Source organism: Maniola hyperantus, chromosome 19 (genome assembly GCF_902806685.2).
Source record: "Maniola hyperantus chromosome 19, iAphHyp1.2, whole genome shotgun sequence".
Classification (NCBI taxonomy): domain Eukaryota; kingdom Metazoa; phylum Arthropoda; class Insecta; order Lepidoptera; family Nymphalidae; genus Maniola; species Maniola hyperantus.
In genome coordinates, this window is record NC_048554.1 from 11,294,776 (window position 1) to 11,438,954 (window position 144,179).

The 144,179-nt window shown below is 38.3% G+C and overlaps 6 protein-coding genes across 7 annotated transcripts; 3 read left to right on the forward strand and 3 right to left on the reverse strand.

The window, feature by feature from the left end:
* Positions 1-830: 830 nt before the first annotated feature.
* Scp1 (Sarcoplasmic calcium-binding protein 1) lies at positions 831-14,230 on the reverse strand. 2 transcript variants are annotated; one of them, XM_069505184.1, is made up of 4 exons: positions 14,036-14,230; positions 9,234-9,412; positions 7,709-7,942; positions 831-2,752 (listed from the first exon to the last, which is right to left on the reverse strand). In XM_069505184.1, the coding sequence occupies exons 1-4, from the start codon at positions 14,085-14,087 to the stop codon at positions 2,630-2,632; spliced, it is 588 nt and encodes a 195-aa protein (XP_069361285.1). In that variant the 5' UTR covers positions 14,088-14,230; the 3' UTR covers positions 831-2,629. The 2 variants fall into 2 exon arrangements, with proteins under 2 accessions (XP_069361285.1, XP_034834606.1); XM_034978715.2 differs by having other exon boundaries at positions 9,246-9,412; positions 14,036-14,227.
* Positions 14,231-16,180: 1,950 nt separating this feature from the next.
* On the forward strand, positions 16,181-17,448 carry bug (thioredoxin domain-containing protein bug). The gene is made up of 2 exons (XM_034978713.2): positions 16,181-16,362; positions 16,585-17,448. The coding sequence occupies exons 1-2, from the start codon at positions 16,311-16,313 to the stop codon at positions 17,400-17,402; spliced, it is 870 nt and encodes a 289-aa protein (XP_034834604.1). The 5' UTR covers positions 16,181-16,310; the 3' UTR covers positions 17,403-17,448.
* LOC117991152 (glyoxylate reductase/hydroxypyruvate reductase-like) lies at positions 16,952-20,104 on the reverse strand. The gene is made up of 3 exons (XM_034978710.2): positions 19,599-20,104; positions 18,870-19,131; positions 16,952-18,542 (listed from the first exon to the last, which is right to left on the reverse strand). Exons 1-3 carry the CDS (start codon positions 19,748-19,750, stop codon positions 17,901-17,903), a joined length of 1,056 nt encoding a protein of 351 aa, XP_034834601.1. The 5' UTR covers positions 19,751-20,104; the 3' UTR covers positions 16,952-17,900.
* Positions 20,105-34,977: 14,873 nt separating this feature from the next.
* Positions 34,978-98,774, forward strand: LOC117991151 (SH2 domain-containing protein 4B-like). The gene is made up of 10 exons (XM_034978709.2): positions 34,978-35,186; positions 89,306-89,419; positions 92,764-92,883; positions 93,493-93,666; positions 94,239-94,478; positions 94,885-95,062; positions 95,551-95,655; positions 96,000-96,107; positions 96,341-96,532; positions 97,200-98,774. Exons 2-10 carry the CDS (start codon positions 89,315-89,317, stop codon positions 97,295-97,297), a joined length of 1,320 nt encoding a protein of 439 aa, XP_034834600.1. The 5' UTR covers positions 34,978-35,186; positions 89,306-89,314; the 3' UTR covers positions 97,298-98,774.
* Positions 59,869-61,213, forward strand: LOC138403696 (uncharacterized). Its single transcript, XM_069505126.1, is given in 6 exon segments — positions 59,869-59,974; positions 59,977-60,028; positions 60,030-60,176; positions 60,178-60,308; positions 60,311-60,504; positions 60,507-61,213. Coding segments are annotated over 6 exon segments (750 nt in total). The 3' UTR covers positions 60,627-61,213.
* A 3,280-nt stretch (positions 98,775-102,054) lies between the features above and the next one.
* On the reverse strand, positions 102,055-116,692 carry LOC117991150 (cyclin-dependent kinase-like 4). Its single transcript, XM_069505127.1, has 15 exons — positions 116,668-116,692; positions 115,874-115,988; positions 115,364-115,504; positions 114,552-114,746; positions 113,985-114,154; positions 113,299-113,420; positions 112,383-112,566; positions 107,548-107,620; positions 106,826-106,897; positions 106,653-106,719; positions 105,995-106,071; positions 105,071-105,426; positions 104,224-104,333; positions 102,989-103,071; positions 102,055-102,305 (listed from the first exon to the last, which is right to left on the reverse strand). The coding sequence occupies exons 2-15, from the start codon at positions 115,946-115,948 to the stop codon at positions 102,261-102,263; spliced, it is 1,770 nt and encodes a 589-aa protein (XP_069361228.1). The 5' UTR covers positions 115,949-115,988; positions 116,668-116,692; the 3' UTR covers positions 102,055-102,260.
* Between the last annotated feature and the right edge of the window lie 27,487 nt (positions 116,693-144,179).

The following is a 144,179-nucleotide window of genomic DNA, read 5'->3' on the forward strand; positions in this document are numbered from 1 at the left end:
TGACTTGTAAAATCTGTGTACTAGCGTTTTTAATAAATGATCTGTAAAAACTTTGTGTATTATTTTCCTACATAATCCGAAAGATTTGATCGAGTAAAGCTAGATCTCCGATCTCCGAGTCTACTCCATGACTTTGCATTTATCCGTCTTGTCAGAACTTCTGAATAAATGTTGTATAGCCACAACTTACATTTGGTCCTTCGAGCCGAATATGAACCAGAGAACTATGGATTCAAAATGATGTGTATAGTCCGTAACAGGTTGAGATGGCAATCGGGGTATGAGGCGGGGGGCGGCCATTTAAACTTGTGTAAAATTTCATGTCAAAAGTACGATCAGTCCTTATTTTAAAGGCGAAGACAGTTGACCCAAGAGTTAAAATGGCGCATGCGGAGTCATGTATTTTGTACGGACTATACCTACATTTTAATTTTTATCACGTCAGAGTTTATACTTACCTATATATTCAAAAAAGGCTCGATTAAAAAACCGTTTTTTTTCTTTAAATTTATTATAGATTTTACATTCACACTAATTAAAGAAATAAACACAAATAGAATTGTTTGAGCACATCGCATTCGCACAAAAAACATGCATGGACTTTTTTAATCACACTTAATAGGATACAAACATGAACATTTATTTTTAATTAAGTATTGGTATATACCTACATTTATTCTAACTCTATTCTGTTAAAATAGTTTAATTATAATTTTAAGTAATCTCTTTTGGCCTTCTGTTATACCTAGATTTAAATTTAAATAATAATTATGTATTTACGCTGTTGATTACTTTCAAATAAACAAAAATAAAAAATAAAAATTTTTTTAATATTATACAGAACAGGAATACCATTACCAACAGTCCAGAAAACAAATCACATGTTTCATTTGAAAAATATAGAAAAGACAACACAAAAAAATATGAGTAAAATTAGGACGGACAATCTTAACGAATTACGTAGATATTTAATAATAATTAAAGATGTACGGTGTACTTATTACAATATAAAACACTTCCAACCATTGACTAGTTATTTTTAAATTATATCTAATGAAATATCACAGCGTTGAACGCATCTTTATTTAATAATCTATTTTTGAACGCCACATTCGTGTCGATGCGGCGAAATCGGTATTTTTAGCGGGACTTTCTATGATGTGTAAATTTATAAATAGCGAAATATCTACGATTTTCTAAATGTTATAGGTCAGATACCTACTAGGTACCTGCTCATCTTAATTACACAATAAAGTCTCTTTAAATTAATCAACGTACCTATGTAGCTAGATTAGGTAACCTACCTCATTTTTTCGCATAATATGCGTGGAAGAAGAGATTTTATGAAATTCAGATTTAATATTATCATTCTGAAATTCATAAAATCTTTTCAAAGAAATACCGTATATTTTATACATCATTTTACATTGAAATTGAAACAAGTTTACGGTACATATTGAGAGTATTCTTTTGATTATTTTCACCCGAATCTCTCTTTACTTAATTCTAATAAAAAAGACTGAAAACTTTTTAAATTTCATTTTCAACCAGGTATCCTGAATTAAAAATTGGGACTACTTATTTTGGGTTTACACGATAATATAGGGACAGATTAACACGATTCAATATTTTATTTTTAGTTAAGAATTTTTTCTTGCGTTCAGGCTTCAAGGAAAAAGTGCATATGCTTCTACTAGGCAAGAGCTCTAGTCTAGACACCATTGTTACTTTCCATCAGGCTCTGTGCCATCAGGCCTTGTCTTCAAGTGCAAGTCTATCACTAAACAAAAGTTTTCATTCATGGCAACCATGGGACATCATAATTCACAGCATAACAGTTTTTTTAAAATTTAATGGTGCGTTTACATTCAGAGCAGCCTGCAACTTTAAAAAAAAATACTAACACCAGTTCTTATTTTAAAATAAATTAATTAATAAAAATAAAGGTAGATAAATAATTTCAGTTCAACGAATTATGACTAGACTCGCACAGACCTAGGAAAAAGAAAGAGGATGAAACGTGATAAGTGAAGCCAGCAGGGCTCCAGCCTCCACATGATGCAATCAATGCTTTCAAAGATGAATGCTACTGAGAAGTTTACCCACAAATGGGTTTTACTTTTAACAGGAGTTTAAGTACCCAGTAGGTACATGATATAGGTATGTTGCATAGACCAGCCTATAATATGCACCGCCCACCTCGGTAGAGTTTTATCACACTATATAATGAAGCGTACCTACAAAATATTTCTATGGTTTGTCGTTCACACTTCACACGTATCACATTGATTGCATCAAAGTATGCTGTTTCAGCTATGTATGCTCAGCGGGTGGCGAAGCTGAAGTGGCAATGGACAGGGCACATAGTTCGAAAAACCGATAGACATTAGGGTCTCAAGGTGCTGGAATGGCGGCTCGCACCGGAAAGCGCAGCGTTGGAAGATCCCCCATTAGGTGGACGGAGGACATCAGGCAAGTCGTAGCGAGCCGGCGCATGACCGTGGCGTGTGGGAGTCCCTACAAGAGATCTATGTCCAGCAGTGGACGTCTATCGGTTGTTGATGATGATGCTATTTCATTTTTAGTTCTGGCCTTTCTATTTCCTTCAGTCAGCAGAGTGGTATATAGCTTATAACTCTAGAGGTCCGAACAGCAGTTTGGCGGGGCAGTCTTCGCTCTGGTCGCTCAGGAACTGCGCGAACAGCTCCTGGTACCGCGAGATCGTCATGCCGCCTTTTCTTCTGTCGTCGTCCTGTAATGTTAAAAACGAAAGTAAGTAAACTAGCGACCCGCCCCCCCCTCGCACGGGTAGCTTACTACAATTTTCGTAGGGATCTCTATTTTTTTTCAAATAAAATATACTTAGTATGATACTCAGGAATAATGTAGCTTTCGACTCGTGAAAGGATTTTCAAAATCAGTTTAATAGTTCCAGACTCCAGAGATCCTACAAACAATGAATTAATCGAATACCTACGACTTTAAAGTCGAATAGTCTATCTAGGTCTTTTAGGTCTAAGTACAAATTTTCTTAAGATGGAAATTCAATGTAAATTATCATGTCTAACATTTAAATAGGTATTTAGGTAAATAAACAAAAGCTATCTCAACGTGAAATTATGCAATACGATAATAAAAATTTAACGAGCACTAGTTGGTAGACTGCCAACGGCCGAGCTTCCCCCTCCTTGCCCACTAAACTGTGGGATATCTAGAAAATCATTTTACGTGACGATTGTCACACGCTACTACAATTATTATTTTGAAATGATCACAAAAAATCGGTCACAAATAACTTTGGTTGTTAGGGTTCCGTACACGAAGGGTACCAACAGGACCCTATATTACAAAGCTTCCGCTGTCCGTCCGTCCATCTACCTGTCTGCCAACTAACGGGCTGTCTCTCATGAACCGTAATAGTAGAGTAAACTAGAGTGAACTCTCGGTTTGATCCTGAATCGACAATATGTCAAATATAAGGCTATGTTGACATGAAATCAAAGAATAATAGGGCTACCGTGTGCAAGACCGTGACGTGCGGAAGTCCCTAAGAGAGACCTAAGTCCAGCTGTGGACGTCTATCGGTTGGTGATGACAATAGCGTCTGGTAATTTTCCTTACGTAGGAGGGCGTGTAATATCATAGTTTATTGGATACAAAAATGACGGTGATGTACTGACGTGTGGCGTTACAAGTCAGAAAGACAAACGTGGTGGTTTTGGAATTATTCCAGAAATTTTTGACTTTTGTTAATTAACGTCGTGACTCGTGTTAAAAGCATTTGGATGGTTTAAAATTCAGGGAACTTGTAATTCTCTTGGATGTATATATTTCAACCATGGGTTTTTATTAAATTAGTTGTGGTGAAAATGGTAGTAGGTACAAACTTCTGATTCGCTGACAGCAAAGAAATTACCTATTTATCAGAAATTAGATGGAGCTAGATATCCCGTTAAAACTCTTTGATTTTCCGGGATAAAACGTAGCCTATGTAGCCTTCCCCGGGATGTAAGCTGACTCTCTACCAAAGATCACTTTTGCACACCGAGCTGTCACACTTTCGCGTTTATATTATTAGTATGGATTCCGGCTAGCTTTAGCTTCATCGATAAAAACGCGGTTCTTAAATTGATGTTGATGATTGATTAGACACCTTCATAAAACGCCAATACAGAGCCAGAGCGTTGCCAGAAGCCCGAGTTCGATACCCGATAGCGAACGATTTAATGCCGATTGCATTTGCGACAGAGATGGATCGGCATTGACATGGATTGCTAAATATATTTGCCAAATGTTCTGGCGGGGTATTCCGAGAATCGCATAATATTACGAATACGTTGCTCTACGATCTTCTAATACCTATACAAAAAAATCAACCAAGTGCGAGTAGGATTCGCACACGAAGGGTTCCGTATCATCGTACAAGAACTTTTTATTTAATCTTCATCGCGGCTATTTTGAGGCACCGTTCCTGTAGGTACGGAGCCCTAAAAATGGCATGGGAGTAGTAGGTACGTGACAGGTCAAGGTAGCAGTCGGGGTGGGAACGTCCCGTACAGTCCCTGCGCTATACGCAGTGCGGGTGTGCCTACGCTACAGAGCGCGGCTCTCCTCTCAGAGTGAGAAGGGTTTTGGCCATAGTCTACTACGCTGGCCATGTAAGGATTGGTAGACTTCACACACCTTTGAGAACATTATGGAGAACTCTCAGGCATGCAGGTTTCCTCACGATGTTTTCCTTCACCGTTAAAGCAAGTGATATTTCTCGACTCTAGTATCATAAGGTCGGATGTGGATTTTTGCTACTTTTCAGGAGAGCCAAAACAAAAATGCTAGGGAAATCGGGTCATAATTTCTAAACTACTAGAGATACAATTTCAGTTGTTTTTGTAATATTTAACACTTAACTGTACCTATCATTAACCATTACTAGAAATACTTTATCATTAATAAATAAAATATAAACTCACAATTTCTTCAAAATGGACGATATGCGACTTTATGCTGGTAATATTCGTAACTGTGCTAAAAAATTGTGTGCATAAGTTGTAAACCGACTTTATGGCTGCAATTTTTACTATTATAAATTTGAAATAAAAGTCGGATCTATTACTTAATATTTCATAATACGTCTTAACTGATTATACATAAGTAATATTCGGACAAAAGATCACAGTAGTTATCTCACAAAAATCATTTAGGAGTTTTGTGAGATAGCAACAATGTACCTATCTGATTTTTCTGAAACTGATTAGTTAGATCTGAAACATAATAATTGCCATTCGCCCGATAGTCTGACCATTGCATCCGTGTAAACCTTGTGACTTCTGAATGAATGAAAATAACATTTACAAATTCACAAATAAAGCCCATTAATTAAAAACAACGGCCAAAAATTGGAAAAAAAATTTACAAAGTAATTAGAAACCTACAGTGGGCCAAACATTTTTTGTGGAATTGCATACATGACAGTTACATCAATATAGAAATCTAAAACATGCCAACATAGCCTGATTTTCCTTATAATGATTAGGTACGTAAAGTAAGAATGGAGGTCAGCAGGTACCTACTGCAAAAGTTGGTTATATTTTACAGTGGATAATGGTTTCTCATTATGTCGTATATTGGGCGAAAGCGGGGAAGAATTTTAAGTTTATATGTACCTATAACATACTAATGAAATACAAAAAAGTCTTCTTTAAAGTAGTTTTTATAAAATAATAACACCCAGCATTATTGCGTTAGTTGTAGCCAGGTAATATATTCCGAAATCTGAAAATCCCCGCCGTTCTTTTTTTTTTTGATATAACAAACGGTCCTGATATATCACCTTTGTAAAGGGATGTGGTCTTTAAAAATATGTTGTAGTGCCAAATCAAACTTATCAAAAAGTTTTGTTTCCTTCGCATGTTCTTGTAAACTGTGACCAATCGCTTAGTTTAGTAATCTGCATTGTTTTCAGCTGTTCCCTTTTTTTTCATTTGTGCATGGATTACATCTTACTCCACGTAGGTACATGTAGCATTTTAGCATAAAGCTTGTGATTTATCACCTTTTAGTGTGGTAATCCTTATAATAATCATAAGTAAGCCATAACGATTATCATGCTCCGAATATGACCGACACAATTATCAGACCACAAAGTCAATTCTTCAACAATTTCGAGAATACTTTGTTTCTTCTCTAGTAGATTAATGAAATAAGACAAGATACTGTTTTATTCCTTCCGCTTATGTTGTTGTCCTTATGTTTTCAGACCACATTAAAGTAGCAACACTGCTGGTAGCATCATGAATCGTTTTTAAGGTGCAGAAACTACGCAGGTATAAGGATTTACTGTTAGTCAAATCCGGCATTGCCACTTTTGTAATAAAAAAAATACTTTCTGCTTTCTTGAAAATTCCATTGCTTCTGTTTCGACTGTTCTTTTCAACAGATACTTTTTTAAACTGTTTCTTTCGTGTTTAAGTTAAGTTTTTTTATTTTTTTACTTTCACTTTTATTAGTTGTTTAATTAATAAATTAATTTATACTACATTTATATTTAAATTAACATAATCTAAAGCTTCCTATAATTAGGTATGTTTCGTTAGAATCACTATCATCACATATTGTAGGTGCCTTATAATTTCTGCTCTCGATTAATATCAAATTCGGTCGATTATAAGACGGGTAAAGAAGAAAAAAATTGATTAGGTACTCTAATTTTTTAAGGCTACCTTAAAAACTAGGGCAATAAATTTTTGAACTGATGATTTGAACTATGATTCATAAAAAACACCATAAATGCACGGTTTTTTGCTTAGTGGGGTATTATTATAATACATGTTTAGATTTCCATGGTGTGATTTTCGTGGTCCTAAAAGATTTTCTAGTCTACATTTTCAAAATGTCTTCAGCTTTATTCTGGCTCTTTACTTTTTTCCCGCAGTTTAGTCCAAAATTTTGGTGAAATAGGATGGATCTCTTACCTATTAATCACATCAACTTTAATGTAGTCACAAACAAAAAGCTTTATTTCAACTTACTTCCATGAATTTTATTGCAAAATTATTTATATTACGAGGCAAAAAGTCTTAAATGATTCACAGTCCAAATATTAATACAAAAAATTCGAAGCATAACATCTGTTGTGATTTTACCTAACAAAATTATTACATATTTTAGAAGCAGAAGTGCGTAACTGCAGTACCAGCTAGTATTACAAATAAACTTATTTCGTAGCATAATGGTCGAACTCAAAATACATCTATCATTTTTCTCCATTGCTTTGGTGCATACATACGCAAGTCAAAAAATATAATTATGGTTCTCCAAATTTTTAGAATGTGTTCAGATACGACATTATGCATGTATTTATCTTTGCAACGAAAAGAGATAGAAATACTGGTGTCACCTTGGCAGAAAGAGCCCGAAATGCTCAGTACCTTTATGTAAAAAAGTGAGTTTGGTCGGAAGTACACATCCGAGCTTATGATACTAGAGTCGAGATTTAATTAATCAAAACGCACATAACTCCGAAAAGTTAGAGGTGCGTGCCCGGGATCGAACTCCCGACCTCCGATTAGAAGGCGGACGTCCTAACCACTAGGCTATCACATCTTAAAGTAGGTATACCTAATAAATAATAATATTTATCAAATTCAAAAGTAGGAAAATACCCAATTTGAATGTTAAAATTTGGATAGGAAAGTCTGTTTATACTCACATTTAACAAAGAATTGAAAGCTTCATCTATAACCTTGATGTCATCTACCACCATCCTCTGCACGCAGTCGTATCTGAACTCTTCAACACCAATGATCCCGTCAGCATTAATATCGATCATCCGGAAGTTGGTCTCGATGAATGCCTTCAAAGCCTGCGGAAAGTCTTCGTACTTTCGCCCTATACAGCTGTTCTGTACCGCATTTTTAAACTCATCCACAGTTACAATGCCATCCTAAAAAAATAAACTGACCATAGACAAAGAATCTATTTTTTTAAAGCTTAAATTAAAAGCGACAAGCGTGCGCTGCAGCAGTGCGTGCTTGTTTTAATAAATTAAGCAACGAATAATAGATAATAATTGTTATTTGTAGTAATTAAGCAATTAATTCATTCCAAACTAATATTATAAATGCGAAAGTGTGTCTTTCTGTCTGTATGCTAGCTTTTCACAGCCCAACAGTTAAGCTGATTTTGATGAAATTTGGTACAAAGTTAGCTTTCATCCCTGGGAAGGGTATTACATTTTATCCCAGAAAAACAAAGAATTCTCATAGGATTTTTTAAAAACTTAAATCCACGCGGACGAAGTCGCAAGCATCATCTAGTTACCTACTTAGTTATTAATTTCTAAATTATAGACTCTAGAACTAGATTAATAAAATCTAAGTATTATATGCATGCAATATGTAAAGTGTTTCAGTTTTAATTCTTCTACCATCTATTAAATAACTAAATAAAGAAATAAGTTCCAAGACAGTATTATTTTTTACTAGATAGGTACTTTAAAAGTAGACATCAAAAGTTGATACACAAATTGTTGAAAGAAGAGCTAAGTACACATTTTATTCCTTCATTCCTAATTCCTATCTTAAATCCAAGTGTTGCGAACGTCATAAATTTATCGAGAAGGGTTTTTTGTTTCCGATGCCCAAGCGGATATTCTACATATAGCCTTGCTTCGTCCAGTCGTTTTACCGGTAGGTAATGGTTGAAAAAGTCCATTAGACTGATTGATGCCGAGATACCGGATATACGGCGGGCGAAAAGTTTATTATATAGGAGAATCTCTCTCTCCGTCTAGTGTTGGACTCCGGCGCATCAAAATATGAAAGTCAGGGAATAGGAAGTCCACCTTTGTTTGCGAGCAAGCGAGATATGAGGCAGGGAGACGCCCCGCACACCCGCACATCACCCGCACCGGGTTAGTGCGGGGGGCTGTGCGGATGTCCAGGGCGTTCCCTCCTCGGTTGCCATATCGATCTGTAGCTACTATAGGTAGGTACAAGTGCACTACAATAATAATATCTCCTTCGAAGTTGAGACTGACTGAAAATCGGTCAGTAGCACATTATTATCTCCATATCTTCACTGGGTTACGAAAACAGAAGAAAATTAGTTGCACAAATAAGTAGATAGAAAGATCTAGAAGAAATACCACACGCCTATACCATAGTGTACGCCACAATGCCACGTAAAGCCAAGCCTACACCGACAGCGAGTGTATAAGGTGTTGTGTAACCGACATAGTCTGGCACCTTGTCGAAGTCCGCCAGCTGCGCGATCTCCTCCCACAGGCTCAGCATGATGTGCTGGTACTTCTGCAGGCGACTCGCGCTGCAGTCGCCCTTTCCCTCTAGGACGCATGTGCGGAGCGCGAGGCAGTGGAAGTCGCGGGCGTCGAGGTAGCCGTTGTTGTCGATATCTGAAAATGGGAAATTGTAGTATGGTTAAGTATCATCATCATTATCAACCCATCACCGGCTCACTACAGAGCACGGGTCTCCTGACTCCTCTCAGCGTGAGAAGGGGTTTGGCCAGAGTCTACCACGCTGGCCATGTGCGGATTGGTAGACTTCACACACCTTTGACAACATTATGGAGAACTCTCGGGCATGCAGGTTTCCTCACGATGTTTTCTTTCATTTTTACCACCATTGTCCCATAGAGCTGCATTTATTATGCTGACTAATATCCCCCTTTCCCCTCCAACTAAGCTTAAAGCTTGTACTAGGAGTAGGTACGACGCAGTGGCGTGCACAGACTTTTAAGCCAGGGTAGGCATTAGTTAGGTACCTGTTTACTGGCAGGTCATAATGAAAAATATGCATTGAGCTATTACAACTGGGGTACGCAGTACATTTATGCTTCTATGACCTGCACACCACTGGTACGACAATAGTGCAACGGGTGGGGTTTGAACCAGCGACTTTTCGGATTTCAGTCCGCTCCTTTAACCGTTGAGCTATCGAGGCTCTAATCGGATACATTACAATCGCAATTGTTGTGATTGGCTGAATTAATACTGTATTCTTGTTGCAATAAGTGAGTAGCCGTAGTATACGGCCACAGAAGTGATTGCGATCGTCACACTGTAGCTGTCATTTTACCGCAATCGAGCCTTTGGTACAAACGATTAGATTTACTTCCTCAGAAAATGTTTTTTTAAGATGTTCCTATGTGTCTTAAAATTAGTCATTAACTTTTAATGTCAGTTCGTTTATGTTGGAGAATACGTGGAATCGTCAGTCAATCAGAATCAAGATATTTTGGCAGCAACTTTGTTTATATACTGGGAAACCTTATTGCCTGTAATTTCTCCATAACGTCTGTCTTCATTACGATCACTGAAATAAATCACATTGAGTAAATAAATAAATACGAAATCTACTGCTAAAGATACCTGACTTGGTATAGGTAAGTAAGTACCTAGTAATCTTACTTTAAAAGTTGTAAAAACAAATTTTTTGTTCATGAACACTTTTTAAGTATTTTTTTTTTGTATGACACGGTTTCACGGTTCACAAATTCACGGTTTTCACATTTTTCCCCTCATGTCTGCTATAAGACCTGCCTACCTGCCTGATTCTAGGTCAACGGTAGGTTTCTTGACAGACACGACAGACAGACGGACAGAGAGACCACGAAGTTATCCAATAAGGGTTCCTTTTTTCCTTTTGAGGTACGGAACCCTAAAAACAGGTAAATGTTGTAAACCGTCGGGGCTCGCCTGACAGAAGCGAAGCTTCTACTCATTTTTCAATGAAAGTAGGTATGAGTGACCGCGTGAGAGGAGGAAGTTAAGGCGCAGGCTGTCCTGCATGAAATAAATAAATTCATTTAATTTCAAGGTAATCGTCCCCGTTTTCTCTTGGTTTTCTCTTCACGCACGATGCTGTAGAAGCTTCGCTTCAAAAATAAAAAAATGGCTCATAGACACGGAAGTAATATCTACCTATGTTATTAATTATTTTGGCTCACAAATCACAGACATCTCAATAATTTAGTCGAATTAATTAAAAAGTACACCCATTATAAAATGTCGCAACGGTCAAATTAGTGATCTAGACTTGAGACTTGGCTAGCGTGAGTAAACAATGGGTAGACCTTTGCCAAAAGCTGGCCCTTTCGCAACCAAACTATTAACGTATTTCGAATTTTCTTATGTCTATTTGTCATGGCATCACTATGTTGATTATGTGGACCGTATGATATTGTAGTTGACATAGGAACTGGTTCAAGAATGATTTATTTTGGCTGGGGCGAATGTCCTCGGATTTAAGACGGTCGGACGGACGGTCACAAAGTAGACCGTAGATAGTGTCTAAGTAAATACTAAGAATAGCACAAGACAGACAGTGAAGGTAGGATCTTTGTACACCTTTCAAAATTACTAAGTATTTTTCTTCGTTCTCTTCGTTCTATAATCTTGGGATCTGGTTTTAATTTAATCAATTCTAAAAATTGCGATTGTAGTAGTGATTTCGAAATTTATAAACATATTGGCATTAGATTTTTGATTAGTTAACACTTGTCAGTTAACACCCGTCGCTAATTACAAACTAATCTCTTGGCTCGCAATAATTAATTCGTCGATACAAAATAGACATTATATAGGGTGATGAATTGATGATATTGATGATTACAAATGGTGGAGGTTATATTAATATATTTATTAAGTAACTACCGTCGAAGTGGGTTGTGCCTAATTTTAAACAAAGATCCCTAATAAAATTATGCAGTTGATCATATAAAACCTGCCAAGTGCAAGTCGGACTCGCACACGAAGGGTTCCGTACCAAATCTATAAAAACGGCAAAAAAAACCATGTCTGTTGAATGGGAGCCCCCTTAAATTTCTTTTTCTGTTTTTTTAGTATTTGTTGTTATAGCGGCAACTGTACCTAGGTAATGGTGGATTTAGGCGGCGCAAGATCTTGTGCGTGGAAGCTGTCCTTGTCCAGAAGTGAATATCTATCGATTGATGATGATGATCATACCTAATTAGGTCTACAAGTCTGATTCGAGCCTACGACCTCGCTGTGGTTCTACAATAGAAAAGTTTCATTTATTCTTTACCAGGAAGTCATAAACAGTTGACGATTTATTTTGATTTGTTCCAATGAAATGTTTATTAGCTATCGTAGTCAAGGTAGCGTCAATAGAATAGAAATACATTGAAAGTGGCACTGACGGGTGATTGATCACCTGCTCTGAGGAAGTGCTTCCCGGGAATGGTGCCCAATCGATTAATAAGTATAGTCCGCGACAGGTCGAGATGGCAATCGAGAAGGGAACTCCCCGCATACCCGCACAGCCCCGCGCTAACCCTGTGCGGGCGAGCGGTAACGTGCGGGTGTGTGGGGCGTCCCCTCGCCTCATACCCCGATTCCCATCTCGACCTGTCGCGTACTATAGGTATGATTTGAGTTTCTGGTCGCTACGTCTGTCTCTATGAGGGTAGGTGGTCTTTATGACCTCCCTGGTGCAGTGGTGAGTGCTCTGGTCTTATAAATAGGAGATCCCAGGATCGATTCCCGGCAGTGGCATTTTGGAAATTTATGATTTCTAAATTATCGCTGGTCTGGTAACTCTCCAGAAAAAATCCGTTGTCCCGTTGCCACGTGAGTGAAGGACAAACCAACTAAACAATCAAACAAACACACTGTCGTGATAGGTTATGTGATAATTAAGAAGCCTATTTGTTTCTTTAACTAACTTTAATTAATTAGGTACCTATACCTACTTAATCATGGATTTTTTTTTTAATTTATAGACTAGCGCTTGGCTGCAATCAGACCTGGGTGGCAAGTGATAATCCAATTAGCATCAAAACTTTTTACTATTCAAAAAGTATCGCTCAATTAACTGACTCATTGGTCGTGTACACTGCTCACGAAGATAGGATCATATTATTGTACTAGCTGCCCCGGCGAACTTTGTATCGCCTAACAGTCAATTCTAACTTTTATAATTTTTCTCTCCGTAAGAACCATCCTCGTACTTCAAGGAATATTTTAAAAAAAGAATTAGCGAAATCGATTCAGCGGTTCTCGAGATTTGCGATGACCAACACATTTGGCGATTCATTTTTATATTATAGGCTAGCTGATCCGCCGCGGCTTCGCTCGGGTGGAGTTTAGAAAATTGAGGGGGAGGTTGAATTAAATATTTCTCTCCAAATTAATAAGAACCATCCCCGTACTTCAAGGAATATTATAAAAAAAGAAGCACCTAGCGAAATCGGTTCAGCTGTCCTCGAGATTTGCGATCAGCAACACATTTTGCGATTCATTTTTATAATATGTAGATGAAGCATGTTTCTGTTACCTATTGTCAGATGTGGGTGTGTGATGTGTCATTTTCTACTATTGGAATGATAACATCGTTGCTGGATGATTTAACTCTGAAACTATGCTCTGAAATCTTAAGGAAAGTACCTATTAGTTATGAACTATAGAACTGTGAAATATGATTTTCATCATTCGAGTTTTCTTTTTTTATTTACCGACTGCCCAGATTTGGGTGTACGTTAGAATCATTTAGGCTACAATTTTATTGAAAAAATCAATATGGCGGCTGTATGCCGTTGTTATTAACCGACTTCCGAAAAGGAGGTGCTTCTTAATTCGGTTTGTTTTTTTAAATGTATATAAGTCCCGATTTCTCCGGGATTTTGAACCGTAATTTTTAGTTAGTTTTTGGCAAGGCAATCATGTTTTTTAATTTTAGATATTGTGACTGATTGCTGCTGTGACAGCCTATCAATCCGCACATGGCCAGCGTGGTAGACTATGGCCACAACCTTACTCACTCTGAGAGGAGACCCGTCCTCTGTAGTGAACCGGCGATGATCGTGATGATGATGAAGTAATTGCTATAGATTTCAAACGAAACGAAAGCTCAAGTGAAATGGAATTGATTTACTTACAGAAAACACTGTCCTTACCTACCCACCTAGTTATTTGGTTTGTATTAATTTGATGCATTTTAAAAACAAAGTTTAAATCGAAGATTTGAAACAATAAGGAAATAATTAATTTACTCACCGTAAAGGTATCGCACCACAAAAGCGACTCTATTATCCCATGTGTACGCCATAATTACTGCACCCTATTTCACTGTCCGTTACTTTGTTTTCAACTTTTCAGTCAACTCGCACGAGTAAACTTTCCGAATTACTAACCGGCCGAGTAGCGCGGTGCCCGACTGTGGATAGTCACCGACTGGCGCGCGCTATATTATGACTTGGTCAAGACAATACAGATGCGATGCGGCACGTCACGATTACCGATATATACGTCTACTGCCTAAATATATCTACGCTATAGTAATTCGTGAGTATAGGATTTGGTTTGAGCTTGGCAACGTATGATTGGGGTGACTATGACGCTAAATATAGTCCGGACAAAAAGACTCCTCACGCGCGATTTTAACTCTATGGGTCAATTGTCATGTCAAAAGTACGGTTCACCGCAGGTTAACCTTTAAAATATGGACTAAAATCGTAGTTTTGACATGAAATTTTACACATAAAATTAAAATGGCGAGGGAGTAGTTAAATTTTACGCGTTATACAGGATTCAGAGGCATTATATTGTAACTGTTCGACTTATTACACACGGTCGACCAGCTAGGTGATTCGCTAACTCAGTGTCTAACACAGAATGATAGCCACCGAGGTTGGTTGGTTCTACATTGCTGCTTCACTGGGTGGTAGTAAAATATTTTTTCGTAGAAAACCTTCAACGGATTAAAAAATGAGCTCTGTGGCTATCGTTCAGTGTTAGAGTTGTGAATGTGTGTGAAATGTAGAGTGAGTTAGAGAATCCCCCCACAGTTGCCCATCGACGGCGACCGTTAAAATCTGTAAATGGATATAAATGGAAGACGTCGTGCGTATGTGCATTGCGCACGCAGTAGCGGCGACGTACGCATGCACACGACTGTCTAGGCCCTAGGGCAAAAGGGCATTCCACACCTTATCGGTTCGTATCAGAAACGTTGAGTAAAAACATTTCGTATGAGAAGATTGGATGTTCGGCTTTGTAGAGTGTTGTCTCTGTCACTCATATCTATGTGACGTTTTGTCGGTCTCAACGACAGAGCCAACGCTCTTCGAAACCGTTATCTCTATCTAAAGATCGATGTACAATATTTCCTGCCGGGTACTCTACATCATCAGAGGCAACCATCTTTATAAAGGTCTAGCTGATGCCCACGACTTCGTACGCGTGGAATTAGGTTTTAAAAATCCCGTGGAAACTCTTTGATATGTCACTCTCCAGGTCTTAAACTTTACCCATGCAAAAAACACGTCGATCCGTTGCTCCGTTGCGACGTGATTGAATGACAAACCAACAAACAAACACACTTTCACATTTATTAGTGCCTTAGAATGATTTATTTCTAGCAAATCTTTTCAACAAACGATTGCTTAAGGGATAGGGATTCTTTATGACAGGTAGTATCATAAAGAATAATATTATAAATGTCCAGCCTAAAGAAGACAATCATGGTCATCCTGGAAGTGACACCGGCTAATCGGTAGCAGTGCAAGGTCGAGATCGACTGTAATTAATGTTATATCGACGCCCAATCGCCCACGACACGGTAATATTGCCCACGACATGTGTGACGCCTTCTATTATACTTACTTATCCGATAGTTTTTTGAAATTGAAAAAACAATATTTTAACGGATAGGTAGGGTAGGGTAGGTAGGTACATCAATTTACATTAAACCAAGAGTCTATTCCAATTTGATCGGGAAAATCCTATGAAAAACGATTTATTACCTATACCTATTTAAGTGGTTTTTGTTAGTCAGTCCCGTCCGCTATTGTTGCATCCTCTCTAGCTTTAGTTATAACTACGTAATTATTTATATTATCTTATAAATTAACAATTTTGACCATCAGTACCTACTACCTACCTATAAGCGTAGGTAACATGTTACCTATTCTGAATAAATAATTTGACTTTTTGGCTTTCTATTTTCTATTCACACCTCGTTTATTGTGTAAACTGTGTTTTGAATCAAGTTCAAAAGTTAGTTAACTATATTTAGTAATACGAATACTTTAATAAATTACATTAAACTAAAATGTAAGAGTCCATGTCCAACAAAAAAATAGATCGCAGTTCTATGGTTACACGACTGTCAGTGTCAACTGTCAACCATCAAAAATATTGTCTATGGTCCAGACTAAAAATCAAAAATGTTGTTTTCGAATTTCGCAAGTGGAATTCTGAATTTGTAATTAATTAATTATTTAATGTTAAAGACGAAACGATCTTTCTTGTTTAACTAAAAACTCGTAAAATGCGCTTCCACATCAGGAGCTATGCTTCGTTTCTAGTCATACTGCTTATATGTAAGTAAAAACATTGAAATTGTAAACACCTTGAGTCCGTCGTTTTCATAATAATTTACAATTTAAAATAGGGATTTTAATGTAAATTTCTGGCGTACCAATAAATTTAACGTTATTAAGTTGCTATTTAACTGACAATTTAAGTAATTAATTAACTTTGTAATAAGAACTGGTCATGCAAGATTATTTGAATCAATAAATAGTTCGTAATTCTTATTTCAGGCCTTCCTATAGCTTCACAGTTCGATATAGATGAAGAAGCAGACGCTTTAAAGGAAGACAATGACTTTTCTACCGTCGACGAATCTGAATCTCTTCTCTCCAACGTAGTCTCAGATGTGAACAAAACCCTAACTAATCTATACAATCAAGTTACATTCGCCAATGTCACTGTGGATACAAATAAAACTAATGCAAATGAAACAAGAAAACTAGTTAAATGTAAGGAAATAATTTATGAAACTGATACAGATCCGTCAGTTGAAATTGTTAATGGTACAGCTCTTGCGAAGTTGCTCCAAGTGAAACCGGACATTCAGAGCCGTGATGTTGAAGCTGATTGTGTACTTGTCCTATTTTTTGCAAGACCTTGCCCGTTCAGTGCTCACGCTGCACCACATTTTAATGCACTAGCCAGATCATACCCAAATATTAAAATGGTTGCACTGGATGCTCTGAAATATCATGGAATAAATGCGCAGTATGGGATAGTAGGTGTACCAACATTAAAAATGTTTCACAATGGAAGACCAGTCGGTAAATTCAATGGTACAGAGTACAATATCCATTTATTCAGCAAATTTGTTCATGTTATAACAGGACAGAATCCTCAAGTGTTACTAGTCACTTCAAAAGACTTTCAAGGACCAGTGTCGAGTGTTGTAGAAAAAGAAACAGATTATTTCCTCATTCTGTCGTGGCTGTTCATTGTAATCTGTTCAATTTATTACTTCATGGAATCAAAATGGTGGAAAATGATTGTGGAAATGATCCAGAACAATTGGAGGGAATCTGAGGCACAACATGAGCATAATGATTAAATGATAGCTTTATTTGAGATGTGTAAATATAATTTATTTCTGGAAACTATTTATTATTATTTATATGTCACAGCAACATCATAATATTTCACAACTTATCAACTAAATCACTAAATCTATTATCAAAATTGGTTTATCAAATTACTCATTTTTCATCACCATTTTAAGACACATCCAATGTTATTAATATACCTAATACCTATGTGTTGGAATAAACTTAAATCATAAAAGATGATGCCCGTGACTTTGCCCACATAGAATTGCGTTTTTTTTTGTTAAACACTTTAATTTTCTGGCATAAAGCTTATGTCCATCTCTAGAATGCAAGCTATCTCTGTACCAACTTTCATCAAAATCGGTAAAGCAGATGGGGTATGAAACACACACTCACATTTAATAATATTAGTATGGATAATTATATAATAAATTCTAAAATTATTTATATTAATCATTCCTTAATATTAAGTACAATATCAGAAAAATAAATAATCTTTAAAGTTAGAAATATTTTAATTCTGCTGGCATTTCTGTACCATTCAAAGCAGCAAGTATATTTGAGGCAGTTAGCTCGCTCATGGTATTCCTTGTACCGATTGTCGCACTGCCAATGTGAGGTAGAACAACACAATTCTTCAGCTTGAATAGTGGACTATCCAGAGGCAATGGTTCCGGAGTTGTCACATCCAAACCAGCACCCCAAATGATATTATTTTCAAGAGCATAAATCAAAGCATCTTGATCAACCAATGCACCACGACTTGTATTTACAAAGACAGCACTGCGTTTCATCTTCTCAAATGCACTTTTGTTAAACAACTCTTTTGTCTCTGGTACTAATGGAGCACAGACTATGACAAAGTCACTTTCTCTAAGCAATTCCTCAAAGTTAACTTTGATAGCTCCAACTTCTTTTGCCTCTACTCTTTCGCTGCGGCTGAAATAAAGTATTTTGGCAGTGTTAAAAGACTTGACGCGCCTCGCGACAGCCTGACCTATTCTTCCGAAGCCGACCATGCCAACAGTGGCGCCGTTAAGTCCTGGTCCTGTCATATATTGGGGGGCCCAGGAGACCCATCCACCGGTTTTAGCATCATGCTGCGCTTCTGGTAGTCTTCTTGATGTTGCAAGTAACAAGGCCATCTGAAAACATAAGTTATTTGCTTATTTTAAACCCATAGTTGACAGATTACATTGCAATTAATGTTAAATCTCATTATTATATTGAGGCTGATGTACATTACTTTTTTGTAAGTAATAAGTATTTTTCTGAAATTACATTTAGTACATTTTTTTCCAATATATAATTTAGTATATTTGATTGAGATATTTTCATATTCAAATGAAGATAGTTGTTACCTTCCACAGCTAATTTGAAAACAATTAATTTGAATTATTAATTTAGATTTTAGGTAGAAATAAGTTTAGGTTTTGATATTCAAATCTGGATTAAAATAATGTTATAGTTACCGTAAGTTCAGCTGTGGCATCAGTCAAAACATCAGGTGTATACCCAATTCTGATGCCCCTTTTTCTGCACTCTTTCAAGTCTATGTGATCATAGCCAACAGATATGGTGCCGATAACTTTTAGCTGAGATCCAGCAGCATCGAGCACTTCATGATCTATCTTCTCATTGAGAGAGCAGTATATCGCATCTACACCGGTGACACCTTTAAGAAATTCTTCTCTTGGGACTGGCGAGGCATCTTTCCATGTTTTGACTTCACATCTGGAATGTGAGATTATGATTTAAACTAGTTTATGCTCGTGACTACGTCCGCATGGACTACACAAATTTCAAACCCCTATTTCACCCCCTTAAGGGTTGAATTTTCAAAAAATCCTTAGCGGATGCCTATTATAAAGGAAAATGTAAATAAAATTGAATATATGAAACAGATTTATCTCTACAAATCTGCCTTGTTTTAACTCTGCACTGTCTTAAGTATGAGCAAAGTCAAAGTGTGCTCTATAGATCTAAGCCTTAAAGCTCTAGGAAGTTAGTTGGGCTACGTTTTATTTGATTAGCAAAAGCACATACTAGCTAGAGATTTTTGAAACAAACAAAAAAACAAGTTCAAACCAGGGTTTAAGAAAATCATAGCTAGGCTTAATCTATGTATTTGTTAGGGTTATAAAATAATTTTATTACTTAGTAAAATAATTGGTTACTTATATCAAATGATGTTAACTCACTGTTTTTTCAGCAATTCTATGCCACATTCTGGCATATCCGATCTTGTGACGTAAACTAGAAATCTTCCAGAGCTCATGTTTCTTGAAAAGTTGTTTACCAGACCTTTACGGACTAAACTAGCGACAGAAACGACGAGCGTTTTATAAATCATGAATTAGTACGATTTAGTGCGGTTTTCGAGCATAAAATTAATTTCCGGGTTCTAAAAGGTCACGGAGATCTCAAGGCAGATACTTCGGCGCTGCTTCGGAAACTTTATTCTCCTTTTCGCCCTTGAAAAACGATGGTTTCGCGACGTAGATAGCCAGATGTAGCGCCACTACGGTCGCCAATATCACTTTGCCTTTTGTAGATTTAATAAAAGATAGGCCTGACATAGTAGTACTTAGGGTTTATCTAATTACACGAAACCTAATTTACTATCATCATATGTGTTATAAAAAGGCATATTAGGATTATTAGGCAAAATAAAAACTAACCTTAACAATTAACAACACTGTTATCACAATTATGATAACAAATGTCAGAATGACATTGACGTAAACGTTTGACTGTAATTTTTAATCGTTGTTGCAGCTGTAAGTTCTAGGCTATTGCCAAGTTTACTGTACTCTATGGTGCACTGATAATTTGATTCGTTTGGACTTCGATGGAAGTACGCATAGATTAATATGTATGAAGTACGCGACAGGTTGAAATGGTAATCGGGGAGCGAACGCCCCGCACACCCACACCTAACCCGTGCGGGCGAGCGCGGGTGACGTATGACGGTTGTTAACTAGGTTTCTTCAAAATATTATTTGAAGAAACCTAGTTATAATTACGCTATGTAACGTCATAATAGCTACTCATACTTAATAAACAAAATATATTATATCAAGATGTCTCATCTCATCGCATTTATCAGAGAAACTGTAGAATGGTAACTAGGTATAGGTAGGTACCTACCTAATGATTATTAAGTATTAAAAACAAAGCTTACGATGAATTGAGAACCTCCTTCTTTTTTGAAGAAAAGAAGGAAAGAGAACTAATTGTTAATTATTAACAATTAGTTTAAGACACCCGTTGCGATTGGCTACAACCTCATCAACAGACAAATACTAAGTTGATTCGATTTCTCTCGGCCGCAGACTAGACGCTGAATTCCTTTGCCGAAACGTGTTAAATTAAAAAGTTACGTGCGTTTCATTCAGTATTAGGCATCTAGCACATGAAGATAATATGTACCAGCTAGCTACCTATTTTTTTGCATAAGTAAAAATCATCATCATAAATAATCGTCCACCGCTGGACATAGGTCTCTTGTAAGGACTTCCACACGCCACAGTCTTGCGCCGCCTGAATCCAGCGGCTCCCTGCGACTCGTCTGATGTCGTCCGTCCACCTAGTGCGGGGTCTTCCAACACTGCGTCTTCCGGTGCGAGGTAGCCATTTCAGCACCTTGGGACCCCAACGTCTATCGGTTTTACGAACTAACTATGTGCCTTGCCCATTGCCACTTCAGTTTCGCAACCCTTTGAGCTATTTCGGTTACTCTAGTTCTCCTACGAATCTCCTCATTTCTGATTTGATTACGTAGAGGAACTCCAAGCAAAGCTATCTCCATCGCCCGCCAAGTAAAAATATTTATGTAAAAATAGGGTAGTCGGACCAATAGATGAACGAATAAGCGGAATTTAACTTGTTATAATTTTTCTCAACTCTCATATGAACTGAATTGTTAATGTTTTAATTTACTATTATGTGGATAGGTAATTGATTAATTAGTATATTTTATTTTTTTCTAAATTAACGCTAACTAGGCTAAAATAGCAAAAATTTTGAAAAAGTGTCTCCGCCCTGATTGTGACCGAAATCCGCCCTATTTATGAAATATCAAAATCAATCTTTTTATTGCTTCAACAAGATTTCTCTTTTTGTAAGTACTTAAGTAAAATAATTAAAATTGCCTTTAATCTTATGAAGACCAGACAAAAAATCTCTTTGAGCACTACAAGCATGATTTAACGTTTCAAAATAGTGGTTCCGTATATCCGTATCCATACTAGTGTTATAAATGCGAAAGTGTCTGTCTGTGTGTCTGTCTGTCTGCTAGCTTTTCTCCGGCCCAACAGTTTAACCGATTAAAAAATTTACACGCATGTTAAGACTAAATATATTATTCCTATATAGATGATGAACTTTTCCGTGATAAAAAGTTGCCTATGTCACTCTCCTCTTTAACGACAACCATGCAAAAAATCACGCCGAACCGTTTCTCCGTTGCGATGTGATTGAAGGACAAACCAACAAACAAACACACTTTCGCATTTATAATATTAAGTATGATGTATTAGAAGCCTTATTTGTTCACTAATCCACATTAATCTCGAATTTCCCGCGGCTTGTCGCGTCTCTAAATATCTTCACTGCTCTCGTGTATGAATTCACTAATTGCTCCAGCTCGATAGAAAGTCGCCATTTTTTGCAAGCCGAAATGCATCTATCTATACAGATAAACAAAATTGAAGTGTCCGTTTGTAATGTCAAAATATCTGCTTTTTACTAAAATACATAATAATATGAAAGTTGGTATATCTACGGTACTTAGGTACTAAATCCAGCGGCTCCCTGCGACTCGTCTGATGTCGCTGGGAGGTCTTCCAACGCTGCGTCTTCTGGTGCGAGGTCGCCATTCCAGCATCTTGAGACCCCAACGTCTATCGGTTTTACGAACTATGTGCCCTGCCCATTGCCACTTCAGCTTCGCAATTCGTTGAGCTATGTAGGCGTAGTCTATTCTATTGCACCTACCCAATTCTCACGTCACCATAACCCGATACACTTGGGTGGGAGTGTGTACTAGGTAACGGTGTTCATGTGGGTGAACACTAGATAGTACTTGTAACCATAACGATTGTCAGCTTGCACGTCATACGAATTGTAACTTCGAGCCCGCATTGCCTTTTCTCTATAGTTTTGAGGAGGGTTATCAAGACAACAGAAATATATATTAGATAGGTACCTACAAGGTTATTCCATATTTTTTGATAGCATCGCTTGGAAGAAAACCTCCCTGGCGCAATGGTGAACGCTGTGGTCCTATTAGTGGGAGGTCCCGGGTTCGATTCACGGCAGGGGTTATTTGGGATTTTAAAATTTCTAAATTTTCTCTGATCTGATGTCGTGTAGAACCAAAGGGGATGGGTGTAATAAAAACTGCCATATATATCACTTCCGTTAGCCCACTTCCGACATTTCAACCACTAGGCTATCACTGTTTTGCCTCTAAACCTAGCTTATTGCAATTGATTTTCTGGAATTCAATAACACATACCATTATTCAAGAGCCTTGGTAGAGACCTTCCATTCGAGGGAACTACGCGCTGATGCGTTCAGCACGCAATGACAAAATACATATCTATAGGTAGGTACTTTATGATAATACAAACCAACAAACCCTGTATTAAAATCGAGTAGGTTTCATTTTTCTTTGGAATGGGTTCATTATTAAGTATTCCTTTATTTAGCAGGTTCTAGAGATCGCTTAGGTGCAAATGTAGAATGTATTTCTAACTTGCTGCCCTGGCGAACTTTAGTTCCGCCTAATAGTCGATTCAAATTTTTAAATTTTTCTCTCCGTAAGAACCATCCTCGTAGGTACTTCAAGGAATATTATAAAAAAAGAATTAGCGAAATCGGTTCAGCTGTTCTCGAGATTTGCGATCAGCAACACATTTTGATTCATTTTTATATTATAGAACATTGACTAAATACCTACCTATGTCTAAGTTGTTCCTACCTACCTACTTACTTATAAATATGCCTACTAACAGGGCCTCAAGTAGTAATTCGTTAGCAAAATATGAGGAACTACGGTTTGACATCTGTGTTGCATTCTCTGCCGCGTACTGTACATCGGCTTTTAGATTGACATTTCGGCTTTGTAGAGCGTTGTCCTGTCACTCATACCTATCGATCTCAACGACAGAGACAATGCTCTAAAATCTCTTTCTAAAGGTCGATGTGTAACATTACATTCTGCCGCGTACTGTAAGTAAATAAAATAAATAAATAAATAAAAATAAATAAAAAAACATTTATTCTCGTGTTCCTTAGTTAGTTACATAGTAGATAAGTTTTGTTAGTTAGTACATTTTCCTTATTTTCCTAGATTAGTATGGTTAGTAAGTGAACGCTAATTTTTGTATTAATTTATGGAACATGAGCCCCATTGCGGGTAAAGGCCTCCTCCAACCTCTTCCACTTCTCCCTGTCCTTGCCCAGATACAACCAGTTTTTCCCTGCAGTTTGTATTATCTCATCAGCCCACCGTTTGAATAACTGTATTGTAAGCAATGACTTATATGTATACTACATATAAGTCATTGATTGTAAGTAGTGGTAAGTAATAACAAGAATGACGAGCTGCCGGAAGCGGCGTTGTATGCGGGATTTTGGAGCGAAACGGTGATATAACAAGTTCAGTATCACATTCTGCATAATTTGGAGCACAGGGCTGTCACTTTCATGCACATTAAAAAAAAAATCATTCAGGTAGATTAATAGTAGGTATGTCCTCCAGACCGAATTTCGGCCACGGCGGCGGTTAATCTCCATAGAGATTAACCAAGGGAGAAATAATATTATTATAGCGCACAAGTGTGTTTTATTTATTTATTCTGATACAAGTTAGCCCTTGACTGCAATCTCACCTGGTGGTAAGTGATGATGCAGTCTAAGATGAAAGCGGGCTAACCTGGAAGGAGTATGGCAGTTTTTTTTTATTAAACCCACACCTCTTTGGTTTCTACACGGCATCGTACCCGAACGCTAAATCGCTTGGCAGCACGGCTCTGCGGGTTGTATCTCGTAAACCTAGGACAACCCTCCACCTCCCATGGCCCCACCAACCTTTCGCTTATATGGGCCGAATCGCGGACGGGCGCCCGTTCGGTACTTGCTCTAGGCATTTTCTTGTATCTCGTGAACCGTAATAGGTGCAGAGTTGAAATTTTATTTCTATTGCCGCTATAACAACAACTAATAACAATTTCGAAATGGCAGCCATGAAAATTTAAGAAAATTAAAACGTGTTATTTCTTGTGCGATTGTACGGAACCCTTCGTGTGCGAGTCCGGCTCGCACTTGACTGATTTTTTGTATATTTTTAGGGTTCCGTACCTTAAAAGGAAAAACGGAACCCTTATAGGATCACTTTGTTGTCTGTCTGTCTGTCAAGAAACCTACAGGGTACTTCCCGTTGACCTAGAATCATCAAATTTGGCAGGTAGGTAGATCTTATAGCTGACATTTGGGGAAAAATCTGAAAACCGTGAATTTAGGGTTAGATCACACAAAAAAAATGAAATTGTGGTCATGAACTAATAATTAGTATTTTCAACTTTCGAAGTGAGATAACTATATCAAATGGGGTATCATATTATGAAAGGTCTTTATCTGTACATTCTAAAACAGATATTTATTTATTTTTATGCATCATAGTTTTTGAATTATCGTGCAAAATGTCGAAAAAATACGAATGTAGTACGGAACCCTCATTGCGCGAGCCTGACTCGCACTTGGCCGGTTTTTTACATTGAGGAAGCGCAACCCTAACGAGATCAGTGCGAAGCGCAGTGAGGCATACATCCATTCTAATTGCGGCGGCCATTTGTACAAGTGTTATTCACTTGCTATATTATTTTGACTGCGCCGCCATTTATGCCCGTCATTTCTAAACCTATGGTTATTATCTTGTCGTTATGAGTACAGTGCGACAAGGTTCTCTTGGCACTTAATTGACATTGACAGGGGGGCGCTGTTGAAGAACAAAGGCTTACAATTAGAATATTCAACCAAGAAAAGAAGAAGAAACTTGACACTTGACGGCAACGTTAGTTCCGATTTTCGCCACGCGCCAAAAGAGCCTTGTCGCACTGTATTTGTCATACTGTCATGTTGACTTGTCATTTAAAAATAAACATGATTTATAGCTCGTCTAGCTTATGCTCGCGACTTAGTGCGCTTGGACTACATCAACCCCCTATTTTAATCCCTTAGGTGTTGAATTTTCAAAAATCATCAGTTTTCCTCTCCAATATGGGTAGGTACCTTCAAGTCGAGAGTGAAGAGGCATCTTCTATATAGGCAAGGGCGCTTTATCTTCGGCTGCATCATCACTTGCCACCAGGTCTGATTGCAGCCAAGCGCTAGTCTATAAATTAAAAAAAAAAAGCTTATAAGATTGGTTTTCTACTTCAGCATAATATTTTTTAGTATAAAGGCATTGCAAGATACCAAGGTCGAGCCAATGGGCATGGATTGTTTTGCTTCGTCGTTTCTAAAAGCCTAGGTCCATGTTTCCTGTCACTTACAATTTCGGTCAAGGCAAGGAATGATAATATGACAACTGCAAGGGCATTTGTAACTTAAGGTGAATACACACTGCCGCAAGAGGCACTTAAAATGCGCTCAGAATGCCAGAAGTACCTCTACAAGGGCATTTGTAACTTAAGGTGAATACACACTGCCGCAAGAGGCACTTAAAATGCGCTCAGAATGCCAGAAGTACCTCTACAAGGGCATTTGTAACTTAAGGTGAATACACACTGCCGCAAGAGGCACTTAAAATGCGCTCAGAATGCCAGAAGTACCTCTACAAGGGCATTTGTAACTTAAGGTGAATACACACTGCCGCAAGAGGCACTTAAAATGCGCTCAGAATGCCAGAAGTACCTCTACAAGGACATTTGTAACTTAAGGTGAATACACACTGCCGCAAGAGGCACTTAAAATGCGCTCAGAATGCCAGAAGTACCTCTACAAGGGCATTTGTAACTTAAGGTGAATACACACTGCCGCAAGAGGCACTTAAAAGTTGCCCAGAAGGCCAGAAGTACCTACTGTACATTATCTTAGCTTCTGATGACTGAACAACGTCTTGAGTTGATCGCATCGAAAAACTTTCGTAAAATTAAAAAACTTTCAGGCTTCGCTCGCGTTTATATTAAATCTTTATAATAGGTTCTTATTATTATATGCTGATTTCATATTTGCTTTCTTTACCTTACTGATAATACAATAAAACATCGTTTCTGTAAAACAAATAAACTACAAACGGATTATTTACTTGCTCAAAAATTTGTTCGGTTTGAAATTTATAGATATGAAAGTTAAAGTATCTAGACAGTAAATAATATAAAAATAAAGTTAAACGCTCCGTTGCCTCCACATAGGCATATCTCATGTAAATAAAACCATTCCATTAAAATTTCAAACGCGTGCGCGCGACAATTCATCATTTCCTTTTGTCTGTGGTATAATCTTCACTAGCCATCACCAATGCATTTTAAACCTTACCGTTTTAGATATGAGGTAAATTTTTAATGAATTAGTGTTAAATTTTAAGTCATTTCAGTTATTCACAGACTAAATGGCGGGAAGTGGTGTGGTGTGGTGGAATAATAGACTTTTATTAATTGCCTAATTAAAATCAGAAATGCTATCTTGGAGTAAATTTTCTTTGTGTGACGCCGTATGTCATTTTGATCAGATTTCTTGGTCGGAAAAAACGTCTACGTTTTTTAAACGTCGTCGTTAGGAAATAACTTATTATATTGGAGTTTTCACTGGAGTTATTTTCTTTTTCTTGGAAATTATTAGGCGTTTTTTAAATGGTGATTAATATTCCCCTTTCCACTTCAACTAAGCGTGAAGTTTTTGTTGAACGTGGTTATGATTTATGATTTTAATTCCCCGCCATTTGTATCGCATCATCAAAGAATGTCAAATTATTGAACTGGAGTTCTGATAGCCACTGACTGCTATTTGTAAAACCCAAAAATTAAAACCCCAGGCTACAGGCAGAGCTCGTACAGTACGACAAGGCACTTTTAGCACGTGAATGACATTGACAGGGGGGCGTAGTTGTAGAACAAAGGCTGCCAGCAAATAAAATCTCCTCAATTATACGGAATATATGGAAAATGTCGATGTCGAAAATCGAGTAGGTAAGTTTTGTCTAATTTTTACTGAACGAGAAATTGGGAAAACCATCCCTGTTCCCAAATCGAGCAAGAATAATAAAAACCATTTTTATAGGCCATGGACTTGCATGGACTAAAATCTATTATATTTGTGTATCAGGCATGACCAGAAACCAGCGGGGGAGGGTTTTTGGGGGTTCAAACTATTAGGTACATATGGAGATATTTGTTTTATTAAACCCCTCGAAATGCATTCCTGGGTAGGTATGGCCTTGGTATTCGTTCCTGGAAAGAAGTGAAACTTCAGGCTTTTTTATAAAATATAGTAACTATAGGCTTAGTATAGGTACCTACTTAGTACTTAGTACTTACCCAGGGAGGCACAGGTTCGAATCCTGCCGGCTCCGCAATTTTTGCTACCTAAGTATGTAATGAAAATTATATAGTTGAGATGGCAATCTGGGTATGAGGTGGGGGGACGCTCCGCACATCCGCACGTCGTCGTCCGCACTCACCCGCACCGGGTTAGTGCAGGGGCTGTGCAGTGTGCAGGTGTGCGGGGCGTTCCCTCCCCGATGGTCATCTCAACCTGTCGCATACTGTAGGTACCTACCTACCTATACACTATAGTTACTGTTCGAGAATATCGCAAATACAAATTGAACTGACTCGTCACCTCTGGTTCTTGCAACAAGGCAATTTGGTTAATGTATCATGTGTCATAAAATCATTGGACGATTCCATCACGCTCGTCCCGTGACTTCAATTTGCGTAGGTACTAGGCATATTATATAGGTTGGTATGAGGCGTGGGGACGCTCCGCACATCCGCACGTCACCCAAGCTCGCCCGCACCGGGTTAGCGCGGGGGCTGTGCGTGTGTGCGGGGGGGCGTTCCCTCCGCCATTGCCACCTGTCGCGGACTGTAGGTACCTACAATCAGTGTCCATACAATCCGTGAACTCGCTTACATAGGTATTCCGCTACCTATATATATATATTATACCTATATATATATATAGATTTATATATAATATATAAATCTTTATTTTCAGATAAAAATCCAGTTATACAATATAATAAAATAACGTTTAGATGAAATTAAATTAAAATAAAATAAATAGCCAAAAGTAATTTTTTGCAAATTAATTAGGTATATAAAGTAAAATAAAATAAGATTATTTAAGTCAAAATTGCACACTAAAGGTGTACACTAAAGGTGTGCTGAGCTATTTTCTATTCGCATTTCGATGTGTCCAATGTGCTACCATTGGACTACGTAGGTCCTGGCCCACCACTCGGAGGATGCTGTTATCAGAGCTACGCAATCTTTCCCAAAAGGAAGATATACGCGCCCTAATAACAGCAAAGAAGTCGGGCATTCCCGCCTCGGCGAACATGCTCGATGCGCTGCAGTATCTGGGAAACTTCATAAGGATGCGGTATGCATCATTATATTGCACCCTTATGGTGCTGAAGGACGCCCTCTTGTACCGGTACCATAGCTGACACGTATAGAAACACTGACAGTAAGCCCTGAAGAGGGTGTCCTTGACTTCCTTACTGCATTTAGCAAATCTACGCGCGAGCATGTTGCACCGAACCGACAATGCCCGCCTTTCCCGCTCCATGTCAAGGTCGTCCTTGCGATCGTCAGTGACGATGTGACCAAGGTATTTGAACTGCCTAACAATCCGAACCGCTGTTCCATCCAAAAACACTTCGGGAACTCTCTCCGGACCCTTTCCCGCTTTAAAAATCAGCATTTCGGTCTTCAGGACATTGTACTTCAGTCCATGAGAGTTGGCATAACTCTCACAGACTGACAGTAACTTTCTAAGACCTTTGACTGACGGGCTAAGGAGCACCATGTCGTCCGCATAGCTCAGGTTGTTAAAGCAAACACCATCGATATGGCAGCCGACTCCAGTGCCCCTCAGCTCGCCAATCAGCCCATTGACGTACGCGTTAAAAAGGTCCGGAGAGGTCAGTCCGCCCTGACGAACCCCGCACTCTGACCTGTAGGCATCAGAGGTCGTGTCACCCCACCTTACATGATTCGTTTGTCCCCCGTACCAGTATCTCAACACCTCTACTACTGATTCCGGGACACCTGAGCCGCGCAGTTTGCTCCAGAGGATTTCATAATTCACTAGATCAAAAGCGCGGCTCAGATCCAGGAAGCAAGCATAGACTGACGTGTTACGGCTGACATAATAGTCAACCGTGTACTTGAGGCTGACGATGGCAGAGTCTGTTGAGACACCGGGACGGAATCCAAACTGTGCATCATCTATACACACCTTTTGCAGCAGTTCGGGCTGCAGCAGTCTCTCAAACACCTTGCCCACTACGGTGCCCAGAGAAATAGGCCTATAGTTATTAGACGAGCTCAAGTCTCCTGTTTTGCACTTGACGATGGGCACAACGATTGTTTTCATGAGAGGATCAGGAAGGTATGCATGCTTCACACATAAATTGTAAAGCACACATAGCTTGGAAAACAGGACCTCACCCGCATATAAAATGTGCTCTATACTAAGACCGTCATGGCCAGGAGACTTGCCCCGCTCCATTCCACGAACTGCCTTGGCTACATCATCGACTGTGAACTGTACCACTGGTTGCGCAGCAACAACAGGACGAGTCACCGTCTTCGGGCTTCGAGCTGGCCTCGAGTGCACTTTAAACTTCGAGGCAAACTTTATTTTTAAATACCTTTCTGCTGCCCACCATCGTATCATATATGTCGCCCGTGGATGGCCTGCCAGTCACTAACCAGCATTCATAAGCAAGGCGAGCCTCTTGATGACTCTCCTTAACCTATGTATTTCAATTGGTACCTACTTACTATCCACGGAAAGAAACTAGTATAGCGCTCTCTCTGTTACGTAGTCCCATACAAATGACAGAGACGAAAATCACTGACTAACCTACATAAAACAAACCGCACCATCAGATGCTGGTCTCGATAAAAGATATAATTGTACTTATCTAGAGTCTGGCTAACGAAAGATGAGACTGTAAATTAAAAAAATAACAGTATGGCAGCTCTGAAATTAGTATGACAAACCTGGAATAACCTAATTTGATGGAACAGAAATAAAAATAAGTAGGTAATTCTAAAGTATCAAATTAGGTTATTCCAGGTCGGTTATACCTACTAATTTTGGGGCTGCCATACTGGTCCCGGTTTTCCAGTCTCATCTTTCGTTAGCCAGACTCTAAGACTCTACCCTATTATGTACCCTATGGCTTTATAGGTATCAGGGGAAATTTTAGTGGACGCAGTTCCCATATTCTTTCTATAATATAAAAATGAATCGCTGAATCGGTTGCAAATCTCGAGAACGTCTGAACCGATTTCGCTACTTCTTTTTTCATAATATTCCTTGAAGTACGAGGATGGTTCTTACGGAGAGAATTTTTTTTAAAAATTGCCTAAAAAAGAATCGACTGTTGGGCGATACGAAGTTCGCCAGGGCAGTCTGCAATAAAAAGCACTATCCAGAAAAGTCTTGCGTAATACTTCACCTAGCCAAATAACATGTTTCAATATACGCCTTTGATATCTATAGCAAAAGTTGCTGCATAATGTTATAGTCAAAATTGTATAGTAGGTAAATAAGTAATGATGTATCTAAGTACCTAAACGTGCGTTGACCTCGTCTGTCATCGTATCGCAGTTTTCAGTCCTCGAAATCAGCGGTAAACGGACTATATTTTTTTAGCCTCTCGTTTCGTAATGGCTTCGTACTCGTATTCGTATTTGCATTATTAGGGCGTTTGTGCACTTATTTGTTTTTTTTTTGAGAACTACCTCCCTTTTGGAAGTCGGTTGAAAAGTAACAGATTCAGTGTAGTGGAAAAAGCCCAACTTATGGTATTACGAACTTTTACTGTTTACGAAAGATCAAGAAACACCTAGGTACAGTACGCGGCAGAAAATAATGTAATGTGTAATATTGGCCTTTAGAATGACATTTCGGCTTTGTAGAGCGTTGTCTATGCCACTCATACCTTAATGACGTTTTGTCGGTTTCAACGACAGAGACAATGCTCTTCAAATCCGCTATCTCCTTCTAAAGGGCGATGTATAATATTTTCTGTCGCGTACTACGGATAGTTTTATGAATATACAGGGTAAATACTATCTGTCCCGGCTTACTCACGTGTGTAGTCGACGTTAGCCCGACTAGTTTCGAACCCATCCGGGGTCCTTTTTCCGCGCCGCAGTTTTGAGTCAAAACCGCGGCGCGTGCGCGGACGGACTCCCTTGAAAAAGGACCCCGGATGGGTTCGAAACTAGTCGGGCTAACGTCGACTACACACGTGAGTAAGCCGGGACAGACAGTATTTATAATGGAAATCACTCACGGTAGTTTAAACGCTAAAATATACAGGGTGTAACCAGAACACTAGCAAAACTTACTGTTATTGTTATACTACCTAAACACAATCCAATACCAATAATCATTTGCCTCGTTTTGTACTTTTAGTGATTTAGAATTTTTCAAACCCGTAATGTATAGCGTGCCAAACTCTGGTCAATGTCCTGCCTACGGCCTACTTGTTACGGAACGTTCGTTGACCTCTAGTGTCAGTCACATGTTTTGTTTGCAATTATTTATCGTAAACTTTTACAAAATTACTTAATAGGATTTTTTTCAATATTTTTTTTCACGTTTCTTTTTTTGTGATATCATATCAGTAATCATCATCAGTACTATCACCTGTCTTCGTTTTTGCCAGCACGGCGTTCTAGTTACACCTTGTAGATGAAGAAATTGAACACAAGTGGCTACAATACCGTAGTTTGTGGACCTCCCTACATGAGATCTATGTCCAGCAGTGGACATTCGTTTGTGAAACGACGATGGCGACGAAGATTACCTACCCCGCTTATTTCCTGGCCTAACGCGTTGAATAGAATTTATGAGTTAGGTTGAAGAGGTTTTACTTTTAACTTTTGATTTCAAAAGCTAACAACATTTTACATTTTAGATCCGTATTGACAAATCTATCAGTGAAAGTATACTTAAGTAGGTGTAAATTGAGTAAGTAGCTACTTACACAATGATCTAGGTAGGTATCTATAATAAATTGATGGAAAGTGAATGATAAAATAACTAAGTATATAACTACTGCCAAAAGTAACTTAAATAGATTTAAGTGAACTAAGTCAACGGAATGTGCATAAATTCACTTCCCATGAAAACCAACTTGCGAAAATAGGCATCAGCGCTATTCATATTGATCATAATTCCTCGTTAAATAATAATTAATGTAGAAAAATTATTAAAAAATCCGACTTCCGAAAGTAAAAAATAATTTTTGTTTCTACACGTGTATGTATTTTAAGCGAAATCGAAGCGGGAAGCTTTACAGTCAGTTTTTAAATTTTTATTTTTTTTAACTTTTTAGTGTAAGTAATCATGTCATTGCTTCGTACCTAAAATATCAAGTAACCAGCAAAACTTTCTAAATCCACACGGTTAAGGAGTTCAGTAACTTGCAGCATTAGTATTGAAGAGTTGTGACTTGGAATTCAATAACAAAGTCTAAAGTGCGAAAAGCCTCTCTTGGAACTTGAAAGACATTGACAGGGGGGCGCTGTCGCAGAACAAATTAGAATATTCAAACAAGAACAAAGGGGACACTTGACGGCAAAGTTAGTTCCGATTTTCGCCTCGCGCCAAGATAGCCTTGTCGCACTGTATGCTCGGCATTCACGATATTATTTGAATCCAACGGCCCCTGCGACTCGCCTGATGCCGTCCGTCCACCTAGTCTTCCAACGCTGCGCATTTCGGTGCGAGGTCGTCATTTCAGCACCAAGGGACACCAACTTTTATCGGTTTTTAGATATATGAGAGTAGTCTAATTAAAGATAATAGAATTCAACGAAAAGTATAGATGGCAAGGTAATAGCGCCAGTGTTTTGGGCACAATGCCCATAAATGACCATTTGGACGGCGTATATTTTTTGTAAAAATGTAACATGTACTTTTAAATATTATGTTTTAGTCATTGATAGTTTTTTACCCGGACATTAGCTAGTTCTGATAGCAAGGTGCTGTAAATTCTATCTGTAACTTTCACTCGCAAACTACGAACACACTTCTTGCACTAATTGTAATTACCTAACTATTTCTTACGCGCTCTGATTTGAGATTGTTATTACGAGCAATTAAAAAGAAAATTAAGTAAGAACATACGATTTCTAAGTTAATATGTAATTTTATAGATAGGTAATTTACGTGAACACATTTTTTAATCTAAAATTATTTTTTAATTTAAATAATATATAGAAGTTGTATAATATTTTTGCCAGTACGTTATAATATCGCTGGGAATAATGTTTGTGTTTACACTTTACAAGATATCTTAATATATTAATTATTAGATTAGCAACATTTCCATGATTCATTCATTTATTTTTATACTTTTATCTTTAATATAAACCAACGAAAATAGCGATAAATAAAAATTAATCTAAATAGGTACGCAAAAGTAAGTACGAGACCGTCATATTAAAAATAAATGGCTCAGATGGATATAATATGAGATATGCGAGCATCCATAATCCATATAGGATTAAAGTTGATCGCACATCTACTCGCCGTACCGCACGCGCTGCATTCAACCAGTCGTCGTTAGTGATCGTCGTCGTCAACTGATAGACATCCCACAGCTGGACATAAATCTTTTCCAAACGGCAAGGTTTTATGCCGTCTGGATGCAGCGTGTCCCTGCGACTTGTTTGATGTTGTATCATGTCCATGTAGTTCGTGGGGGTTCCCCCAATGATACGCTTTCCGGTCTAAGGTCGCCATTTCAGCACCTTGGGACTCCAGCTCTGTCGATTCCACCGACCAGTAGGCAGTAGGTAAAATATAATACATATTTTTTCTTAGATGATTTAAATAGTAAACAAGCCACCGCATTGGTCAACTGTTCATGGGCGGCGGTAATTACTTAACATCAGATGACCCACCTCCACGCTATTTTACGTACCGGACGTAGTAGCGGACTAACATGGAAGGGGTATGGCAGTTTTTATTAAACCCCTTTGGTTTCTACACGGTACCGGAACACTAAATCGCTTGGCGGCACGGCTTTGCCGGTAGGGTGGTAACTAGCCACGGCCGAAGCCTCCCACCAGACCAGACCAGAAATTAAGAAATTATTAAATTCCGAATCCCTGCCAGGAATCGAACCCGGGACCTCCCACTAATAAGACCACAGTGCTTACCGCTGCGCCAGGGAGGTCGTCAAAAATTTGCGGGACTTATACTACGCATGCTGCTAGAACTAGATGTGCGATCAGTTGAGAATTCGCATTTTAAATTCTGATTTCTGTAATCTGTAGGCACCAGCGCAGCGTAACGCGCAATGTACATTCAGTTGATGGAGAGCGCGCGGCCGCGTATCACGCGTTGTGCGCGCTTGTAAACTTTATCTTTTTCGAACTCACGCAAATATTTTTTCTTTTATCTTTAAAAAAAGAAAATAGGTTTACCGTTTACGAACTGGCAAAACGTGTGGTAGTGTTGTGATTCTTGTGGGCCTTTGTGAATTTGGAATCTTTTTTCATCTCATCTCGAGCCAAAGTAACGTAAGTAAAGAAATGCTAATTTTTGAAATCTGATACAATGTTATTGCAGTTATACTTTTGAAATTAACTGACAAACTGCGATGATTAAATCATGCATCCTTTTCCGGTCAGAAAATTGTAGAAAAGTAAACACAGATAATAAATTGAAATATATATAAGTTTTGAAATTTGAATGCCACTGGGTACATTAGCAACAATTAAATAAAAATGTTAACTCTCTCTTTGTTTCGTTTTCCACATAACACATTGCTGAGGGTTGGGTTGTGAGTTTGTGACCCCTTTCCATTAAATCACAATGGTAGAGATTTTTCTGGGCAATTACGGTAGTTATAATATATATATAATAGTAATGTTACGCTTACATTGCTATTACGATTTATCACAGGTTTTTTCATTAGATTTGTGGATTAGTTCCAGTCCAGTTTTAGTCTTTTCAAGCTAAATCAAGCGTAGGCACCTACCTACCTTCCAAAGCAGTTTTGTGTGCTGCATCTAACATAAACTTTCTTCCGCTATAGAAATTCACATAATATTTTTCCTGGGTCTATAAGACGTTATTGGCCACGATTGTAATTATACAGTTGTCTAACCTCGGGCAATAGTAATTTATAGGCCATTTTGTTACAAGTTATCGAAAGATCATCTAACTAAATGCTTTCTCCTTTTTTGTTATTGAGGTTTGTTTCATTATTTTACGAAAGATTAACATTTTCAGTGTTCACTTTCTTCAATTATGCAATATGACTTTCAAACGAAATAAAAAGTTTCTAAAATTAAATAATTAGGCATCTATGTTCTGTGAAGTTTGACTTATATGATTTAGTGGTGCGACGTTCTGAAACAAATTTTTTCAATCTGATTTAAACCAATTTACATAATATTATAGTCCGCACAAAATGACTCCTCAGCCTCACGCGCCATTTTAACTCTATTGGTCAACTGTCATGTCAAAAGTATGGTTCACCTTTAAAATAAGGACTAAAATCGAACTTTTGACATGACATTTGACACAAAAAGTTAAAAGATTCAGGACAAATTTTCTGCGTATAAGACAAGATACACGTCTTCTTCCACGTGCTTTTCGCCTGCCGGATTTTCTTCTACCTACTTCTTGCGATGCTATCAGAAGTTATGTATAATATTGTTTAGTTTTAATAAATAGTGTAGTAGATACTACACGTTAAGAATTAATTTAATCTAATAAAATGAGATCGAAAGTATTCAAATTTCAAAGAGCGTTAAGTGATTTACATGTATATTATTTTCATATTTTGGTTGTATTATTCTAATTTGTTCTGCAACACAGTCGTGAGCAGGCCTTGGACTGGCAAAAGTTTTGCGCTCTGATTTTTTTGTCGTTAGATTACACAGTTATAAATGCAACACGATAAAAAAGTTGGTAAACGGTTGTCGTTTTAGGTAATGGTAAATTTAACTTTGACGATTCGAATTGCTATATTTGAATGCGGGTGTTTATTAAAATTCCTATAGCTAATTGGCAATTTTAAAACCTTATTGCTCTATTAGGGCTACTTATTTAATTCCCGCATGATTTGGTATCGGAGTTAAATTACTTAACAACAATGCGGGCTCAGTATTTTACCCAAGTATTTTACGGAAGGATATTTTTTCGAAATAATGCAGTTTAGCGTTTAAATAATCACATGCAGGCACCAAATATGGATAAACGAAGGGGAACACCTTTATGGTGAAACTACAGTTGCAGACATAGACATACAACGGGTCTGAGCCGCTGGATTTAAACGGTAGGTACAAGACCGTGATATGTGGAAGTCCCTACAAGAGACCTATGTCCAGCAGTGGGTCTAACGGTTGATGATGGTGATAATATTATGATGACAGTCATAGAAGAGAGATCTAAAATAAGTACATTATCATCATCATCAACCAATAGACGTCCACTGCTGGACATAGGTCTCTTGTAGGGACTTCCATACGCCACGATCTTGCGCCGCCTGGATCCAGCGGCTCCCTGCGACTCGTCTTATGTTGTCAGCCTAGTGGGGGGTCTTCCAACGCTGCGTCTTCCGAGCTAGAACATACCATACACCAAAATATAGGAGTCCTAATGATTACATGCCGTATGTATCAATCAAACATACAGAATTGAAAGTGTTTATGCAAATACCCATGGAAACTAAAAAAAAGAAAAAGATTTTACCGATGTGCAGCTAGCTCCCTACAAAGAATATGTATTTACATTAGACTACAGTTATTCTACTTTAAATGAAAGAGGCTTATGGGCTATCGAAAGTTATTGTAATTACTAAAAAAGTAAAAGTAAGCTCAAAGTGGCATTAAGTATGTAAGTATAAGTGTTACACATCTATCAGGAATTCTGGTATGTAAACCGTGAACACAATACTGGTATTGTGTGGCTTGTTTGACGATTGTCGTTGACAGATGACTCACGAAATAACGGCTTTTCGAAGCTTGTGCCGTGCATTATCAATAGGCTCGCAAGTGGATTTGCTTTAGGAATCATTTACAATCCTAAAGCGCTCATCTCGACCCCAATACAAAACTTTCGACATATATCTCTACAATGCATTGTTTGAGAACTATTTGCCATGCTGTTTATTGAGGTTTCTCTTTTTCCTGACTTCCTTCTTCGAGACCGATATTTTTTCCAAACTGATTCTGGCTCTCATGTTTTGTTTTTCTTTACATAAGGACTCTTTGTACTGTTTATAATATTTGCTAGACATAATATTGCTTGTTGATCATCATTGATCTGAAGCACTAATGATATAAATTTTCATTCTTCTTCATTAGATACCTTAAATTCTTTTTGATAAAGAATTCGTAAAAAGTTCTTATATTGTAGATTTATACGATTATTATATGTGATTGATGTATACGATCACTGCAATCAAAGTTATTTGCAATATTTATGGTAGGTACTAGGTAGGCACACTTGCTAAAATTTGTCGTATCGACGTTATCATTATTGGTTTATATTTAAGTTTTTATCACATCTTTTTATAACATGAGCAGCAGCTGTTGATTGGTAATTTGATTACTTCTGCGATTAACATTTTACAACGATGATAGGTAGTCATCGACTGTCAAATTAAGATTCATAGTAGGTATAATATGATTACATTTATAAGATTTGTTAACTAGATACGGTTTTAAGCAAGTTTATAACTTGTTCTTTGACTGGTCAGGTAAGTTTGACAAACAAGAATTTAACATGTCTACTGGTTGGCTAGCTCTCATCAATTTATCAGTCATCATCAATGTCAGAACAAGATCATGTTCTGCTTTGTAACATTTGTAATATTATTCTGAGATTGTAGTTTCATGGTACTCTTTGTCTTGAAAATAATTGCATTAAATATTGTAATCTGTGTTTCATATTGGTCTAACGAATTAATATTATAGTCCTGAAAAATAAATACCGTGATCTCTATTCTCTGCTGTACTATTTATAAAAAGACTAACTGGAAAAAATAGTTTTTGAGTTATCACTAAAATAATGCTACGTAAGAATAAGGTTTTTATTAGTTTATAGTTTGGTCGTACGTAGCATTATTTTTAATAGTAGGTAAGTTAAAAAATACTTCTTTAGAAATAGAACGGCAAATTAATATAATACATGTTGAAGCTTTTTGCTTCGATGTCATACAGCACAGATAGGTTATTGCATAAAATGATTCATACGAAGACTGTACGAAGATTATACTACAGGCAGAACAGGTAACACAAGATACTCAACTCAATATTGAAAATGCCAAGGTGAAGACTCTTCATTTAAATAGATTTTGACTGGTAGGTGACGTTTTAAATTAATGGTATGATCTGAAATATTATATTTTAAATTTTAATTAAGACATCACTATATTTAAGTGAATTGTAAGACGAAAGAAGCAACAGATAACGAAACTTTCTCAAAATATATGTTCCAAATACAGAGGCATAAAGAGAAGTTTTTAATTTTATTACCCATTTTTATAATACTAAAAAGATAACAAGTACAATTAAAAACTAAAAAGTATAACTTTTTATATTTGAAAATGTTTAGTGCCACATTGAATTTATTTTCGAAAAAATGGCCTGTGTCACTCGATACGATAACATACAATAATTCCAACGTACCCCATATTATATCTAAATCTGTTCGAGCATTTAGAAGTTATAGTCGAATAAAGAAACTCACATGCATACAAAGAGTGTAATGTTTCATGAACCATGAAAACATTACACTCTTTTTTGGACAGTAGTGTAAAAATGGCAAGTAACCATTCGTTTTTCTCAAGGTTGAGATTATATGTTTGCTAATTATTAGTTAATGATTTTATGTAATGATGCACAAATAGCAGCAAAAACAAGTTTACTAACAATAATTTCGTTAATGACCTGATTAGCTTAACCGATATTTAACTTAAAATTAGTTTAACCGTTTTGATGATAAATGCCTAGGCTCTGCGAAAACACGATTTAGTGCGACCGAATAATTCGTATGTCACTTTTATCAAAGACATGTGAACCGATTAGATACCCGTGTTTATTCAGTACAATGACAATAAGAGATAAGATCTAAGTTTGCTTTCTGAATTTCAAGAGTAGGTACCTTTGAAGGTTAATAAAACAACCGAAATGGGTTAAATACACCTGGTCACAAACCATAAGCAATTATAAAGAGTTCATAAAGTAATACCAACTTGGTAACAATCGGTATAAGAAGTTTAATTTATTGATGTATGGTTTATACAGAAATCACTTTCGAATATATAGACATCATGACCCGCTAAGTAGTGGTTTGGGTTTCTTCCATCTTTTCCATAATAAACAGGATATGAAAAGGATACCATTTTTTTAACGCTGGGAAATGCGTTTGTGCATCCCCCCTCCAGCCAGCCCAACCCAACCAGCCAGCCAACTAGAGGGAAGGCATGTGGGACTCGCCGGCCGAGAGGCGACCGGAATACCCACTAAAACCCAGCGGCGCTCCTGCGCGTCGCCTGACGACTGGGTCACGGGAACACCGAAGCAATCAACCGCGACCCAGCCAGCGACGTCCGTCGAAATTATTAGCCATGTTACCAGGGTGCACCGCCCCGAATACTGCTCTTCCCCTCGGATGCATCCAAAAGGGATCAACAGCACCCACGCACACTGAGAGGTTACCTGGCTGGCACCCCAGTCCTGTAGTAATCTTAGTTAACCTGAGTGTAACTTTGTTAACACTAAAATAGACATCATTTATTTTAGTTTAAACGAAGTTTGATCATTTGTTTTACGAAAACCCTTAAACAATTTGAAAAGCCTTAGCTTAAAAATTTAATTTTGTTCCAGTATTTTTGTACAATTGATTTGGCGCCAATAACACCATGAAATAAAAAACAAAAGAAAAACTGACAACGGAAATAGTAAACCACAGTGTTAAAGTTATATCTTGATTTATTTGCAAACTGTTTCACGCTGAACTGAACGCATTAGTAAGTGATCTATTAATAGATAAGCTTGTTACAGTAGTTGCAGGGTTACAGTGTACTATTGACGACAGAATAAATCGAATTAGCATTAGAAAAAGAATCGTGCAAAATGTTTCAAAAAAAAATGATGTAAGTCTTAAAAAATGAAGAATATAATAATAATAAAAAATAATAATTTAGATGGCCATTATTGTAATACCGAATTACTTAGGCACTTTAAAGTCCAAAAAAAAATATTAAAGGGTTAAAGAAAAACAAAATTAATAGTTGTTGCGTAAACTAAACTATAACAACGAAGGTTTTATACTTGAAATTGCGTTAAAATTTTAAAATATTTTTTCGTACTTTTTGCTTTATCTGTTTTTATTAAGGGCGTTGGTTTTGTAAGTCATCTGGCATCATCGATTGAGGTGATTCCGCTTCACAAGGTCACTAATATTAAGACTCTCTAACTAAAAGGTCCCAATTAACTTTTAAAACAAAACATTCCTTTGTCATGGATTCAAGGCCCACTCCTTCTTGCAAGCGTTGCTTTGTTCGTATCTAAACCGGCATGGTATTTTATACCTTATAACTGGACCGGAAAGTTGGGAATGAAACGAAAGGAAAACCTTGAGTTAAGTTATTTATTAGATACATGCTACATATTACTAGACTTATATTGAAAACTAACTTCAGACAGCGTTCTGGGCATCCTGCCTCGTTGCGGTGGTTTAGATGATATTTTCGATCTGTAATTTTTATGTTCTAGAATAAGTTTGGTATTTTTGTTTATAGTAAACTTCAGACGCAGAATTAAATTTTATTCAGACATAGATTGGGTAGGTACCTAATTTATATACATAATTATAAACAGCCATTTCATTTCACTTCTAAATATAAAAGGAAAAGTTGATTGACAGACTGATCTATCAATGCACAGCTCAAACTACTGGACGGATCGGGTTGAACGAACTTTTATCACGTCACCACATTCGTTGATATCTCCATGATAGCTATTTTGGCGTAGACATTCGCTGAGAAAGGATTTTTGAAAAATTCAGAACAGATAAAAATTTACAAAAAATATGGGTATCTGTTTTTGGCTTTACGAGTGTATCAATGATAATGCTTCCTCCGATTCAAAATATCATTGTATAGAAATCGTCCAGTGACAGTTTTATCATAAGTAGGTGTATTTGATGTTTTACCTAATCATCATTAATGATTTATGGCTGAAGTTTAATTTACGTTGTAGCCAAGTGTTCAAATTTGATTTATCGTTGCTGGTAGTAAAAATGAAATGAGATCGATAAGAAAAACTGTATTATAGGTTATCAGAATTGTAAACAATAGCGCTTCATCACATTTACCTACTTCCTTTAAAAAAGTGGTTATCAAACAATAACTTTTTATCATTAGCCTGAATAACATACGCTATTAATTAATTATGTTATTGCTTATCACATGTAAATAAACAAGACTAAAAAACCTTTTCGGGGATTTTTTCTGTTTTCGAAACATTATAAGTACCTACTTAGGTACTTTTTTTTTATGAAATCGAATTTTCAACGAGTTTAAAGTATCTAAGTAACAAAAAACTTTTAATACTTATTATTTTCTCAGAGTTTATTAGTTTCAACAAATAATAAAGGTACAAAAGTTCACTTTATTTAAATACAGATGATGTCCACGGCTTCGCCCACGTGGATTTAGGTTTCTAAAAAACTCGAAGGAATTCTGATTTTCTGGAATAAAAAGTAGCCTAAGTCCGTTCCCGGGATGCAAGCTATCTTTATACCAATTAATGTCCTCAAATCGGTTAAATGGATAGTGGATGAAAACAGACAGACACACTTTCGCATTTATAATATTGTATCATAATATGACAAGTAGTATGGATTTCTGATAGAAAAAATATTCTTTTTTGGGTTAGGCCAGTTTAGTTCACATTCCACTGCAACAAGTTGATTAATTATGTCGGTCTATGAAAGTATGTATTAGGTTTAGTGTATACTTTATGCCTGTATACGGTTTTGTGAGCCCTTGGTCTAATTTGGTCTCTAGAATCAACTGCTGGGCTGATCGGAATTTGTAATTTTTTCCAACTTATAAATAGCCATAAGCCCAGCCCATTGAATTGCAAATGTCGTATTTCCTGTTCCACATGGATATAAAATGGCTAAACTCAATGCTTTCCGAGTAGGCACCTGAATTCTTTAAGTAGGTAACTAAGTAAATAGTTACTTGTGTTGAATAAAACATGAACACTTGCCTCCAAAATCTTGGTGTGCGTTTAAACTTTACTTATAAAATAAAATAAAAATAAAAAAGCCTTTTATTCCTTACATTTTTAGAATAGTTTAAATTATCTATGTTTTGTTAGTTGGTTAGTTGAACTTATAATTTAGTTGTTAGTATTGTTAGGATTATTATTACTATTCATGCAAGGACCCCAGGTTGGGTTAAGGTCTCCTCCAAAGATGTCCATTTATCTCGTTCCTGCGCTATACGATCCCATTTCGGGCCAGCTGTTCTTAAGATCTCATCTTCCCATCTTGTCAGTGGTTTCCCCCTGCTCCTTTTGCCACGAGGGCCTCTCCACAGAGTTACTTTTGTTGTCCACCTCTGGTCTTTAAGTCTAGCCACGTGGTTGCCCATTTCCACTTAAGTTTTAGTGCATAATTTAAGGCGTCAGTGGCTTTTGTTATTGATCTTATTCTCGTGTGTCTTAAACTTTACTTATTATATACGAATCGATTTAAAACTTTGAACTAAATGAACTTTGCTTGGAGTTTCACTAAGTGATCAAATCAGTACGCTTATTATAAATGCGAAAGTGTGTTTGATTGTTGGTTTGTTGGTTTATTGGTTTGCTAGGTGCTGGTTTGTCCTTCAATCACGTCGCAACGGTGCAAGGGATTGTCGTGATTTTTTGCATGGGTAATGGGTAGGTAAAGATAAAGACCTGCAGAGTGACATAGGCTACTTTTTATCCCGGAAAATCAAAGGATTCCTACGGGATTTTTAAAAAACCTAATTCCACGCGGATGAATTCGCGGGCATCAGCTAGTCAGAAATAAAAAGATCCGTAGGAGAACCAGAGTTACCGACGTAACTCAACGGGTTGCTAAGCAGAGGTGGCAATGGGCAGGGCACATCGTTCGAAAAACCGATAGACGTTGGGGTCTCAAGGTGCTAGAATGGCGTCTTCGCACCGGAAAGCGCAGCGTTGGAAGACCCCTCACTAGATCGACGGACGACATGAAACGAGCAGCAGGGAGTCGCTGGATTCAGGCTGCGCAAGATCGTGGCTTGGAGAAGTCCTTACAAGAGACCTATGCTCAACAGTGGAAATCTATCAGTAGGGAATTCGACTGCATTTTCTTCTGAATTTTTTGTATCATGCCTTTTAGTACTTAGGTGGCAAACCAGAACAATTCACTTCGCCAGAAGTGTACTGGTTGGAACAAGCACAGGCAAACACAAAGGACTGTAGTAGGTAAGTATTTCATAAACAAAAGTTAAAGAGCGTGCATAATATCGGTACAAAGCGTAGTTAAGGCCATAGCAGACGCGATACTTTTAGCGTCAGCGATCGGCGATTTAGTTGCTTTTCGGAAGCACGATGTCGCGATTCCGCACCACTCCGCACATACAGGGTGTAACCAGAACGCTATCAAAAACGAAGACAGCTAGTACTGATAATTGCTGATGTGATACGACAAAAATAAAACGCGATTTAAAAAAAAAATCTATATTTTGCAAAAGTCCACGATATATTGCAAATAAAACATTTGAATGACGCTAGACGTCAACGAACTTTGCGTAAGTAGGCCACTCGGAGTCAATGCCGTGTCGTGAGTGGGGCATTGACCCGAGTTTTACATTGCGGGTTTGAAAAATACTAAATCTCTAAAACTACAAAATGAGGCAAATGGTTATTGGTATTGGGTGCGATTTCAATACAGTGATCGAACGCAGAAAGTCGTCGAGACGCGAAGCGATATGGAAACAATCGCTAAAACCTGTGAAGCTTCTGCGAAGTCAATACAGCGATCGCACGCAGAAAGTTGTCAAAACGCGATGCAGCATCGACGCAGTCGCAAAATCGTCGATCGCTGCTAAAAGCATGATGTCTGCTAAGACCCACAGCCACTCAATTCAACACCGCACCTACTCGTGTGACCGCACAGTGCTTGCATTGGTTTTCCATGAGCGTTTGCGTTGCTGTCATGCCACGCGTTCTCGGGATTGTCTTGCATAACGTTTGGGCTGTGAAAAGCTAGCAGACAGAAAGACAGACTGCCACACTTTTGCATTTATAATATTAGTATGGATAGTATGGATTTGAAAGTCACCAAAACGCGACGCAGGATATAAACAATTGCTAAAACACGCGATTACAATACAGCGATCGCACGCAGAAAGTTGTCAAACTCAAAACGCGATACAGCATTGACGCAGTGGCAAAATCGTCGGTCGCAGCTAAAAGCATGATGTCTGCTAAGACCCACAGCCACTCAATTCAGCACTGTACCGTGCGTGCATTGGTTTTCCATGAGCGTTTGCGTTACTGTCACGCCACGCTTTCTCGGGAATTGTCTTGCATAACGCCGGCTCACTATCGAGATCGGGAAGTCGCCGGCTTGAATGCCAATGCTCCGTTTAATATTTAAACTTAGTGTTCATCATCATCATGATCAACCCATTACCACTACAGAGCACGGGTCTCTCAGAGTGAGAAGGGTTTTGGCCATAGTCTACCACGCTGGCCAAGAGCGGATTGGTAGACTTCACACACCTTTGAGAACATTATGGAGAACTCTCAGGCATGCAGGTTTCCTCACGATGTTTTCCTTCACCGTTAAAGCAATTACGCTGTGGTAGCCTAGTGGTTAGGTTGGAAGGCGGCCGCCTTCCAACCGGAGGTCGGGGGTTCGATCCCGGGCACGCACCTCTAACTTTTCGGAGTTATGTGTGTTTTTAAGTAATTAAAATAACTTAGTGTTGCCATATGATAATTAGTAAAAACAGGACGTACAACGTAACTTAGACTAAAAAGCCGCATTATTCATAACTAGGTACATAGATAATACCCTAGACTTCGTCCGCGTGAATTTAGGTTTTTTAAAAATCCCGTGAGAACTCTTTGTCCTTCCAAAATAGCTTCGCTGAGTGACTCCTTGCTGTTGTATAGAAGCAGGCGTTACTTTGCGGAAGTCCATGATATACAATGAACCAAAAGCTTAATTTGCTGTAATCCGCTGAAACAGGTCGAATCTGTATGATGCAACATGCAGCATGCGAAATGCACCGCCCGCCCTCCCACTGCTAACCATGCAGGACAAGCAGCCACTCGGCAAGCAATACGCACCACCACCACGCAGCACCACACAAATCCCAAAACACGAAATATGTACCTACCCAACTGTGCACCCGTCCGTACGTAGTCGAAATTCCACGGAGACCTAGGTATTATTATTATTATCTCGATATATCTACTCTCACACCCGTGTACAAGATAAATATATATAACAGCCAAAAGAAATATAATATACTTACATACATAAAAATAAATAAACCTACATAAACATTACATACATACATATTTGTACCGGGCGGAGGATTACACCCCGGCAGGGGAGACCAAACGGCCGGGGGTCAGGGCGACAGGTGAAGAAATCGGCGGACTATCCTAGCCGAGTCCAGCAAGACCGCTTTTTGCATCCTGGCTGCGAGCGAACTGCCACGGAAACCCAGTCGCCTCAGATGTTGAGCGAGGCTGACTGGGATCAACCCATTCGCAGATATGACGATTGGGATGATTTCAGTGGACTCCACATGCCACATGTCGGAAACCTCGTGAGCCAGATCGAGATACTTGCGCTTTTTCTCCGTCTCAGCTCTCACGAGGTTCTCGTCATACGGAATGGTGATGTCCACCAATTATTTATTATTTATGCGGATGCCTACGTCATAATAGCTATCTGCATGCCAAATTTCAGCCCGATCCGTCCAGTAGTTTAAGCTGTGTGTTGATAGATCAGTCAGTCAGTCATTCAGTCAGTCAGTCAGTCAGTCACCTTTTCCTTTTATATATATAGAGATTAGAACGGCCATAAAGCCAATTACACTAATTAAACTACGAGTACAAACATACTTACAAAAATTGTTAAAATTATAAATTTTAAAAAGCAAAATTATAAATTTTCACAAAAGTGCAAGATCTGACCCATGAGGACCGCTCATTTGTCAGCAAATATGTCACAGCGAGGGGACTCCTTCAGCAGCGCGTTGAGCGCAGCCAAAGTGCGCGGTATGGGTGACCTGGAGCGCGCTAACGTGCGACTAAACGGACTTACGAAAAATTTGGAGCGGTGGCGGAGATAGCTGTAATGAAGCGATTTGCCTCCTTGTATCTAATTCGAACCGCTAGGATATGGAATATAGTGAAGTTTTTTCTACGTACGAACACTAAAAAGAAAAAAATATTAAGTAATAGTTTAGTAAACTAGTATCCATACCTACGAATGTTATAACTTATAATTGAGTGGAGACCCTATTTTATTACGTCAGTTCTAAGCTCTGTAATAATCCGAATTTCGAAATCGGCGAGACGTGAGTTGTGCCTTTGCGGCCTGGTTCGTTTAATAATTATTATTGTTTCCCGTCATTTAATGGTTGAGAAATTTTAACATTATGGAGATCTCTCAGGCATGCAGGTTTCCTCACGATGTTTTCCTTCACCGTTAAAGCAAGTGATATTTAATTAATTAAAACCATATTAAAACGCACATAACTCTGAAAAGTTAGAGGTGCGTGCCCGGGTCGAACCCCCGACCTCCGATTAGAAGGCGGACGTCCTAACCACTACGCTATTACAGCTCACAACAAACTTAGTTACTCAACACTTATACCTACTACTTAATTGCCCATTCAGCATAGTTCAGCTTTCTCTCGTATTAGGCAGTTTTTACTAGAACAAACCTGCCATTGCTGTACAAAAACTTGAATGAATTAAAATATCTGGAGAGTTACTTAAGCTATTTTTTATCCTGGAAAATCAAAGAGTTCCCGTAGTGTTAGTGTCGTAAAACACGAGCACAACAAAAGGCAGTGCATACTTGTTCCATATAATATACCGTGGCCCTACCGCGGTTGTTTGACAGCTACAATGTCACGATCGTAATCATCTCTGATTGGTTAATGCTCGCTCACTATTGGCCACAATGCATTGTTGCAACAAGAATCGCACAAATTCAGCTAATCAGAACAATTGAGATTGTAATAATGATTGATGCAGGTTTTAGGCAATCGCCCTACTGTGGCTCTACCGCGGTTGTTTGACAGCTACAATGTCACGATCGCAATCATCTCTGAATGGTTAATGCTCTCTCACTATTGGCCACAATGCATTGTTGCAACAAGAATCGCACAAATTCAGCCAATCAGAACAATTGAGATTATAATAATGATTGATGCAGGTTTTAGACAATCGCCCTACTGGTTTCGCTGACGTCCGTCGTCCGCCGATAAGCGGCTATTTTTCTGCGTATGTGGCGCATAACGCAAATGATCCGCAACACGTCGCCCGTGTGATTACGACGTCGCCTGTCGTGTCGGGGTCAAGCGATGTACGTAACATACTTCATTATTTATTGTTCTTTTATCACTACCCATATTATAAATGCGAAAGTGTGATTTGTTGTTTGTCCCTTCAATCACGTCCCAATGGAGGAACGAATCGGTGTGCACGGGTTTAGTTAAAAACCTGCAGAGTCACTTAAGCTATTTATTATTCCAGAAAATCACAGAGTTTCCATGCTTCCCAAGTGTAGCCAGGGCGGGTCTGCTCATAGATTAATATATGTTGGGTGGGTCTGCTACTACGTGTGTCGTAAAACGTATAGCACAATAAAAGGCAGTGCTTCCATACTTGTTCCACACCGGTTTCGGTGACGTCTGTCGTCCGCCGATAAGCGGCTATTGTTGTGCGTATGTGGAGCATAACGTAAATGATCCGCAACACGTCGGCCGTGTGATTACGACGTCGCCTGTCGTGTCGGGGTCAAGCGATGTGACATGCTTTAGTTGTTCTCATATTAGGTATGTTACGGACAGAACTCTTATCCGCTTAAAATGGAACGTTTGACTGCAAAAAAGCTGTGATAGCCGCCGACGTCCGCAATCTGAGGTCGGGGGTCCGATCCCGGGCACGCACCTCTAACTTTTTGCAGTTATGTGCGTTTTAATTAACTAAATATCACTTGCTTTAACGGTGAAGGAAAACATCGTGAGGAAACCATGCAGTTTTCTGTCAACTGTCATAATAAATCACCACCAAGAAACCATCATTCATACGAACCAGAACGTAAAATGAAGAGGGTAAAAGAAAAGTACACGATTTTTAATTTTTAAAACGTTAAAACACAATAGGTCTGTTCTCGGTCTAAATTAACTTATTTTTCTCTGACATCAAGACTTTTAAAATTAGAAACTAAGCTTATACATTGAACTTGTCCGCCCGTGCTACACGCGGGCCCCTATCATGCATACTAATTAATTAATTAAAGTACCTGTCTAAGTAATTACTATCACACTTCCGAAAGTAAAAAAGTATTGGCTTAGCAGGCTTAAACATTTTAAACAAACTAACGATTCCCGGTTACATAATCGCGACTCGCGAGTCGAACCGGTCGACTCCGCGATCTTACATAAATGTTATCATATTTTTGCAGTTCGCACGCGGTGCCTGAATAACGGTGCAGGTTGTATTCAAACAGGCTTTAGAAAACATATTTTTTGTGCACATGAAACGTATTTTTCATGCTTGCGTGGGTATGAGAATTTAAAATAAATTACCTATTAACTCAAAGACATTTAAATGATACCCGCGACTTCGTCCACGTGGTCTTTTAATTGAGAAATCAGATTTTTTTTGTCAAAAATTAGCAGTATGGCCGTCTCCGGGCGGGAGGGATGCAAGCTATAGGTAAGTATCCCTGTATCAAACAAGCGTTTACGTTATAGACTCAATAATATTATAGAGAGAACCTATGCGAACCTAATGAAAAAATTTCTACCATAAAATGGACAACTTCTAAGCGTGGAAAGCGTGCCACTAAATTTGTAGGACTATGTGGCTATTTCATTGTACAAATATTAACTAAGCTGCATATAAAAAATCAGCTGGTTATTCATAATTTTTATGACTTCGTTATTTGGACATTTTCGGAGTGGAGGACACTCTAGTCATACCTTACCATCTATTTTGTAGGAGAATTGTTTTTCCGAGTTTATCCAATTATCTCAATATTTAAAAAAAATACTTACTGTTATTCAGACAATTTCGACACCCCACCAAATCGACAAGTGTTATACCTGCGCAGTAAAATAGCTACCTACCCTATCGAGAATTTTCACAGAACAAAGCTTGGGCGTCTCGTCAAACAGAACCTATGCACGAAAATTCAGCTTCATAAAAAACACTTGGTGGCTGCTGGACTAGTACTATAGATTTATGTAGGTGTGTCAAGTGTTCTATCAATATTACATTAATTTTGCAACTGTCAACTATACTTAGGCCATTAATTTCAACAACGTCTAGACTGTGATATCAGTCCTTAACAATACAATTTATAGCTACGAATACTTCCGTATGTTCGGTGTGATAAATTGTCAGTTTCAACTGGTAGACATATTGATGATAAAAGCTTTTAGGCACTTAAGTACCACGGTATACCACAGTTCACGACAGTTAGGGAACTTCTAACTAAACGTTGAGGCTTCGACGTCACTGGCCGGCGTCAAATGTTAGTACATTAATTGACGCTAGGTAGTCCTAAGATAGCCCTATTTTTCTTTGATTTCACGTCACCATAGGGTTATAGCCTTATATTTTACATATCGATTCAGCTTCAAACCGAGAGTTCACTAGTTCACTCTGACGGTACCACTGACCTCTGTAGGTACAGCTTATTAATTGTTGTCAGTTGTTGAATTTAACAATTACATTAACGAACTTAATGGTGATAATTAATTATGTAAACTTAAAACTAAAGTAGACTAGAAAAGAAAAACTAACCACGAGGATTTACGAACGCGGCGTCTGAGAAGAAGTCTACACACAAGAAGTCCTAAATGTAACTAATTACATAATATTATTAATTGCATGTGCACAAGTCTAATTAAATCGTTATAAATTGCACTTTAGTAAAAGATAATCCGCACTTTCGATGTTATCACACGCGAAAGTAAATTACGAATCCAAAACAATTGACGTGGGAAGTCAATATTATACCATTGTTATTTAATCGCGCTCTTGAAACAGGAGGCATAAAATCGCGATTCTGCTGTATTTTTACCTGACTTTTTTATATTTTTTTTATTGATACAAGTTAGCCCTTGACTGCAATCTCACCTGGTGGTAAGTGACGATGCTGTCTAAGATGAAAGCGGGCTAACCTGGAAGGGGTATGGCAGTTTTTAATAAAATCATGCCCCTTTGGTTTCTACACGGCATCGTACCGGAACGCTAAATCGCTTGGGGGCACGGAGTTACTGATTTTTTTGCTATCGTATTGAGTGGGAATAATGGCATGTCAAATAAATGAGGAAATAAGTCTGAGTTAGCGTTATGAGAATAATTCGTCAGCTATGCAAAGGTTGGAACTGACAGATTGACCGACACACTTAATTATTTATAATGTTAGTATGGATTAATAATATTATATTCGTTTTTTTTACGTTCCATTGTAATTTTTAATTTCTGAATAAACATAATTATATTAGTAGGTGTGGATTATTTAATTTGACATGTTAGAGATTATAAGGTGTTCATAGGCGAAGTGAAATAAGTGAAAAAGTGAAAATTGCGCTAAAACATTTTCACTAAACCACTCGCGAGTGAAAGCGAATGAGTACAGTGTCAGATATTGTCACCCGCCATATTGCTTTCTTGACACATCGCTTTATAGCGGTTTCAAACGCACTTTCGTATGAACATAAATTAATTAGCAAGAGTTAAGTTCATAATTATTAAAGCTGTGATAGCCTAGTGGTTAGGACGTCCGCCTTCTAATCGGAGATCGGGGGTTCGATCCCGGGCACGCACCTCTGACTTTTCGGAGTTATGTGCGTTTTTAGGGTTCCGTATCTCAAAAGGAAAAACTGAACCCTTATAGGATCACTTTGTTGTCTGTCTGTCTGTCTGTCTGTCTGTCGAGAAACCTACAGGGTACTTCCCGTTGACCTAGAATCATGAAATTTGGCAGGTAGGTAGATATTATAGCTGACATTTGGGGAAAAATCTGAAAACCGTGAATTTAGGGTTAGATCACACACAAAAAATTAAATTGTGGTCATGAACTAATAATTAGTATTTTCAACTTTCAAAGTGAGTGACTATATTATATCAAGTGGGGTATCAAATGAAAGGTCTTCACCTGTACATTCTAAAACAGATTTTAATTTATTTTTATGCATCATAGTTTTTGAATTATCGTGCAAAATGTCAAAAAAATACGACTGTAGTACGGAACCCTCATTGCGCGAGTCTGACTCACACTTGGCCGGTTTAATTAATTAAATATCACTTGCTTTAACGGTGAAGGAAAACATCGTGAGGAAACTTGCATGCCTGAGAGTTCTTCATAATGTTCTCGAAGGTGTGTGAAGTCTACCAATCCGCACATGGCCAGCGTGGTAGACTATGGCCAAAACCCCTCACGCTGAGAGGAGACCCGTGCTCTGTAGTGAGCCGGCGATGTGTTGATCATGATGATGATGATGAAATTCATAGTATAATTAGTACTTACAAAATATAATGGCTGATGAGGTACTGCTGGCTGCATATTCGGCAAATGACCTCCCTGGCGTAGTGGTGAGTGCTGTGGTCTTATTAGTGAGAGGTCCCGGGTTCGATTCCTGGCAGGGAAAATTTGAGATTTTATAATTTATACTATACATAATCACTATGTATAGTATATGTATAGTAGGTACCAAAGATAGCAAGACCCAAAAGCTGGCGTTTATTTACTTAAATATTTTTTGTATGCCTACTATAATTTTGTGTTAGACTTTTTTGTAAAATTGCAAAAGCAAAGTTGAGTTTCGTGTAATCAAGAAATTTTTAAGTATCACTAGGTAGAGGTACCCATATTACAAATGCGAAAGCGCTTTTGTTTGTTAGTTTATTGGTTTATCCTTCAATCATTTCCCACTCGCAACGGAGCAACGGATTGACGTGATTTTTTATGGGTAGATACTGGTAGAATATATATAGGTATAGGTATAGACGAGAGTGACATAGGCTACTTTTCACCCCGGAAAATGAAAGATTCCTATGAGATTTCTAAAAATATACTTAATAGTAGAAAAAAATATCTACTTATTTCAAAGTAGCTAAAAATGACAATAGCTTTTAGAAAACTTTGCGTTATGAAAATTCGGAGACACGCTCCGTTGACTGCCACAGAGCAGAATAGGCAGTATTTTAACGTAACAATGAGTTTTATCTCTTTTTTATTAGTCATGGACAGCTGATGATAACTTTCGATCGTTTTTTGCGTATAATTTATACTAAAATATGCATCGTATGCGACGATTTTCAGGCTTACGCTTAGAGATTGCAACTTAATCATCATCATCATCAATTGATAGACGTCAACCGCTGGACATAGGTCTCTTTGTAGCGACTTCCACACGCCACGGTCTTGCGCCTCCTGAATCCAGCGGCTCCCTGCTACTCTTTTGATGTCATCTGTCCTCCTAGTGGGGCGTCTTCCAACGCCACGCTTTCTGGTGCAAGGTCGTCATTCTAGCACCTTGGGGATTCCTCAATGCTTGAAGACCAAAGTATTCGAACAGTGCGTGTTGCCGGTGATGACATAATAATATGGATCCGAAACATCCCTCTTCATGAGACTCCATGATGACCTCCTGTCCTTGATGACTTCATGAGACAAAATCTCGTAAGATTTCTTTGATTTTCCGGGATAAAATGTAACCTATGCCACTCTCCAGATCTTTAACTATAATAACCCTGCAAAAAATTACGTCCGCGTCGATCCGTTGAGACGTGATTGAAAGAAAAACCAATAAACCAAAAAACAAATACACATTCGCATTTATAATATGGGTAGCGATGTATCGCAGATGAAATCTCGGGCAAAACCTAGTACAATACTATACTAAAGTAAGATTAATGACGACCGGACGTGCCTATTCTGATAATAATAATTTATTTATTTTGGTATAGTAATATTAAATTTATCTATCTAGGTTTGACGCCACTGCTGTCGATATTCAGTGATGGACAGACAACAGACAAGTGCGTAAATTATTATTATGGTCAGTCATAACTCATAACTTATTATAAGCACTTTCACTTGAGGAATAATAAATAAAATTATTTTCCACACCACTCGCTCTACAATGCCTTATTATAGACCTGTTAGCTAAGGGTAAAGTACGTCATAACATTCACTATGACTTAGCCGGGTTGTAATGTTGTACTGAAATCCATTACGCCTTAAGGGATGTAATGTTGTACTGAAATCCATTACGTCTTAAGGGATGTAATGTTGTACTGAAATCCATTACACCTTAAGGGATGTAATGTTGTACTGAAATCCATTACGCCTTAAGGGATGTAATGTTGTACTGAAATCCATTACGTCTTAAAGGTTATAATGTAATTTGAATTTAGAACATCCCGCAACCGAAGCAAATTATGTTCCTTACAAATAGTTTTTATTTCAAGCTGCTACTACTGTCTTGCTTCAACGTATGATGGCACCCCTTTCACTCACCATGGCCTCATAGATTATTGAAAACTAGGGAGTTCTCAATAATCTATTAGGCTTTGGTGAGTGAGACCAATCTCCGAAACTATTATTTGTGGAAATAAGTAAATTTCTACATAGTATAAAATAAAGTCGCTTCCCGCTGTCTGTATGTATGAAGGCGTAGATCTTTTAAAGTACGCAACGGATTTTAATGCGGTTTTCACTAATAGATAGAGTAATTCAAGGGGAATTTTTACAGCTATGGTGTAGTTCTCAAAAAATTAGAGATCTCTAGAGAAATTGAAATAATGTGAATTAGGTCGGAAAAAATCCTCTCATAGTAATAAAATAAATAATTCTATTCACGGAATCCACTGCGGATTGATTTCACGTCATTTTTTCCGCCATTGCTACGAAATGGAAAACAAGAAACGACAAGACACAATAATGTATTCACGATTCTTTCCGCATAGTCGGAATGTGTGCCTGTCGGGCACAAAAACTACGGTAGTTGTGGAATCTCCTTAATGGTACATCTCATTTGTGCCTTTTTAGATGCAACCTCGACGTAACTGAGTAATTATTAGATCTAGATTACATTGATAAATGTAGCGGCAAATAACTTAAATTCACTGTCTAAGGTTTGACTGACGTACTTCTCCGTACAAACGTATTACGTATACTATCTGCTCTACATGATCTGATCTGATTGATAGATCAGTCAGTCAGTCAGTCACCCTTTCCTTTTATATATTTAGATAAAGTAGCTTCCCGCTGTCTGTAAATATGAACGCGTAGATCTTATAAATAGGATTAGTTTTAATTTTAGTAGAATTAGTTGTTAAGTTAAGTTTAAGCTAGTAATAAGTAGGTACTAACATAGGTTAAGGAATTGTTTCTGTACTAACACACAATTATGGGTGTACTTATGCCTGAAATAAAAGTTTATTTATTTATTTATTTTTATTTTAAACTACGCAACGGATTTTAATGCGGTTTCACGTGATTCAAGAGGAAGGTTTATAGATATAGTTTAATACTGGTTTGTGTTATTTTGTTGAAATATGGCGATATTTTAATAAAATGCCGGAAGAAATCAAGCTTCCATCGAAAATTAACAAATATTACGCGCAACAAAACGAGACGAAGGCGGCTGTGGTCGCATTTATTAGTATATGGAAGTGACACTACATATATCTACACTGCCACCCATGCAAAGCCGGGGCGGGTCGCTACTCGCTAGTAAATATATAAAACGAAAAGGTTACTGACTTCTCTATCAACGCACAGTTCAAACTACTCGACGTATCGGGCTGAAATTTGGCATGCAGATAGCTATTATGACGTAGACATCCGCTAAGAAAGGATTTGTGAAAATGCATCCCCTAAGGGGTTAAAATAGGGGTTTGAAATTTGTGTAGTCCATGCGGACGAAGTCGCGGGAATATTCTAGTTCTATATATTGTTCGTTATAGGCAACTATTCTAGGCAAGCGCGCTCCATCTTAGCCTGCATCATTACCTGCCACCAGGTCTGATTGCAGCCACGCGCTAGTCTATAACTATAAATTTAAAAAACCCCCATACCTACCCCTATACTAATATTATAAATGCAAAAGTGTGACTGCATGTCTGTCTGTCACGTTTCCACGGCCCATCCGTTAAACCGATTTTAACATAATATAGCTGTGGTTAAGTGAAGTGTTGCATAGTTATTCTAACCGGGCGTGTATTTAATCAACTCGAACGCAACGCTAGCGCGATCTAGAATGTTAATTCAACCACATTTGCGCTCGTCTGACCGAGTCGTGTGATTAATTGCAATTAACGTGACAACAGCATCGGCCTGTTTACCGTAATTATAGTAATCATCGGTTCTATTAGCTATGCCTATAAAATTATTGACTGAACTAGGTAAAGCGTCCGCGTAGGTATACGATTATTATAGTTTTTTTCATTATTACATTATAGGCAAGCGCTTGACCCTTATCCTAGACTAGTAATTATACCTACTAGTCTCAGGGAGTTATTGGATTTAAGCGCCGCAAGACCATGGCGTGTGGAAGTCGCTATAAGAGATCCAGCAGTGTATCGGTTGACGAGGATGATGAAAATAATGATGTTATACTATATACACAACCGCTTCCATCAGATGGCATCATCACTTTCCACCAGGTGAGATTGCAGTCATGGGCTAACTTGTATCTGAATAATAAAAATAATAATAATAAAATAATAAAGAGCAAAGTTGGGAGCAAAACGTTCGCAGTAAAAATTAAATTCGCAGTTATCTTCTTGAAACTTGAAAAACAAGTGTTATTCAACTGCTTCAAACGCACATAACTCCGAATGTTTAGAGGCGCGTGCTAAAAATTTAATTAAAATTAATTATAAAAAAGTTGTGCCTAAACGATTGCTAGCTCTGTGTAAACATAATTTTAATTACGCAAGACTATTATTATTCTTACGAAATATGATATAAAAGAGTAATAAAAAGTTCTATTTACGGAAAACGATTGTTTATTAAATTACGAAAACTAAAAAAAACTAAAATGTCGGTGCATTCTCTAATTAAAAACAATAATTAGCGAGATTTAATTATAGATTTCAGCCTCCCCTGACTGCCGCCGCAAAGGGTCGATGACCGTTAGAGTGTTGTAATTGTGCGAATTTCGTAAGAAAGCGGCGAATTTTGGCCGTAATTACTGTCTTAGATAATTAATTAGTCGGTTTTTAGTGCCTGCAATCTTGTTCAGGCTTTACAAAGTTGCTTCAACTGATTTCGTCATCATCATGTTCCTTGAAGAGCAGAAAAAAGCTTTTCTATCTAGTGCTGCTTCTATAGTTATGTCTTCACATATATTTTGAAATCAAACAATCTGCACTGGCCTGAAATCAATGATTTGTTTTGCAATCTCTTCCAAGAATAATTTTTAAAACGAGATTTTAACAACAAGTGTCCAAAGTAATCATATTTTCTTCATCTAGTATTGAGCTAAATGTGGTGCTATACAGATTACTGAAAGCTGAACACGCTACGTGCAACAATTTATCAAAAAGCTCAAAGGAATAAACCATAATATTATTATAAAACAAACCACGAATGTTGCAATTTTACTCCACAATTTACATATTTATTCATAACAAAATGATATAGGTTTATGTTAGCATAGAAGATTGACAAGCGTATATAACCTCTTTTGTGTACGTAACCTACTTTCACGTTCGCTTTGTTTCCCGCCATTTTAGTGCAATTTGACACCTGTCATTGTGGCAGTACGTTCTTTGTTCGAATTTGCTACAGGCAATTTGAACGTTCCACATTCAAATTTCACTGTTCTTTTTCACAAGGATGTTTTTTTCATTAATGTAGGTCAAGGCATTGAAATCAAGGTCGCATCAAACACGTTTTCAAAGTGGTAATTTTATTTTTAAAAGATGTTCGAATTTCAAACTAAAGATACTAAATATTGAAAGTGTTCTTTATAACGATAGAACGAATATTATATGGTAACGTCGAAGGTTACGTAAAAAAGATATAGAATTTATGATTATTACAGATATTACTGTAGTAATTATTTGCTTAAAATATAATACCTACGTTGGTTTTTAAATTAAATCTCGGGTAAACAGCCGTTGTGTCAGATTTTTTTACTGTTACCATAATACACATAAATATTTTATTAAACTTATAGGTACCTATCTTTGGTATCTTTATGCTTGAACTCGATTATTTGAGTGCGAGTGCAGTCGAGTGGGATGCAGCTACTAATCCCTTCTGTCTGTAAGATACTTTGTACGGCGATTCGTGAACGAAAGATTTCCTTTCCTTCCTAAAGGAAATATGGGGAGGTCGAGCCATCAGTCTGATCTTGATTCTTATTGCTATACGAAATACAAGTACCTACTTATAGTTTCAAGTCTCAGTGTATTACCAATATATTTGTATAGGTACAATAGTTACTAAGTAGAAACTAGAAATACAATATTAAATATTACATAAATGAGAACTTATAATTAAAAAAATATTCTTGTTGTAAAAATGTATCAAGAAAAATTATCGATATTAATTTTATTGATGTAAGTAAGCAAATAATTAAAAAACAAACAAAAGTGAAATGTATTTTAACGTTATAAAATGTCAATATAATAAACTCTTCGACGAAATGCGTCTATTTAACTTTTTAAAAGGTGAACCGTGCTTTTGACATAACAGTTGACCCATAGAGTTAAAATGGCGCTTGAGGAGTCATTTTTTACGGATTATAGGTACGCTAAGGTTCCTTCTACATTTTTCTATTAGTCTATGGTCTGACTTAGCAAGTACCTACTGTAGGTTACCTAACCACGGTGCCGTGCCCAGCCACGGTATAACTAACTAGCTGATCCCCGCGGCTTCGCCCGCTCAGATTTAGGTTTTTAAAGATCCCGTATAGCCTATGTCACTCAGGAATAATGTAGCTTTCTACTGGTGAAAGAATTTTTAAAATCGGTTTAGTAGTTCCAAAGATTACCCCTTACAAACAAACTTAACGACATTACCTCTTTATATAATAGTATAGATAACTATTATTAGAAAAACCGCTCATAACAAGTAAATGATTAAGTAGTTACAATTATACATTCGTTGCTTCATTATTCATATATGATTTTATACACTGTAGTTTCCCTATTTACTTGGTAACCTCGCACAATTTTAAAGATTTATTTTAAAACAATTCAAAACGTATTTCCGGCGTACTCGCCCCCACTACGACGCCTCGGCTTTAGCTCATTCCTTTTTTGTGCGCGGTAACTATCGCACGCGCCTTCCGAGCACCATGCCGAAAAGAAGTGCGCAGTCTCAAATTGAGAAATACGCAAGAAAAATAAGAAGAAACGAATAAGGTTAGTAAAGTGTTTCTTTAAAGTGCCTTTTAGTGAAGTGAAAGTGAACATAAGTTTTGGAATGCACTGGGATTGACTGCGAGTCAATAACTTTGACATATCCCAAAACAAGATACCCACTTATTATAAAACGAGTACGACCAATGAGGCATCGGGGTTGACTGCGAGTCTCCAACGATGACCTAAGCAGACATAAGTTTTGGAATGCACTGGGATTGACTGCGAGTCAATAACTTTGACATATCCCAAAACAAGATACCCACTTATTATAAAACGGGTAAGGCATCGGGGTTGACTGCGAGTCTCCAACGATGACCTAAGCAGAACATACGTACAATCTAAAATAGATGTAACGTTCCTCTGCGATCAGGAAAAGTCTTTTTCAAAGTATTTTCCGTTTTTCGATCTACCCTCAAGTTTTTATTTTCATAAATAAAATTACAAAATTGTAATCTTAGATAACAGAGATCATGGACACAACTGTGACACGATCCCGAGTCAGCAGTAGCTGCTCCAGAAATCACACTAGAGGCGGGGCCGGTATCTAACGATAGCGCCGACTAAAATGAGGGCGTGGCTGGGCCTGACCTTCACTAGTGATTTGCCAAATTTGGGCGCAGAAATACTGGAAGCCCTCGGGGAGTCTAAGTCCGACTCACCAGACTACAGAGAAAAATTCACGATAATTTATCAAAATTGTGGCTTCCTTTACTACGGAAAGGTATGCCTAATCCCAGACAACTATAGGCTCCTGCAGGCGCCTAAACTAAACGCAGAGCCGCGTTACTGGACATGGTCCGGAACGCAGCAACAGCTGAGTGCAGGAATCACTGCCTTCAACAGGGGTATTGATTTGCTCTTAAAGAGCGACAACAAAACATCTCAGCAGATGCAGGTTGCTAATTGATTCACATCATTTAGCAACTCAAAGTAGAATAAGACTGATAAGTTCCAGTTTAGATAAATCGTTTTTATACAATATAATAAGCGAATCCAAGCGAGATGATTAACTTTTGGCTCAACTTTATCTGAGAAGATAAGGGCTGCAAAAGCTATCGAGAAGCAGGGTCTTTTCATCAAAAGACCTGCTAAACCAAAAAAAAAAAAAAAAAAAACACAGCCGTCCAGCTCTCGAGCAACTTCCTACCGGGGAAACTATGCGCCGCCTCAGTACCCGGCGAGCAGGGGGGGGAGGGGCGCGGAGACCACCGCAGGAGGCCAACGACCTTAGGTGTTCGCCGCCCTTACACAGCGTCAGCGCAGCAGCCGCAGCGAGCTGCGACTCAGTGGAAGCCCCCTGCCCCAACGCAGAATCATCACTAGCACATGTACATACAGGTCGTCTTACCCATTTTTATGATTGTTGGTTAAAAATAACTAATAATAGTGTTGTACTAGATTGGGTTAAACATGGCTATACTATACCATTTAGAACTGTAGAAAACCAGTCTATAATAGGTACCTACCTCAAAATAGTTCTTCACATTCGGAAAACTTACAAAATGCTTGAAACAATTAATAAATTAATTGCACTAGGAGCTATATCGGAGTGCAAAAGGACAAAAGATCAATTCATATCCAAGATAGGTACCTACCTATTTCTTACTCCAAAACCTAACGGTAACAAACGTTTAGTAACGAGCATTTCAAAATGGAGGATTACCGAACTGCATGCAAATTAATTCCACGTGATGGGTACCTAGCTACCATCTATCTTAAAGATGCATATTCTTTCTTCGTACCTACCTGTCCGGCCTTCTGACCGCAAGTACTTACTTAAAATTTTGTTTTCAGCCTCATATTATTCATCCAAAATATTTACGTACGGCTTTAATGGCCTTCCGTTTGGCTTATCAGTGGCCCCACGTAGGTTTACTAAGATCATGAGGGAAGTGTTGGCATATCTAAGAAATCCGGGCTTTCAGTCGGTATGTTACTTAGATGACATTCTGTGTATCAGCGAAACATGTAAGCAGTGCTTAGATAATGTTAACGAAACGTTAAAGATATTGCATTGTCTGTAATTATTGAACTCCGCGACAATCCTTCAAGTTCCTAGGATTCGTATAGGACACTAAATGTCTTATAAGCATGTATCTTTCCGCCGATAAGCGTTGTAAAATTGCCGAGTTGGTCACAAGTTTACTAAACTGACAGCCAAGAGTTCTATTCGTGAATTTACCCGTCTTATCGAGTTTTAGTTGCAGCTTGTCCAGTAGCTAAGTATACATGGATGTATACTAAGATCTTAGAGCGTATCAAAAATACCTAGCCCTGCTTAAATATGGTAATTACGAGGCAAAAATCAACCTGTCGAACGTTATATTAGATGATCTAAATTGGTAGATTTTAAATATTGATACTACATCCAACTTTATATGACAACCTAACTTCAAACTCGAGACCTATTCCGACGCGTCTAGAATAGGCTAGGGGCTGTATGTGAAAAGAACCAAGTTAGTGGCAGATGGGAAGCCACAGAAACAGCGAACCATATTAATTATTTGGATCTAATGGCCGCTCTTCTAGGCTTGAGGTCGTTTGCTAGCAATGTAACCGACTGTGCATTATTACTACGCATAGATAACTATATGAACCGTATGGGGGGCATACAATATCCCCACCTACACGATTTAGCTAGAGTACTTACTTTGAAAATGGGGTGAACAATGCGGACTTTGGATATTCGCATCGTAAATATGTGAACATCAAAGAAAACCGCGACGACCACGCCGCTTCCAGAGTAATCAATCCAGATTATCCATGATAGATTTTCCATGATATCAACAATATTTTGGCCAACCAGAGATAGACTTATTCGCATCACCTGACGATGCGAAGTGTTCCAGAGGTATTCCATGAAAAACAAATCCTGACTAACTTTTCGCTAATACTTAAATGCCTTAGAAAAATCATTGATGATAAAGCAAGGGAGTATAAAGCAGTATACTGGTATATCCCCACTGGCCTTCGCAGCCGTGGTTATAGCTACTGCAAAACTTAATAGTTTCAGATGTGTATTATCTAAATCCCAAAAACACCTCTTGCAATCTCGTTTCAGAGATCATCATCCCCTGTACAAGCGTCTTACCCGGGCTGTCGCGAGGCTCTGCGGCAACCTTTATCCGAAAAGGCGTTTGTCCAGCATCATCTACGCTAATGATAGCTTCGCTCTCTGACAGTACTGTGAAGTCGCTTAAGCTGTGGTGGCAATATTGCATCGAGAACAACATTGACGTATTCGAGCCCTCGAAAAAATCATACTTACATTCCTAATAGTAGTTGTGCGTATGGCAGTCTAAATCCTCACCGTTCTGCTTTGTCAGCATTTATATTTATAACATCGGCTGAGACGAGTGTGTGAAGCGCCCTCTTAAAGGTGCATACAAATCGAGGCCTATAAAATCCAATTACTCGAGCACTTGGGATCCACAAGTAGTTTTAAACTTTATTTCAACATGGTTCCCTAATACCGAGCTTATCCTCGAAAAGGCCACGAATTAACTTGTAGTCTCCTTAGCACTCGGTACCTGCCTCTTATCAAGCTCGACAATATCAAGTTTTCCGAGACCGGTGCCAAAATAATGATAACAGACATCATAGAAACGTCTGCACCTGGTAGAGATCGACCAGTTTTGTGCCTGCCATACTTAAGACAAAATAAGTATTTGCCCAGCTAGTGTCCTTTCAGATTTTTTAGTATTTAAATTTACAGGTCAATAGAACAAAAAAAAAAAAAAAAAGAACTGTATATAGTATATACATACAGAAAAACTTATCACTAAAAAATTTATTAGTGATAAGTTCAGATTACATTTCTATAACTAGAAATATAAGACCTGAGAGAACAAATACGCTCCTGTTAACACAGAAGCGATCATAATATAAAGCTGCGATAACGCAGTCCATCGGTAGATGGATGAAACAAGTCCGGTCAGAGAGCGGTGTACACATCGCCGTAGGTATTCGGCCGCGAGCTCTGCTGACGTCATTATCAGAACTATTCGCAAGACCACAGGCTGGACTAGCTCCTCTGACTCTTTTGCCCAATTCTACAACAAAATTATCCTGGACTAAGGGGAATTCACCCGATCAGTAATCAAGTATCAATAAATTAAGATAAGACTTGATCAATATCATTGATTAGGACAGTGAACTAGTTACTTAGATTAATAAGAACTAGGTACATATAATTATTAAAATACATAAGCCGATTTGTGTATTAATCATAAAATCTAAAATCATAATAATAACAAATTATGCTTTTAATTCCAAAACTTTCTTCTCTTAACATCTACAGTGTATAAAATCATATATGAATAATGAAGCAACGAATGTATAATAAATGATCAAACGAACTTCCAAGTGAAGTTCGATCATTATTATATGAGTTGCTTCATTAGAATATATGATCTCCCTCCCTCCCCGATGCATGGCTTATCCCAAATAATAGAAAGTTTTGTACAAGTTACACTACATACTCTAAAATAATGAGCTAAAGCCGAGGCGTCGTAGTGGGGGCGAGTACGCCGGAAATACGTTTTGAATTGTTTTAAAATAAATCTTTAAAATTGTGCGAGGTTACCAAGTAAATAGGGAAACTACAGTGTATAAAATCATATATTCTAATGAAGCAACTCATATAATAATGATCGAACTTCACTTGGAAGTTCGTTTGATCATTTATTTTAAACCAGAAGTTGACGAGATTTGTTCCGCACACCCGCACGTCACCCGCGCTTGAAGCACAAAAAGTCAAAAACCCAATTATTATGAGCATAAAGCATAAACTCTACAGATCGCATCTGCCGGGGTTAATCGCACGGTCTTTGTTCTATTTCTCTTATTTTTATTCCGCAAACTACTAACTGTACACGTTTTCTGGGTTAATAACATCAAAGTAATTTTAAAGTAAAAAAAAAAACAAATTTTCCGCTAAATATTTCGTGATTGTAGGGTAATGTATTTTTTGCGCGGATGGAAACTGTACCGTGTTTTGTTAGGTTTTTACTTTTTAGCGCACGTTCTAAATATTCATGGCGTTACGAATGTTTTTGTTATGTTTGAAAATAAAAATAAGACATCGAAAAATATCTTATTTAGATTCTAGCTTTTTTTTTCTAATGGAACTGTTCGTATTTTGTTTAGGTTTTACTTTTTAGCACGCGTTACAAATATTCATAGAATGAAAACCATTATGATTATATACTTTTAACATACTTTTAATCACTGTTTCTTATTTAATTAATTTACAAGTCGGTACAATGAACTAATCATATCCCAAGCGTCCCATCGAGTCTAGAGTCTATGTCAAACCATAGACTCTCGGAGAAATGTCTGAGGGTGCTAGGCAGTGTGCAGACTATCAACATTATTCCTTTAACACACTATAAACAATCCGCCTAACACTAGATACTAACTAGCCTGTACCTACTTCGTTCGGGTAGATTTAGGTTGTCCAATCAATTCAAGTTATCCAATCACACGTCTATTTGTGAGCGTTGATTTTGAATGACGGTGGCTGTATCGATGAAATCAAGCGAATCATGGCTATATCACAGGCTATATCTAGGTCTGCTATGGATGATCATTAATCATCATCATCAGACTAGATCGCTTGTGTTCCCCATAGTCCTCTACGCTTCGGAGATGTGGATTCTGCGAGAACGGGAGAACAAAAGGATAGACACTCTCGAAATGGCGATTGAGAGTATCTTGGACCGAATTCCAGACCAGCAAGTCTCAAACTCGCTAAGTAAAGATTTTTCTTTGTTATAGCTAAAGTGCGTTTCATTCAATACGATAGATATGGCTGAAAATTAGCCCAGCCAAAGAAACATCGGTCAAGTGCGAGTCGGACTCACTCACGAAGGGTTCCGTACCATCATACAAGAATTAACACTTTTAAATTTTTATGGCAGACATTTTGAATTTTTATTTATTTATCGTTATAGTGGCAATAGAAATTCACATTATGTGAAAATTTCAACTCTCTAACTATTAGGTACGGTTCACGAGATACAGTCCGCTGACAGACAGACGGTCGGTCGCGTTGGCATCCTTCGGGTACGGAACCCTAACACCGAATTGCAGTAAAAATTGTAATTTATTCAACCTTCATAATTATATTAGATGAAAGTTGTTACGTTTGAATAGCTAATAGATACAAGTTTGTGGTCCCAATTCTCATACATAATAAGGCGCACCTTGGTCGAGATTAACTTGGCCTTGACTCCCGGATCGGTCACGCCTTCGTTCAAGTGTTTGACATCTCAGGGATTAAGGCCAGTCACATATTATCAGAAATGATATGAGCCTCAATAGCTCAACCGGTAAAGGAGTGGACTGAAAACCGAAAGGTCGACGGTTCAAACCCTGCCCGTTGCACTATTGTCGTACCTACTCCTAGCACAAGCCTGACGCTTAGTTGGAGAGGAAAGGGGAATATTAGTCATTTAACATGGCTAATACATGAAGTAGTACTTAAAAATTCTTTGGGCTAATAATCTTAAAAAAAAAAAATTGTCAGCAAAAATTCTGACGCGATCGAACGTCCATTTCTGATTTGGTTTTGATAGGATGCTCATTCCTTATATTATATTCAATGTCCTGCGTTGGTTCTTACTTCTTAGTATGAAAATTGTGTTTGCCACATTGCTAAAAATTGCAATTTGTTGTGATTGGTTAGAATAATGGTATTCTATTACCTATATTACGTGATGTCTTATTCATTATTAATTAACTAGCTGACGCCCACAACTTCGTCCGCGTGGAATTAGGTTTTTAAAATAAAAATCCGGGATAAAAAGTAGTACTTAGCCTATGTCACTCTCCAGGTCTTTATCTATACCCATGCAACAAATCACGCCAATCCGTTGCACCATTGCGACGTGATTGAAGGACAAACCAACAAACCAACAAACAAACACACTTTCGCATTTATAATAAGGGTATTGATAATAAAGTTACTGATCATTTAATTTTAGAGTAAAATGTGCATATGGTTTTTAGGATCTATGTGGTGTTGCGTGGTGCTGGCAAAATGTCTTTGGGTGCTGGTGGATTTTGCCAGTACGTAAAACGGACGCGGTATAATGCTTATTATTGCACCATACAGATTTTTCTATTTCTTACGATTTACAGCGCACTGACTAGACCGACCGTAAAAACTTTTTTTTTGCGAATCAAGTGTTGTAAATTGCGTCATATTATATTTGAATAAAATCTACAATTTGATATAATAAACTGTACGCATTATGCTTTGTTGTGTTTTGCAATGTGGTACGCGCGGGACTCGCTCGCCCTTGAGTCTATGACCGGTCACGCCTATGCTCTATAGTCTGCGGCGAGCTTTCATAGATTATGTTACCGTCAATCTGTATAGTCTGGTATTGTATAGAATACCTAAAACATTCAGGCAATGTATAAAACACTTCTTACTAGCTGATGCCCGCGACTTCGTTCGCGTGGAATTGTTCGCCCTTGACTCTATGATCGGTCACGCCTACGTCTACTTCAAGCACAGCAACGATGTGACTTCGAGCTTTCTTATGCAACAACACTTTCTTAATAACACACTATGCTTGTACGTGTACAATGTACAACCAAAATGGTTCTAACTGAACTAAAAAAATTAAATCCTTACTTATTCGAATTATGCTCAAAACTGTTTTTCTTTTTCTATGTAAGTAGGTAAGTATACCAATAAAATATATATAAATGTTGAGATTTTAAGAATAATTTATTATGTAAATTAATAATAATGAAATAGTTACTTTACTTTACGTCTTGTTTTATAGTATTTAGTATAATTCTACGCAGGTTATTTTGTTTTTTTTTTAAATTGATTTTTTATTGTTTGTGTAAAAAATACTTACTTAGGATCTTTCCTTTCATGAATTTTAAGTGTGCCCTAAAGTTTTTTTATTTTTAAATTTTAATAATGTTTTGCTTTTGTGATTTAAAATGTTGGATACATTATAAAAGAAGTAAGAACAGGTGGCATGGCTCGCTCGCTATGAAAAAATAAAAACAACTTTTTTACACCTCATTCTTTACAATTAATTCTTGAATCATTGATCTTGACCCACCCTACATATTTAGCGTTCCAGTTTTTATTGTTTACAACCAACGCACCGATACAATTTAATATTTTTTGTTATAAATAATATGCAGTGCCTCAAGGTTTAAAATTAAATGCTTTGTGTTTATTCTTTTTTCCGGGAAACTGCAAGGTTTCTGGGCAAAATAAATCATGTTGGGGTCAGGTTAGATGTTCACTAGGAGTGCACGAACGAGGAGCTGCACGAGGCTAGCAACCGAGCTATCGCGGTTGCGGATTTTTGGGCTGCCCGAATTTTGGGTTACCGTCGATTTGACAAGAAGAAGATAAATCAACTTTTTTTTTCAATTGGTTACGTGGAACAGCTAAGTAATAAATAATTACTTTAAGCGAACCTACATTCAAAGCAAAATTATTGAAGTTTTTAGTGGAAAAAAAATATTAAGTCAACGATTACTACCTAACAGACAAGATATAGAAAATGACTCGGATAAAAATGATATTTCAAGGCATCTGTAAATAAAAATTTAATGTGTATGTATTTTTAATCTAATTTAATGTAATTTTATTTGTATTGTTGTATCATTCCATGCCGCAAGGTAGAATTTGGAGGTACACTAATAATATCGTTAAGACCTGTAAACTAACCCAAATCAGTACCTTTATTATAAATCTGAAAGTGTGTTTGTTTATTGGTTTGTTGGTTTGTCCTTCAATCACGTCGCAACGGTGCAATGGATTGACTTGATTTTTTACATGGATATAGTCGATATAGATAAAGACCTGTGCCCTGTTTATCAAACGTTACAAGTCTTGTATTACAAGCGTTTCTCTTGTAAATTTGTGCATTTTTACAAGAATGCGTTTATCAAAACTACACTTGTAAACTACAAGCTACGAGTAATATCACTTGTAATACAAGTGTTTTTCACACTTGTATTTGTGGTTTTGTTCATCAAAAATGCCTTTGTAGCTTGTAGCTTGTAACTTGTAACGAAAAAGTTGGAGAGCCTCTGTTGACTCTTAATTTATTTTACAAGTTGTATGCAAGTATGATATTGTATAAAAGAATAATTAAATTATCTAGTACCTAGTAGTAAATAGGTAAAATAACTATAAAATAATTCAAAGGTGTAATTTTATTAAACTTATCAATGTTGCTCTTCTTAAATTTGACCAAAACGTGTCTCATGTACATACGAGTATGCTGGCATAATCTTTTTCGGCAGATACAAGTCCAAGCGATTGACATAGCAATAGTATCTCTTTCCACTCTGCTATTTTTTGGTCTTTAGATAATTTATCAGTAAATGCGCCAAATAAAATATCTTTTTTTGTCACGAATTACTTAATTGAAGAATAATTGTAACTTTCGCATCAGATTTTGCCATTTTTTGCGATGTAAGTAATTCGAATAGCGAAAATTTTTAAAGTCTATCTATTTTTCCAAATTTTAAGTCTAACCTTAATTCATGAAAAATAATGTATAGTATAGGTACTTCCTGTTGGTGTAGGTACCGAAATAGAATAAATAAAAGTAGGTAGGTAAATAAAATAAGAAGCAATAGGTTTTACAAATAGGTTATTTAACACAAAATTAAATAATTTGAAAAAAAGTTTTATTTTTAACAATAACTTGACTAGTTATGGTACCGTAATTTCTATTTTATCGACATTTATTACGGTTGAAAAATTATTTTGCAATTTAGCAAAAATAAAGTGTATAAATTAAAAATACAAGTTCTACAAGTCTTGTAAAATCCTACAAGTCTTATGAAATTATTTGATAAACATAATTTACAAGAGTTTGTAAAAAGTTCTTGTAACTTGTAACTTGTGAGCTTGTAGACTTGTAATGTTTGATAAACAGGGCACTAGAGAGTGACATGATAGGCTACTTTTTATCCGCGAAAATCAAAGAGTTCCCACGGGATTTTTGAAAAACCTAATTCCACGCGGAAGAAGTTGCGGGTACTTATCAGCTAGTAAATAATAAATTAAGCGATCTAATGATACGTAAAATCTAAGATAACCTTACATACCTTCTAGAAACACTATTTTATATGGAAATACGGGTGCCATTAAGTTAGTATTTTGTCCTTACGTAATTAACAATCCAAGAAAAGCGCAATTTGCTTCCTCATTTCTACATACACAGTGCATCGAAAGAAGTGGAACTTCGTGGAATCGTCTTCCGGCATCCGTTTTCCCCACCATCCATAACGTAATCTCAACATACCTGCCTATACGCGACAGGTTGAGATGGCAATCGGGGTAGAGACGCCTCGCATACCCGCACATCCCCCACGCGAACCCGGTGCGGACGAGCACAGGTGACGTGCGAGTGTGCGGGGCGTCCCCCGGCCTCATACCCCGATTGCCATCTCGACCTGTCGCGAACTGTCTTCAAGACAGGCTATATCTGTCTGTCTGTACCTTTAGACCTATAACAAATTGAATTGCATCTTTCTGAATATATAAATTACCGTCATCATCTCAACGCACGCACGGGACCCTTCTCAGAACATGTTCTGAGAAGACAGAATGAGGATTTAGGCTAGGTCCACCACGCTGGCCAAGTGCGGATTGGTAAACTTAACACACCTTTGAGAACATTATGGGAAACTCTTAGGCATGCAGGTTTTTGTATATTTATTTTTTGCCATTATGGTCTAAACCAGTGTTTCCCATTTGCCGGGTTGCGACCCGGTACCGGACCATCAAACTTTTAACTTTTAACTTGATTACAACATGGGGTTATTCAAGGGGCGGACTAACAAATTCCTATAAGGCCGGCAACGCATCGGCGGTTCCTCTGGTGCTGCAAAAGTTCATGGGCGGCGGTAATCACTTAACATCAGGTGACCCGCCCGCTCGTTTGCTCGCTATATCTATTAAAAAACCCCCCGGGTCACAACATTCCCGCATTGTTTTAAAAATATTACCAACTATCTATATAAACTAAACCCGTCTCAATCCTGAGGGAACATAATATTTTTTTTTTTTAATAAAGAATATTAGCCATGTTAAATGACTAATATTCCCCTTTCCTCTCCAACTAAGCGTCAAGCTTGTGCTAGGAGTAGGTACGACAATAGTGCAACGGGCAGGGTTTGAACCGTCGACCTTTCGGTTTTCAGTCCACTCCTTTACCGGTTGAGCTATTGAGGCTATAGGTATTATGTGCTCAGTATTGTGCTAACGACGGGTTGAGACTTGAAATAATGATGACGATTTTGTTTTTCAAGATTATACAACATTATTTAATTTTAATACTACTTAAATACAAAAGATCTTTCTTTTCTAACGAATCAAAAATAACTATTTGATGTGATTAAGTAGGTACTTGATATAACTATGGTAGAAACCTTGACTCTTGCTTACAACATTAATTGTTACAAGTTTTTTTTTATTCAGATACAAGTTAGCCCTTGACTGCAATCTCACCTGGTGGTAAGTGATGATGCAGTCTAAGATGGCAGCGGGCTAGCCTGGAAGCGGTATGGCAGTTTTAATTAAACCCATACCCCTTTGGTTTCTACACGGCATCGTACCGGAACGCTAAATCGCTTGGCGGCACGGCTCTGCCGGTAGGGTGGTAACTAGACAGCCGAAGCCTCCCACCAGACTAGACCAGAAATTTAGAAATTATAAAATTTCAAACCCCCTGCGGGAATCGAACCCGGGACCTCCCACTAATAAGACCACAGCGCTTACCACTGCGCCAGGGAGGAAGTACGCATCAGCATGTTCAAGCTGCATCAGCACTTTCCATTGGATTTGATTTCAATCTGGGACAATTTAATTAAGCAATAAATTATGTTGATTAATCTAATCTTGCATATCATGTGCCGCATCGCAATAATTCATACAACAATAAAACAAAGCTTGAAGCGGCATACCTACCTAGTATAGGGCTGCCATAAATGCTGAAAGAACGGCCGGGAGTCCCATCCATTCATATGCATACTGTAGGGCGATTGTCTAAAAGCTGCATCAATCATTATTACACTCTCAATTGTTCTAATTGGCTGAATTTGTGCGATTCTTGTTGCAACAATGCATTGTAGCCAATAGTGAACGAGCGTTAACCAATCAGAGATGATTGCGATCGTGACATTGTAGCTGTCATTCTCCCGCAATCGCGCAACCGATACTGTAAATTCGACAGTGTCAGTCTATCTGTCTGTCTTTTGCTCGACTGATATGTGTGCTACACTGCTACCTATAAAATAAAAATAAAATAAAATAAAAATCTTTTTTATTCGAATAAACTTTTACAAGTACTTTCGAATAGTCGGATGCATCTACCACTGGTTCGGAATGCCTTTCCTACCGAGAAGATCCAGCAAGAAACTCGACGGTTGCTCTTTTCAAATATTTGATATAGGTACAAGATTATGCCATGTATAAAATAGTATTTGCAGTCTTGTGCGTTGCTGGAACGAGCTGCAGGTCAAATCCACGCTCTTTTATCATTTAGATAATCTTCAATTGTATAATATGCTTTTTTCAGGAGCATATTTTTAATAGATTTTTTAAACTTGTGCAAAGGTAAGTCCAAAATAGTTTGCGGGATTTTATTATAAGAGGTAATACCCATACCCACAAATGACTTTTGGACTTTCCTGAGGCGGAAGGCAGGAGCTGCAAGCTTATTTCTGTCAGTCTATAAGCAGCCATCCCTACAAAAACCGCCTACCACGAACAACAGAACGATCAAAGGATCAAACTGAACCGCTGAGTTCGATCGCGGTGGACACACGTCATTCCTAACTCCGTCCAAAATAATCTTTTTTTTTTTTTTTTTTTTTAATAGATATAGCGAGCAAACGAGCAGGCGGGTCACCTGATGTTAAGTGATTACCGCCGCCCATGAACATTTGCAGCACCAGAGGAGCCGCCGATGCGTTGCCGGCCTTTTAGGAATTTGTTGGTCCGCCCCTTGAATAACCCCATGTTATAATCTAGTGGGAACACCGCCGATAGGAGTTGGTTCCACAGTTTGCACGTGCGTGGAAAGAAGGATCTGGCTCTAATATAATCTCGTTTTTCGTTGACGTTGCGTTGACGGCGGCGGTGGACAAATCCTTTAACTGCCAAACTGGGACAACCATAACTAACTCACTGACCAGAACACAAGGTTTTAGACCCGGCGGGGTGATTACGTATCTCGCGACAGGTTTGCGACAGATGTAAATCTCGCGATCATTGCTGTCAAACGTCACACGTAACAGCGGCTAGAGAGAGACAGCAATAGCCACAAAGCAAAATAAGAAGAAGAACGGACAGCAAATGAACTGTCGCATTGCTTCTGCTGTCGCGTTGCTGTCGCTACTGCAACGTTTTACGTAATCACCCCGCAGGACTTGTCCCAGTGTACCGGGACGTATGGCAGCCCTAACCTAGATGCCTACTTACAATGTGCATGGTAGGCGTTCTAATTAAAATATTTCTGTGTTGAGAAAGTTGCTTCGAGCACGTGGGCGTGCCTGTTAAGTAAGTCAAGGATAAGACCATTTTTAGAGTTCCGTACCTCAAAAGGAAAAACGGAACCCTTATAGGATCACTTTGTTGTCTGTCTGTCTGTCCGTCTGTCTGTCAAGGAACCTACAGGGTACTTCCTGTTGACCTAGAAACATGAAATTTATCAGATAGGTAGGTCTTATAGTAGACATTCGGGGAAAAATCTAAAAACCGTGAATTTGTGGTTACATCACACAAAAAAAATTTAATTGTGATCATGAACTAATAATTAGTATTTTCAATTTTCGAAGTAAGATCGAAAATTGAAAATAAATTGAAATTGATATCAAGTGGGGTATCATATGAAAGAACTTCACTTGTGTATTCTAAAACAGATTTTTATTTATTTTTATGTATCATAGTTTTTGAATTATCGTGCAAAATGTCGAAAAAATACGACTGAGTACGGAACCCTCGTTGCGCGAGCCTGACTCGCACTTGGCCGGTTTTTTAGGGTTCCGTAGAAATGAAAACACACATTACAAATCTACATCTACACTTCTACACTAATATTATAAAGAGGAAAACTTTGTTTGTTTGTTTGTTTGTTTGTTTGTTTGTTTGTTTGTTTGTTTGTACTGAATAGGCTCAAAAACTACTGGACCGATTTTAAAAATTCTTTCACCATTCGAAAGCTACATTATCCACGAGTAACATAGGCTATATTTTATTTTGGAAAAAAATAGGGTTCCGTAAGATATTTGGGTTTTTCGGACACACGGTGTAAAAAATCAACCAGAAAAGTTACTTATTTTGCGTACGCTGCCTAAACTATAAAAGATAGAACCATAAAATGTTCTAATTAATTGTAGATCTTATAAATATCTACAAAAAAGTCCGCGACACACTATACCCATCTATGTCGAGTGAGGCACAGCAACCATTTTTTTATTTATCTACACTAATATTATAAAGAGGAAAACTTTGTTTGTTTGTTTGTTTGTTTGTTTGTTTGTTTGTTTGTACTGAATAGGCTCAAAAACTACTGGACCGATTTTAAAAATTCTTTCACCATTCGAAAGCTACATTATCCACGAGTAACATAGGCTATATTTTATTTTGGAAAAAATAGGGTTCCGTAAGATATTTGGGTTTTTCGGACACACGGTGTAAAAAATCAACCAAAAAAGTTACTTATTTTGCGTACGCTGCCTAAACTATAAAAGATAGAACCATAAAATGTTCTAATTAATTGTAGATCTTATAAATATCTACAACTAGCTGATCCCCGCGGCTTCGCCCGCGTAGATTTAGGTTTTTAAAGATCCCGTATAGCCTATGTCACTCAGGAATAATGTAGCTTTCTACTGGTGAAAGAATTTTTAAAATCGGTTCAGTAGTTCTAAAGATTACCCCCTACAAACAAACTTAACGACATTACCTCTTTATATAATATAGCTGATCCCCGCGGCTTCGCCCGCGTAGATTTAGGTTTTTAAAGATCCCGTATAGCCTATGTCACTCAGGAATAATGTAGCTTTCTACTGGTGAAAGAATTTTTAAAATCGGTTCAGTAGTTCTAAAGATTACCCCCTACAAACAAACTTAACGACATTACCTCTTTATATAATACAACGGGCCGTGCAGCAGAAATCGTAATATTTTAATTTCGCCATAACTTCAAAACCAAACGTCCAATTTTAATCATTCAAAGACCAAATATTATCTCCATAAACTGTTCTTAGTGATGAAATCATTTATTTTGATAAGGATTAATAGCATGAGTAAAATAAACGCGTTTAAATGTAGTCCAAAAAAAATTCAAGATTTTTAAATAAAAAAATGGTTGCTGTGCCTCACTCGACATAGATGGGTATAGTGTGTCGCGGACTTTTTTGTAGATATTTATAAGATCTACAATTAATTAGAACATTTTATGGTTCTATCTTTTATAGTTTAGGCAGCGTACGCAAAATAAGTAACTTTTCTGGTTGATTTTTTACACCTTGTGTCCGAAAAACCCAAATATCTTACGGAACCCTATTTTTTTCCAAAATAAAATATAGCCTATGTTACTCGTGGATAATGTAGCTTTCGAATGGTGAAAGAATTTTTAAAATCGGTCCAGTAGTTTTTGAGCCTATTCAGTACAAACAAACAAACAAACAAACAAACAAACAAACAAACAAACAAAGTTTTCCTCTTTATAATATTAGTGTAGAAAAAGTCCGCGACACACTATACCCATCTATGTCGAGTGAGGCACAGCAACCATTTTTTTATTTAAAAATCTTGAATTTTTTTTGGACTACATTTAAACGCGTTTATTTTACTCATGCTATTAATCCTTATCAAAATAAATGATTCCATCACTAAGAACAGTTTATGGAGATAATATTTGGTCTTTGAATGATTAAAATTGGACGTTTGGTTTTGAAGTTATGGCGAAATTAAAATATTACGATTTCTGCTGCACGGCCCGTTGTTATTATATAAAGAGGTAATGTCGTTAAGTTTGTTTGTAGGGGGTAATCTTCAGAACTACTGAACCGATTTTAAAAATTCTTTCACCAGTAGAAAGCTACATTATTCCTGAGTGACATAGGCTATACGGGATCTTTAAAAACCTAAATCTACGCGGGCGAAGCCGCGGGGATCAGCTAGTCTAAATATATAATAGGAAAAGGTGACTGATTGACTGACTGACTAATCTATCAACACACAGCTCAAACCCCTACCCCTATTTCACCCCCTTAGGAGTTGAATTTTCAAAAATCCTTTCTTAGCGCATGTCTATTGTCTACGTCATAATAGCTATCTGCATGCCAAATTACAGCCCGATCCATCGAGTAGTTTGAGCTATGCGTTGACAGATCAGTTAGTCAGTCACCTTTTTTTTTTATATGTATATTTAGGTACAGAAGTAAAATTCAATTAAAAAAAACACAATTTATTAACACAAAACCAAATACTTTTACAATTATCAAACTTTTAATGATTGGAACAAAATTTAACACGAAAGACACAAAAAGTAAAAGTCAGTAATAAAGAAAAACATAATTCAAACCAGACCACGATGAATACAGCACAAAAATCAGTAGCGAAATGAGCCTCGTACTTGGGCGCACCTCGCTTTTATAGGCGACTACCGCCTACAATCTAAGACGGCCTCTCCTGACTATGCGGCGTCCTCGTCCGCCGTCATAGCCAGAAAAGGTCGTGAGATCTTCTCTGCGGAGACTTGCAGCTGGTGCCGCAACGCTGTCGGCGTGCGGTGCGCGAGGGGAGACCGGTGAGGAGCTCGCCGAATGGAGCGATGCCTCTGCCTCTACCGCTGGAGGTGCCGGGGCAGACTCAGGTGCGAAAGGGGGGACCAGCACCTGGGCCTACTACTTCATAGTCATCACCTGAAATTAGTTTCGATATAGCACAACTCCATAGCTACAAATGTTAACACAATGGGTAAGCAATTCGAAATGCGACTTAGCATTAGCTGGACATGTAGATAAATCATTTTGTTTTATGGGGTGTCCCTATCACCCAGAGGAGGTGACACCTATCAACCTATGAGACGTCTCAAACCTAGCGCGCGCTTCTTCTCGTCATCTTCAGACCGCCAGACTCGGGGAACGGTCTCAGACCGCCAGACTCGGGCAACGGTCTATGGAGCAGGAACTTGAGATGACCTTCATCAGACCACCAGACTCGGGCAACGGTCTCAGACCACCAGACTCGGGCAACGGTCTATGGAGCAGGAACTTGAGATGAACTTCATCAGACCACCAGACTCGGGCAACGGTCTCAGACCACCAGACTCGGGCAACGGTCTATGGAGCAGGAACTTGAGATGACCATCATCAGACCACCGGGCTCGGGCAACAGTCTATGAAAGTGCATCTCAACCAGCCATCGTTGAACTTCCCTTGAGGAGTAAAGCATTACCGTGATTTGTTTAGTCATAGCACAAAAATAGATGTCGTGGATCAGTCCGTCAGTAGATAAGTACGTAAGGGAGCAAGCAAGGCCTTTTTAGTAAGGAGGGTGAGAGTTTTGGGGCTATGATTAACAAATCACGACTTTCATCTTCACCACCACAAAGTAGTCAACAAGCTGAACTTACATTCGAAGAAGGCACCACACGCATCCGGGCACCACTCTCCTTGCCAGGGCACCATGCCCTCCGCCGCCACCTGAGCGGTCTTGCCATACGACCCACTCAGCAGCTCCAGCTCGTGGCGGCCGATTCAGGACCTTGCATGGACCTCACATGCCAGAGTCAAACTTCCCCGTTGACTGGGAATACTTGATCACCAACACCATGCCTCCAGCCTTCAACACGCGAGGTGGACGACGATTCTGGTTAGCATAGGCATCCTGCCGGGACTGATTTCACCTCAGCAGCTTACTTGCCCTGGAGCGTCACATTTCACGCCATGCCACTCGATCAAGCCGTACAGTTTCAGCAACCACATTGTGTGCTGGTGAGGAACTCTGGAGACCTGCTTGTTTGATATACAAACCAGGCAGTAAACCACACGCTTGACTACGAACTCACGTAGCCCAAGAAACCAGAAGTACTTCAGGGTCAGGTCCAGAGTCTTTTCGACGAAGACTTGCAGCAGACTAAGACGGTATCACGAAAACCACGCTTCCGCTCCTACTGGTGAGTAGCGGTAATAGAGCGTAACACTTTAGTACACATACCGATGAGAGTCTAGCTGTCCCACTTACAGATACTCGACGAGCTTGTCCTGATCTGCGACCTGCACCATCTGAGCCCAGTTGCTCGGCTTGGTGATGCTGTTGACTTAAAGGGTTGCATCTAAAATAGTCGCCATAACACATCATCGTGCGCTTTTGGTACTCAAAGTCGAAGATGAAGTCATGGAAATAAATCCACATACGAGTAACGCGCGGCAGTGCGGCCTTCTTACGCTCGGTGGCTGTGAAAGCGTTGTAGTTGGTCACACCCATAAACTGAAGACAAACCAAATGGTGGCGCAAGTGTTGACTGCCAACGCTCCCAGCACGTAGGAGTACTACCTACTCACTGCACCGTGGGTAAATTAGCAAAGATTGCTACCTTGGACTCAGTGGTGAGTCGCTCAGTGATGTTCTGACGTATCTTTTCCTGTTCAGGGCCTCAATGAAAAGGAACCTCTTTTTTTCGTCAAACGTGCAAGGCAGGCTGTCTGAATAGCATACTCCTCAACGTAGCGCCGAAAGTACCCAGCTAGATCTTAGATTGCCAGATTTGTTTAATGTACTCAAGGGGTAAGGACTTTTACCTACGTTATGGCCTTGTCCTAAAGACTCGGCCTCGCCTGACCCTAACAAATGAATCTCATAAAAATGGTAAACTCGGAAACAATCGGTAACGGGAATTATCAGATTTTCTAAAAGAGTTGAATCTACCCACGTTACATTATTTACGAACACACTACAGTGCGTCGCTGGCTAGCATGTCATACGAAACACCTTCAAGTCCAAGACGGTATGCGTAGGTCACGTGCTTTAATACAACACGTGCCTATCGAAATCATGGACACTAACTTTAAAAAAAGAACATTCTCACCAATCAGCTCGTACAAGGGCTTGGCAGCGCTTGTGTTGCCCCACGATGCGCATGGCATCGTGCCACAATACCAGTGAGCTGAAACGTTCACGAAGGGCGCCGAAGCTTGGAGCAGCATGCGCGGTTTGGTGCCGCGACACCAGTGAGCCCCATGCTCGCGAGAGGCACCATAGCCCGCAGCGGCGCACGCAGCGCAGTACCACCAGCGCGCCGTCTCGTTCGCCAAGAGCGCAGAAAAGCGCGGCAGCGGCGCGGCACGTCGCAGCAACGCCAGCGCAGCGTCACGCTCGTACAGAGCGCAGAAAGGCGCGGCGGCGGCGCGGCACGGCGCAGCAACGCCAGCGCACCGTCACGCTCGTGCAGAGCGCAGAAAGGCGCGGCGGCGGCGCGGCACGGCGCAGCAACGCCAGCGCACCGTCACGCTCGTGCAGAGCGCAGAAAGGCGCGGCGGCGGCGCGGCACGGCGCAGCAACGCCAGCGCAGCGTCACGCACGTGCAGAGCGCAGAAAGGCGCGGCAGCGGCGTGGCACGGCGCAGCAACGCCAGCGCACCGTCACGCTCGTGCAGAGCGCAGAAAGGCGCGGCGGCGGCGCGGCACGGCGCAGCAACGCCAGCGCAGCGTCACGCTCCTGCAGAGCGCAGAAAGGCGCGGCAGCGGCGCGGCACGGCGCAGCAACGCCAGCGCACCGTCACGCTCGTGCAGAGCGCAGAAAGGCGCGGCGGCGGCGCGGCACGGCGCAGCAACGCCAGCGCAGCGTCAGGCCAGAGCATAGCCAGCCTCGCTCTCATGCAGAATTCCAAAGCCCGCAGCCAAGCGTGCAGCATTGCGTCGGAACATTCGAGAAAAGAAAGATAAATGTGAGCACTATGTTCGACTATGTTCGAATCGTGTTCGAATATAAGTATTTCCCAGTTGGTTTAGTACAGTCCTTATTACGACAGATCCACCTATTCATACAACGATCTAACACCACATGAAGACTGATTTCTAATCTTGTGGAAACTCAATTTGTTATCTCGTGGCAAAAATAATTGTTTAGCAAAAACTCATCTACCTACATTACGGTTACTCTTTTTACAAAAAGAACACTGAACTGCATCAAAACCGATGTTTTTGGTTTTCGATAACTTTTAACTTTTCGCACAGTAGGTACACTCTGTGATCCTAATTTTCACTCAGAAAACCGCGTGATTGGAAAGTACTATGACTAAGACTACGCTTTCTAGTCTTAAACTGCGAGTTTAAATTGCGGGTATCTTGGTGAGATACTTCATGAAGTGACTAATGGACCGACATAGATGTTCTTAATCTCAATGTCTACCTCTCGTGGGCACAGTGGAATAAATTCCGTTTTAAAATTGATCTAAGACTGATCATAACAAAAACCTTTTGTACAAGTTCCACTTTACGAAACTACCTCCCGGCTATGCCATCGGTTGAGGTTACGAACATGATCAACTTTTTTACACCATGCATCAACATCATTAAAAATCGAGACCAAAAATAAAGACATCTACGTTCCACTAATTGTACGACACCGACTAGCACGCCTTTGTTCATTATTCAATTTACGTGAATTACTTTTATACTTAAATCGATTAGTAGATTTAGACGACGGCATTATTAATTCACAAAAACACGTAGGGTAGACGTGAAAACTTTTAAACAAAAATTCAATTTGGATAAACACACTTGAACTAGATACGTTCACGTGGCCAATACGTGCTTAGCCATAAAGCCAAAGGTATAGGTACTTGATTTTAAAGATTTAATTTCAGTGACTTCATCTTGTGCGGAACAAGGTGCGGAAACGGGAGTGTTGCATTCTGTTTGAACGGTCATAGTGTTACAGAGACGTTTAATATTACACTCGCGTGTAGTTACTACCGAGGTTAAACTATTTTCGACAAGTCTCGACGTGTTTTTCCTATCGCGGAGTATTGATTCATTATTGAGTGTAACGTTTGGATAAAAACACGACTAGGTGCGTGATCTCGCGACCTATATCTAGGCCCTGCTGGTTCACATCAACGTGGTCTGCTTCGAGAACTTCGAGTTTGATCACGGCACATCACGGCTACGATCGCGGTTACGATACCCGCGATCCGACATTGTACAAGAAAAACAACAAAAATTTAAAGGTTAGAATTTTGTTCCAATTTAAGCAAACTGATTGTCAGTGACTAGATTTTAACTATAGTGGGCTATTGAATAGGAATCCCAGTTCTGAATTTAGGTACAGAAGTAAAATTCAATTAAAAAAACACAATTTATTAACACAAAACCAAATACTTTTACAATTATCAAACTTTTAATGATTGGAACAAAATTTAACACGAAAGACACAAAAAGTAAAAGTCAGTAATAAAGAAAAACATAATTCAAACCAGACCACGATGAATACAGCACAAAAATCAGTAGCGAAATGAGCCTCGTACTTGGGCGCACCTCGCTTTTATAGGCGACTACCGCCAGTGGCGGATTTGCCCTTAGGCACAATAGGCCCGTGCCTAGAGCGGCCACATATTAGGGGCGGCCGCTCTGCAATGCATCGTATTAATACTTATAACTAACTTGAACTTATATAAATAATCAATAAGTTCAAGAGAAATCAGGAATAGAAAGTGCGTAAGCAACCAATAAAAGGACAATAGATCATTGTTTTTACGTGAACGAAACAATAGGTCAAGGATCGAGAAAGGCAAAAGCGTAAACACTTACAACCCATATTCACAAATGTTACTATGAGGTCTCATGTTGCGTTCGAACGCACATGGTACAGAAAACCTATTCATAAACAACAGGAGGGACGGACGACACCACCAAAACGAGACCATAAAACTTTACGCGATACATTTTGGCAAAACAATACAGATAGGGTATAGGGTAGGGTACAGGGTGTATGCCCGAGTGTTTGTGTGATTTAAATAATTTCTGTTTGAAAAATCGCGATTAATAAAGTAAATCCTTGAGAAAACATATAAAGAGCGATCACTACAAAACTTATACCTACGTGATATAAAAAAAACGATTATTACGGCGCCGATGAATTTTAAAGATGCTAATGGATGCTATAGATTTTTTAGGGTTCCGTAGCCAAATAGAAAAAAACGGAACCCTTATAAATGTATAATGTCATGTCTGTCTGTCTGTCTGTCTGTATGTCCGTCCGTATGTCACACTTTTTTCCGAAACTATAAGAGCTATACTTTTGAAACTTGGTAAGTAGATGTATTCTGTGAACCGCATTAAGATTTTCACACAAAAATAGAAAAAAAAACAATAAATTTTGGGGGTCCCCTACTTAGAACTGAAACTCAAAAAATATTTTTTTTCATCAAACCTATAGGTACGTGTGGAGTATCTATGGATAGGTCTTCAAAAATGATATTGAGGTTTCTAATGTAATTTTTTTTTAAACTGAATAGTTTGCGCGAGAGACACTTCCAAAGTGGTAAAATGTGTGTCTGCCTCCTATTTTATTAGTTACTAGTGACTTTAAAATTTTATTCATTGGGGAGTTGAAAAAACATTAAAAACATTAAGAAAAAATATTAATTATTCAGTACATAATATTATTATGTGATTTGAAAAATATACGACTATTTAGTTGAATTCCGAATTTCCGAATGTTCATCTATTGGTCCGGGTACCCTAATGACAATCTTAGTTTTGGGTTTTAAACGATGTTCTGCCATCTGGACACCATATGGTAGTCACTCGAGTATTCACTCTCGCGTATCCAAACTAAGTTGACCAATCCCTTAGCAGAGTCCTTTAAGTGGAGACGAGTTTTGTAACACACTATCTGATCTGCCCGGGCTTCACTCGGGTGGGATTTAGAATATCAGCGTGGGGGTGAAAATATAGTGCTAGTGCAATTCAAAGAACACACGAACAAAGTGAAAGCATAGTGCTAGTGCAATTTAAAGAACACAAGAACAAAGTGTCTACCAATAAAGACTCAATAGACCGATTCTTAGGTGTAGTAAGTACGTTTATAAGTTTAGGTTAATATAATAATACTTATAAGCCTCTCTCATAGGCTAGATTGTAATGATAGTAAAGTATTGTTGTCAGTACTTTACGATACTAAAAAAAAGCATGGGGGTGGAATTTTCAAAAATCCTGAAACACGTTTTTTTTATTTACCTACATACTTACCAATTCTCATGGAAATAACTTGAAAAACAACGGACATTCATACAAACTTACACCCCCTATTTAACCCCCTTGGAAGTAAAATTTTCAAAAATCATGAAATACTTTACATAATATTTTTATTTTTAACCGAAAGCCACATACATACATACATTGAGATTGACTTGATATGGACAGGGCTTTTGAACAAACAAAATGGCATTGACTCAGTGGTGCTTTAGCACCAATGCAACCTCAGTGACGTCTGGATTTCAAACGACTCGTTCATTAGTACCTTAGATCAGGTGGCGCTGATTTATCTGGTTCCAAAACCGTGAAAAATTTTGTTAGCTTGACCATATCTTGTCATTTATATCGATGCTTGTATAACAATTTTTATTGATGTAACTTTAAAAATAAATGACTTTCATAGAAACTTCCATATCCTATTTAACCCCCTTAGGGGTTGAACTTTCAAAAATCCTTTCTTAGTGGGTGCCTACGTTAGAAAAGGAACTTACTGTCAAAATTTCATGTTTCTAAACCCAGCAGTTTAGGCTGTGCGTTGATAGATCAGTTTGTCAGTCAGAACAAGTCTTTTTATAAATATTTAAACTAGCTTATGCTCGCGACTTCATCTGCGTGGACTACACCCCCATTTCATCTTCTTAGGGGTTAAATTTTCAAAAATCCTGTCTTAGCGGATGCCTACGTCATAATAGATATCTGCATGCCAAATCTCAGCCCGATCCGTCCGTAAGTTTGAACTGTATGTTGATAGATCAGTCTGTCAGGACTTTTTTATATATACAGATAACCGTTTTAAATGTTTTATTTAAATGTGCAATTATCTCTGAAAGGTCGAAAAATATTGCAAACTAGGTAGGTACCAGCTATGTTAACTAAATTTCTGAATCGATTTCGATGAAAATTGACAATAAAGTAAATTCATTAAGTACTGTGTAGTCTAAATATATAAAAGGAAAAGGTGACTGACTGACTGACTGATCTATCAACGCACAGCTCAAACTACTGGAAGGATCGGGCTGAAATTTGGAATGCAAATAGCCATTATTACGTAGGCATCCGCTAAGAAAGGATTTTTCAAAATTTTACCCCTAAGGGGGTGAAATAGGGGTTTGAAATTCGTGTGGTCCACGCGGATGAAGTCGCGAGCATAAGTTAGTCTTTAATATGATGAGAGCTGGGAAAGGGGCGGCTCTGGCCTGGGGCCTAGAGCGGCCAAGACTGCAAATCCGCCTCTGACTACCGCCTACAATCTAAGAGTATATAGATTCAACCCCCTAAGGGGGTGAAATAGGGGTTAGAAATTTGTGTAGTCCAAGCGGACGAAGTCGCGAGCATTAGCTAGTCAGTCTATGTGACAAGATCGCCTCGAATAGTACTTTTTACAAACAAATGGTACAAGTCAAATCTCCAGTTTTTAAGTACTAGTAGATTAGACAGGTAAACTAGATTTTTATTACAGAAATTATGATAGAGCACTAAAATCACGATTATGCAAATCTAGGTAATATTACTTAGGTAAGTAGGTTACTTAATATTACTAGGTAATATATTACACTTACTATGCCATTTCAAATCGATGCTTATTGGTTTAATGACTTGCTGCGATTTTAATTGCACAATTAAAATTGTACTCATATGTCATACAATGCCAATTATCTTGCACGTGAATAGGCTCTGATGATAATTACGTGTACTTACAAGCTTCAGTGGTTTCAGTTATAGCTTGAATTATATTATTAAACTTTAGGTTCTAATTGATAACCTGATGGTTACCGTAAGGTATTTTTCAACACACTTGCTCATAAAGTGGCTCTAATTTCACCGCAATTAGGCACATAATGACACCTATAATCAAACTGTGACTTTTTCATTGCTATTATTCACAAGTGAGTTATAGAATTTTTAATTTTATTTTAGGTATTGGTTGAGTTGCTTTGTTCCTAAAACAGTTTCGATACAAAAAAGATCGTGTTCAATAGTACCTACCTATTGCTTGCTCATTTCATGCAACTTCGTATTTAAATAGATAATTTCAACTTGTACGTGTTTAATAAATAAAACTTTCACTCAAATGTAACTTTTTTTTTCTGTAATAAAGAAAACTTGAAATTCCCCATTTTGTACGTGGCTAAAACGTTATCCGCGAAATGCCAAAAAAAAACAAACCTCATTCTTTTAGTCTATGGCTGATCGGCATTGTAAGATGCGCGCGCATAGGAAAACTGATTAATTGTTCCCCCATTTCGAAAAAACTATTACAACTCGTTTTCACTTTTGAAATTACAGTTATTTATTAATTAAAATGTCTACAAGTACTAATTATGAAGAAAATTATTTTTTAGTATTATTTGTGTTCGTAAACGTATGATACACGTGTGCGTTGATGATTACCGTCCTCGGCTATCTTAAAAGTTAAGACCATCACCTAACGGCTCGGGTCTCAATGGCGCCTCAGCGGTAATCACCAACATTACACACTTGTACCATAATGTACTATTGAAAACATCACACATCATTAGAAAAAGGATGTAAATATTCATGGCCTTCTTTAAGAAAACATATGGTATTAACAGTGTATTAGCCGTACCGTTAAAGCAAACCAGAGCGTGAAGTTTGTACCGATATTTCTCATACGGTTGCCAGATGACAGATTACCGACAGAAACTTTACTTTTTTATTATTTACGGTTAAGTTTCAACTTTCAAGCAAATAGCTGTCTGTGCTTTTAGGAATTAACTAGCTGATGCCCGCGACTTCGTATGCGTGGATTTAGGTTATTAAATATCCCGTGGGAATTCTGAATACTAATGAAACCCGTACAATTGATTACACTAAGACATTTAGGTGCGTACCAATTTTTTTACTGGAATCAACGTGTTACTAAGTAATAGGGAAGCAATGAAAATAGATTGTATGCTATTTGCTATGTATTATGGTTAAGAATCTACTTTTTACGAAGCTATTACACTGATCGCGATCGATTTGCTGTTACCCGTTGAGGAGTTCCGTCCTCTATTTACGAAACTGTTCGCCAAATCTGCACCAAATTTACATGGCACTAACATGATAGTATAACCTTTGTATAAAAACAAGAATTGTGAAAATCAGTTAAAATTTGACGGAGTTTTGGAGTAAGATCGATAAAAAAATTGATCCCGTATCCCGAAGAATCCCTAATTGTTTTTCGGGATAAAAACTACCCTATATCTTAACCTGGACTATACAAAACTGCTACCACTGTACAAAATTTCATCAAAATCTGTTGTGTTTTGCATGATAGCAGGCACAGACCGACAGACAGACAGACAAAAACTCCAAAAAAAATAGTTTTGGGGTTTATATCGATAATAATGTTTCCCCCGATTAAAATTAAAAAAAAATGTTATTTAAGAAAAATATTACAAATGTACAGAAATTGTCCAGCTATAGTATTATTATAAGTAGATATAGATATTATAGATTTCCATATTGCTTGCAGTTATATAATTGCAAGCAATATGGAAATCAGTTACGCTGATAACAGCGTACAGTAACTGATTTTGCATTAGGCTAAAAACACATTTTTTTAATTTGTTTGATTCCGAGTAAAAAATTAAAAAATATATTGAAAAGAAAACAAAATTCAACCGAATTCCAAGTCGTAAACAGTTAATTTTATTACTAACAAAATCTGAAATAAAGATGATTATTATTATTATTATTAATTCAAACCGCAAAACTTCAAGTTTATTAGACCCAGCGCCAGTCTAGTACATGTAGGATTTTTAGGGTTCCGTACCCGATGGGTGCCAACGATACCTACCTACCTACTACATATATAACCGTTTGGGGTCCCAAGTTGCTGGAATGGCAACCTCGTACCGGAAGGCGCAGCATTGGAAGACCCTCCACTAGGTGAACATACGACATCAGACGATTCGCAGGGAGCCACTGGATTCAGGCGGCGCAAGGCGTGGCGTGTGGCAGTCCCTAAAAGAGACCTATATCCAGCAGTGGACGTCTATCGGTTAATGCAGTCCGAAAAAAAATCAAAAGCCCAACATCACGCGGTGTTTCCAGCCGGTCACCCATCCAAGTACTGACCACGCCCGATGTTGCTTAGCTTCTGTGATCGGACGAGAACTAGTGCTAGGTATAATTCCCCATAGTGCAGCGTTGACAAAGGCATGCGCATGATCTCGACGGAACCGGTTGTGTAGCATTGGCTTCTAATAGCCTGACATTCTGAACGGGCGACATTTCGCACTCACCTTCACTTGTAGGATGTGAGTGCGCGATCGATTGACATGCGATAAAAACGAATACCTACTTCGAAAAGTTAGAAGTGCGGGCACGCACCTCCAACTTTTCGGAGTTATTATTTTATTTTTATTTTTATTTATTTATTTTATATCTAATTAGAACGGCAGTGCCACTTACACACAGTACAAGAAAAAAGACATAAAATACAAAACGATAAAAGATCAAAGAATTTTGAATATGTACGCTGAGAACATTGAATGACATATTAATGTGCGTTTTAAGTAATTACTTAAAATATCACTTGCTTTAACGATGAAGGAAAATATCGTGAGGAAACCTGCATGCCTGAGAGTTCTCCATAATGTGTGTGAAGTCTACCAATCCACACATGGCCAGCGTGGTGGTGGCTAAAACCCTTCTCACTCTGAGATGAGACCCGTGCTCTATAGTGAGCCGGCAATGGGTTGATCATGATGATGACGATGACTCACCCCACACTGGTCCGTCTCGCCACTCAACTATGGTCTGTAATCTGTATATATGTCTGTGTAGTGTGTACATTGTACAATCCATTCAAAGCAGCACCGACATACAAGCGCCATATGAATTATGTAGGTATACCATAACCAAGTCGTCGCGCGTCGGCCGTCTAATTGATATTCGAGTGCGCTCCTACTTGTATGTCTGTTTCTGGGAAACCATCAACGGGCAACCACAAACCGGTCCTAATATCCTGCTGGTGACGAACTTCCAGAATGTTCCACATACTAATAATATGTAGTATATTAGTTTTTTAGTTTTTAAGTTCGCGTAAAAAATATCACCACTAAAGAATATCATCTTACAAATGCAACAACCGACTATCAAGAAGTGTAATTTATTACCAATTTTGAATAAACCATTTGATTTGATTTGATACCTATGTCAAGGGCTATCGTAAAAATAATAATGTTATTATTTTTATTTTATTTTATTTTAGATCTTATTAGAACGGCAGTGCCACTTACACTAACTAGATGATTAACAATAAATTTAAATACAAATAAAGGTAAAGGAAACAAGACACAAAATACAGAACGATAAAAGATTAACGGATTTTGAATATGTACGCTGAGAAACTCCCGAACCAGTACCCGAACCCGAACAAACAAACAAACAAACAAACAAACAAACAAACAAACAAACAAACAAACAAACAAACAAACAAACAAACAAACAAACAAACAAACAAACAAACAAACAAACAAAACAAACAAACAAACAAACAAACAAACAAACAAACAAACAACAAACAAACAAACAAACAAACAACAACACAACACAAACAAACAAAGCAAACAAAAACAAACAAACAACAAACAAAACAAACAAACACAAACAAACAAACAACAACAAACAAACAAACAACAAACAAACAAACAAACAAACAAACAAACAAACAAACAAACAACAAACAAACAACATCAATCAATCAATCAATCAATCAATCAATCAATCAATCATCATCAATCAATCAATCAATCAATCAATCAATCAATCAATCAATCAATCAATCAATCAATCAAATCAATCAATCAATCAATCAATCAATCATCAATCAATCAATCAATCAATCAATCAATCAATCAATCAATCAATCAATCAATCAATCAATCAATCAATCAATCAATCAATCAATCAATCAATCAATCAATCAATCAATCAATCAATCAATCAATCAATCATGTAAAATCATCAATAATGGTAATTATTTTGATTAAATAAATATGTTAAATTAAAAAAAAACGAATTTTTACATACAAATACAAATCGGCAATTTCATACTTTAACCCCTAATATTATGCATACATATGTAGAAGTGCAACATTTTGTTACTAAACTAAGTTAGGATTTTGGAAGTAGGGTATTTCCACCTTTATTCTTCAGGCTATTTTGATAAATGTTTAGGTACTTATTATCTTTTGATATCTCGGATCAAACCTCTCTGTCAAGGATATATGATCCAATGATATATTATGAGATAAGAGATCACAGAAGAGCGATTTATCTGTTGTCATGTAGATAGTATTTGTTTGTGAAAAATAGTGGGGTTCGAAAAATCCGTTGAAAATCACTATATAACATTAGATACCTATATTATAAATGCGAAAAGTGTGTTTGTTTTAGTTAGTTTATTGGTCTGTTGGATTGTCCTCCAATCACGTCGCAACGGAGCAGCGGATCGACGTGACTTAGTTCATTGGTATGGTTGAAGACCTGTACAGTGACATAGGCTACTTTTATACCGGAAAATCAAAGAGTTCCGACTGGATTTTAAAAAGCTAAATCCACGCGGATAAAGCCGCGGGCATCAGCTATTAGAAATTATAATTTGGTGCTAAATGCTATTCAGGTGTACATAAGTCTTCAAACTAAATTGACAGCTGTAAAAGTCGGAGCAGAAGTAACGCCTGCGTTATCACTGATGAGTTTAATTTCTTTCGCAGGGCACCACGATGCTGCAACAGATCCTGCGAGACATGTGGGTGGACCCGGAGATCCTCGCCGAGCTTGACGAGACTCAGAAACAGACGCTCTTCTGCAAGATGCGTGAGGAACAGGTACTAGGATAGACAGAAATTATTTCTGTTATAAACCAGCGCATGACAGAATTTTTGTGATGACGAAATAGTGCTTGACTGCAATATGATTAAGTAATGATGCTGCATTCTAAAGGCGGGTTACCAGTTACCACACATACTCAAATGTCAGTTCCTCCTACATCAATTCGATCTGCCTAATTTTAGCGACTCGTCAGATAAATCTATGAGGTATCATACTGGAGGTTCTGAAGGACTAAGTAGGTATATGTTACGGGCCAGTGCTATAACTAACTGGTGAAAAAGTTATGAATTTTATTCTAGAATCCTGTAGCCTTTCCGTTACTGCGCAAGTAAAGCAAGCGAGCAAGATGCACCACCATCACGCAACACTACACATGACACACAACACACTACGCACGTTTACAAACAACCTAGCATTTATTAATACGGACATGAGCATAACCTTTTAATAATAATTACAATTAGCTTCGGCAGTCTCCTAAAACTTGATGACTGGGCAATTATAATCCTACATAATTTTACGGTTTTTCGTCTAAGATGGAGTTTAGAACAACTTCGGTGTATCAATAGGATTCCCAAATATCATTATACAAACAAATAAATAAACTAATGACACCTATCATATATAATTAATAGGTACAGTGTAGGTGTAGGACCAACGTTTTTGGCTGTGCCGGACTGTTTTTAGGGTTTCGTACCTCAAAAGGAAAAACAGAACCCTTATAGGATCACTTTGTTGTCTGTCGGTCTGTCAAGAAACCTACAGGGTTCCCGTTGACCTAGAAAGGTCGAGAAAGGTATGAAATTTGGCAGGTAGGTAGATCTTATAGCAGAAATTGTGGGGAAAATCTGAAAACTGTGATTTTGTGGTTACATCACACAAAAACAAATTAAATTGTGGTCATCTATATATTATATTAAATTCAAAGTCCTGACTGACTGACTGACATAAATAATATATCAACGCACAGCCTAAACCGCTGGTCCTAAAGACATGAAATTTGGAGGGTCTATTCTTTGTAAAGAGTAGGTATCCACTAAGAAAGGATTTTTTCGAAATTCACCCCTAAGTGGGCTAAATGGGGGATTGAAGTTTGTATGAAAGTCGGTTATTTTTCAAGTTATTTGCATGAAAATTGGTATTTGGGTTGAGAAGCTAGTACCATATAAATGCGAAAGTGTGATTTATATATCTTTGGAATGGGTAACAAATCACCCATATAAATATAAAAAATAAAAATAAATGAACTACCTAATAATTAGTATGTTCAATTTTCGAAGTAAGATAACTTCTTATCTTAGGATAAAAGGTCTTTACCTGTGGATTCTAAAACTGATTTTTATTTATTTTTATGCATCTAAGTTTTTGAATTATCGTGCAAAATGTCGAAAAATTACGACTAGTACGGAACCCTCGTTGCGCGAACCTGACTCGCACTTGGCCGGTTTTTTCGCGACTCTATCGCTAAATTTAATAAAATGGCACAGTGATAACCACAAAGGTAGCTTGCATCCTAAAGCACGAGCAAAAAAGATTTTCTTTTCATGCTCTAAAATCAAAATTCAAAAGTATCTTCCTAAAACCGAATCATATGGTAGTCGTAGCAGTTAGGATATGGCCTCAAGGTTGTGATTAGACAATCGATTAGGTATTGCTGTATTGACCACCGCTCACTTGTGTGCGGAGGCCATTCGAGATCATGGGGATTGGGTAACCAGTAACCACTAAGTGCTATGTGCCAATTATGATCTACTACCTATAGAAATAATAGATCAGTGACATCGTTCAACTTTACAATGTTGTACGGGTTTGGTTTGATTATTCTGGCAGCTCTGGTTTATTTTATATCGAACTAGTATTAGGTATATTCAATTTCAATTTATTTAATTGTTTACAAAAATGACTTTTTCTAAATAGTAGTAGCTTTAACATTGACATTGCGTGTTATTATAAACTGCGCCATAGAACTCCTTCCTAACCTTGTCCGTACGATAAGTTAAACGATAATAGTTAAACACAGGCGCGGCCGTGTGACTAAATCATTACTCATGCGTGGCGAGCATGTCATTGTGATCACAGATATACCTATTTGCTAAAGATATATTCCTATATCATCATCATAATTATTATGATCTGCTTAGATCAAATACATTCTACAATACTGAAGCCTGTCAGCTACCCAACCAGCCAGCCAACTGGAGGGAAGGCATGTGGGACTCGCCGGCCGAGAGGCGACCGGTCACCGGAATACCCATTAAAACCCAGCGGCGCTCCTGAGCGTCGCCTGGCGACTGGGTCACGGGAACACCGAAGCCCGGTGTTCCCGTCAACCGCGACCCAGCCAGCGACGTCCGCCGAGGCGGACCCTCCACCGGGGACCCACTCACGAGGTCCCCCACTCTATCAACATTTTTTTATTTACTTGTTACTCAGTTTGTCTCGGTCGTGCCTCGAGGCGCGTTCCAACCTAGCCGGGCCACGAGGCCGTTAAAACCCCCGTCAAGCTGCCGCGTTTATTGTGGAACCTGCTAATAACTTAAGCTATATTTATATTATCCTACAAGCAATATTTCAGAGACAGAGGTACTAAAACTAATGAATACTTATCATTAATTTCCATCGATGTAGGTATATTAATTTCCTAATAATAATTTACTTGCAAATGCTTACAAATTACTATTTAATTTAATGCCAAAGCAGTTAAAGAAAATGTCAATGTCGAATCGTTAATGAACTGTTATTTTTAACAATCTACTCAACCAAAACATCCACCAAAGGAATATTACAAGTATGTAACACGAAAACGTTCGATTAAAATAACCCCTGCGGCCAAAACCTTCCTTCAGAGCGTGAGGTAATTTAAAAATTCATTAAAAATTCATTCAGAAAATCATCCAATCGGAAATCGAATCATTCGGACCATCCAGATATTATAACCACACAGCGCAGACCACTGCGTCTATAAGGTCATTGTAATATAACTAGCTTATGCTCGCGACTTCGTCCGCGTGGACTACACAAACTTCAAACCCCTATTTCACCCCCTTAGGGGTTGAATTTTCAAAAATCCTTTCTTAATGGATGCTTACGTCATAATAGCTATCTGCATGCCCAATTCAGCCCAATTCGTCCAGTAGTTTTAGCTGTGAGTTGATAGATCAGTCATTCAGTCAATCAGTGAGTCAGTAAGTCTGTCAGTCAGTCACCTTTTCGTGTTATATATTTAGATGACATGATTTGGGTGGAACCCAAACCAAACCATGATTTGAGTGGTTTGGTTGGTGTACCTGTCCTTATAATTAGCATCCAATTGAAATTCAACCATCTCTTGTTCTTCCAGGTGCGTCGATGGCAAGCGTGGGATCAAAAGGTCAGCAAAGAGGAGACTGACCGGCCGAAGTTTCACTCCAACGCCAAGAAGCAGGTGCAGTTCCTCAAGGGAGAAGATGGTGAACCTTGGGTAAGCATTGTTCTTTATTTCTGTTCTCCCAGAATGAATTTTAATTTTTTTGATGATCCCTTTTTTAAAATTACTACACAATTTTTTTTAATACGCTCGATAATGTGTTGAATTAATTTTACGATTCAGAAATTTTTAAGTAAGTAGTTTTGTTTTATTGGCACAGCTCGAAAACCCGAATAATTCCTCATCATTGCAACACAGAGGTGCAAATCCTCAGACACAAACAAACAAACAAATTATTATAATATGGGTACCTTCAAGTCAAGAGTGAATATGCATTTTCTAGGCAAGCGCGCTCCATCTTAGGCATCATCACTTGTCACCAGGTCTGATTGCAGCCAAGCGCTAGTCTATAAATAAAAAAAAACCAAGAACAAAGCAGTAAAAGCGTAGCAAAATCTCATGCCGAGTAATAATTTACGAAAAGATCTCAGAATATTCTACAGAAACCAATGTTACTTTAAAAGCTGCTGGCCTGGGTCTTGAAACCCTAGTTCTGGAATTGGGTGTGTAAACCAAGATCCTAAATCTTTTTCTAAACCATTGCGACACGCTAGAATCAAACGCCAAAAAAGTAATACAAATGTTGAACATTTTGTCGTCCAGGTATGGGTGATGGGTGAGCACTCAGAAGACCAGTCCATCGAGACCATACTAACAGAGGAAACTCGTGAACGCGCACTTGCGCAGGCGCGTGAGGAAGCACACCAGCTGCGCAAGTCAGTCGAGAAGGAGCTCACACATCTGATCGACTACAAACCTATGGATAGCTTAGAACAGGTTAGTAGAATGAAAATGCCCTTCAGTCTTCCGTTTTCTCCGCCAATTATAATATTGTAGGGACTTCGTCACGCCACGGTCTTGCGCCGCCTGAATCTAGCAGCTCTTTGCGACTCGTTTAATGGTGATGTTCATACAAGTACTAACTTAGTTGCTAGTTCGCTCCACAAATAAACAAAAAAATTTATTGGACAGTAAACGAATTTTCAATGTTTCTAAATCTCTCCATGGGCCTACTTGTTTCGATATTTAATCATAACAACCGGGTGGGTTCGCCCAATTCACCAATCTTATCGTTCCCGAAATATCTCCAAAAATTACTTAAGATTCAAACAAGCAAAGTACCAATTTTTCAATCTGGAGAGTAAAAATCGTTTTTTGGAGAGCAAAAACATTCCGAAAACTTAGAGATAGCTAAAGAGAGAGACGCTATCCAAGATTTTCAGGGTTAGAACCCGAAACTCATCATCATCATCATCTAGTTCACATTGCAGGACATTCGCCAACACACAAAATATGATCTTTAAGTTTTCTAAATTATAGATCTCCCTGATTCCACCCTTACTTTGCAGAAGTTCGACCTATCACCAAAAACTGTGGATTCCCTGGACCTGGAAGACACTCTGGATCTCTACTGCACCGTGGACGAGCTCCGGCAAAGGATCGCGGCACTGGAACCTGAGGTGAAGGAGAAAAGTGACAGTGAGGCGGACAAAGAGTACAAAGACTACTGCGATGATAATCTCAAACTTAACCTTAAGAAGAATACGTTGCAGTTTAATTTTATAGAAGGCAAAAGAGACGTTATTCAGGTGAGAAATCTAAATAAATATAAAAGGAAAAAGTGACTCACTACTGACTATCTATCAACGCACAGCTTAAACTCCTGGACGGATCGGGCTGAAATTTTGCAAGCAGATAGTTATTATGGCGTAGACATCCGCTAATAAAAGAATATTGAAAAGGGGTTAGAAATTTGTGTAGTTTGCATGGACAAAGTCGCGGATAGGTTACTTATAAATTAATTGGTGAATTGACTGCGTGATTTCAATTGAATTTTTTTCCTTCCTTTTTTGGTAGTAGAGTTTTGAGGTGTCAGAAGTCATATCTAAAAGGAGTTCCTTTTTCCTCTGAAGTGGTCATTGGAGACTATTCTAAGTCGTTACTATGAATGGTTTTATAATAGCGTATTACCAGAGTGGTATTACCGCCTTTCAGGATTCAGGGCTACCCCGCAACGGTGACGGAGTGAGTTTGCGCGTAGCGGCGTGGGAGCGACGCGTGGCGGCGGCGAGGGCGGGTGACATCTTACGAGGTCTGAGGGCTAGACGTGCGAGGACCTTGAGAGATGCGCAACTGCAAGCTCATGATGAGGATGCTGTGTGGAGAGAACAAGGTAATTGTCTTACAACTGACGAATGATAAGGCACATCCATAATCAGATTCAGGTTTTCACTATCATCATCGCATGCCTTAACTTCGAAACGAAGATTAGTGGTCATCATACGAATAGCTTCTCTATCTAAAAACTAAGCCCTGTCCACCCCTTATATTATCGTCTAACCATTTGCGTCTCTGGCGAGCTGGGGCCCTTTTGAGATTGAGCTCCGTTCATGTGCAAAGAAAGCCAGTTTCCTTCGCATAATGGTGGACATGAGTTCTCTATCTTTGTGGACCAAATCCTGTAATTTAGAGTTCGGTGTAGAGCTCTTCCAAGTTATCTTGAGCATTTTTCTGTAGATCCACTAAAGATGGTTAGTCGCTTCTTTTTGAGAACCCAGGTTTCACAACCTAACAAGAGATTTACAAGGCGGCCTCTCAGGTCAAGCTGTAATTTGGTTTCGGAGATTGGATTATTGAGTTTCTCACATTATATATTTTCAGAGCGCAAAGCTAAAGAAGCAGAGGCGGCGATGCGAGAGATTGCACGCGCGGCTCGCGAGGCGCACCGGCGCAGCGTGGACTTCACTCCACCTTGTCACGTTCCAGGTAATGAAAATTATTAACTTTATAATCTAATAACTTATTGCGTCAGCTCAAGTTCCCAAAAGGAGAAAGGCTTGTCTCTTAGAAACTTGTCAAGGCTACTCAAGCGGTGTGCGACCATTACTAAAACATACGCCTACCTTGCTCCTGATGAAATGGATCTGAAACATTGAGCAAAAACGTGTCGTGCGACTTAGATTGCCAACTTATGTGAAGTTACGTTCATGTTATCGTAAAATAATAAAGAATGAGGAGCTATTTTCAATTAAATGAGGAAGTAAAATTACTTGCAACATCATTTTGCTCATCATTTACGCATTTCATCTACTATGTAATTATTGTTCTAGCCGGTAAACCACCAAACAGAGAGGCTGTGCTGGAGTGGTTCAGAAACCAAGAACTCAAACGAGCAGTAGGCCTGGATGAGAACAACAAACCTGTTAACTGGTTCCATGGTAAGTCCATAGAAAGAACGAAGAAAGATTGGGTGCTAAGCGATTGATTTTAAATTCTTCGAGTTCAGCGCACTGCCCTGAATTATTTGCATAGATCATGTACAAGATTAGGTGCTTAAAATTTTTCTTTTGGCTTTTCCAATTGCCATGACCAATTGAAAGGGATTAGGGCAAAGAACTTTAAATCCATTTTGGTTAGACCTTTTTCTGATGACTTATATTTGTCACCACAGGTTTGATCACACGGTCAGAAGCGGAACAGACGCTGTCACAACAGCCAGAAGGGAGTTTCTTAGTACGTCTGTCGGAGCGAGTGTGGGGGTACGCCATCTCGTATCGCGCCGCGCGCTGCAAGCACTACCTGGTGGACGCCAGCGATGGGTACAGGCTGCTTGGCGCTGGTCAGATCGCGCATGAGACTCTCGGTATGTTTTTTACACCGGTATCGAAGAAGCTACCGGTTTTAAACAAATTGGGTATTTCGAGATTTTTTGGGGTGCCGATTACGGAAATAACATCCATTTTAAAATCAAAGATGGCCGACTTTATTTTAAAGAAATCCTATGGATACCATTTTCAAAGTTTCCCGGGATGCTGATTCTGAAAATGCTGTCCATTTTGAATTTCAGGATAGTTGTCGTATTTTTCTTTCCAACAAATCCATATTATGGTTAATTTTCGTGGGTTTTCGAGGTGCTGATTTCGAAAATACGATCACTACAGTATAATATGTATATATTGTACTAGATCATGCCAGCGACTTCGTCCGCGTGGATTTAGGTTTTTAAAAAATCTGATTTTCCGGAATAAAAAGTTGCCTATGTCAATTTCCGGGATGCAAGCTACCCGTGTACTCTGTTTCATATAAATTCTGTTTAACAGATTAATGCCTCTAAGAATCCTGTGGGAACTCTTTGATTTTTCGGGATAAAAAGTAGCCTATGTCCTTTCCCGGGATGCAAGCTAACTCTGTACCAAATTTCATCAAAATCGATTGGACTGTTTGACCGTGAAAAGCTAGCAAACAGACAGACAGGCACACTTTCGCATTTATAATATTAGTATGGGTTACAATATTGTCTCTTTTCACAGCCGACCTCATCAACTACCACCGGAAGGTGCCCATCACCGAAAGCGGCGGGGAGCTGCTGTCAGCGCCGTGCGCGCCCAAGCACGTGCCCGTCATATAACCGCCATTTTGTCGCGTTCCTAATACCGTTAGCATTTATTGAGATAAGCGCACGCGCAATCGCGTAGTTAGTTTATATGTTAAGTTGGACGCACACTATCGCAACGAAGTACGGCTTGTACTTGTTTGTTACAGTCCGTTCGCGTTAAGAAAATAGTGAGTCGCTGTACTCCGATCTAGCCACGCCTCCCGACCAATCAGATAGCCAAGTTCGCAATTGGGTATTTGACTACATCAAAAATAAATTATTTCTCAGTGATTATAAAATAGAGGGTTTTCCAAAATGCGTAAAATCCACGTCCTTTGTTAGTTTTGAGTGTAATATCCATTTTTAATTATCGATTAAACTTTAAAAGTACGTCATTATGATGTAACGTCACATTCCAGTATTTCATAGAATATCGCATACTAAGTGCGCGGTTTGATGTTTCATAAAAAGTTACTGATTTGACTAGTTGTCAAATACCGTTGGCCCCAATATTGAATAGACGAATCTGCCAAAAAGTAATGCATTGAAATTCTCTTATTACTGCTATACCATTGCAAACTTAACCTTTACCCTGCAGTTGCACTGATGATTCACTATTTTCTTAACGCGAACGGACTACTAGTATACATCTTGTAGTGTGCGACCAGCTTAAGGGGAGTCTACACTGTATGCATATTGATATTTAAATGTAACATTAGTTTTAAAATGTTACATAGGTAATTATACAATATTGTAATATTAATACGTGAATAATATGTGTGTATTGTAACAATATTGAGTTAACTATTAGTATAAATGTTTTGTTTGTAAATGTAACATTCGCAAAATATTTGCATTTCAATGTTGAGAAATGTGTTATATTTTATAATGTTATATAATTAGACATGTTATATAGAAAAGTTAAATAACGCGTTACAACGTCAGGACACCTGATTTCTAGGTATTCGTATAGTGACGCCAATTCTATAGAACATAGAAGTAAGTAAGGGCGTCATCCTTTTCACAATATTCTTGGTGGAAAAGGGAAAGCCTTCACACCATTCTTGGCGGAAAAGGAAGAGCCTTATTTCCAGTTTTGTTATTTTAGTTTGATTTGAATTGATACGATTGTGTGCATTATTTGACGTGTTATATAAGGGACCATTTAAATAAGCAGTCAATATATTATTTAGTCACTAAGTCGTAGTTTATATTGTAATATTATGATTGAGATTATGACATTAATCACTTAGGATAATAATTAGTATCTTCTGTAGAAGTATATTATGTTAACTTGTAACACCGCTTCGAGACAGAAATGCGATTTTCATAGTTTCTATGAGCTTCCTTGTAAATTTGTACAGAAATATCAACGAGTAGGTACCTACTTACAATATTTATCTTTAATGGTGCTAATTAAATAGGTATCATATTTTACTCCATTTAAAATCTAATCTTTATCGATTAGCAATAACTTTTGCATAAAATTATAATGTGTTTTTTATTAAAACCTATCTGCTTGAGAAAAACTAGTAGATACGTTTATTTTGTTTATCATTATAAAGATGATAATAAGGTTCTCTTGCACCAATCCGCTAAATGTGTTAGTTTTTGTAGTTATCTATCTTTTTCTTATCAACCTTGGAATAAATTTATCGAAAAATGACTACAATAAAATTGGTGCAAGTGTAAACATAAAAAAGTTTGGATGAGCTTTGCATATACCTACCCGAATATTAAAATTGTGTTAAAATTTACATAAATGGAATGCTCATGATGATTATATATATTTGTAATGTTATACTGTAGTAATACGTCTTTATTTATAAGTCATAAAATAGGCCAACCGTTTGACTGAGATATTACCTGCAGGGCGTTTATGCACTCATCTGTATACCATTCGTATTCATGATTCTTCAAAGTAGCCGTCATACAAATACGTACATTCGGTTTGTATTTTTTTGACGGATCAGTGAAATCACGTATGTGTGCACAAACGCCCGTAGGGTTAGTATAAGATTTTACATCTCACCATCGTTGATAGAAGGTGGTCAAGTAAAGAAACACATCAGCGTTAACGTGAAATGGATTTTAACTGCCTTGTTTTAAAGCTCAAATTCGTCCATATATTTTTTTTAAAAAGAATACTAGCCATGTTAAATGACTAATATTCCCCTTTCCTCTCCAATTAAGCGTCAGGCTTGTGCTAGGAGTAGGTACGACAATAGTGCAACGGGCGAGGTTTGAACCGTCGACCTTTCGGTTTTCAGTCCACTTCTATACCGGTTGAGCTATTGAGGCTCTAAATATCTACCAGCCAGCGCTCCAAGTGGAAAAGTTGCGCAATTAAAATCAGTGGTGCTGAATTTTTAACTTTAAATCAAGTCCTTTAAGTCCATTGTACTCTGACGTTTAGTGTTTCAACTTTGAATTTTATAAACGTTGGTGAGATGTAAAATTTTATACTAACCATACAAAGATAGCTGCGGGTTGCGGAGGAACGGCGGTGACGTAACAGTTAAGCCGTCAATACCCCTCCTGCAATACTGCCTTAGGGACCGTCTCAGACGCTGAACCTGTAATGATTATATCGATAGAGTCTCATTATTGACATAATACTCCCAGAGTGTGGGTGAATTGAAAACTATGCCAAAGTTTCGCAATTGGTATCGCAACAGTGCAACCAACGTTGTTTCTTCGACACATTACGCTTAGTGTACGCTTCTGTTGTCTGCTATTTTTTATATTATACGGATTAGCCAAAATTTTAAAACTTTTCAATAAAAATACTTGAAAAATCACTGCTGTGTTCATGTTGATTTTTCAAATACTTTTTAATAACCTAGGCTACCTAAATCCATTACTAAGTAATTTAATATCAGTGGCTCGACACCTTTTAACCGAGAAAAATATAGGCATCAGCATGATGATAGATGACTAAACTATTATCATCTAGCACTAGTTTCATTGGAGCTCCGTCGACTAGCAGTCGTCATCATGAACGACCCATCGCTGGCTCACTACAGAGAACAAGTCTCCTCTCAGAATGAGAAGGGTTTTGACCATAGTCACTTTTGGACGCTGACCAAGTATGGATTAGTGACTAGCAAGGATGCAAGAGTAATTAAGTCAGTAAGCGTAAAGTTATGAAGGAACAATGGACGGTGACACTTGTGATTTGACTATTATAACATTATGCCATCTAACATATGCGTAGAATATTGACGATTGATCTTGTGTTTTTTGTTTAGTCATTAACTGCCAATTAGTTTATATATTAATAATTTAAAATTATATAAAAATAAAAATAAATGTATTCGTTTTATTTGATAACCCGCTTGTTTAATTAAATTCTATCTTCTTCTTGTACCTATTCTACTCCCTTTAAAACCTCTCGCACTGCCAAGGGTCACTGGTAGAGATATAGAGATAAGTGCTTCCCTGTCCACTTTTGCTTTCTTTTTCTCTTTACTGTAAATGTTTTTGATACAAATAAAAAAATAAATAAATAAATAAATCCTAACACTGATTCTACTAATAGAAGTTCGGTTACGAACTTACGAACTACGAACGCCTGTCCAGTCCATAACTTCTTTAAATAGGTTTAAACTAAGTACAGTACGCGGCAGAAAATAATGTACATCGACCTTTAGAAGGAGATAGTGGATTTGTAGAGCATTGTCTCTGTCGTTGAGACCGACAAAACGTCATATAGATATGAGTGACAGAGACAACGCTCACAAAGCCGAAATGTCATTCTAAAGGCCGATGTACATTATTTTCTGCCGCGTGCTGTATAACAAAATATGTTAAAATCACAAGATTACTGAACTGTACATATCAAACAAAATGTTATATAATGTTATATAACGAAAATAGTATGTAATGTTATAAAAACCTCAATGTAGACACTGCTTTAGATGTAAATTATACTGATAATAAAAATCGTTATATTCGTAAAAAGTTTTAATATTGCGTGTAGTTTTACAATGTACATATTTACAAATAACTTCAATATCATAATAGAAATATCTACTACCAAAAATTCATCTAAATTCGTTATTATAAGGACTAATTTATTTATCTATTCATTTCACATAATCTAAACCAAACACGTTTTTTTTTATTTTAATGTTTCGAAATCAATGTGAAATTATTAATAAGTAATACAAATAATAAGATGACATTTTTGAAAATTATACAAGTATCTAATAAATATGTTGACTAAACACAATAAACAATTATTCTAAGTATTTTATTATACTTTCACAGCACACGCAATACATTACATTTCTAACAAGTAGGTATTTTATTCTTTAAATAATTATTAAATTAACAGAAAATATATTAAATTACTACATATTAACCATCAAAATTTCAGTATCAATCTCTCATTATTAATTATTTAATTATCTAATAATTATAATCGAGAACATTACAGAAGAGACAAAAACGCAAGCGGACGGTAATCTCGTCTGTTTTCGTTTTGGAAGCGATTTTTATATCCGAGACATGTTTTTTGCGTTCGATAAACAAAAACAAGATTGCCCTCAGACTCATGTCCGTCGAAAATTTCGAGAAAGCTTTCGATTCTTGACATCGAGACGTTTTGTCAACAACTCTCGGATTTCTTGGCGTGAATCTATACCCTATCCGCGGAATGAAGTTACTATAGCGCTTCCTCTACCTAATCCCATACAAAAACAGAGAGAGCGCTATACTAACTTCATTCGACGGATAAGCTAGTATAGCGCTCTCTCTGTTAGATACCCATTGAGATGATAGAGCCAATCAGAGAGCGGCATATTAACTTCATTCCGCGGATATCGTATACACTATACAGCCGGTTTTATTTTAGAATTTTTATTCCTTGAAGATCGCTGTTTTAAATTAAATTCCTCCAAACCAGAAGGTGGAGTTTTTTGAGACGTTTTATGAAAATACCGACAATTTTTTTTTTTCAATTTTGGCTTCTCCACAAGCCATGGCCGTACAGTCACATGTAGGGCAGGTTTGTTGGTGTTCTAGAGCTCGGTGTTATCTGCAAAAAAATGTACCATAGATAGACTCAACTGAAACAAGTGTAAATTAAAAAAAATTAATCAAGTGCGAGTTGGACTCGCATACGAAGGGTTCCGTGACCTATGACGCGGCATTGATCCCGGGTGGCCTACTTACGCAACGTTCGTTGACCTCTAGCGTCAGTCAGGTGTTTTATTTGCATCGTGAACTTTAACAAAATATAGGATTTTTTTATTTTTTCGCGTTTTTTTAAGGTACCTATCATACCAGTAATCATCAGCACTATCACCTGTCTTTGTTTTTGCTAGCGTTCTGGTTACCCTGTATGTGAGTAATTAATATTAAAGGAGAAAAGTAGAAAACACTTCCTGATATAATATTATTATTATCAATTAGATTATGCCCACCACTTTTTCCGCGTGGACTACACTTTCAAACCCCTATTTCACCCCCTTAGGGATTGAATTTTCAAAAATCTTTCCTTAGCGGATGCCATAATAGCTATCTGCATGCCAAATTTAGGCCTGATCCGTCCAGTAGTTGAGCTGTGTGTTGATAGATCAGTCAGTCAGTCCGTCACCTTTTCCTTTTATAGATATAGATCTAGATTTATCAACGTACCACTCAAACCGACGCGAATCGCGCGACAGGTGTTGAACGTTGGCCTCACAGTTTGATAAGTTCAAGAACTGGTAAACTTACATTGCTATCCCAGCCGTCGTACGATTTGCTCCCCGCGTTGGACATCTGGGGTTTTTTCGCTTTCTTCATTGGACTGTTGCTGGCTGAAACAGAATAAGGGTTGAATGAATACATATATATCTACTTTAAAAGTGCTTAGTCTGAAAACTTGTACCTACAGTTGGTTGGCCGATTGTCCAATTCGAAAAAGGCCGACAGTCAGCAAAAAGAATGCTTAAGAGCGGTTACGCACTGCGTCCGATCTGAGTCCGTGAAAATACGTTACTTTTTGTTTTGTATGGTAGCTTATGAGTTATGACATATGTCGTTGATAATAGCTGGTATTCTCACGGATGACGGTCGACGGATAGAACTCGAATGACGGAAGTGCAGTGCGTAATCGCCGTAAGTAGGTACTCACTTTCAGGGTTTTGTGGCGCTTCGATAGTTTTCACCTTCTACTAGGTGGTGGGCGCGTAATCGCCGTAAGTAGGTACTCACTTTCAGGGTTTTGTGGCGCTTCGATAGTTTTCACCTTCTACTAGGTGGTGGGCGCGTAATCGCCGTAAGTAGGTACTCACTTTCAGGGTTTTGTGGCGCTTCGATAGTTTTCACCTTCTACTAGGTGGTGGGCGCGTAATCGCCGTAAGTAGGAACTCACTTTCAGGGTTTTGTGGCGCTTCGATAGTTTTCACCTTCTACTAGGTGGTGGGCGCGTAATCGCCGTAAGTAGGAACTCACTTTCAGGGTTTTGTGGCGCTTCGATAGTTTTCACCTTCTACTAGGTGGTGGGCGCGTAATCGCCGTAAGTAGGAACTCACTTTCAGGGTTTTGTGGCGCTTCGATAGTTTTCACCTTCTACTAGGTGGTGCCCACGACTTCATTTTTAAAATCCTAAATCCATGTGACTTGTCATGGGGACTGTTCATTTTCGAGGACAAAAATAGCCGTATGAATGAATAAATGAATGCACCCTGGGATCAGTGGCGTGCAGATCATAGAGGCATAAATGCACTGCTTACCCCAGTTGTAATAGCTCAATGCAAATTTTACATTATGACCTGCCAGTAAACAGGATCCCCTAACTAATGCCTACCCTGGCTTCAAACCCTGTGCACGCCACTGCCTGGGATGCAAGCTCTTTTTTTACACAGACAGACACTTTCGCATTTATGGTATCAGACTAAGGTATATATTATGGATTTTAACAATAAAGAAATTTTAGAAAATTTAATAACATTATGGTAGGTATTTACCTCCAGGCACGTAAGGCAAAGAGAAGTCAGGTGGTGTTTTCTTGGTGGCTTTTTTGGCAGCCGCTCGACCACGCAGGAGTTCTTCATCCATTACCAGTTTACTGTTCACCCTGTACAACACTAACTTATGTTAGTATCTGATAAATCAATCAATGCTATTGAAAATATTATGCGCCAAAGAAACATTGCTATAAATTAATATACCTAGTTAAAGGGTTTTGGTTTGTGGACAATCACACAGAAGCTTGCCATAAAAACAGCAGGCCAAGATTTTTGTAAAAAACTTTTTTTTTTGCACAGTAGTAACCTTGTTTTTTCTTAATAAAGATGATAACGCTTGCTGTCCATCATGAATCACCATGGGAACCTATGTACCTAGCTTTCCAAATACCCAATCCAATCCTGAAAATTCTTTCACTGATGATAGTTACAATAATCCCTAGTGCTATAGGCTATAAATAAGATGAACGAAGTTGCGGGAAAAGCTAGTTTTTTAAAACAAAAATAGCGAGCAAACGAGGAGGCGGATCACCTGATATTTAGTGATTACTGTCGCCTATGAACATTTCAAATCAAATCAAATCATAAATTTTATTGCCTTTAAGTTGCTGAGTGCTGCCATAAATTATATAAGGAACACAGAAAAATATTAATAATACAGATAAAGAATAATTTGCAGCACCAGAAGAACTATCAATGCGTGCCAGCCTTTCAGCCTTTCGATAAATTGTTGACCCGCCCCTTGAATAACCCCAAGTTGTAATCTAGTAAGAACACCACCGAAGGGAATTGGTTCCACAGTTTGCATATGCGTGGAAAAAATCTGGAACTACGTAAACTAACTTACTTCTTTATATACGGCGTTCGTGGATAAGTATTCACAGGCACTGGAAATGTATTGAAGGTTTGTTCGATGGCGCGCGCGAAAGAACGAGGCAACGACGGCTTTACTCCAACGCTCGCCACCGGTCCTCCAAAACTCGTTACGGGTGCACCCAGACTCGTTACTGGTGCACCCATACTCGTTACTGGTACACCCAGACTCGTTACTGGTGCACCCATACTCGTTACTGGTGCACCCAGACTCGTTACTGGTGCACCCAGACTCATTACTGGTGCAGGTACGGCCGAGGGTGCACTAGCTGTGATAGAACTGCACATTTCGTTTGGGGCTATTGTACTTGATCCGATAGTTATAGGGACCTGTCAAGAGAAATATTTTTTTTCAGTTGGTTGGTGTGTTTAAAATGGTTAACCCACTGAGATTTTTGTCTCTATCATTTGTATGGGATTACGTAACAAAGAGAGAGCGTTATATCTACTAACTTCTTTCCGTGGATAGAGTATAACTTAAGTCTGAACTAACTATTAAGTTTTATTACATAGGTAGGTACTACTGAAGAAAAAAATACCAATAGAACTAAAGCATCATAAGTACCTATGTAAAGTCTGTTCGCTGACTTAGTGTCGCTACACCCGCAGGCACACTTAATATTTTGCTTTTATTATGTTAAATTTCACTGCGTTTGATAAATAGATTTTGTAAGAATAAAATAGAATACTATATTATTCTTATGGTTATTGTAATAAAATAAGAATATAAATAATAAACACAAGTTGGGTAGCGACACTGTCAGCGAACTGACTTTAGATAGAAGCCGCTTCCAATAGCAACTTATCTCTGTATTTTGATGTATTTTGATTCTGTATTTTGCTTCTGTATTTGATATTATGTAATGAATTTTGTAAATAATAATCAATTAGAACTTGCCACATCGCCTTGCTGCGTTGTAGTTGGTTGCAAAGATTTCTTTTCCCCAGAAGTCGTTTCCATTTGTGTTTCAGCACCTAGCAATATATAAGTAGGTAATTATTGTAATTTTCTAGATTTCAATTTTGCCTTAGGAGTTAAGGTCGATGCACACCCGCAGAAGTGAAGAAGAGCCGAGTCTTTTCAATACTTAACAACTTCGTCCGCCGTCAACAAGTTCGCTTTACAGCTTTTTATTCATCATCATCATGATCAACCCATCGCCGGCTCACTACAGCAGAGCACGGGTCTCCTCTCAGAGTAAGAAGGGTTTTGCCCATAGTCTACCACGCTGGCCATGTGCGGATTGGTAGACTTCACACACCTTTGAGAACATTATGGTGAACTCTCTGGCATGCAGGTTTCCTCACGATGTTTTCTTCACCGTTAAAGCAAGTGACATTTAATTAATTAAAACGCACATACCTCCGAAAAGTTAGAGGTGCGTGCCCGGGATCGAACCCTCGGCGTCCGATTAAAAGGCGGTCGTCCTAACCCCTAGGCTATCACAGTTTTTTATTGGTATAACGAAAACAATACTGCGCCTCGGCTCCATTCCACTCTGCCAATGTGGGTTTGCCCTTAGTCAATACTCAACAGTAAAGAAGAGTCAACTTACCAGGAGTGTAGTTATAGTCAATCAAAGATTCTCCCGCCGTGCTACTTGTACGAGATCTACTGTTCTCCTGTGAAACAAAAAAAAGTAATTAATATTTCGAACCATGAAATCATTATAGCGCGCAACTAAGGTAGTCACAAAAAACTACAAATATATAGATAATTTTAAATTACCGAAACAATATTCAACGTCCATTGCTGCCGTGGTTTGCCGGCGATTCTAGGCGCTCCTTGAGGTGGTGGTGACTATAGTACATAAAAATATAGATTATTCGAAAATCCAAAACCTATCTCGTGAAAAGATTATATCAGATTTGAGATTCCTTTGGGTGATTGCGATAAAACAAAAAATAACGTTGGCCATCTTTGATTTGAGAATTTATATTTTCATAAAATAAACAGTGCGGTCAGCTAGTGCTTTATAAAATTTTAACATTAATTAACAGGCACTAAAATATCTAAAACTAAAACAGCAAAAAGATGACGATTTGAGAATGGACGTCCATTCTCAACTCGTCATCTTCTCAAATCAAAGATGGCCAAGACTTTTTAAATTTATTACTGGTATCGGGATCTTAGAGTGCTGATTACAAAAACTATACTCATTTTAAAACCCAAGATGACGAACCTGAAAGATTTTTCTTTATTAATAAATTTCAACCTATACTTACTAATATTATAAAGAGGTAAAGTTTGTAAGTTCATTTGTAGGAACTAGATACTAAAACGAATTTAAAAATCTTTTACCAGTAGAAAGCTACATTATTCCTGAGTGACATAGGCTACATTTTATTTTCAAAACAAATAGAGATCCCTGTGAAAATTTTAATAACCTACCCGTGCGAAGTCGGGGCAGGTTAAACGTACTAAATATTACTCAATGACTTTTTACGTACTTCTATTTCCTTGCCTAATTTCTTTCGGAGTTCAGCATTAAAATTCTCGGTAAAGGCATCTGTGATGAAGTATCTGAAAAAAAAACTGTGAGGTAGGTATTTATAAGTTAGCCTAACTACTAGCCTAATAACTAGCTAACTAAGTTAGCCTGAGAGTTCTCCATAATGGTGTGTCACAAGTCAATCAATTCGTACTTGGCCAGTCTGGTTGACTGTGGCCAAATCCTTCACGTTCTGAGAGGAAACTAGTGCTCAGTAGTGAGCCGGCGATGGGTTCATGAGAAAGTCTCTATTATTATGAATTTTACAGGGAAAATCGTATTATTCAGAAGTTATAACTTACTAGGTGATGTCCGTGACTTCGTACGCGTGGATTTTGGTTTTTAAAAATCCCGTGGGAACTCTTTGATTTTCCGGTCTCTCCATGTCACTCTCCAGCCCCCCAATTGTGTAAGAATAACCATTTCATGGCTATCGCAATCGTCAAGAATTCTGCCCTTTGATTGGCTGTGAAAAAATGTAAACAGCGAATCAACCAATCAAAGGGCAGAATTTCTTGACGATTGCGATAGCCATGAAATGGTTATTCTTACACAATTGGGGGGCCGGTCTTTATCTACACCCATGCAAAAAATCACGTCAATCCGTTGCACCGTTGCGACGTGATTGAAGGACAAACCAACAAACTAACACACTTTTGCATTTATAATATGGGTAGTGATAAATTATAGCACTTACAGATTTGTTTGAATAAATCAAAAAAGTCCCGAAACACGTGGGTGGGTTTGAGCCGCAAACCCGTACATAAACCACAAAAATTTATTGGAAACAATTATGAACCATTTAAATTATAAATATTTACTGTAGAGGAATCACCTTTATCTCAAACGCAGGGAGTTCCCTCTAGACTTAACCGTTATCAAAGCTCAACAAACAAGTTTATTATTACACCTATTTTAGTGCCACTACATATTACATGACTCATATTCCCATAACTTTAATGTCCATAATTGTGCAAAACAATTTTCGCAACCGCAAAATTCAGTTTGTTGCTTTTGTTTAGTATATAAAGTGTATGTTTCGGGATAATATGCATCAAATCATCTCAAGACTTGCAAGAGCTTGTAGTTAAATAACATTAAATTAATAGCAATTAATTACAAATAAACTAATAATAATGAATTTCGCAAAGATTTTCTTGTTCGCGTTCGCTTGCATCGTGGCGTTGACAACAGTTTCAGGAGCTCCAAGCCCTAAATGGAAGTTGTTCAAGAGAATTGTAAGTATTTTCACCTTTTTTCTAATTTTGTATCAATGTGTTCTATGTATTACTTCTTGCTAAGTAATTCTTTAAAGATTGTTCAATATTCTTTTCTTTCTTTTCTTTACACCAATATAATTCATTAGTTTAAAGTATATTATTAATATAGGTATTGGGGGGGGATCAACAAAGTTTTTCAGAGCCTACGCAGACGAGAGATTGCTGTCAAAAGTAACTCATCTTTTTCTATAGCATTTCGCCGTAGGTACTATTACTTAGTACTATTCATCTTGTGCGTTATGCAATGCAGTTCTTATTCACCCATTTTTGTCCTACGGGGACAATAGTTCCTCGTCTGCGCAGGCCAGGCCATTTTTCAAATTTGGTATTTTAGAAACTGGTTTTTTAATGGAGCAAGTGATGATTCATTCCAATGAATGTGCCTTTACAATCTAAATAAAATTTTAACAATATTTCTCGTTATTTACAGGAAAAGGTCGGCAGAAACATTCGCGATGGACTCATCAAAGCTGGACCAGCGATACAAGTTGTTGGTGATGCCGCCACTATCTACAAAGGCTAAACTAATCTTCACTTCTCTCCTACATACGTCCGAAAATACACGACCGAAATATCGTCCGGTAATATCGCCGGTAATACCGATATTAACATCTCGGAAATCGAAATACTTACCTACACTTCAATATTTTGTAAAAAATTTGTGACGCCATGTGATCGTAAAAACAGGTCAAACACATAACCCACCTTTGGACTTCGCCACAGTCGGGTAAACAATAAATAAGACAAGATATCGCATGTAGTCACTACCCATATTATAAATGCGAAAGTGTGTTTTTGTATGTGTTTGTTTGTTGGTTTATTGGTTTGTCCTTTAATCTCACTGCAACGGAGCAATGGATTGGCCTGATTTTTTACAAGGACACCTATAGTTTGAAGACCTATAGGCTACTTTTTATTCCGTAAAATAAAGAGGATCCAACGGGATTTTTGAAAATCTAAATCCACGCGGACGAATTCGTGGAAGTCAGCTAGTATCTAATAAATGCCTACCAAACAAATACCAAACGTATAAAGGAGAGATTCTATTCTTAATAATTAAGTCTGTACAAAGAACTTTTAAAATTTACATTTATTAAGTCGAAATCTACTGCCAAAATGAAATAAGATCTAATTTTAAGAATACTCATATTGTATTAATAAGTCGAATATGTACATAGTATTATATAAACAATTATTTATTACTAAAATAAAGTTTAAATTATTTAATAATAACTATTTTATTCATTAAAATTTTCTCAAAACCCTATCTGTGCTACAATTTAGTGTACTGTGATCAAGACAGATGGACTGCATTAATTATGGCCTGCAAAATTGTAAGTCGTATTCTGCCACCCGATGGGCAGTCGCTGTATCAGTCCCGCAAATTGCTAATGCGCGTGGCGGCCTTTTTAGTGAGGTCAGCACTAGACTGAAGTTTCCAGCTGATGGTATATTTTTATTTCGGCTGACGTCAAAATGACGTCATTTCGATGTTAATGAGACATGGTTCCAGCGCAATAGCAATTATACAAACTAATAATTAATAGGACTTATACAGTTCATTCTGTGTGTCTGCATCAATTTTGCAGTTCCCAATCAATGAAATCAATTCAAATAAAATTCAGTCCAATGGGGTCCTGTCTAGCCCACAGACGTTTATCCAGGTCTAGCCCCATAGAGAGAACGAACCTACTTATGAATATAATTACTACGTATTGTTACTCCGAAGTCCGATTTACCATCAGTCGTTTTACGACGCACCAGCATGAAGCATCACCGCAAAGTGGTTTGAATTTACCGTGACGCATGCGTCTCGAGCTCTCCTGAATTCGCATCATTACCTATGGCAGCCATTGCGTCTGGCGTCTCCATTGGATCTTGAGTTAATGACTTATGCTGCAGTAAGTAGATGTCTAACATCTAGCTATAGCTGTGATAGCCTAGTGGTTAGGACGTTCGACTTCTAATCGGAGGTTGGGGGTTCAATACCGGGCACGCACCTCTAACTTTTCGGAGTTATGTGCGTTTTAATTAATTAAATATCACTTGCGGTGAAGGAAAACATCGTGAGGAAACCTGCATTTTTTTTTTTTTTTTTTTTAATAGATATAGCGAGCAAGCGAGCAGGCGGGTCACCTGATGTTAAGTGATTACCGCCGCCCATGAACATTTGCAGCACCAGAGGAGCCGCCGATGCGTTGCCGGCCTTTTAGGAATTTGTTGGTCCGCCCCTTGAATAACCCCATGTTATAATCTAGTGGGAACACCGCCGATGGGAGTTGGTTCCACAGTTTGCACGTGCGTGGAAAGAAGGATCTGGCGCAGCGGACGGTCGAAGTGCACCAGACACTCAGATGGTGAGGGTGAAATTCCTTACGGTGGCGCGCGGTGCGGTTGTAGAAAAAAGAGGGTGGAATGAGGTCAAAAAGCTCTTCAGAGCACTCCCCATTATACAGGCGATAGAACACGCATAGAGAGCTAACGTCTCTGCGGTGCTCCAGGCTTTCCAACGAGCCGGTTAGTTTGGGATCGTCCACAAGTCGAACAGCTCGCCTTTGGATCCGATCAAATGGAAGGAGTTGGTACTGGGGTGCTCCAGCCCAAAGGTGGGAGCAGTACTCCATGTGAGGGCGGACTTGCGCCTTATAGAGTAGGAGCCTATGCTCGGGCGCGAAGTACCGCTTTGCTCTGTTGAGCACCCCAAGCTTTTTGGAGGCTAATTTGGCCTTGCTTTCCAAATGATCGCGGAATTGAACCTCGCTCGAAATGTGGACTCCAAGGATCCCAATGCTGTTGGAAGGTGTGAGGGGAGTGCTCTGAAAGAGAAGAGGCAGTGTAAAAGGGGACTTCTTGGCGGAAAACGCGCAAACCTGTGTTTTAGTTGGGTTAAATTGCACTAGGTTTTGTGCGCCCCATTCTGACACTTTACCTAGGCAGGTTTCTATGTCAGACACAAGTTTGGCTCTACACTCCTCCAGCACTGCGCGAGAAAGCAGTGTATGTCCTTTGTACAGGGCATCACCCGTACTGTCATCCGCATAGCAATGGATGTTGTTGTGATGCAACATGTCATTGATATGCAGGATGAACAGTGTGGGCGATAGCACCGAGCCCTGAGGGACGCCAGCATTGATGGGTTTGAGTTCCGAGCAAAAACCGTCGACAGCGACCTTGATGCTGCGACCGTCAAGGAAACTGGCGACCCAATTACACAGCTGCACTGGTAGTCCGTAAGATGGTAGTTTCGATAGAAGTGCCCCATGCCAAACCCTATCATGCACCCTGCATGCCTGAGAGTTCCCCATAATGTTCTCAAAGGTGTGTGAAGTCCATTCCGCACATGGCCAGCGTGGTAGACTATGGCCAAACCCCTTCTCACTCTGAGATGAGACCCGTTCTTTGTAGTGAGCCGGCGATGGGTAATCATGATGATGAAGTAGATATCTGTGTGTTTAGAGAGCTAGCATAGGGCAGCCGGTGTTCTGCATGTTTGTGCTGCGGTTGGTTCACCTACTTGTGCCGCAGCAGAGTCGATGCAGAGGGCCGTGCTCGCGGCTCGGTGCGCAAGCACGCGGCGAGCAAGTCTCGTGCATGCGCCGCGCCGGGCAAAGCACCGCGAGGGCCACTGCTGCCCGCTGCCAGGGCAGCGCCACCCGCCAGCCGCGACACCACTTGCTGGTGACGAGGTGCCAGTTTCCCTGCGAATGACATCATAAGTATCTTTTGAAAATCTTGAACCCCCTTCCCACCCTATGTCAATAACGTGCTAACAACATATTGCACTTTAAAGAAAGTCAAGGAACCAAACTCATAAGACTACAGAAATATCATACTTACTAGAAAATCCTCGCAATCCAAGCCCAAATCAATTCTTGGTATGGACCAAGAGTTAAAAGTAAGATGGTATTGCAGTTATGGCAACTCAAACCCCAAAACTGTAGGACAGTACAGTAAAAGCGTGATTTTTTTATATAGCGAGAAAACGAGCAGGCGGGTCAGGTGATGTTAAGTGATTACCGCCATTTGCAGCACCAGAGAAACCGCCAATGCATTGCCGGCTTTTCAGGAATTCGTTGACCCAGCTTTTGGAAAACTCCATGTTGAAATCTAGTGGGAACATCGCATAAAGGAGTTGGTTCCACAGTTTGTATATGCGTGAGAAAAAAAAACTGGTACAATGGGTGGTCGAAGTGCACCAGGCACCCAGGTAGGGAAGGTGAAATTACAGGTGCAGAGAGGAAAGCTGCAAGATAAGGCTAAGAAATATATTATCATTAAATGACAAGATCTGAGTAAGGGCTCCATTGGACGAATGTTGCATGCTTGTAGTCCGTCTAATAGGATTATTTGTGGATTAAGGATCCACGATTAACCCCCATAAAATTGTTGTAGAGTTAAGACAAATTCTAAAATATTAACAAAATACTGACCTACAGTCTTGATAATAAGCGCAAGTTGATCGATGTCAGAATCACCAGGAAACAGCGGGTCTCCTGTCAGCATCTCTGCAAATAGACAGCCTATCGCCCAGATGTCCACCTCTGGACCATACCTGTCAAAACCATACCAAACAAAATTTGGTTTGATTCTTTGATGCGCGAAAAGGCACCTTCAAATTCTTCTTCAAGACATCTTTAAAATGAAGGGGGCTTAAGTTTTATTCGATTGGTACTTACCTATAAGGATTTTATGCGGTAATGACAAAAAGAGGGACTAAATAATTAACAAGCTCTTAAAATCTAGGATATGTTTCAGTAGTCTACCGTGAGACTCCTCAAATCATGAACTGTCCATGAAACTTATCCAAGACAGGGGCGGCAGGTTAGAAAAACAACTTGCCCTTGTCTTATAGCTAGACTATTTTCAGAGAAACTTTGAGAATTAAAGTTTTTATAAAAGAGGTTTTTAAATAGAAAAGCTTTTCGCATGATGACTTCGTTTTGAAAAAGGCATGCGATGATGATGATAAAATACTTTTTCGAAAAAGAAAATCTTATTCTTCCTGGCTCGCAGCTATACTATTTCGGCTTTCCTGAGTTTTAATCAATGTGGCGATAAAATTAGCTTTACTTTATGAAATTCTTTGTCGAAAATTTTCTGAAGATTGTGTACAAACCTATGCTCGGCTACCAGTAACTCCGGAGCTCTGTACCACCTTGTGGCCACATACTCCGTGTATGGTTCTCCGGGTGCGGCCAGAGCTCTTGCGAAGCCGAGGTCACATAACTTGACAATTCCATTGTTAGAGACTAACACGTTTTCTGGTTTCACGTCACGATGAATGATCTGAAATGAGAAATTCAAAACGAATTTTAATTTTTGGCACATTGGTCTCATTTCATACCATAAGACACTAAAACGGCATCAGTGACCTAAGGTGCAGAACATAAACTAGAGAAAACTAAAAATACTCCTACAGAGTGGATTGGATCCGTAGCCTTACTCCACTCCCTAGGTATGCGTTGTCCTGAACCTGGAAATGATCTTTTCCTCCCCACAATACTAGGATCCAAGCAAAAAACAAACTTCCATGTACTTTAAGCTCACAAAAACTATGCAATAACGTCTTGAGATCCAAATAATTACCGAATTCTCAACAAATACTAGGATCCAAGCAAAAAACAAACTTCTATGTAAGCTCATAATCTATGCAACAACAATGTTTTGAGAGTGAAATATTTACCGAATTCTGATGGCAATACTCAATGCCCTTCAACAGCTGGTAGAGGTGTTTCTTCGCGGTATCTTCGCCTAAACCACCGGGAGATGACTCCAGTTCATCAAGCAGCGTATGATCCAAGTACTCGAACACTAAGTAGAACCGACGCTTTCGACGGAACACCTCTATCATGTTCACTAGATGGTCATGGCGTAGTTTCTGGAAACAAATGATAAAATGTTACATCTAGGGTGTTCAAGGTGGAACGACTGGTACTAGCAAATAACATAATTTTCTAGCTCTGCTGGTCAGTATACCAACACGAGTCCATTGTCAAGATAGGGGCTTCTTTAGAGGACGATTCAAAAGACATGTGTCATATTCAACCTTTATGCAATGCATTAAGGTCGTGTAAAACACATGTCATCTGAATCGTCGTCGCCCCTATCTTAACTATAAATTCCGGTGTTAATCCCCTCCCCGTCTCATCCCTTCGATCCCGCAGGTTTGCTGTCTCAACGTCTCTATCAACCAACTGTATGAAGCCCCTCTTTAGGCTGTGATAACATTATGACCTCGGTCCTAACCTTCAGTATCAAACTCTCTGATCCTGAAGACGATGCAGCCATCAAGAAGATGGCGGCATCGTCTTCTGTCTCCAATAACTTCTTGATGGCAACAAAATGTAATACCCAAAAAAGAACTCTGACACAAATCGGAGGATTTCCGATGATTTTAATTAAAAAAAAAAAAAAAAAAAACTTCTTGATGGCGACCAGCTGCTTAGTGTCTCGACATCTGCATTTCATATAGACTCAACTTATCTGTGTACAAACCTTCAGCATCCTAATCTCTCTGAGCGCCATCTTCTTGACGGCGGCATCGTCTTCTGTCTCCAGGAACTTCTTGATGGCGACCAGCTGTCCCGTATCGCGGCGCCTGCATTTCAGCACCACGCCGTACGAACCCTCGCCTACCTGGAAAAGGTAAACCTATTACTTATATGCAATTGCTGGCAATAGCAAATAATTTCATACCTTTTGTTAATTTCAGAGCAAAGAAGCTTGCATCTTTTAATTTTTGGAAAAAATGGTCATCTGTATCTCAAATAGTAAGGTGGTTGGTGGCTGTACCAGTCTAAATCCAGGATAAAACCAGAATCTGTAGTACTTAAATCGTCGACGACTGAGGAGATCGGTAGTCTGCAGACTGCAGACTATCCGGGTTCCCAACACGATGCGATGTCAAGTTTACCAAAGTATTATTGCAGGCTCATGAGTCATGACCACGGATTAGAGAAAGTAACTCATCTGTGGTCATGATCAAGTAAAAAAAAATGAACTCACAACAGCCAACTGCTCGTATTTATTCATGGCTTGACTCCTAGGGGTGGAGGGGGTGAGAGAGCGTCGGTCCATCATCGTGCCTGCGGTGGTGAGGCATCTTCAACACCTGATGACTCTGTGGAAAGCATGCACTTTATTCTTCAAGAACTTCCTAATCTAGCGCTACACAGGCAGCAGTGATAGCCTAGTGGTTAAGACATCGGCCTCCTAGCCGGGACTCGTGATATCGGGGGTACGATTCCGGGCACGCGCCTGTAACTTTTCGGAGTTATGTGCGTTTTAAGCCATTAGGCCCTTTTCTCTTGCTTTAACGATGAAAGAAAGCTATTGTGAGGAAACCTGCATGCCTGAGAGTTCTCCATAATGTTCTCAAAGTTGTGTGAAGCCTGCCAATCCGTACTGGGCCAGCGTGGCGGACTAGGGCCTACCGTCTCATTCTGAGAGGAGAGCGGTGCTCTCATGCATCTCGTGCACAATGACGATGATGCCAGGTACCTACGTAAGATAGAAGCAATGGTGTGTAACGAAGATTCTATAAAATATACCATCAGTACACAATGGCCTAGTGCATTTGGTAAGTGTTAGCCAATCTGTAAACGCTGACTGCGAATTGCGCCAAGATCCTTTGATGTTAGTATGAAACCCCGCGCAAGCCAGCGGATGACCGCACGCGGCAAATGTCAGTTGTATTGTTTTGCACGTTCGCCGATTGCGTTAGGCCAATGTGTACTAGGCGTTTAAGTTATGAACTTAATAGATAGTAAGCATAGTAAGGTTGTTAATTTATTAATAACCTTCGAATTATTGAAATATGTTGCAAAATAATTGGTTCAAACAACTAACTTCACAAATACCTACATTTAATCAAATAGTTACGCTCTATAAGAAATTTACATGAATAATAAGTATAAAATTACGAAAACCCCAAAAATATTGAAACACCACCTTTGAAAATTATCTGAACTTTAGACAAGTTACTTCAAAAACGCTTCAAAATGGATTTTTAGAATTTGCTGTCAACGTGTAGACAAAAGTTTGGATTGAAATATCAAAAAAATCGAATCTCGCACCAACTACTTATTTCGGTTTTTTTTTATGAGAAGGAAGTAGTTACTTACATTGATTTTGAAAAATTAACTTTTAAATTCAAATTTTTACATTTTATTGTATAAAAAACTGATAGTTTTCAGACAAAGGCCGTTCTACAAATAACATTAATTCCTAGTTTGGTTGTCACCATAGATTTTGTCGGTGTGAATATTTAATTTTTGACCAATGGTATAATTAACAGGCGTCAAGAAGTACATGTACCATTTTGCACAGTGTGCACTATGGACGAGAATCTAAGCTAAAACAAGCTTCCAAAGTCAGGAAAAATCTTGCAATAGGTATACTCTGTCCGCGGAAAGAGGTTAGTGGGCGCTACCATTTTGAGTCACCAACCAATTACAAACAAAACTGTTTTCTAATTGAATTTTTTTGAAAACATGTTTGTGATTGGTTGGCACCTCAAAATAGTTAGCGCCCACTGAGATTTTTTATCTCTATCACTCACGTTTGGGATTACGTAATCTGTTACGTATTCCCAAACGTAAAATATGATTTATGAGATGAGAGCGCTACACTAACTTCTTTCCACAGATATAGGTAGAGTATAGATTAGAATGGCCAAAAACCTTCTCACTCTGAGAGGAGACCCGTTCTCTGTAGTGAGCCAGCGATGGGTTGATCATGATGATGATGATAGATTAAGACCTATCAATTTAGTTTAGTTGAAAGATTGTGTGGAACAACTAACAAAATTAGGCACATTATAACGCTGCCAGCAAAAATTAAATAACTTAGCAAATATGACTGTTACAACTGTATGACTGTAGACAAATATGACAAAAATGGAATAACTTAGCAAATATATTTATGATCAGGAGGTGGATCGCTCAATAAACTCAATCTTCGTAAATACATAAAATATAATTTATTATTTTAACAGAAAGACATTACTTTTTCCAACGATAACGACAACTCACAAGTGACAGAGTTACAAATATAGAACGCTATTTTATTCTTTCTTTACTTTAGATGTAATGAGTTTACATACAAGTACATCACGTTCTAATACGCGCCCTTAAACCATTACATCGCAAACAACATAGTGTGCCCGTAACTTATTACAGTGTAATATAAACACGCCCTTACATCGCGCCCTTAACCTATTACATTGTAATATAAACACGCCTTTACAATTTTCTATCAATCAATAAGATTAAATAAAACTCTCGAAAATATTTGATTATAAAAATAAAATAACTATAAACTAGTTCTACGGCAAACACACAATATTCCTATTAGGTATATTATGCCCTATGCCCCCTTAATCAAATATCTTCTTCAGACATAATTCTGATAAAAATGTTTCATTTTAGGACCATGTAAACTTTTTGTTAAAATATCTGCAATGGCATGACATATACAATTATTTACATCTGGTTGCTTACGTGATCTAAGGTTATAACGTGGTTCAACCCTTTCCACAACGTTTTTGGTCTCGTCTTGAATATCAAACATTTCTTCATTGTTTTCAGTATCATTGTTATTATCAACTGTCTTAACAATGGTATCAACTTTATCGTCTTTATTATCATCCTCTTTAGGATTCTCTCTTGGCACAGACTCTTTTTGTCCCTCATCCAGATATATAGGAACAACTGTGTCCTTTGTTACTATATTATTGTTATCACCAGGAAAAGTATTCTCTAAAAATTTAACATCTCTATATACATGAACGGTTCTCGTCTTTGGATCCATCAACCGATAACCTTTAGTGTTATAAGGATATCCAACAAAAATCGTAGGTACTGTTTTACTGTCCAATTTTTGTCTCTTTTGTTTCGGTATCAATCCGTAAGCTAAACAACCGAACACCTTAAGATGACTTAGATCAACTTTCTTTCCTGTCCATAACTCCTCCGGAACACTATCTGTTACAGCCTTAGTAGGACTTCTATTTTTTAAATATACAACAGTATTTACAGCTTCCGCCCAATACTTCTTATTTAAATTAGCTTCGCATAATAATGCTCTTGCCTTTTCTATAATCGACCTATTTGCCCTCTCAGCAACACCATTTTGCTCAGGTGTATACGGGACCGTCGTCTGGTGCTTAATACCTTCAGACTTTAAAAATTTATCAAATAATCGATTACAGTACTCAGACCCATTGTCAGTCCTCAAACATTTAATTGATTTGTTCATCTCTTTCTCTACTTCCGCCTTATATTCGCGAAATTTCTCAAAAGTTTGACTTTTATTCTGCAGAAAATATACATGTGTTTTCCGAGTAAAGTCATCGATAAACAGTAACATGTATCTCGAACCACTGAACGACGGCTCTTCCATCGGACCGCAAATATCGCTATGCACTATTTCCAAGATATCCCGTGCTCTAGTACCTTTGTTCTTAAAAGGACTCTTACACGTCTTACCTTCAATGCATGGGATACATGGTTCTATCAAATCATTTTGTTTAAATTCAATTCCATTCACTAGGTTTTTTAACTTATCCATATATTTTTTACTCAAATGTGCTAACCTTCTATGCCAAAGATTCGATAAATTTTGACTTGACAATGTCACGTTCAATGATAAGTTTTGATTTTCGTTTAATTCGAAAATTCCACCAACATCCTGACATTTGACAATTTGTTTATCCTCTTTCGTTATGATACAACCTTTTTTGTTAAAATTCACAACGTAATCTTTTTCAGCTAGCTTGCTCACAGAGATTAAATTCATGGACAATTCGGGAACATGCAAAACATTATCCAATGCAAGTTCTGTATTTGCATTAATCTTTACATTAGCACTCCCTTTACCTTGGATTGATAATTCTTCCCCATTTGCCACTCTTATTTTCTTATCCGCCTGCTTTTGATAATTGGATAAATTATGTACATCGTGGGTCATATGGTGTGAACATCCACTGTCAATGTACCAACTCTTCGTCTTAAATGGCTTCTTGTCTACTGTAGTCATGCAAATCGACGCAAAATTATTTACAGTTCTAATTTGCTTCTTTTCATTGCATTCTGATGCTTTATGGCCTGGTTCATGACACTTAAAACATTTAAAAACTTTCGACTTATTTACCTTCGAACATCTATTCGATTTCGATTTTTGGGAAATCGTGCCCGATTTGTTTGCCATCATAACATTCGACGATGTATTTCCACTTGACTCATCTCGTTGTCTATTTGCCTCTTGTATCAATTTAGTTTTAATTTGCTCAAGAGTCAGTTTTTGTCCACTGTTGTCTACAGCCATTATAAGGGGATTATATACTTCACTCAACCCGCTCAGCATAATAGACACTATCCAGTCATCATCAATTGGAGCATCGATATCATACAACTGATTAGACAAAAACATTATTTCCGAGATGTACTTCTCCATAGACTCGAAGTTCTCAAGTTTACATTGCCAGAGTTTCCGTTGTAACGTAATACGTCTTCCCCATCCCTTGTCTTCATAAGCTTTACATAGGCAATCCCAGACCTCTTTTGCAGTCCTTGCTCTATAAACATGCGTGAAGCAATCGGGTTCAAGTAAAAGACAAAGTGTTGCTCTTACTTTTGTGTCCACTTCTTTCGTTTGTGTACTCGCTTGACCTTCATTCGCTACGACCCACCACCAGCCTTTCAATTCAAGATAGTTCTTTACCTTAAATTTCCAATAGGCAAAGTTTTCTGAGCCTCGCAACTTTTCTATGTGGCCGCACAAACCTGAATTAGACTCATATCTTTCTACCATGATTGAATTTTCAGAGCTTCTAGTTTTAGATGTGAAGGCCCATAACCTATTTATGATTAGGAGGTGGATCACTCAATAAACTCAATCTTCGTAAATACATAAAATATAATTTATTATTTTAACAGAAAGACATTACTTTTTCCAACGATAACGACAACTCACAAGTGACAGAGTTACAAATATAGAACGCTATTTTATTCTTTCTTTACTTTAGATGTAATGAGTTTACATACAAGTACATCACGTTCTAATAAAATATGACTGTGCTGTATTTGTGTCATGAGTCACGGAATCAAAAACGCTTTCCGCTCATGGTTTGGGACGGTAGATAATTGACCAAATGCACCTTACATTTCCCATGGCTTTTATAATTAGAGCTTATAACTAACTATTAGTTAGTGGTTTTTCACTAAGGGCCAATTGCCTGACAGACGGTAGTGTTTTATGTATATAAAAATAGCACACATCAATCCTTTCAAGGGTTGGTAACCAAAAAAAGAGCAACGTGGGTTGCACAAATCATGTATTACTTAATACATTCATCCAGCATCCTGACTTGTGCAATCGTTTGTAGGTACTTTTATTGACGGTCAAAGTTTAGTTGTAACCGTAACATAACTTTAACCATCTGTCATGAAACTGGACTAAGTAATACTTATATTTATTACTAGCAGATGCCCGCGACTTCGTCCGCGTACTGGTTTTACATGAGATCTGAAATTTTCCCGCTACAAAAGGCCTCACTTACCTACTCACTCAGTCTCACCTTAAGACACGGAACCCAGAATACCTAAATGCGATTTTTCATATCTCTTAAATGCGAATTTTCATATCTCTAACTTCAAAAACGTAGGATTTTCATAAATAACCCTTCCACCCCCATTTTAATTTAGTTAGATCCTTTCTTATCCCCTACCTTGTAGGGGGTAGGGTGATACCTACCCCCTAGAAATAGCCTACATTTCAAATTTCAATTAAAAATAACAATTGTTAAAACTTTTCTATAAAAACATTGCCCCCTATTTAACAACCCTTAAGGGGGGAATTTCCCAAATTGAATTATACAGATTTTTATTATTTAATTTTCACGTCTCTAACTCTAAAAACATAGGACTTTCATACAACCTTCGACCCCCCATTTCACCCCCTTAGGGAGGGATGTTCTCAAAACCGTTTCTTAGCTGACACCTACGTCCTAGAAAGAACCTACCTTCCAAATTTCAAGTTTGTAGGCTTTGTAGTTTCTGAGATTTCGTGATTAGTCAGTCAGTCAGTCAGTCAGTGAGTGAGTGGTATTTCTCTTTTATATATTTAGATATTAATATGTTCACTACTGGGCACAATAGTAGGTACAACATGATATTATAATAAATATTTTTAAATATCACTATCAGCACTAAATCTGGTAGGTACCTAGGTAAATAGACTTGCTTTCAGGGTGGGCCCTGAAAAGTTAGCAGACAGACAGACAAAAATTAAAAAAAAAATTCAATATTATTCAAAATAGATAATAAATTACGCCTTTTGATGGTTGTTTGTTAGATTTGTAAGATATAATGGTCATAATTATTACGCGAACTTAGAATTAAAGTGACACTTGTCACAAGTGTAAGTAGATAATTTATTAAGTTTTCTTTATTTGCATGATTAACCCATCGCCGGCTCACTGCAGAGCACAGCTCCTCTCAGAGTGAGAAGGGTTTGGCCATAGTCTACCACGCTGGTCATGTGCGGATTGGTAGACTTCACACACCTTTGAGAACATTATGGAGAACTCTCAGGCACGTAGGTTTCCTCACAATGTTTTCCTTCACCGTTAAAGCAAGTGATATTTTATTACTTAAAACGCACATAACTCCGAAAAGTTAGAGGTATTCTATGTTAGATTAGACAAAATATAATAACGTAAAAGTTAATCTAAAATTAGCGATGACAATGGCGGTAATCTTTTTGCGATGGCTTGTTATTTATAGAACGGCGGGTAGGTACCTAATAGCTTGCTATTATTTTACGATTTGCAAAATGTCAGGGACACTACTGCAGAATAATTAATAACGCTGCAAATAATATTTGAACAATTTGTGTGAAGTGTGTTTGTGGTGTGTGAAGTCTACCAATCCGCACATGGCCAGCGTGGTAGACTATGGCCAAAACCCTTCTCTGAGAGGAGACCCGCGCTCTGTAGTGAGCCGGTGATGGGTTGATCATGATGATGATGATGATAACAAAGTTCAATGTCAGAAAATGTTTGCTATGCTAACAAAATAAACGTTTCTAACTTAGTTAATAGTACCAACCTGTAGTCGGCGACAGGTTGAGATGGCAATCGGGGTATGAGGCGGGGGGACGCCCCGTACACGCGCACGTCACCCGCGCTTGCCCGCACCGGGTTAGCGCGGGGGCTGCGCGGGTGTGCATGGCGTTCCCTCTCCGATTGCCATGTCAACCTGTCAAATAATTTGGTGGTTTGGTGGTTAGAGACAGGGCGGTCATGGTCAAATTGACACAAGTGGGGACCATTACAAATACATTAGGTAACTTTTCATAAACGTAATAAATGGCTTATCTACATTCTACATACGACACTAAATATATAAATAAAAGGAAAAGGTGACTGACTGACTGACTGACTGATCTATCAACGCACAGCTCAAACTACTGGACGAATCGGGCTGAAAAGCATGCAGATAGCTATTATGATGTAGGCATCCGCTAAGGGTTTATGAAAATTCAAACCCTAAGGGGGTGAAATAGGGGTTTGAAAGTTGTGTAGTCCACGCGGACGAAGTCGCGAGCATAAGCTAATTTTATTTACACCAATGTAGTTGGATGCAATAAAATATACCTATTTAAGTGAGAGTCGGAATCGCACATGAATAGTTCCGTAAGAAATACCAACACGTTTTTTATTTATTTATTCAGATACAAGTTAGCCCTTGACTGCAATCTCACCTGATGGTAAGTGATGATGCCGTCTAAGATGATAGCGGGCTAACCTGGAAGGGGTATGGCAGTTTTTATTAAACCCATACCCTTTGGTTTCTACACGGCATCGTACCGGAACGCTAAATCGCTTGGCGGCACGGCTTTGCCGGTAGGGTGGTAACTAGCCACGGCCGAAGCCTCCCACCAGACCAAAATTACTACGTTTTATTAAATTCAATTACAAGCTAGCTCTTGACCGCGACCTCACCTGATAGTAGGTGATAATGCAGTCTAAACTCTAAGGTGGTAGCGAGCTAACTTGGAAATTGGAATCACCATCATCATTATGATGATGATGATGGTGATGATAGTCATGGTATATTATGGGAAAATTTCAACTCTCTACCTATTACGGTTTATGAGATACAGCCTGCTGACAGACAGACACACAGACGGACGAACTGCGGAGGCTTAGGACTCTATCGAGTCCTGTTGACAAATTTCGGGAACGGAACCGTAAAAATGAAAAGTCTAATTTTGAAAGTTCTGTGGCCCTAAATAAGATCAACATTTATGGACTTTCCAAGGCTACCATCATTGTCATCATCAACCAATAGACGTCCACTGCTGGACATAGGTCTCTTGTAGGGACTTCCACACGCCACGGTCTTGCGCCCCCTGAATCCAGCGGCTCCCTGCGACTCGTCTGATGTCGTCCGTCCACCTAGTGGGGGTCTTCCAACGCTGCGTCTTTTGTTGCGAGGTCGCCATTCCAGCACCTTGGGACCCCAACGTCTATCGGTTGTACGAACTATGTGCCCTACCCATTGCCACTTCAGCTTCGCAACCCGTTGAGCTATGTCGGTTACTCTAGTTCTCATACCAGGGCTTATAAATAACTTAAAATACGAACCTTCAAGTAGGCACATAATGTCGACATTGTACATACGAGGAGGCAGAACAGCAAACGTCATAAAAAATGAACCAACCACACACAAACATGTCATGTCACATGGGTCGGCGCGTTCGTGCGCGTAATGGCCGCTCCACACGAGTCAATGTCAACCCCCCTTAATAACTTTATAGCTTTTAAATTGACGCACGAATCTTGTGCCTACACTTTTTAAACTGGGGTCTGATTATTATTATAAACTGAATGAGGAGGTTTCCAGGCAACGTTCGAGAAAATTTTCATAGATGGCGCTGAATTCTACAACCACTAAAGATGAAAAATAATACCTATATCTATATGATTTATGCTTTAATGTTTAGGTCGTGTCAATCAATGACATAGATGAAGAGTAACAACTAGCGTGCACAAGGGCGGATCCAAGGGGGGGTCACGGGTTTCATGACCCCCCCCTGGGCTGCGTCCAGGACCTAGGTGGACCACTAATTAAAATTGTTAAACATAATGTTTTTTATATTTTTATATACCTAAATTTTATGTAAGTTCCTTCAATACTTAATCAATTTAATATAATATTTTGTATGATGGCAAAAACATTATGTTCTTGCGAACAAACGCATCCAAAATTTGAATTTTACCGCGCCACCGCTACCTTTCATCGAGATGTCACATTTCGTGTGTCGTTCTTCAATTATTGAAGAACATCACACGGCACTTGCCCAGGGCCCACGATCGATTAGGGCCCAGTAGTCCCTGCCAGATCACCAAACTATAACAGACCAACCGATATTTTAATACCCAAAAACATATTTATTTCGATAAAATCAACGGTCAAAAAAGCCATCTCAAACAAAGGACCGTAGAGATTGTTAAATAGTCTTATATCCGATCTTTATTGCCTTTACGCAAATGATAGAATATTTCATTCTTTTTCACACTTTTTAAAAAAATCCCGACAGTAAAAACCTCTAAAAGTAAAAAATAATATATATTATATACCTATAATGTATTGGTCGGATTGGTCCTTTACGTTTATTATTTATAGTAAAGTTTTTATTATCCAAGCGCTCGTTGCATCTGGGGACCCCTAAAGATAATAGAACTATTCTTTATACAACAGATGACTTTATAGTTTTTAGTACAAAATTTTTGGCATTTATCTATATCGTAATACAATATTTCTGACATTTATCTTTTCTTTGTTTGTAAATAATGTCATAAATTTTGCGCTCGCTTCGCTCGCACGTACGGTCCACTACGATTAAAAATCCCTTCCGAGATGCAAGCTATCACTGAGTAGTACCTACCTACCTACATTTGGCCATGAAAAAGTACCTAACAAGATGATAGGCAGACAGAAAATTTCGCGCTCGCTTCGCTCGCGCTTTTGCTCTGTATTAGTTGTTGCCCGCCCGCAACCTTGTCCGCATTGATTTAGGTTTTCAAAAAACCGTAGGAACTCTTTGATTTTCCGCATAAAAAGTGTATGCAGGTTTCCGGGATGAAAGCTTTATCTGTGTAGTACCTGGTCAAAAAGATAGACCGTCAAATGGTAACAGATAAGTAGATAGACACGCTTTCGCATTTATAATATTAGTAGCTACCTTATGATTTTATCGTAAATATATGAAAAATTTCGCGCTCGCTTCGCTCGCGCTTTTACTTTATATTGGTTGATGCCCGCAACTTCGTCCACATAGATTTAGTTTTTTAAAATTTCCGTGAGAACCCTTTAATTTTCCGGGATAAAAAGCCGTTTCCGAGTGTAAACTATCTCTGAATAGTACCAAATTTTGATTTAGAATATGGACTTTGAAAAGGTAACAGATAGATAGAAACATTCGCATTTATAATACGTCTTGAACGTGACTTATCTGCTTTCTTTGCCTATTCCAAGAAAATAGTACCTACTCTGTCAAGATCATAGGGGCCCCGTTATTCTAATGTGCCCAGGGCCTCCAATAGGTTAAAGACGGCCCTGCGTGCGGTGTGCGGGGCGTCCCCCCCAACCCCCGCTCGTCATACCCCGATTACCAACTCGACCTGTCGCAAGAGGTCGAGATGTTGTGACTTGACCACGACTATGTGACCCCCCCCTGGCACCAAAGCTGGATCCGCCCTTGAGCGTGCACTGCAATTTTCCTTACGTTTCTTCCCCACAAAATCTGTGAACTATAATAGAAGTAATTAATTAATTTTGCATCGGGGAAGAAACGTTAGGATTGACTTGACCTAAAGCATAGATCATATACATACCTATAGGTATTATTTTTCGTTTTTAGTGGTGTTAGTATATTTTAAGCCCCATCTATGAAAATTTTATCGAACGTTGCCCTGAAACTTCCTCATTGACGCACGAATCTTGTGCCTACACTTTTAAAACTAAACTGGGGTCTGATCATTACTATAAACTGAATTATGACTATGCAAATACGATCACTTATATAGGGTAGGCTAGGAATATAGGGTAGGGTAATTCTTCAAACTGTGTACTAAAGAGAGCTTTTATATTTTTTATGATAGTATTTTACTTCAAGGAAATCAGTACCCTTATTATAAATGCGAAAGTGTGTTTGTTTGTTGGTTTGTTGGTTTATTAGTTTGTTGGTTTGTCCTTCAATCACGTCGCAACGGTGCAACGGATTGACGTGATTTTTTGCATGGGTATAGATAAAGACCTGCAGAGTGACATAGGCTACTTTTTATTCCGCAAAATAAAAGAGTTCCCACGGGATTTTTAAAAAACCTAATTCCACGCAGACGAAGTCGCGGGCATCAGCTAGTTTTTAAATAATTTTAAATGGGTAGGTACGTAGGTATATATAAAAAATTGTAAACGGGAGGATCCCATCCTGCGCGGCCCGTGCCGAAATTTCAGATTGAGATACCTAATTGTTTTTATGTTGTTTTTATTCAGTACTTACAGCCACTACAGCATACGGCATTTGTGCAGCTGGTATTAGTGTATTATTATATATCTATGCTGACGACTGACGATGACTGTTAAAATCCAAAGCGTGCCAGTTTCACAATTCTTAAAATTACCGAAATTACTTTTAATAATACCTACCGAAGTATATTACGCTACCGAAAAAAAAAACTAAGTAGGTATTTATAATTTTATAGTAGGTAATGTGTTTCAACAAAAAATCCAAGAATTTAAAACTAAGCAGCTTTTTTCTAAACAGCCTAGCAACCTGTTTTATGACCTATTGTACAAAAAAATTATAATTGTATGTATTAATTTATAATATGTGCTTGCGAAAAAAACATGTACCTACTTATTTATAGTAGGCACGATGTAGTAGGCTACGCTACACATTGTGAATGAAGTGGTTTCAAACTTTCCAATAAAAAAGGCAAAACAAATATTTTGAAGGGAGTAAGCTCGCGTGTCGCTGCCTGTATAAATCGTATACATTCCGATAACGGCTCCAACTTCGCCCGTCGGTAGGACGGTAAGTAATCGCTGTCGGCAGTGGCGGATTTGCCCTAAGACCCAGTAGGCCCGGGCATAGGGCAGCCACTAGGAGCGGCCAATCGTGACTAAAAATTCACTGAACATTATCACCACTACCACATCATCTTACAAATGCAAACTTTGAATAAACGTTTTGACTTTGACTTTGACTGATGTTATGATAAAAGTTGGCAATAAAAAAATCGTTAAGTATGTAGTCTATTATCATAAGTGCTGAGAAAGGGGCGGCTGGTACCTGTTTACTACATGGCCTGGGGCCTAGGGCAGCCAAGACTGCAAATCCGCCACTGGCTGTCGGGTTACAATACTTACCGTTAACTGAACGACAGAAATTGCTTTCGGTAAACCACGGGATAGCAGTGAGTAAACCTTAAAGAGACTAGTTCACATTGGCCCAACGGCAACGCGCCCGGCCATTGCACTTAGCGAAAGAGGGGAGAAGTACACCGGCTGAGCCTTCCACGGAAAGAAGTTAGTATATGCACTCTCTCTGTCACGTAATCCCATACAAATGATAGAGACAAACATCTCAGTGGGCGCTAACCATTTTGAGTCACCAACCAATCAGAAAAGTCAAAATGGCGCGTGAGAACTTACAATTTATACATTATAGTTGCATATTTCGTACTGTCACAGTTCACGACAGTTAGGGAACTTCTAACAAAACGTCGAGGCCTCGACGTCACTGGTAGGCGTCAAATTTGGCGCATTTTTCTATGATATCACGTCACCATAGCCTAATATTTGACATATCGTCGATTCAGGATCAAACCGAGAGTTCCCTCACTCTAGTTCACTCGCTCAGAGTCGCTTAATCATTACTAGAGGCATGAATTAGTATGGATAAGGAATGCCTTAATTAACGATTAAGCGGCTCTGAGTGCGGCTATTAGTACTTAAAATTCGAATGACGTAGGCAGCACGCGCCAATGGAATGCGATGCGTAAGCCGCGTGGAGATTGATGTGCGATTGTAATTTTCAAAAAAAAAAACTTCCCCTCCTGCATTAGGAAAGGTTCGAAGCAACCAATCAACAAAAGGCATGCATCTATTACGATATGACGATTTATTAACGAGGGGCGCATGAAAATCATTTAAATTATAATCTTTTCCTTCCCAAAACGTCTGGGAATTTGGGGTATCAGCACCGTTCCATCACAGCTTAGCAATCATACAGTTTTCTCTGCAATGTGCTACGAAGCGCAAAAGCTTCGCAGGGCCTTTTCTGCGTTATAATTTGTCTACATAAGCGAGCGAGTGACTGATACCATCCATATTAAAAAAGTTTGTTGAAATTAATGATCGGTAATATTAAAACAATATATTCCATACGATTACTTTTTACAATGCATCGTCATCTTCAAATCAGTGGATTGTAAGATTGTTTTGTGAACTAGTAAACTCATAAATACTAACTGCTTCTCGATTCCGGACAAACTATGTCAATCATTTTTGCAATCTCAATTATTATGATTGACTGAATTTTTGAGTAAATACGTAGATTTCATTTATGTTCCGAGAAATTTTTCTACACAAATATTAATGAATTTCGCGCACGCTTCGCTCGCGCTTCTGTGCTGGTGATTATGTCTTTTAATGATATAGGTATGGGAGAAAATAAAGATTCTTATAATATGAAGACTTAAACAAAATAACGTGAAATAATTGCAAAGTCGGTTTGGACTCGGAAAGTTCGGACTTGAACTAGGCCGATTGTCGGGTGGCGGTGCCCACAATCTCTTTTGAGGGCTTAATCCGCGCCTAGATCTATTGCTGTTACCAAACTGTATGGATAGCTAAACTTAAGTTCCAGGTAAAAATGATCGGCGTACAGAAAGATCGCGTGCCGCGCGCGATTTGTTTTGTGATGCCATCACAAAATACTAATCAATAAAAATGTTGAGCTGCTATATTTGGGCTTCCGAGCTCCGTAGATGTCACATAACATTGCCTGTTTGTTTTTTTCCTACTATCTTTTCTGTTTATGCCAATACTTTACCTACTTATGGCAAATTTACATTTGATCTTTCAGTTTCAACCGCATTCAAATGCCTGAAGTCTCGAATCGGTAATTTGTTGTGGACTACTTCTTTGCGCGTTTGGAAACCTTGTACCTAGCTGTGGTTTTAAATTAACAGAATTATGTAGTTATTCACCATCATTTTAATTATGTTAATATTATAATAATTGGTTAGTTTATTTAGTTATTTGTATTAAAGGCTATATTATAAATATACTATTTTTCTTCCTAACGTTAAGGTGGTCTGGAAGAGATCGCTATTTAGCGATAACACCGCCTGATTGTAGGATTGCCTTTTCCATTTTATTGTACCATGTACTTTTGTGGTGTGCAACAAAGAATATAGGTACAGGCAAAGATTTATCTAACTACCTGTCTGCAATATTATTGATTACTAAAAAGTATACTATTAAAATTAAAAAGAAGGTATAAACAAAGCATTTTAAGCATATTATAACAAAGCATATAAGCAATCGAAGATTATGTAAATTGTACATGATAAAAGAGCGTGGATTTGACCTGCAGCTCGCTCCAGCAAAGCGCGGGACAATTATTTTTAGATATCCATATACATGGCATAATACCTATTGTACATATCAAATCTTTGAAAAAAGCTGTTTCATGCTGGTTTTTCTCGGTAGGAAAGGCATTCCGAACCAGTGGTAGATGCATTTGACGATTTAAAAGTACTTGTAAAAGTTTAATTGAATAAAAATATTTTATTAATTTACTAACAAAGTTTAATTGATTTACATCCACAATATGAGGCAAACTGGAGGCTCTTCAATCATACTCCCTGAGGCTGGAGACGACCACCGTCTTTCCGTTTGTGCGTTTGAGCTAATTGAATTAAAATATGACTTGCGCAAAAGTCCATGCTGATTCCTCAGACTGATATAGGTGTAGTCATAAAAATCATATAGAATAGAAAGATAATAGAAAAGACAAAAATCTGAATTCATATTTTAGAATCAGATATTTTAGAACGAGACTTCAACGATCGAGAATTCAAAGCACGGAAGAAAACCAACCAAATCAATGTATATAGGTACTGATAGATAACAACTTCAAGTCTTTTTGACAACCTCCATGCCAGAGTACAGTAATGTGCGCTATGTAGTCTTATATAGCTGGAAGGTTGGACGTTCGATTTTCGGTAGAGTCGAAATCAAAATAAGTAGCATCCTTTCTTTACCTTTTTTATAGTAGTACTATTAAGTATATTATATTCTGTGCCTAGGTATCGTTTCATAGTTCCCACGGGATTTTAAAAACCTAATATCACGCTGATGAAGTCCTGGATATCATCTAGACAAAAATTATCGACAATCACAAATCAGGTTAACAAATAAATAACAACCAAGCTGTAAACCGTTGCCGTACAAGATCGTAAAAAACAATATGGGACAAGCAAGTCAACTCACCTCATTTTAATACAAATACATACTTCCAATTTCACAGATACAAAAACAACTAAGTAGTTAAAACCTTATTGAGTAAAACCTTTTTGGTTTCATGCACCTGCAGGTTGTATTTCAATAATTAAAAAGTTAACTTATATTGTAGCACGTGTTTCGTAGTAGCGCTACGGCGTAGAACAACGGGCGTCTACGAAGGCGGATCAAGGCAGACTGACGCAAAATTTTGGTTTGGCATAAGGTATAGATTCCAATGTACTGCGAGAAAGATTTTGTATTTCATTTAATTCGTTTATTTATCGTAGTATTTCATTTAATTAAAATAAAGATTTATTCGCATCTGGTGGAGAATAGAATAGAAATATTTTTTATATAAATAAATTTTTACAAGTACTTTAGAATCGTCAAATTGGTTTGGAATGAGAAGAATTAATGATTAAAATCATGACTCTCATAAATTTTCAAAAATTCCACAGGGACTGATTGACTGATCTATCAACGCACAGCTCAAACTACAGGACCGATAGCATGCAGATAGCTATCATAAGTTATAACATAGATATCCGCTAAGAAAGGATTCTTGAACATTCAACCCGTAAAGTCTAAAATAATGGGTTGAAATTTGTATAGTCTACGCGGACAAAGTCGTGGGCATAAGTTAAGTAGTTATTTTTAATCTATTTTGATATTCTTACCCTTCCTATCTAGACACCACCGCCTATTACCGTGTAATAAAACAAAAAAACAAGTTAATCGTAAACAAGTAAAAGTAATTAGAACGTCGCATTAAAATTAATAAGCCAGTTGTGTTTTTCGATGACTAGGTGTGTTTTCTGTCCTGGTTCTCGGAGTAATACTTATTAATAGATACAGTACGCCGTCAAAAGTGATGAACATCGGCTTTTAGAATGACATTTCATTTTTGTAGATGTTGTCTCTGTCACTCATACCCTACCCATATAACGGTTTGTCGGTTTCAACGACCGAGACAGTGCTCTACATTTGCTGTCTCCTTATAAAGATCGAAGTTCATCACTTTTGACCGCGTACTTTAGGCATAGTAAGTACTAGCTTATGCTCGCGACTTCGTCCGCGTGGACTACACAAATTTCAAACCCCTATTTCACCCCCTTAGGAGTTGGATTTTCAAAAATCCTTTCTTAGCGGATGCCTACGTCATAATAGCTATCTGCATGTCAAATTTCAGCCCGATCCGTCTAGTAGTTTGGGCTGTGCGTTGATAGATCAGTCAGTCAGTCAGTCAGTCAGTCACCTTTGCCTTTTATAAATTTAGACTTAGATAAAAAAGTAAGTAGGTATCTAGTTATATTTCAAAGACAAATATTAGTCCTGTTGACTGTGTCTTATTAACCTATGGCCGCGTATTCATAATAATATCTAAGTATATCTATACTAATAAATAAAATTGAAGTGTCCATCTGTATACTTACGTACAGCTCTATTATATATTCTGTACTTGTACATATAATTATTGTTACTCGTATAAGCTAACTCCCTGTTCAGAAACAAGTTTAAAAAAAGCAATTTGCAAATAATAGTTATTATTAAAATTACGTGCCTCGTGCTCGATTTGCAACGTAATTTAATAATTATTACGTTCCTAGGTCGATCATTACGTTTACCTCAAATGCCTATTCTTTAAGGTAGTGCCAAATCTTTGCCAAATCTTTGGCAAAATCATGTTTCCATTGAATAAAAGTGACGCAGTATTTTTTTCAGCGGCAGACAAGCAAGGGGTGTGTATAAACTGTGTTTCCGCTAGATTTCAAAATGGGGTTATTCAAGAGGCGGATCAACAAATTCTTGAAAAGCCGGCATTGCATTGGTGGTTCCTCTGGTGCTACCAATGTTTGTGGACGGTAATGTTTATGGGCGGTCACTTAACATCAGGTGACCCGTCTTCTAAAAATACCGGCCAAGTGCGAGTCAGGCTCACGCACCGAGGGTTCCGTACTACAGTCGTATTTTAGATATTTTAGACATTTTCAGATTATTCAAAAACTATGATGCATAAAAATAAATAAAAATCTGTTTTAGAGTGCACAGGTGAAGCCCTTTCATATGATACCCCACTTGATCCTAGTTATCTTACTTTGAAAATTGAAAATACTAATTATATTAGTTCAGACCACAATTTAGTTTTTTTTGTGTGATGTAACCCTAAATTTAAGGTTTTCAGATTGTTTCCCTTATGTAGACTATAAGATCTACCTGCCAAATTTTATGATTCTAAGTCAACGGGAAGTACCCTGTAGGTTTCTTGACAGACCGACAGCCAGACAGACAGACGTACAACAAAGTGATCCTACAAGGGTTCCGTTTTTCCTTTTGAGGTACGGAAACCTAAAAAATAAGAAGTCGCAAGTGTAACTCCAGCATAACAATTTTCAGACATGGTCACGTGGCCGCCGCGACAGTTCACCGAACCCTCGCGTGACCCCGCGGTCAAGGGGTGGCCGAAACGAAAAAAACATATTTCATGCGCCTTACGAGCCTCTGGGGTGCACTATCTAATCTATTGATCTTCGGAAAACTGTTTGTTATTCCTAATCCATATTTTTTGTTAGCTAATCTTCTAAATATATAAAAGGAAAAGGTGACTGACTGACTGATCTATCAACGCATAGCTCAAACTACTGGGCGGAACGGGCTGAAATTTGGCATGCAGATAACTATAAACTATTATGACGAAGGCATCCGCTAAGAAAGGATTTTTGGAAATTTAACCCGTAAGGGGGTGAAATAGGGGTTTGAAATTTGTGTAGTCCACGCGGACGAAGTCGCGAGCGTAAGCTAGTAAAAAATATAATAAAAGGAAAAGGTGACTGAGACTGACAAACTAATCTATCAACGCACAACTCAAACTACTGGACGGATCGGGCTGAAGTTTGGCATGCAGACAGCTGTTATGACGTAGGTATTCGCTAAGAAAGGATTTTTGAAAATTCAACCCCTAAGGGGGTGAAATAGGGGTTTGAAATTTGTGTGATCCACGCGAACGAAGTCGCGAGCATAAGCTAGTTATCAAATAAGAAAGAAAAAAGCGAGTAGAAAGCGATGATGGCCGTCCATCCCGTCCCCCCCCGTCTCCCGCATAGAATGACAGCTACAATGTCACGATCGCAATCATCTCTGATTGGTTGACGCTCGCTCACTATTGGCCACAATGCATTGTTGCAACAAGAATCGCACAAATTCAGCCAATCAGAACAATTGAGATTGTAATAATGATTGATGCAGGTTTTAGACAATCGCCCTACAGGTATCCACAGATGAGTGAATCTCTAATCTGTGCTTGTATCTGATTAAAAAAAAGGCCATCACCGCTTCAATTTTGATATCTAAATACCTAATCGTGTACTTGATATTTAACGAAATGGCAAAGTAATGGCATTATTTTGCTCGTTATTACGCGATTAATGTTATCGGTGTAGCGATAAGCCACAACTTTCTACGTACTAAATAATAAGAGCTGCAATTTAAAGCTAATTTCAGAATAGTAGAAGCACTGTATTAGCCTAGTTTTTTGATTTATTTGCTTCGTCTCTAACTCCCCTACTAGTACTACCTATAAATAAATAAGTTATTTAAAGGCCCTCATCATCATCATCAAGATCAGGCCACTTGCTAGACCAATAGGTACTGAGAGAATCTTCTCAGGATTGTGAAGGGCTTAGGCCGCAGCCTGCCACGCTGGCAAGTTGCGGATTGACAGATTTCACACACCTTTGAAAAACATAGATGTTTGAAAACTATGAGCACACGAGTAGATATATCTATGTGCCTACATTGTATAATTTTTATGATAGTGTTTTTACCTACACTTCAAGGAAGTTTCTAAATAATTTAAATAGGTAGGTACCTAATATTCTTTCAAAAAAAAATAGACCGGAAAAGTGAACCATTATAGTTTCCGGGTTTGTTTACCCAAAGTATAACTATCTGGAGCACATATCAATCACTTTTAAAGGATTTTTGGGATTTTTCCCTTTTGACATACTTTCAGTCATGATTAGTGTTACACTTCCGTAGGGCCTTACGGCTTTTTAATATCAATTTGTTAGCAAGAAAAAAGTTATGTAGGTACATTGTGGTAGTTTTAAAAAAAAGAATATTAGCCAAGTTTATTATGCTGACTTATATTCCCTTTTCCCCTCCAACTAAGCGTAAAGCTTGTACTAGGAGTAGGTACGACGATAGTGCAACTGGTGGGGTTTGAATTGGTTTGTGGGTTTGGCGGGTCACCTCTCAGAGTGAGAAGGGTTTTGGCCATAGTCTACCACGCTGGCCATGTGCGGATTGGTAGACTTCACACACCTTTGAGAACATTATGGAGAACTCTCAGGCATGCAAGTTTCCTCACGATGTTTTCCTTCACTGTAAAAGCAAATGATATTTAATTAATTAAAACGCACATAATTCCGAAAAACAGTGATAGCCTAGTGGTTAGGACGTCCGCCTTCTAATCGGAGGTCAGGGGTTCGATCCCGGGCACGCACCTCTAACTTTTCTATGTATATACGGAACCCTAAAAACGAGAAATGAAATAAATTGCAAAAAAAAAATATTTTCTAAACATTTCGAGCACCGAGCATGTCGAAGTCTTCAACACTTTGAAGCCATTTAACAAATGTTCCTCATATTAATAAGTGCCTAACACAATAAATTTAAATTTTCTAAGAAATTTCTAGACGCATAAGTGCCCATAAAGGAATGTTGTTCAAGGATCAATAAATAACGTCAAGTGGTCCCGTATACCTGCTCGTAGACTCGCTAGCACAAAATTGCACTTCACACCATGCATGATACTTATGCATATGGTAATATTTCGATTTATGGGAGTGCAACGAACCGACCACGAAATGTAGGTACCAGTTTATTTGTAGGTAATACATAATAATAAATAAGTACACAGTACAAAACACAGCAAAAACATACAGAAAAAATCGGCCAAGTGCGAGTCAGGCTCACGCAACGAGGGTTCCGTACTACAGTCGTATTTTTTAGACATTTTGCACGATAATTCAAAAACTATGATGCATAAAAATAAATGAAAATCTGTTTTAGAATGCACAGGTGAAGCCCTTTCATATGGTTATCCCACTTGGTATAGTTATCTTACTTCAAAAATTGAAAATACTAAATATTAGTTTTTTTTTTTTTTTTTTGTCTGATGTAACCACAAATTCACGGTTTTCAGACCTACCTACCTGCCAAATTTCATGATTCTAGGTCACCGGGAAGTACCTACCCTCTAGGTTTCTTGATAGACAGACAGACAGACAACAAAGTGGTCCTACAAGGGTTCCGTTTTTCCTTTTAAGGTACGGAACCCTAAAACTAAACGTAACTACAGCAAAGGTAATAAAACCAACAATCTAGGAAGCCGTTTTAGCTGAAACCCTCGCATCCGGCGCCGGGTCAGTGTGTCAGCTGGTATAGAATGGACACAAAGACATACAATATCATTGACTTATATATTATTACTTCGTATCATCATCATCATCATCATCATCATCATCAACCAATAGACGTCCACTGCTGGACATAGGTCTCTTGTAGGGACTTCCATACGCCACGGTCTTCCGCCTGGATCCAGCGACTCCCTGCGGCTCGTCTGATGTCGTCCGTCCACCTAGTGGGGGGTCTTCCAACGCTGCGTCTTCTAGTGCGAGGTCGCCATTCCAGCACCTTGAGACCCCAACATCTATCGGTTGTACGAACTATGTGCCCTACCCATTGCCACTTCAGCTTCGCAAACCGTTGAGCTATGTCGGTTACTCTAGTTCTCATACCAGGGCTTATAAATAAAGGGCTTAGAAAAACTCAAAGCATAGCTCTCTCCATCGCCCGCTGAGTGACTCTGAGCTTTCTTATGATTTATTTGGTTTCTAAACCGTGAAAAATTTTGTTCGCTTGATCATATCTTGTCATTTATATCGATGTACAATAATATAGTACAGTACACATCAGTACATGACAGCTCGTGAAGGCAATCGGGGAAGGCCCGATGCGGACGAGCGCGGGTGACGTGAAGCTACTAGGCTTGACATTAGTAAGGTGTGACGTCAAAATGCTATATCGCTCTGTCTAATCAGAAATATTTAAATGCTTATAACTTTTTTGTTATTTGATCGATTTAATTAGTTTTTTCAGTTTACGTCATTATTTTTATCCTAGTTAATAATAAAGTAATAAAAAAAATTGGAGTCAAATACCCAATTGAACAAGGAGATACATTCGACACTGCACAAAAATCGAGGCAGCGCAATCACGTTTTAGGTAGGTAGGTCTGTGCCGGGTAAGTACGTGAAATAGAATACAATTTAACCATTTCTCAGTAATCAAATGCCATAGTGTACATATCATAAATAGTCGATAGTGTTACACAGAAGCTGTATCAGCTACGAGCTTAGCTGGCGTTATTCAAGCTCTCATGGCCAATCCGTGGAACTGATAAAATACTTATATATAATGCAGAGTATACACAATGAAGTGTCAGCAACTGTGTCGAGTAGACGAAACACTTGCAACTATTTTATGTTCTCTTGGTACTCTCGGCTACAAAACTTTTTACTTTTCTAACCTTTTTAATTTTTTTTTACCAGTCGGCGGCGAATCCCAATAGAAGGGAAATGTTTTTGACCTGTATGTACCTATGTATGTCCGTTCCTGTCCACTCGTAACTCTCAACGGCTCAACCAATTTTGATAAATGACACGTCATACTCATTAGATTCTTAAGTAATCAAAATGGCGGATTCTATGGACTTTAATGTATGGGCTGGGCTGTACCGCAGTCGCACCGCAGCACACTGCACCGCACCTATGTTTTCCTGCACCGTTAAAGCAAGTTACCTATAGACTATATTTAATTTAGAGCCTCAATTGGGGCCGATTTTCTTGTACATAATCTCTAAACTAAACTAAATTAACAGGTCTAAATCTAGTGCTATTCTTTTCCGCAAGCAACATTATGAGAGGGATAGCATTAGATTTAGACGTGCCATTTTAGTTTAGTTTAGAGATTGTGTACAACGGAATTAGCCACAGCTCAACGGGTAAAGGAGTGGACTGAAAACCGAAAAGTCGACGGTTCAAACCCCGCCCGTTGCACTATTGTCGTACCTACTTAGCACAAGCTTGACGCTTAGTTGGAGAAGAAAGGGGAATATTAGTCATTTACCATGGCTAATATTCTTTAAAAAAACTTAAAGCGCACATAACTCCGAAAATTTTGAAGTGCGTGCCCGGAATAAAACACCCGACCTCCGAACAGGAGGTAGACGTCCTAACGACTAGGCTATCACAGCTTTGTTTTAGAAAGTTGATGATTCTGATATTTTATCGTTTTTGACAAACTTTTGTGGGCGTCTGTACTTCAAGTAGAGCACATTTTTATCTCGATTCCAGTTCGTAGAAATTAACAATCGTTCTAATGTTTCAAGTCAATGTTTTTATAACAACTAAGTTGCATGTACCTATCAGCTCAACAATTTGATACTTAAGGGTCGAGAGGACACCCACCATGTCGTAGGTAATGTCCTAGGTTTTGGTGGAGGCCTATCTGGAAGTCGCTCAACCGCCTCAGAGCAGGGGTGGAGAAGTCTAGGGTTAACTTAGCAAGGTGGGGCTTCATCTCCGGACATGATACGGAGTGAATCTGCGGTCATCCGAAACAGACCATTGCGCACATGACGGGGTGCCCTGCGTGCCCGACAACCTGCACGAACGAGGAGCTACACGACGCTACCGACCGAGCTATCGCGGTTTGCGGCTTTTTGGGCTGCCCGTATTTGAGGTGACTCGAAAAGAAGAAGAAGAAGATTAGTATTTATATTTATTACATAAGGGCCACAACATTTTTGTTAAGTTTTTAAATAAAGTAGGGTTATGTAAGTTTTAGTCAGTTAGTTGTAAATAGTAAAAAGTATGTAATAGGTAATAAGTAGATATAAATAATTTAAGTTTACTTAGCTATCGCATTAGGTTAGCCTGTAAGGATAGTTTTAAGTTGTGAATAAATAAATTAAAAAAAAAAAAAAAAAAAAAAGTTAAATTACTTTAAACAAAAAACTAAATTTCTATGCCTGAGGAAGTCCACAGTATAAACCACTGCGCCCGGGAGGTCATGAACAAAAGTCAAAAATGTAAATAAATTTCTCACAATAGATAAAACTCTTTTTGGTGGGTCAGGTTGCATAAAGTATTGAAGCCTCGTATTTAGCCTCGATAGCTCAACAGTTAAGGGAGCGGACTGAAAACCGAAAGGTCGTCGGTTCAAATCCCACTGCACTTGCACTATTCAAAGTGAAAAGAGTCCAGGAAAAAAATGCTAAAAGCTAAAAAAATGGTAATACCTCGCAATTTTTTCGTCCAGCACCGATTTGTATAAAAATTTGGGATTGGGCTTATTTCGCCCTCTAGTTCATTTTCTATATTGTGCCGTCGTTGTACGCTTTTTGTTTTTTAGGGGTGAAAACTACCCCTTATTGTCAAAAATTATAAAATAACATTAAAAACCTAAATATGGGTAAAAATAATGATTCTTTCATGCTTTAGGCAATTTCATATTGGCTAGTATTCTTTAAAAAAAACCACAGAAACACAAAAACAGTATTGAAGAATCAAACAATGGTAAAACACCATGTTGCTAATATAATGAAAAGAAAGGATTTCTTTCAATCTTTTTTAGGCTCAGTTGAAGACCCAACACATGTTTGCATTTTATTTGAAGCAAGAAAGTATCCTAACCTTTTTTACACATGTTAGGTACATTCCTCCGACACCAATGGTCGGTACAGTCCTTATAGTTGCGTCATTGGAGTTTAAAAAACTGGCCAAGTGCCAGTCAGACTCCCGCACCGAGGGTTCCGTAATACAGTCGTATATTTTCGACATTTTACACGATAAATCAAAAACTATTTCGTATATAAAATAAATAAAAATCTGTTTTTGAATGTACAGGTAAAGCCCTTTCATATGATACCCCACTTGGTATAGTAAACTAACTTTTAAAAAAATGGGGGAAACTCACTTTAGTTGTATGGGTGTATAAAATAAAACAAATATTTTCTGTTCATCTGAAACTCAGTTACTTGTTTATAAACTGTTTCATCACGCCAATAGAGTCAATTGATGCGCTGACGCTCTTTAATTGGCCGCAATGAGAGCGAGCCGAGCCGGCAAACAAATATATGTATACCCATACACACCCATACACACCCATACACACCCATACACCTATATTTTGTGACATTGTTCTTCAGTATGAAGTTTCTCGTCTTTACGATTTATCTAATCAAATCCAATATATCGACTATCAGTCTGCACGCGTCCACTTGTGGATATAGGCATCTTTGAAACGGTCTTCCGCCTTCATCCACCCGTTTCCCATCACCTTCGTGAATCGTAAGGTCATCGGTCCAGCGGGCTGGAGGTCGTCCTACACTGCGCTTGCTGGTAGGTACGTGAATCTGCACTTCACGGAAACGGATCTTGGAAATAAAGGCCCCGGGAAAAAAGCTTGGGAAAAAAAGCTTAAGGAAATAAAATCTCGAGAAAAAATACTAATTCACTAAGATTATTTATTTCAATCTTTTTTAAAATCTCTTAATTGGAGCTTTTTTCTTGGAGGCTTTATTTCTGGCTACCTTCAAGAACACTTCCGCTTCATTGGTCTTCGGTTCGTTTCATTTCATGATAGGTGTCCGCTACGCAACGCAGCTCGTTTACTCATTGAGCTATAGGTAGGTACGTTTACTACGATATTAATTATAGGTTTTGTGGGTGTAGAGAAAGACTGTAAATATTCAAGCAGAAGCTCACGAAATTAGATCATAGTCTTTTAAACTTCAATAAGAACTTATTCATTTTATTGGCTCAAAATTTTCAGTTAAAGAATGTAAAACCTAAGATTAAGTACCTAAATAAGCTGTGATAGCCTAGTAGTTAGGACGTCCGCCTTCTGATCGGAGGTCGGGGGTTCACAATCACAACGGGCACGCAACTTTAACTTTTCGGAGTTATGTGCGTTTTAATTAATTAAATATCAAAGGATAACATCGTGAAACAACAAACAACCTGCATGCCTGAGAGTTCTCCATAATGTTCTTAAAAGGTGTAGACTAAGGCCAAAACCCTTCTCACTCTGAGGAGACCCGCCGTGCTCTGTAGTAAGCCGGCGATAGGTTGATGATGAAGTACCTAAAAACTACCCTGATAGTACCTTCTTTTTGTCATTTACTTACTATTTAGTAGTACCGGCGACAAGCGTGCTACGGTTCCTACGAAGCATCATTTATTATAGGTCGATCACCCCAAATGCATGGATTAAACGAATTGTAACGAATTAAGTCACGAAAGCCGTATTCAAGCCATTTGCATACCCAATGTAGGTAAATAGATCGTCATTTTGTGCAATTTATGTTAAGCACTGCGTTTAGCCGTGACAGCCTGGTGGTTAAGACGTCCCCCTACTATTTGAGAGGTCGGGGCTCGACCCCGGGCACGCACGCTATCTTTGTGGGGATACATAATACTATAGGCGTTTTAATCAATTAGACTGATAGTATATTGGTCGTTGATGATGATGATGAAGCAATTACCTAAATATATCACTTGCTTGAACGGTGAAGGAAAACCTGCATGCCTGACAGTTCCCATAATGTGTAAAGTCTGCCAATCCGCACTTAGTCAGCGTGGTAGACTATGGCCAAACCCTCAGTCAGGGAGGAGACAAGTGCTCAGTAGTGAGCCGGCAATGGGTTGTTGATGATGATGGTATACCCAATTTAGGTGAAAGTTTATTATTATGATTGACTCAACCGAATTTGGTGTCTCAAATATGGTCGCTTTTTTGAATTCAGATACAAGTTAGCCCTTGACTGCAATCTCACCTGGTGGTAAGTGATGAAGCAATCTAAGATGGATGCGGGCTGACCTGGAAGGGGTATAGCAGTTTTTATTAAACCCATACCTCTTTGAATTTGAGGTCCGGGCGAGCGCGGGTAACGTGCAGGAATAGAATAGAATAGAATGTTTTTTTATTCATGTAAACTTTTTAAAAGTGCTTATGAATAGTCAGGTAGTTTTAATTTACCACTGGTTCGGAATGCCGTTCCTACCGAGAAGAACCAGCAAGAAACTCGGCGGTTGCTCTTTTTAATTTTTCAATTTACAATGTTATTATACCGTACTATACAATGTTATTATACCATACTATACTATACAAGCAGGTGTGCGGGGCATCCCCCCCGCCTCATACCCCGATTGGCATCTCGACCTGTCGCGTACTATCCTTAATATTTGTGGGTTACCACTTTTCATACGTAATGCGTGAATATTTTCGTTCCAATCGTTCAGCAATCAAGACAATACCAGGCATTCCGAACCAGTGGTAGATGCATCCGACTATTCGTAAGCACTTGTAAAAGTTTATACGAATAAAAAAGATTTTCATTTCATTTTCATTTCATTTCATTTCAATAGTTCTGGCATACCGTAGCGTGGTACCGGTGCATTCTGGCAAGTTCTAAAAACAGTTTAATTACATTGGAGCGGGTACTCGCCGATTGCGCCGCGCTCCCGAATCGGGATCGAGCTGTGTCGTTAACCTTATTTGTTTGCATATTAGTTTATAAAATAGAGTAGTCTTATATAAAAGGAAAAGGTGACTGACTAACTGACTGACTGACTGACTGACTGACTGACTGATCTATCAACGCACAGGTCAAACTATACTGAACGGATCGGAGTGAAATTTGGCATGCAGAATTGCAGATAGCTATTAATGACGTAGGCATCCGCTAAGAAAGGATTTTTGAAAATTTAACCCCTAAGGGGGTGAAATAGGGGTTTGAAAGTTGTGTAGTCCACGCGGACGAAGTCGCGAGCATAAGCTAGTATTTTATATAAGTATCTATCCATATCCATCCATTATAATTGCGAAAGTGTGTCTGTCTGCTAGCCTTTTACAGCCCATCTGCCCATCATTTTGACGAAACTTTGTACAGAGATAGCTTGCATACCGGGGAAGGACATAGGCTACTTTTTATCCCGGAAAATCAAAGAGTTCCCATGGGATTTAAAAAACCTTAATCCACGCGGACGAAGTCGCGGGCATCATCTAGTCTTTAATAGTTTCTAAATTTCTTTGTATTTCTGTTCCCGGTTTAACAACAAATAATAAGATTTTCAAAACGACCGCCATGAAAATTAAAAAAAGAATTATTTCTTGTACGATGGTACGGAACCCTTATTATTTTTTTGACACTGGTCACTAAACAATCCACGTGGCGGTAATCTCAATAATAGGTAGGTAGGTATACTGTAAACTATTGAACTTTAAATTTATTATTGTTACGAAATATCCTAAGAAAGGGGTCTTTATCTCAATGTGTGAAACAGTACTTCCTTGTTCTGGTTATTATACCGATGACGACTTGGGCAACAAAAATTGTTCCCAATGAAATATTATCACGGTTTTGTATAGGCCGAGAGATGAGCGTCAACATAATCTTAATATATAAAAGGAAAAGGTGACTGACTGACTGACTGACTGACTGATCTATCAACGCACAGCTCAAACTACTGGACGGATCAGGCTGAAATTCTGCATGTAGATAGCTATTATGACGTAGGCATCCGCTAAGAAAGGATTTTTGAAAATTCAACTCCTAAGGGGGTGAAATAGGGTTTTGAAATTTTGTAGTCCACGCGGACGAA

Excerpts from the sequence above, each read along its gene's own strand:
- LOC117991152 (XM_034978710.2), bottom strand. The coding sequence starts at position 19,750 with ATGATTTATAAAACGCTCGTCGTTTCTGTCGCTAGTTTAGTCCGTAAA. Across the intron at positions 19,132-19,598 it reads ATAGAATTGCTGAAAAAACA|ATGTGAAGTCAAAACATGGA; the intron begins GTGAGTTAACAT and ends CTCACATTCCAG. Across the intron at positions 18,543-18,869 it reads ATGCCACAGCTGAACTTACG|ATGGCCTTGTTACTTGCAAC; the intron begins GTAACTATAACA and ends TTATGTTTTCAG.
- LOC117991150 (XM_069505127.1), bottom strand. The coding sequence starts at position 115,948 with ATGATGGACCGACGCTCTCTCACCCCCTCCACCCCTAGGAGTCAAGCC. Across the intron at positions 114,747-115,363 it reads GAGAGATTAGGATGCTGAAG|AAACTACGCCATGACCATCT; the intron begins GTTTGTACACAG and ends ATTTGTTTCCAG. Across the intron at positions 106,898-107,547 it reads AATTAGGCAAGGAAATAGAA|TCACCACCACCTCAAGGAGC; the intron begins GTACGTAAAAAG and ends TATGTACTATAG.
- LOC117991151 (XM_034978709.2), top strand. The coding sequence starts at position 89,315 with ATGCTGCAACAGATCCTGCGAGACATGTGGGTGGACCCGGAGATCCTC. Across the intron at positions 92,884-93,492 it reads GAGAAGATGGTGAACCTTGG|GTATGGGTGATGGGTGAGCA; the intron begins GTAAGCATTGTT and ends TTTGTCGTCCAG. Across the intron at positions 94,479-94,884 it reads GCAAAAGAGACGTTATTCAG|GATTCAGGGCTACCCCGCAA; the intron begins GTGAGAAATCTA and ends ACCGCCTTTCAG.
- bug (XM_034978713.2), top strand. The coding sequence starts at position 16,311 with ATGCGCTTCCACATCAGGAGCTATGCTTCGTTTCTAGTCATACTGCTT. Across the intron at positions 16,363-16,584 it reads TCTAGTCATACTGCTTATAT|GCCTTCCTATAGCTTCACAG; the intron begins GTAAGTAAAAAC and ends TTCTTATTTCAG.
- Scp1 (XM_069505184.1), bottom strand. The coding sequence starts at position 14,087 with ATGGCGTACACATGGGATAATAGAGTCGCTTTTGTGGTGCGATACCTT. Across the intron at positions 9,413-14,035 it reads TGTGGTGCGATACCTTTACG|ATATCGACAACAACGGCTAC; the intron begins GTGAGTAAATTA and ends TCCCATTTTCAG. Across the intron at positions 7,943-9,233 it reads TCGACAAGGTGCCAGACTAT|GATGGCATTGTAACTGTGGA; the intron begins GTCGGTTACACA and ends TTATTTTTTTAG.